We start from the raw sequence: 144179 nt of genomic DNA, 5'->3' as shown, positions 1-144179 counted from the left end.
ATCCCATATCATTGTTTGCAGGGACCCCATGTGACCTTTGGCCAGGACTTCATAAAGACATTAGTTAAGGATTTAGAGCCTGATCCTGCAAGGTGCTGAATGCCTTCAACTCCCATTGACTTCAGTAGGAGTTGATATGCTCAGCAACTACCAAGAGTCACTCAGAGCCTTGCAGGATTGGTCCCAGAGTGTCAGCATTATGGTAGCTTTGGCTACCCTGGTTCTTTTGTTTGCTGGTCTGTGTCACAACCTTAACATCTTTAAATGCAATTCTTGGCATCCACATTTACCATAAAAGCTAACCATTTCATTCCCTTTTTATTGCTCTCACTGTTAGAACTGTTACAGCTGGCTCTGGATCCCAGGTGTATTAAATCATATTAAAAGCCACTCTTCCCTCTTCACTTTAACATTTGCTCTTTTCCATTGTAAAAGATACTGCACAGCAGTAGCACTTTGAACTAAGAGGTCAAAAAGCTTCCTAAATTAGCAATGGCCACTGTATGACTAAATACCAGCTTATTTGTTCCCCTATTTGAATTTACCTGAGGTCTGCAGTACGGAACAGCAAAAGGTGTTTTAGGAATTGTACTGAGAGGATTATTGGAAAAGGTTCATATCATTCAATCACTTGTTAAAAGACCAAAATCTGGAGTTAAACCCGATCTCTGCTTTCTCACTTGTCTGACTTTAATTGTAAAGACAAACCCTTTGTAAAGGATTGCAGAGGGGCGCTCAAACATTTAAAGTTTGGTTCCACTGTATCTGAGGACTTACATCTGATTCAAGATGAGAAGGGAGAAGAGGATTACAAGCTTAAAGCAAAGATAAAAATAAGTTTGAAACAAGCTTTCTGGAAGAGAGAGAAACAAGTTTGTCGTGACCTTGCCACAGGGAAGAGAGCAGGTTTACCAGAGATTTCCAAGAAGCCTAAAACAAAGGACATTTTGATATTGTGATCCATTTGCTCCTTTAACCTGCCCCAATTTTAAGTGAGTCAATCTTGATTATATTGTTTACAAAGGATGAAGTTTCCTATCATCTTAAAAGTGTTACCAGTCCTTCAGAATACTAGATTGATTTAAGAAATTTTTATTTCTGCAAAATAGCATATTTAGCTTTATAGCAGCCACTGTTGCACAGCTCTGTGATGTACAACCACAATAAAAAGCAGGAAGTATCACTATTCCACATCTCTGCAATACCAGGACTTTAAAAACAGGGCAGAGAGAGACACACAAGGAAGAAAACTTCTCATTTACCCATATGCTACTGGCTGAGTTTTCTGTTGACTTGGATTAATCGGCTACTGTTGTTGCATAGAAGCCAAAGGAAAAAAAAATCTCTCTAACTAGACTTTCCTCCTCATTTCTGATAACCAAAGTAGGCTGCCTTGCCAACAGCAGTAACACATAAAGTTCAGTTTCTTTCTCTAGTGAGATAAGAGGATCTTAACCGGTGACTGTGAGCACAGCATTTCCTATTTCACGCTCAGTGCATAAAACTTTGGTTAACTCTCTTCATATGTCATGGACTCTTTAACGTGAAAGCTGCCAACCCTCCCCCTCTGGAAATCTAATTCTTTTAGGACTTTTTTTTAATAGGACACTAAAATGGTTCTGCAGTAATGTGTAACATTTTTCTTCAACATTTATAACCAGAGATGTGTTTGCGACACCTGCAGATTCCAGCCCTCTTATCTATCAGCTCGCCAGACCTTTTGCCTGCTCTTCAGAACTACTGCATCCATGGAGATGACACTTCTGAAAAAGCAGTCAGTTGAAGGAGACTTAGCCCTGTCTTCATGTGTAGTTAGCTGGGGTGGTAGCTGCCTACCTTCTTGGGGTTCTCCCTGTCCTTCATACCTACAGTTATATATGGCTAGAAATGTAGCAAGTATAGAAATTTATTTTGCCATGGAAGTGATTAATGCCAGTTCCTGGTCTGATTAATGCCAACCTTGTAAGGATTCTCATCATTTTAGTTCCTATACTTCCCTCCCTCTAGACAAGATTTGAGATATGATTAAAGCATTCCACCATGGCTATGGGCCTGGACTGGATTTGAAACTGCCAGCATGATAACTAATTGGTCCAACTACAGCTATGCTTTAAGGCTCAGCTTCCTGACATTGAGCCTGTGGAGTGAAATCCTGGCCTTGGAGACAGCAATGGCAAAACTCCCATTGACATCAGTGGGGCCAAGATTCCCCCTATGGTCACGCGTGATCCCAGCTCCTGACTGCCAGGCAAGCAAATTTTTTCATTTTTATAGTTTTGAAGGTTTGCCCTCTCGTTCACCTTGCTCCCTCTTAACCATTCTCTTAATCTCCTTTGCCCACTCTCCTCTTCACAGCCACCTTCATCCGTGCTGACCCCATGAATACAACAGTTTCCCATCCTTCCTCCTCAAAAAAAAAAAAAAAAAAAAAAAAAAACACATTTTTACAAGACCATCAAAACTAATCCACCATGTAAAGGTACTTCATCCATTTATACCTATAACTTTTATATCTGCATGTATATTCTCTGTACATATCATTTATATATAAAGATAGATAAAGCTATCTATGTATAGATTAGTCATATTCCACTTGGTTATGTCTTTGGTCAAGGTAATATTGGCCTCAATATTGGCCTAGCATTGTCTCTTCACTGACAACAGATTATGCTGTAATAAATTAGTTATGTTTTTGTGCTGTGCCTCTAGCTATAATGAGGATACATGCATTATGGGTGTCACCCTGCCTCTGAGGACAATTTCAATATACGGTATACCTTACACAATAGTCTAGCTAAATAAACAATGAACCAGTCATGAGGTATTAAAAAACAGTGCGAGCTCCCAAGGGTGAAGCTAAGTGATAGGAAAGGAAAAAACAAACAAAACATTATCCAGATTTGCAAGCAACAATAAGGAAGCCATTTTGACATCCCTCATAACCCTGCGTCATGCCAGTCCCCACAGTCCCTGTGGCTCCGATTCTGCAAAGCACTTAAGGACACACTTAACTTGCTTTGGTGAATAAGCATGGGATTATTTGGGTGCTTAAAATTAAGCCTGGTCTTAATTAAATTATTTGCTGAATCAGGGCTTCAGAAGGTGGCAATTTTAAGTACCTGTACAGTTCAAATACTGTATCTTCACTATACTTCAGGACCAGTGCTTGGAGACTGGCACACCAAATGTGTGGTAAATATGATGGTAAGACTAAAACCAGCACAGAAGTGCAGCGGAGTTATCTGAGAAACAGAGCCATCTTGATAGCAGGAATCTGCTGGTCAACTTATTACATGTAAGGTGTACAATTGGAGGTGCCCCACTCACTCAGGCTATCTTGGCTCTTCAACTCTCCATGGGAATCAGATCAGCAATTCATTCAGTGCACAGGATGGACAGGATGGACTTAATGTGTGGCCCTGGGGCCCTATTTACTGCATACCACTTAAAACCTGCCTTGAATACAGAATTAACAATTTCCTCATGGGTTTTTCTATGACACTCATCACCAGGGTATCTGAGTGCATCACAAACATTAATGAATTTATCTTTACAAACACCAGTGAGAATAACTTGTATTATTATACCCATTTTACAGATAGAGAACAGAATCACAGACATTAAGGCCAAAATGTCAAATGTCAAGTGTCCACTAATTTTGGGTGCCCAACATAAGATGCCTAGGGTCTGTTTTTTTAAAGTACTTAACCTTTGTATAGCACTTTATATATTCAAAGCACAGCTCCCACAACTTCAGTTGCAGTTCTGAAAGCTCAACATTTCTACAAATCAGGCGTAAGTGTCCCAAGTTGGGGACACAGAAAATGAGGAACAAACTGTTAGTGGCCAACTGTAAAAAGCTTTGCTTAAATGACTTGCCCTGCATCACACAGGAACTCTGGCAGAGACATGGGATAGAAGCCAATTCTCCAAGAGGGCATTCTTAGCCATATGACCATACTTTTCTCTTCTGGAACTCCCCTGCCTCATTCACCTCACATCTTGCAACAAGTGAGGCAGAAGTTCCCTGTGGGGCCTACCCTAAAGGGGGAAGAGAGAAACATTTTGCCAGTGGGTTTCACAGCTGTTCACTAACAGCAGAGGAACGTGGAGACTCTGGAATCTTCTGCCCCAAGCCCTGTCTTCCTCGGTTTATATCTTTGCCCTGACCACCCAGCTCTTCCTGTCCCTGAACCCCTCTGCTCCTCCCTCCAACACTGGCTCCTGACCTTGTGACCATTAGCACCTATCTCCCCCCACCAGCTCCTGTCCCTGTCCTCCTCTAGGGTGACCAATTTTATAGGGACAGTCCCGATTTTGGGGGCTTTTTCTTATATAGGCACCTATTACCCCCCACCCCCTGTCTTGATTTTTACACTTGCTATCTGGTCACCCTATCCTCCTCTGCTCTTACCTATTCCCCAACCCCCAGTTCCTACTGCCCCTATGCTCCTCTGTTCCTATCTCCCCTCTAACCCTGTCTCCTGTCTCTGCCTCCCCAACTCCTGTCCTTGTCCTACTCAGCTCCCATTGCCACTGTCTCTTGACTCCTGTCCCTGTATCCATTTGCTCCTAATCTCCCCCCACCCCAAGCTATTGTCCTTATGCCTCTGCTACTATCTTCGCCATCAACTCCTGTCCCTCTCTGTTCCTATCCACACCCCAGATCCTGATTTCTCCCCTTTTCTGCTTCTTTCCCTTTGCATTCAAACAAGTCAAGATGCTTTCTTCTTCTCCATGCTGCCTAGGCTGCAGTAGGGAGAGTATAGATAGCCCAGGAGATGGAGTTGCCTTGCTCTTAGTGCTACTGTCTGGCAACACACCAGCCCACAGCAGTAGAAGGAGCACTTGCAGGGAATGTTCTACTCGGCTATGGAGCCTAGGATATAGTGTGCTCATTTGCTCTGTGAGTGGTGGCACACATACTGTCAGTGGGTAGGAACTGTGCTGGGATGAAGCATGCTCAGAGCAGACAGAATCTTTGGATAATTGTAGCCATCAGCCTTTATCAAACTTCTACTGAGCATGTGCCAATTGTGATTTTTAAAAGCTTATAACTTTTGGTCCATTTGGGATGGATTTTCACAGAGAAAGCAAAAAACATATCCTGACACCTGGGCATGTACCATGTCAAATGTCAAGTTCCTGATATAAAACATGGAGGCATTAGAGATTCTCAGTGGAAAGATATTAATAATTTCTAACATGGACAAAACAACACATTTTCCCCTGAAAATGGCCAAATCCTTTTTGTAGCTGAAACTTTATAAAAATATTGGACCTGAGGCAGATATCTGGCATGGGAAATTTCACTCCAAACAGTTTAAGTCTAACAAAGTAATACGGGGTCTTATAATGGAAACATATTAGGCAACCTTAACTACAGGCATCATTACCAGCATTGCCTATAATAAAAGATCGTAATTGTATCATATATTAAAGACTGCATAAGAAAAAGGTTGCAAATGTTAAAACACATCACTTTTTCCAAGAATTGTGAAGCAGTCTCTGATGTCTAACTTGAGTCTGAAATAGCTTGTAAGTGACAAGCAGAATACAGACTAGAGCCCTTCAGGAGACTTTCGGTAATGATTAGTATTAACCTGACTTGTGACATAAATAAGTGAATGTGGTTATAATGATATAATTCATCAGGGAAGCACTATCAGTGGTGATATATCCCCACAAATTCCCCAGCCATTTACCTTTTAGAAAGCCAGCCTTGCTCTCTGAGCAGAAGTGGCATGTGCATCTTCATGCATGTTTTAATATATTACATTAGCACAGTATACAAAATACTTGTAAGATGTCTGTTCTTACAGTCAGTGAGGTGAATTAATACATTATTTAAAGGTAGCTCATGACCCTTGCATGTCTTTCATATCTAATGTAAAAATGACCAAATTATTCCTTCCCAGCTCTCCGCCTTCTTCTGCCTAGTTATATTTATGGCTTTGTCTGGCCTGAGAAATAGGAATAAAAAATGCACAAGGAACAGTAGAGACAAGGACATGATGATAATTATTGTAATTATATGAATTAATTCATAAACAGAAAGTGTGCTATATATGCGAGAAATGTTGCTAAGAATGTGAATGTTAAAGACATGGCCCTATGCATGGCTGGCTGTGGAGTCAATTGCATCTTTTAGCTGCCTTAAAAATCCTCCTCCCAGGTACAATAACTGTTTTCCTTGGAATATTGATTTCCAACTTTTCATTTAGCACCTAGGTGGAGCATATACATTTGAAAGAGTTACAGATCCCTGTTTCTCCTTGCCTGGCTCTTCCTTGCCCATGAATGTTTTCTGTGCACAACATCAACCCCACTGGACTTTGTTTTCACCCTGAAATCATATTGTTTAAAACTGATTGTGCCCAGCTGAGTCAGATGGCATGATGCCGACTATGACTGACTGGTTAACATGAATAGCCGACATGAACCTAAACAAGACATGTTCTTGTTTACACTGCCCAAAGGCTCATAGTCAGCATCATGCCAGCTGACTGACCTCTTCACATTCATATCTGAACACCACACACACAACCACTCCTGCACATACTTTCAGGCTGGGGGACACAACAATGTCCCTAACCCATATTTGAGCCTGTGGCAAAGGGGTTGGTAGAGATGCCAAATCCAGACCTATAAAGCTCAATAGTACCACTACTCCTGCCAGTGGGACCATCTAACAGCTAATGAGTGGAGACTCCTCACCACCTGAAAGACAGAGGCAGTACCATATTCAGCCAGAAGAGAGAGCCAGAAAGAACACTTCAACTTCCCCCTCCCTCCCTCCGATGATTGCAGCCATGTGTCCTCTCCATTGTCCTCCTGAAAGATGTGGGAAGAGTTATAGCAACCTGCAACCATCCCTTTCCAATGGGGAGAGAACATTACAACTGGGAAGGGGTCAGACACCTCCTGTTAAAAAGAATGGACACATAGAGTGGGAAGGAAGTGAGAGCATGTGGGGATACATAGGGGTACAGAGGACACTGGACAGAATATAAAGCACAAGGTGGAACTGGTTTGACAGGATACTATATATACACATGGGCTCACAGGCTCAGTCATCCACATCCACACACATATACACGGACACACAAACTTCTATGGTTTAAATTTAAGACATAGTACCCTTGGCAGGCTTTCAGCTTCCTCAAGCTTTTGTGTCAAAATGACTTCACCTCCCCATTCCTCTCCAACCTTGTGTTGTAGCAGCACCTACATTAAACACAAGAAGATTTCCTAGTGAAGGCAAACTCAGTGTGGAGGAACTATCCAGGAACCCTTCTCTGACCAGAATGTGGTTCAGCAGTTCTCACCCTCCTCCCTCAAGTAAAAAAACTGGAATTTTCTGCCTGCAGCCTTTCTGAACTCCCATTCCCAAGTGTCCATTCCCCTTGCTTATCATCCTCTGCGCTCTCCCCACACAAGCATCCCCTCTTCAAACCCACTTCCCCCATGTCCTTCTACCAACACCAGGACTGCCAACCTCAAATGATAAATATATCATAGTCATGCCCCCAAAATCATGAGATTTAAATAAAAATATTTGGGATTCTTTTCTTTGCCTTCTGGCTTGCTTCATGTTTTCAAGGTTTTCTCTGTAATCAAGAGAGTGAGAAAATTTACTCTAATGAAAGCTAAGATTCTTATGGAATATCTTGATTCCAGCAGCTGGAGCTTTAAGAAATCATGAGCTGAAGAAGGGGGTTAGCATTCCCTCTCCAGCTTTAAGACACAGGGCTGAGTTGGGAATAGTGTGAAGATGCAACAGTCCATGGAAATTCTCTGGAGAGACTGTACCTCCAAGTCCAAGAGTGTGTGCTCCCCCTCTGGGAATGACCAGCTCTGCCGGCATGAAGACAATGGCCTCACCTCTTCTGAATCCCTTTTGGAGTCACTAATATGCTGGGGTTGCTAGCTAGTTGTTTTGGTGCTCAGGATTCTGCAGGGACTGAGATGGTGCCCGACCCTGCTAAAGGCAACACAAGGAGGAGAGAGTATCTTGCACGCTCCCCTAGTTTTGCACTTATTCATGGATCAGACACAATTTGGCCTGAAATGAAGATCAGTTTCTGAATATTCCGAAGATCATTTTCTGAATAGGTTCCTATATATAACACACTCTGTGCAATTTCCAGCTTGGGGCTGAATTTAGCACTGGTGTACCTGAACAATGAGTCAGCCTAGCCACAGAATTAAGGTTCAATGTACCACAGAATACCCAGGATTATAAAATGGTGGACTGGAAGCTTGACTCGTTTTCTATTGCTTTTTCTGACACAACATTTTTAAGTTAAATATAATAAATCACTATGGATCTTCCTAGAGAATTATTTGCTCAAGCCAATGCCCATGACCCCAGAATGCACTACACACCAGAATAAAAAGCACAGATTTTCTTTGACCAAAAAACTGAATAGAAGCAAAAAAGAATGGAGATACAAGTATGACAGCCTGGAAATAGGAGTATTACCTAAGCAAGGACTGCAGGATAAAGTCTTATATAAATATGATTATGGTATGAATTGATTAATATTATATTTTGATAATATTATACTAATAATTAATGTTACCTTAAAAAAGATACATGCTAAGAAAATATGTAAAAGGGAATTAATAGAAAAACAATAATCTAGGCTTGCAACAAACTACTCATGGGGACCGTAGGTTTCCTCTGTAAAGGGCATTTTGGGGGTTAAGTTGGTCAGGAAGATAGATTTGTCATTTGTATTGTGCACTTCTGCCAAACGCAAATGCAAAAATACAATGGGATGCAATTTTCACGAGTGATATAGACTGTATGACAAAATTCCTTTTCAGTGACTAAATAGCTGCTCAATAAATAATCTTGCTAAAGGAAGGAATGTATTGTTTTTAAAAGCGAGGTGTGTGAAAGCTTCTATTGTACTAGATTTCTCCCACCCCCTTTCTTCCCCCCCCCCCTTTTTTTTTACAACACAGTTATAAAGTGGAAAAAATAATTAATAGTTTGGGATTTCTGAAGCCTTGACATCAAGAAAATCTTGCAGAAACTGGCTTGTCTCCATCAACAAAAATTAAATTTTAGAGGAACCTAACGGAAGATTTAAACCTTTCATTATGGGTAACAATAAGCACTATTGAAATGTCTGTCTTGCCACAAATAAATGATCTAATATATCACTTGGTAAGGAATGGATGATTACACTCCTTCAAAAGCTGATAAACTCTTCCCAAATTTAGCTGCTTTCACAGGCTTACAAATTACCTTTTATCAAGCAACTAATAAAAAGGAAAAAGGAAACACTTTTTATACAGCTTGCATAATGAACCTGGGGAACTCATTGTGACAGGATGATATTGAGGCCAAGAAATTAGTAGAATTCAAAACAAGGATGAGTTATTTATATAGATAATGAGAATATTCAATGTTAACTTAAATAGGATAAAAAATTAATAGGGCTATGTACTCTCATGCTTCAGGACATAAGCCAATAATTAACTGATGTTTATAAGGAAGAAACTAACTGATGGTTATTAGGAAGAAACTCCCTTTATGGGCAGATTATTTCATAATTGTCTATTATGGTATCTCTTGCATCTTCCTCTGAAGCACCTGATGCTGACCAGTGTCAGAGGCAGTGTACTGTACTAGATGGACCCCAACTGGGATCTGGTATGTCATTTCCTCTGTTACTGAAAAGCTCCTTATACCTTTGAGATTAGTTATATGTAGGAGCAAATGCAATATACTGTACATTAGAAACAGGAGCCTGGAGTGACCAAAGGGATAAGGGGTGGAGGTATTTTTCCTTTTTTACTATTACTCAGGCTCTGATCCTGCTCCCATTTGAAGTCATTGTGATATTGGTCATTGACATCAATTGGAACAGGATGGAACCTCGGACCTTACATGAGCAAAATTCCAGAGTATGACATGGGCCAGAACTAAAGCCTATTCAAGTAAATGGAAGGACTTCCACTGACTGCAATAGACTTTGAATCAAGCCTTCTGTGACTATCTGGAAATTGCTGTTTGTTTTTTCTCTGCTTTTGAATTTAAACAAATAGCTGTTTATAGCTATTTAAAAATAAAAAAATATCTTGATGGACAGAAAACTGGCATCATATGAATATTGAATCAGGTAATCGTCACATATGTGATGACTTTCTAGAAAAGAAACAAACATTTGGGGCTGATATTTCATTTTAAAAGTAGATGTTGGTAATTAGCACTATAAAGATTTCTTACAATTCAAAATTAAATAATGAAAAAAAAATTCTCACTCTCCTTTAATGAATACACCCAATGGGTCACAAAAGACACAGTAATAAACCTAGATCACTGCCTTCTTTTCCTGTAATCACGGGCTACTTAGGACAGTGACTGACATCAGTTAGCATGATAATATTTTATTCTTTTTAAAAAGTCAGATAAGAAGTGCCGAATCTTAAATAAAACTCTCTCAATATTGTCTCACAGGCATGTCAGCTTACCTTCTCCCTGCTTGCATATGCTTTTAGAAAATATGCAAGCAGAACATGAGTGCAAGAACCACATGCTCTAATGCTATCTCACTGAGAAGAAACTCCTGTCTATCATGTCATTTGTTTCCTTAAACTATTCCTGGGGGATTAGTTTGACTAGCCTATTGCTTCATGTTTGGATAATGTGGCTAATCCTTTCCAGTTTCATTATTCTAATCATTTGCAAGCTGGCTCCCTTTTGCCTAACTACATGGCAACCAGACAGTACTGCTTTCCTTTGTAAAGTGCCATGCACTAAAAATGCAGAACACCTTTTTTTGTAGCCTCCATCTGAAAGCCAGGTTTGGCAGCTGGTTTAGTGTATGTTTCAAAACTAGGTAGACAGAAGGCCCTTTGGGAGATGATGCTTTGCATCAGCCTGTCTTCTCAGATCAGTGCAGACTTTTTAGATTTTCACTTCCAATTGCATTCTAGCCATAATTTCTATGTTTAATTGCTAGCTATAAATGTGTATGCCACTGAAATATCTGAAAACTTTGAAAGGTTTCATTTTCAAGTGTCCCTCTGGTAATATAATATACTTTGTAAGAAAAAGATATGTTGGCATTACATGCACTATGCATACTCCCTCTATGATTTCCATGTCATGTTTGCACGGTTTACTAGTAAAAACATGTTTTTGCTATCCTCACTGTTTCTGGTTCAATGTATCTTACAAAAAAACAAACTATATTTTTTCTGCGTCTTATGTAAACATTTTAGTGTCACTAAAACCAGCCAGAGAATAGAAACAAGTATAGATAGTACAATGATGAGTATGGGACATACCTCAAGTAAAGATGCACGAACAGATGAAATACAAGTGGATTTGTATTTTGCTTTAAGGCAGGTAAGATATTTGAAGTACTGATGGCAGCTGTAAAGATGCTCAGATACTACAGAGATGGGTGCTGTCAGACACACACAGAGACCTAGTAGATCTTCATCTTTGGCTGCACACTCCCCACGCTGTTGTGTTTGGGGCCCATCTTTCTGAGCCTCATGTGCTTTAACTCTTCCAAGTCTAAACAGAATCCAGGCACTGACCCCTGGCTTGAGGTCTCTATGTGAACACTCTCAGGGTGAAGTTCCTCTATTTATCACCTTCTCCTGAGAGCTGAGACCCCCCCCCCACCTCCCCAACCTGGTCCAATTGCCTAGCCCCTGGGACTAGTCTTGACTCCCCCAGCTTTCTCTGCCACTTAAACACACTGTCTCCCAGAACTCCATCCATGTGGGAAAGTCATAGCCTTTCCAAGAACTAAGAGCTAGAGAGATTATTTTTAGAACAACAGGCGTAACAAAAGGGAATGTACGTGTATTGAATTGTGACCTCCATATTGTTTTGTGAACTCCATGTTGTTTTGTGTCTTCCATTTTGTGTGATAATTGCCCGTTTATGTTATGTGTTGTAAAACCAGCCTGGCCCTAACAAGGCCAGTTTCTTTCAGACATGGCCCTGCTCAGAAAGGGCGTGGGACACCTCAAATAAGACTTTTAATGAGAGTGCTATCGAGGGTCATCAACCCTGATTGTCTCTCAACTAGACTAATGAACAACACAGAAACCTGGCTGGGGCAAGGGCTTGAGTTCCTCAGCGTGGGCATATGGACAAAGGATTCAAAGACTATATTCAAAGGGGGATGCTCTCTGTGAAGGGGTGGGCTATCCACTCCCACATGCCAGAAGACCAGGATAGAGAGAGAGAAGGCAGGGGATGTCCGCTTTGCCTGAAATACTGACCACACCTCAAGACTCACAGAAGAGGCGAGATTAGATTTAGGGGGGTGCATCACAGGACTGTTTGTAATTTTTCAAAAATATATAATGCTAGTGCTTTCAAGAGTAAAAGTGACTGTGGTTTAGAAATTGTTTTGCTCTGCCTGTATTCCTTGTTTGCCAGCCATGCTGTGTATGAAAGAGGAAATGTGGAACTCTGAGGGAATGTGTTTAAGCAGCTGGGGTCTTGGGAGGGCTCACACACTGGTTTCTGTGTTTAAGGGAGCTGGATTATGGGTCCCATGTCCCAAGGAAGCCTGACAGACATGAAGTCTGCCCCTGATGTCATTCCAGAGGAGGATTGGGCCAGGTTGTGACAATCACAGAATCATAGAAATGTAGAGTTGGAAGGGACCTTGAGAGGACATCTAGTCCAGTCCCCGGCACTGAGGACCAATTATACCTAGATCATCCCTCACAGCTGTTTGTCCAGTCTTTTCTTAAAAACCTATAATGATGGGGATTCCACAGCCTACCTTGGAATCCTATTCCAGAGTTTAACTACCCTTAGAGTTAGAAAGCTTTTCCTAATAGCTAATCTAAATCTCCCTTCAGATTAACCCAACTACTTCTTGCCCTCGTCAGTGGACATGGTCCCCAGTCTTCTTTTCTCAGGACTAAACATGCCCAGTTTTTTTAATCTTTCCTCATAAATCTGGTTTTCTCAACCTTATTCATTTTTATTGCTCTTCTCTGGATTCTCTCCAATTTGTCCACATCTTTCCTAAAGCAAGGGGCCCAGAACTGGACACAGTACTCAAGCTGTGGTCTCACCAATGCCAAGTAGAGCAGGACAATTACCTCCCATGTCTTAAATACGACATGCCTGCAAATACAAGCCTTTTTCATAACTGCATCACGTTGTTGGTCCTTTTTGTTCCCTTTTTTAAAGATAGGTACTATGTTTGCCCTTCTCCAGTCCTCTGGGACCTCACCCATCCTCCATGAGTTCTCAAAGATAATTACTAATGGTTCTGAGATTGCTGCAGCTAGTTCCTTAAATACCATAGGGTGAATTTCATCAGGCCCTGATGACTTGAATACATCCAACTTATCTAAATATTCTTTAATCTTCTCTTTCCCTATTTTGACTTTGTGTTCCTTCCCCCTTGTTGCTAATATTGTTTGTGTTAGGTATCAGGTCACAATCAAACTTTTTAGTGAAGGCTGAAGCAAAATAGGCATTAAACACCTCAGCTTTCTTGATGTCATCTGTTATTAGTTCTTCTTCCCGCTAAGCAGAAGACCTACACTCTTGTCTTTCTCTTGCTCCTGATGTATTTATAGAACCTCTTCTTATTGCCTTTTATGTCCCTTAGTCTTTCTGATTTTGTCCCTACATGCTTGAGCTATTCTTTTATACACATCCTTAGCAATTTGTCCATGTCTCCACTTTTTTCCTTTTTGATTTTCAGAACTCTTGATGGAGCTTTATAGGCCTCTTACTAGTCTTCCCATCCTTCCTTTGCATTGGGATAGTTTGCTGTTGTGCCTTTAATACTGTCTCTTTGAGAAACTGCCAGGTCTCCCAAAATCCATTTTCCTTTAGATTCTCTTCCCTACCAAAAGCAACAGAGGGTCCTGTGGCACCTTTAAGACTAACAGAAGTATTGGAGCATAAGCTTTCGTGGGTGAATGCCCACTTCATCAGACCAGTTATCTGAGTTTGTTTTGAATTCCCTTGTGCTCACTCAGTTGCTCTCACTCTTTCCTTTCCTTAGAATCATGAAATCTATCATTTCATGATCACTTTCGCCCAAATTGCCTCCACCTTCAGATTATCAACCAATTCCTCCCTAGTCTAAAATGGCTGCCCCCCTGGTTACCTCCTCCACTTTCTGAAACAAGAAGTTGTTTCCAATGAATTCTAAGAACTTATTGAACATTTTGTGTTTTGCCATATTTCTTTTCCAACTGATATCTTGGTAAAGTCTCCCAGTACAACCAAGATTTATGTTTTGGATATTTCTGTTATTTGTTTTAGAAATGCCTCATCCACCTCCTCCTCCTGATTTGGTAGTCCATAGTAGACTCCCTACCATGACGTCACTCCTGTTTTTTTCCCTTGTATATTCACCCAGAGACTTTCAATAGGTCTGCCTCTGGACCTCAGAACAAATGTATACACTCTTGATGTACAATGCAATACCTCCTCCCTTTTTTCCCTGCCTGTCCTTCTGGAACAAGGTATATCCTCTAAACCAATATTCCAGTCATGAGGTTTATCCCAAGTCTCTGTGATGCTATTAACGTGATAATTTAGCTTATGTACCAATACAGGGGTGGGCAAACTTTTTGGCCCGAGGGCCACATTGGTGTTGCAAAACTGTATGGAGGGCCGAGTAGGGAAGGCTGTGCCTCCCCAAACAGCCTGGCCCCCACTCCATATCCGCCCCCCTCACTTCCCATCCCCTGAATTCCCCCCTCAGAACCGCCGACCCATCCAACCCCCCCCCCCAGCTCCTTGTCCCCTGACCGCCCCCTCCCAGGACCCCCCGCCCCTAACCGCCTCTCCGGGACCCCACTCCCTATCCAACCCCCCTGGACCCTGTCCCCTGACTGCCCCGACCCCTATCCACACCCCCGCCTACTGACAGGCCCCCTGGAACCTCCACGCCTACCCCCCCGTTCCCCATCTCCAGATTCCTATCCACACCTCTGACCCCTGACAGCCCCCCGGGACTCCCATGCTTATCCAACCCCCCTTGTTCCCCATCCCCTGACTGCCCCCCCAGAACCTCCGCCCCATCCAACCGCCCCCTGCTCCCTGTCCCCTGACTGCCCCCCGGGACCCTCCGCCCTTATCCAACCCCCCGGCCCCGCGCCCCTTACCATGCCGCTCAGAGCAGCATGTCTGGCAGCCTCACCGCCTGGCCAGAGCTAGACACGCTGCCTCTCTGTTCGGCAGGAGGGCAGCATGGTTTCAGGGGAGGGGGGACACCGGGGGAGGGGCCGGAGGTTAGCCTCCAGGGCCGGGAGCTCAAGGGCTGAGCGGGCCGTAGTTTGCCCACCTCTGTACTAATAGGTCCAGTTCATTCCCCGTACTCCTTGCATTTGTGTACAGATATCTAAGACGTTGAGCAGATTCCTCTACTGTTATCCCTCTTGTTGCTCATATAACCCTGTTGTAATTTTCTATTTAACCTTCTCTCCTATATCTAGCTCTCTGTTCAGATCACCTTTTTATACGTACCTGTGGGCTTACAGGTCCGTATAATATGTTCATGCTATTTTGAGGTATGGATTTAATACCCATAAGAGCCAGGAATTTCAGTTATATTTCACATGGCACCCTAGCTATAGCCCACAGAGTGTATTCATCATTATCTGCTAAATTATACTGGATGTAACTTTACCAGTTGTTATGAAATCATGTAATGAAAGCCCTTATATTTCACAAGGAAATGATCAGAGCTAAAGTTACCTCAAAACCTTAGTTTTTAATTTCATAGCTTTTGTGGGTTCAACATTTCATTCTTAATGTTACACTAATAGAGAATGTGCATTATATAGTTATATAAACATGTATATAATGTATTTATTTCATAAGTATGTAAAATATGATAAAACACCTGTCCTTAAATATAGATGAGACTTGAAATAATATAATATATTGTCAAGATGAGGGACAGGAACTGTGGCAGGTGAAGCGGGTTTATGCATTAGCTCTCATCTCTAGAATGCAAATCCTGATTATAAAGATGAAAATTGGTGATTTTATCCCCACCTCCATTCATGTCCATTACAAAATCACCACCCATCTGATAGAGTATAGTGTTGCTTATTGATGACTATTATACGCTTTAATTTGTAAAATGTGCCTTGTCTGAGGTTCTAGGCTCATATACATCAACCAAAAATCACACAAATTAAAAACGCTGTCACTCTCTGTTGACAAGAAACCCAGGTCTGGAATAACAGAAATGATCTAGGTCAAGGCTGACATGAATTGGCAGAGCTGTGCAAGAAACGTGCACAGTGCTCATCTTGCTCAAATCAACACTATTAGTTTTTCACTTTCATGATCATTAAATTCATGATCATGTTTTAAAATAAAAAATTGGGGGGAAACAGTTGACCACTTTGAACCAGCTTTCAACAGATACTTGGGTTGTCTATGCTATAAACATACCACAGGTTCAATTTTTCTGTGGCAAATCTTGCTTAGTTTCTATGGCCTGGTCTACACTAGGCTTTTATGTCGAATTTAGCGCCGTTACATCGAATTAACCCTGCACCCGTCCACACCACGAAGCTATTTAGTTCGACATAGAGCTCTCTTAAATTCGACTTCTGTACTCCTCCAAAACGAGAGGAGTAGCGCTAAATTTGAAATGGCCATATCGAATTAGGCTAGGTGTGGATGGAAATCGACGGTAATAGCTCCGGGAGCTATCCCACAGTGCACCACTCTGTTGACGCTCTGGACAGCAGTCCGAGCTCGGATGCTCTGATCAGCCACACAGGAAAAGCCCCGGGAAAATTTGAATTCCTTTTCCTGTCTGGCCAGTTTGAATCTCATTCCCTGTTTGGACAGCGTGGCGAGCTCAGCAGCACTGGCAACGATGCAGAGCTCTCCAGCAGAGATGGCCATGCAATCTAATAGAAGGAGGGCCCCAGCATGGACTGATCGGGAAGTCTTGGATCTCATCGCTGTGTGGGGCGATGAGTCCGTGCTTTCAGAGCTGCGCTCCAAAAGACGGAATGCAAAGATCTACGAGAAGATCTCTAAAGCCATGGCAGAGAGAGGATACAGCCGGGATGCAACGCAGTGCCGCGTGAAAATCAAGGAGCTGAGACAAGGCTACCAAAAAACCAAAGAGGCAAACGGACGCTCCGGATCCCATCCCCACACATCCCGTTTCTACGAGGCACTGCATTCCATCCTAGGTGCGGCCGCCACCACTACCCCACCACTGACCGTGGACTCTGAGGATGGGATATTGTCCGCGGCAGGTTCCTCGTCGGACATGTTAGCGGAAGGGGAAGATGAAGAAGGAGATGAGGAGGACGAGGCAGTCGACAGCGCTGGCACCGCTGATTTCCCCGACAGCCAGGAGCTCTTCATCACCCTTACCGAGATCCCCTACCAACCGTCCCCATCCCTTACCCCGGAGACAGAATCAGGGGAAGGATCAAGCAGTGAGTGCTTTAAATATCTAAACATTTATTTTTACAAGAACTAGAATATTTATAATATTAACAATGGCTGTTTATTAAAGTGCTTAAACATGTAAACAATTAACTGCAAAAAAACTGGAATATTTACAATCGTAACAAAGGGTTTTTCATGATTTGTCTGCCTTAGGCTCTTCACAATTTAGTCCCAAGTATTTAAAATTTTTTTTACAATGTCCGGTAAGTCATGATTATGCTGCCCAAGACGCTCCACTCTTTAGTCCCAGTGCACCTACGCGAAAATCCGGTCAATATGGCCGGGGATGGAGGCGAAATCCTCATAGGAGAACTCCTCGTAGGTCTCAAGAAGGTACATTTCCAGCCTGTTCATCAGGTTCCTGGGTAGGGCGATCTTAGTGGGCCCTCCGTGGTAGGACACGTTACCGCGCCACGACACCATCAGATAGTCTGGTATCATCGCCCTGCAGAGCATAGCGGCAAACGGCCCTGGTTTCTGAAGGCTTTCTCGAAACATCCTTTCCCTCTGGGACTCCGAGATCCTCAGCAGGGTGATGTCGCTCATTACGCCCTGCTTTGAATTAGGGAGGGGAATGTTAGTATTGGGACTGCTTTACAGCCACGCGGTGGAGGGAGAGGGGCAGCATACAGGGATCTTTCCCTGGAACAGCCGCGAGGGGGTGGGACAGGGGCATAGTTCATGCTGTCCTGATTGCTGGCAGCAGAGACTGGCATTGCTTTCAATGTGAAAGGAGGCCAGTGCTACTAGTACAGTTTTAAGCAGCCAGAAGTCTACGGCTTACCATGATTGCACGCTACAGAAGTTCAGGTGTCCTGCCACGCTTCTCAGATAACTGCAAGACCACTGCAGGACCCCAGGCACTGAAGGCGATGGCCGAAAATTCGACCTTGTCCTGAGTGCGCATGTGAGAGGTGCAGTGCATGGTCTTGTTCACAGAGAAAGACTAGGTTCTTTGTACACAACTTCATTTATCTGTCTCAGGAATTCACTCCATTTTTCCCATTCACACAGACACATCTGCGACTGTCTCCCAACCCAGCCTGTCAGCACACTCCCAGAGGCTAGCGCAGATTAGGAGGAGGAAGAAGAAGACGCGGGAGGACATGTTCTCAGAACTAATGAGCTGTTCCCGAGCCCAGGCAGCCCAGCAGACACAGTGGAGGGAGAACTTGTCCCAAATGCACCGAGCAGTCATGGAACGGGAGGAGAGGTGGCGTCAGGAGGACCAGCAGGCTACTGAAAAGCTGCTTGGACTTCTGAGGGAGCAAACGGACACGCTCCGGCGCCTTGTGGATGTTCTGCAAGACCGGAGGCAGGAGGACAGAGCCCCGCTGCGGTCTATCTCTAACCGCCCTCCCCCGCCACCAAGTCCCACACCCCCCTCACCCAAAGTACAAAGAAGGAGGGGCGGCAAGGGCCGTTAAAACTTTCAGTCAACCCCTGCAGACTGCTCTAGCACTAGAAGGCTCTCATTCCCCAAAATTTTAAAAGTCCTTTCCTACACACCTCACAGAAGCCCCCGTGCAAGTTTCAACCCCCACGTTTCATGTCTGGTTCATAATAAAATATTCGTTTCTGTTAATTACTGTTTCCATGATTTTATTTTGGAGGAGAGTCTGTCTGAACGAGGGGAAGGGGCATGGTAATTGGACAGGACAGTCACCTTTACCAGGGTACAGAGGCGGGGTCAGGTCCAGGATCAGGACACATACCCAGTGCAGTGACTAGTGACCCTGTTCAATCTGGGAGGTGGTTTTCGTGTTCGGGGGGGGGGGGGGGGGTTGCTCTGTGACTTTGTGGCGGGGGAGGGCAGTTACAGATCTAATGCATCACAGAGCCCCGCAGCAGGGGAGCTGTAACCCTCCTCCCCCTGCCAGACAGTCACATAGCCGACACATACACGCTGTCCCGCCCAGGAGGGCTGGCAGGCTCTGTTGAAACAACCAGTCCACCACTGCGGAACCCGTCATTCCTGGAGTTTAGAAGCATCATTTGCATCACAACAGTAAACCCGCACCCCGCCACAGTCTGCGTCCCAGGTTTAAAACATTCCCGCGAAAACAGTAATAAAGACAACGGTGTTCATTAACAAAACAGAACAGATTTTATTTTTTGGGAAGGGGGTGAAGGGGGTATGTAACTGGAGAGGATAGTCAACGGTAACTGGGTAAAGAAACGGTGGCAAGTTCAGGTTCTGAGTCCACAAACTTAAAATTCACTGGTGACCCTGCTCAGTCTGGAAACTGTCTTTCAAAGCCTCCCGGATGCACAGTGCGTCCCGCTGGGCTCTTCTAATCTCCCGGCTGTCTGGCTGGGAGTAATCAGCAGCCAGGCGATTTGCCTCAACCTCCCACCCCACCATAAAGGTCTCCCCCTTGCTCTCACAGAGATTGTGGAGCACACAGCAAGCTGCAATAACAATGGGGATATTGGTTTCGCTGAGATCACAGCGAGTCAGTAAGCTTCTCCATCTCCCCTTGAGACGGCCAAAAGCACACTCCACCACCATTCTGCACTTGCTGAGCCGGTAGTTGAACAGTTCTTTTTCTGTGTCCAGGGCGCCAGTATAGGGCTTCATGAGCCAGGGCATTAGCGGGTATGCTGGGTCCCCGAGGATCACTGTAGGCATCTCCACATCCCCAAGAGTTATTTTGTGGTCCGGGAAGTAAATACCTTCCTGCAGCCTTCTAAACAGACCAGAGTTCCTGAACACGCGAGCGTCATGAACCTTGCCCGGCCATCCAACGTTGATGTTAGTAAAACGTCCCTTATGGTCCACCAGTGCTTGCAGCACCATTGAAAAGTAGCCCTTTCGGTTGATGTACTGGCTGGCCTGGTGGTCCGGTCCCAGGATAGGGATGTGAGTCCCATCTATAGCCCCACCGCAGTTTGGGAATCCCATCGCGGCGAAGCCATCTATGATGGCCTGCGCGTTTCCCAGGGTCACTACCTTTGACAGCAGTACCTTCACGATTGCCTTGGCTACTTGCATGACAACAACCCCCACGGTAGACTTGCCCACGCCAAACTGGTTCGCGACTGACCGGTAGCTGTCCGGCGTTGCAAGCTTCCAGAGGGCTATGGCCACTCGCTTCTGGACAGTCAGGGCTGCTCGCATCCGGGTGTCCTTGCGCTTCAGGGCAGGGGACAGCAACTCACAAAGTTCGAGGAAAGTCCCCTTCCGCATGCGAAAGTTTCGCAGCCACTGGGATTCATCCCAGACCTGAAGCACTATGCGGTCCCACCAGTCCGTGCTTGTTTCACGGGCCCAGAATCGCCGTTCCACAGTATCCACAAGACCCATTGCCACCGTGATGTCCTCGGCACTGGGTGTCGTGGTTTCAGACAGGCGTGTGCTACTCTCGGAGTTCAGGTCCTGACCCCGGTGCCGTAGCCTCCTCGCCTGATTTCTCTCTATCTGCCTCAGTGAAAGGTCGATGATGAGCTGCGATGCGTTGACAACGGCCACAACTGCAGCGATGGTCACAGCGGGATCCATGCTCGCAGTGCTGTGGCGTCCGCGCTGTCACTGACCAGAAAAGTGCGCGAACTGATTTCCCGCCGGCGCTTTCAGGGAGGGAGGGCGGGAGTGACGGTTGGATGACGAAAGTTACCCAAAAGCACCCTCGACACATTTTTTTACCCAGAAGGCAATGGCGGCTCGACCCAGAATTCCAATGGGCAGCGGGGACTGCGGGAACTGTGGGATAGCTGCCCACAGTGCACCGCTTCCAATGTCGACGTTTGCCCCGTTAGTGTGGACTGACAAAGTCGAATTACTGTCCTTAGTGTGGACACACACGTTCGACTTTGTAATATCGATTCCACATATTCGATTTAACTAAAATCGAACTACTCTCGTAGTGTAGACATACCCTATGTCTTGCTTGCTAAATCTAGGTCAGAAATAAAAGGTCTAAGTGACTGAGGGGGAAAAAAACAGCTGGTGATTTTTCAAGCAGTTTATCAAAATCCGGTTAATTGTCTGTTATTGTGCTCTGAGGGAAGGAGGTGGATAAAATGAGAAACAAACTACTTAATAGCATCAGGGTTTATAAAACCTTTTCTTCAGCTATTTGCACTGATACTAAAAGAAAGTATTCAATTTTTGGGAGGTTACAGTGAGTTTAATTTTCAGGCTTTATAAAGAGAAGGGACCTGATTCTGCTCTCAGTCACACTGTTCAGTCAATTGACTTTCATGCAGTTAGTTTACACTTGTGTAACTGAGATCAGAACATGGTCACTGCATTTTAGACTATCATCTTGTAAGAATACACTGTAGAATTCATCAGAATGAAAAAGTACCCTTCGTATCATTAAATCCCACTTAAATGGACTTTGTATTCTGAAATGTGACAGTAAAATGGTACCTTCTTGCTCAGATTTTTTGTGTATTCAGTCTGTAGGTATGTCTACACTGCAAAAATAGACCCATGGCAGTAAGTCTTAGAGTCTGGGTCACCTGACTTTGGGCTTGCGCTACAGGGCTAAAAATAGCAGTATAGACATTCAGGCTGGGGCTGGAGTCACGGCTTTGAAACACAGTGAAGGGGTGGGGTCTCAGAGTACAGGCTCCAGACCAAGCCCAAATGTTTACATGCTATTTTTAGCCCAGTAGCCCAGACAAGTCAATTGACTCAGGGTCTGAGACCCACTGCTATGGGTCTTTTTTTGCACTGTAGACATACCATTTGAATGCTTGCTTTAGTAACAAAAATAAGTTTATACTGTTTTTGTTTGTTAGCTCTGTGGAGTTAATACCACTGAGAGAGAGAGAGAGAGAGAGAGAGACTCACAGAGCTGTTTCTAATCTTCCTTGTGCATCACTAGAATTTTCTATGAAGTTCCAATGAGTTACACCAACCCCATTGAAGACAACAAATGTGCAATGAATGCAAAATTTGGCTTGCACAATCTCTATTACTGGTGATAAAACATGAGAAGGAAAGAACCCAGCTTGACTCCCAGAACCTATGGTAAGTTTCCAGGCATGCATTAAGAAAAATAATCTGTTTGTAAACTAAACACATTTGGTGACTGGTTCTCTACTGGAGTATCACTGGAGTAAAGCTGATGTAAACTCCACTGAAGCCAATAGAGTAACAGTTTAAAACTTGAGTGATGGAGGGAAGAATCAGGTACTTGAGATATAGATCACTGAGAGATGATAACGCTCAATTTAGAAATGTAACAGAGTAGAACCACACTTTACACCTCTACTATGGGGCTTAAGTGGTTCTAAGACTTTGTATAGGCATTCTGTACAGGGGTAAATGTCATCCCAAGGCCCATAGTCTGGGAACCAGTGCACGGCCTTACACAGCTAACCCAAAAGCCTTCTCCCACCCTCCCAGTGGAACCTTACTGGTGGCGTATACCTGAGAGACAGGAGCAATTATAATGACTATAAAGTATAAAGTATACCATTGATGTCCTTGAACACAGATGGAAACATGCATTCTCTTAGACTGGCTAAACACAGTCTATATTGCCAAATGTTACCACACAAGGCCTCCTAGAAATCTTGGATTTAGCCATCATAAAAGGGAAAGTTCTCTTTTCCTTTTTGTGGTCCCATTTCAGCAAAGTACTTTACCTTGCTGAATTGGTGCCTACACTAGTCCTTCTGTAAAACAAAACAGAATGCAGAATTTGTCCATATTACAGTAGCATAAAGGAAAAATTAAATTCAACTTGGAAGCTAGAAGCATTTTCTATTTTCCCTTCAAAAATATTTTTCCTATTCCTTTTATTATTGAATGGATTGTCTGTTTAGTTAAGTGCTGGTAATAGGTTAATTAACATATAAAGTGATTTCAGATCCACGTGGTATTAAATCATGTTTTAGCTTTATTAACTTGTATAACAAGCATTTGAATTTTGAAAATGCTAAGCCACATTAGGGTTTATATTTTTTCCTTAACCAGCTGCTCTACCTATGATCTCATAACACCTGGTCATGCAGTAAATTACGAAAAACAGTGAAGCACATTGAAATATTGGAGATACCAATGCATGACTGCGTTATCATTTGATCTCTCCTAATAATAACATCAACTACAGTTTGGGGCTGCGTAATACTGAAAAAAAAAACAAGCCTTTTGTTATGAAAACTGTAGGAGTAATTAAAAGGAATTGTGACCTTTGAAGGAATAATCCAGTTCACATCATAATCATGGAAAGAATCAAATGAAGGTAATTCACAACTTGAATTATATTATTCACAAGGTAAACCACAACTGCATCTCATCAGCTAAACTACACGACTGCAATTTTTCCACCAAAAAGACAATGGAAAACACATTAAAAATAAACTTAAATCATGAGTGACTTAGGGAAATGGAAACATGAGAGCAATCTATACTTCCCTCCCTTCTCACTGTCAGCTGACTTATTTAGCATTAAATTCTGTTGTTATTGAAGTCACTGATTTTGCCACTGATTTTGATAGGACCAGGATTTGGCTGTTATAAATACAAACAGTTCTTTGGGACCCATCACGAGTATATCTGTGTTCATGTTCATGGTTTATACCGAAGCAACAAACATTCCCATGCAAAGAGAACCAATTCCATTACAGCTGTTGGTATCAGCCACAGAAGAGGCCTTTGTCTGGCTAGAGGGGAAGTCCTGGAAGGACCCAGTCCTGGAAGGAGCTGATCACTCTGTCCTGGTTCAGCAAAATACTTAGCTTTCAGCACGGGAGTAGTCCCACTTGTAGCCAATTAGTTCATTTAATTATTTCATAGAATCATAGAATATCAGGGTTGGAAGGGACCTCAGGAGACCATCCAGTCCAACCCCCTGCTCAAAGCAGGACCAATCCCCAACTAAATCATCCCAGCCAGGGCTTTGTCAAGCCTGACCTTAAAAACCTCTAAGGAAGGAGATTCCACCACCTCCCTAGGTAACCCATTCCAGTGCTTCACCACCCTCCTAATATCCAACCTAAACCTCCCCCACTGCAACTTGAGACCATTACTCCTTGTTCTGTCATCTAGTACCACTGAGAACAGTCTAGATCCATCCTCTTTGGAACCCCCTTTCAGATAGTTGAAAGCAGCTATCAAATCCCCCCTCATTCTTCTCTTCTGCAGACTAAACAATCCCAGTTTCCTCAGCCTCTCCTCATAAGTCATGTGCTCTAGCCACCTAATCATTTTTGTTGCCCTCCGCTGGACTAATAATAATAATATATGGAGATATCCTATCTCCTAGAACTGGAAGGGACCTTGAAAGGTCATCGAGTCCAGCCCTCTGCCTTCACTAGCAGGACCAAGTACTGATTTTGCCCCAGATCCCTAGGTGGCCCCCTCAAGGATTGAATTTACAACCCTGGGTTTAGGAGGCCAATGCTCAAACCACTGAGCTATCCCTCCCCCCCTTTTGGACTCTTTCCAAATTTTCCACATCCTTCTTGTTGTGTGGGGCCCAAAACTGGACACAGTACTCCAGATGAGGCCTCACCAATGTCGAATAGAGGGGAATGATCACGTCCCTCAATCTGCTGGCAATGCCCCTACTTATAATAAAGGATTTATTGTTGTAGTTAAGTATAATTAATTATTGTGTGATGAATAGGTTTGAGAAGCATAGGTCCATAGGAGTGTAAGACTGACAAGCATTCATGAGTGATGGGTGTGTATTAGGTATACAATAAAAGTAAGGCTGTAATGCAAAGCCTACAGGCTGAGGCCTGTAAGATTTCAGCTTAGTCATACTAGGCCTAAGGCTGACATAAGTTGATAACCCAGGAATAATTCTGTAGCAGTAAAGTTACAAGATTATGGTAAAGAATGTGCCAGTGGCTGATGTTCGGGAAAATATGGCACAATGTACTTGTCTAGACTGCAAGACACTTGATTGTAACATTGTGGAAAATTCTGCTGTCACTGCAGGTTACCAGGGGTGTGTGTTTACATAGATGATAATGAGACTGCTAATGAGAATAAATGGAACTAAGAGGACAACCTATGAAAAGCAGAGCACCCCAAAGTTTATGGCATATAGATGTATAGATAAGAAATAAAGGGTTGGAAACCTCATGAATATGCATAAGGTAGTAGACATATTTATGAGGGTTATCCTGTGGTATAATCACACATAAGGTGGTAGGCGTGGTCATAACACAGGATAAAATGGGTTCCCTGATATGGATAGGGAGGAAAGACCTATTCAGGAGACCCCCATCAGTGGCAACTTATGGAGAGATACACCTGACTCTATGACAGCTTTGGTGGGGTGAGTATGAATACAGTGCTGGGTATTTGTGTACGTGTTTGTGATTGTAGCACTGATTATGTGCTTAGTGAAACATATAATATAGACATAATTCCTTACTTGTAGTTGTGTTTGTGGTCACTGTATTTGTTTGTTGTGTTCTCCTAGAGACTCCAGACCTAAGGAAATTCCTCAGGGTAACTCTCACACTACTAATTCTAAGCCTGTAGCAGCACGGGAGACAGACTCGCTCACTAGGGACACTGTGGTTTAACACAGAATTACTGATTACCAAAAAATAAAATAAAGGCTACACACTGAAGTCAACTCCCATGATTTAAGCCCTACCCAGCACTACGTATGAACCAAAACAGCACAAAAGTATTAAATCCTGTAATCCTGATGATCTATGCTGTAACCATAAGAGCAGCTAGATACTGTTTCCAATTTGTGTTCTTAAGTCTGTAAAAACGGTTTTCCTATGATTGAATAAATCAAAACCAGCCACATGGACTTTTACCAAATTTTCTAAAAAAGACCATTTGGATTGAAAAAAAGCATGGAAATTTCAGCTCAAAGGATAATTTCTTTAGAAAATGTATAAGCATCTGAAAAAAGGCATGTAATACAATGAATATTAAGGTAGGTATTGTAAACTTTATTGAAGACAGGAAATGATTCAAAGAGACCCAGAGAAGTTAGAAATTTGGGCATGAAAGTGTGACCTTGAACAAGTCACTTTACCTCTTTGCCTCTGGTCCTCCTTGTCTGTCCTGTCTATTTACATTGTAAACTCTTCAGAGCAGACTGGCACTCACTCTGCTTGTGCACAGCACCTAGCACAATGAGGTCCAGATCTCAGATGGGTTCTTTAAGGGTATGTCTACATGGCAATCAGGAGGCATGATTGCAGCACATGTAGGCATACCTGAGCTACCTTTGATAGAGAAGGCTCACTAAAAATAGCAGTATAGCTGCCATGGCATGGTTGGTAGCATGTACTTGCCACCTGAATACAATCCTGTCTGGGACCTTAGCTATATACTCAGGCAGTTAGCCTGTGCCACCATATCTACACTGCTATTTTTACCAAGCTTGATCAAAACTAGCTTGGGTATGCCTTCACATACTGTCCTGACTGCAGGGTCGACACACCCTATGTGCTAACATAATAAAAATAATAAATAAAAAAATTCAACAATGCCAAATGCTAGCTAATACATTTGAGAAAAGTAATCCAAAACAGCTATTTTGTGGGTGGTGAATTCTTGAAAAGCAGTGATATAGACAGAGACAGAGGGGTCATGAACGGCATAGTAGGTAAGAGTTTGCCAAGTGAAATGGCAGCTAAAAAGGTCTATATAATTTTAGGCTGCATACGTGACATCATCACATCAAAAAAAAGGTTGGTTATAGTCTCATCTCTGTATGACTCTCGAACAATTATTCTGAACTGGAAATTCTAGCCCAGATCCCGAAGTAGCCAGTGCTCTGATCAGGGAAGTAGGTGGGGAGAGGCAAAGATGGATTTAAAGTACAGTAGCTTCAGGTGTGGTGAAGACTGTTGGAGTACAGGATGTTCTGGCCATGTCTTTCCTGCCATTGTGCTGGGGGGAGGGGGAGGGGATTAGTAGAGGGTGGTGTAGAGTTGGTTTAGGATCCCCCATCAGCGGTAGAGCTGATCACCAGGCTGGAACAAGCAATGAGCCCGTCCAGTTCCATCTGTAGTTCTTTCCCTAGGGCTCTGTTTATTGTCAAACACCAAAACAAACAGAATTGTAAAACAATAACAACAGCAACAGTTCTGTTCTTGATTGGGATTGTGGGGCTCTCTGGCCTCCAGTATCTAAAGGCTCAGACTATGCTAACCTTCTGCTGCAGCCACAGGTGAGTGCGCTTGTTGAGCTGGGGTCCTCGTTTATATCCTCCAGCTAGGGATCAGACCCAATCATTAGCTGCTGTCCAGCTGCATCAGCTGATTCCCAGAACCTCTCTGCTTGGCTTTCATCCAGAACAGAGCTGGCTGTTGCCTGGCACCCCTGGCCCTTAATGGGGCAGACAATCCTGTTACAGCCCCTTGTTCAATGTCAATCCACAAGAGCTTTTTATTGGAAGCAACACATAGGGGCTGGAGCAGGTTTGAGAATCTGGCCTACTGTTTTCAATTCTCCATTTCAACATTAGAAATATGTTAATAAACTGGATGGAATTTAAGGACCAACAAAAATAAATGGATTAGGAGGACTTTTGAAGAAATAATATCATGGACCAAAATTCTGTTCTCAGTTACACATGTGTGACTCAACTGGCATCAACAGGATTGTGTTTAGAAAATTAAGAGCAAAATTTGGCCCTACGCCAACAACTATGCACTAGGCAAGTCCACTGTCTGCAAGCATGAAAATGGATAGGAGTTAGAATAATATACGGTAACAGAAGCAGAATACCAGATTGAAACATAGGAAAGGGAATTTAGCAGGACAATAAAGACAATCTTTGTAATGATGCAGTCCCATGGAATAGTCTTCCAAAGGAAGCCCTATTTTGGGGATATTTAACACTAAAGTAGACAAAACACTGGAAAATAAGGGAACAATCCTGCACTGTCAAGAGGATGCTCCTAACACAGTAGGTGTTTTTTTCATCTTCATAATTCCATGAAAATGCCCAGTCCAACGGGACTTTGATTGCTAGCACAACATTACAGTAGTAATAGCAAGAATAAATGTATATGTTTATACATTATGAAGTTGCTTTCATTCAGGAGACAACCTGTTTACTTCATAAAGTCCAACACTATGTAACTATGAAACTATAGAAAATGGAACCCCTCAGTGAGTACCCCCAACCCCAATTTATATGGTATACCACTGCTTACACAAATTCACATAAACGTATGTGTTTGAATTCATGTCAGCATGAGAGGTGGTTGCAGCAGAGAATAAAATTTAGGCCATTATAGCTAGATCCAATTTACTCTGTACTCTGTGTATACATATACAGATAGAACTAGTTTGGGTGTGATGGGGAGGCGAGAGAGTACAGTAATATTATCATAGAATCATAGAATATCAGGGTTGGAAGGGACCTCAGGAGGTCATCTAGTCCAACCCCCTGCTCAAAGCAGGACCAAGTCCCAACTAAATCATCCTAGCAGGGCTTTGTCAAGCCTGACCTTAAAAACTTCTAAGGAAGGAGATTCCACCACCTCCCTAGGTAATCCATTCCAGTGCTTCATCACCCTCCTTGTGAAAAAGCTTTTCCTAATATCCAACCTAAACCTCCCCCACTGCAACTTGAGACCATTACTCCTTGTTCTGTCATCTGCTACCACTGAGAACATTCTAAAGGCATCCTCTTTGGAACCCCCTTTCAGGTAGTTGAAAACAGCTATCAAATCCCCCCTCATTTTTCTCTTCTGTAGACTAAACAATCCCAGTTCCCTCAGCCTCTCTTCATAAGTCATGTGCTCCAGCCACCTAATCATTTTTGTTGCCCTCCACTGGACTCTTTCCAATTTTTCCACATCCTTCTTGTTGTGTGGGGCCCAAAACTGGACATAGTACTCCAGATGAGACCTCACCAATGTCGAATAGAGGGGAATGATCACATCCCTCGATCTGCTGGCAATGCCCGTACTTATACGGCCCAAAATGCCATTAGCCTTCTTGGCAACAAGGGCACACTGTCGACTCATATCCAGTTTCTCGTCCACTGTAACCTCTAGGTCCTTTTCTGCAGAACTGTTGCCTAGCCATTTGGTCCCTAGTCTGTAGCAGTGCATGGGATTCTTCCATCCTAAGTGCAGGACTCGGCACTTGTCCTTGTTGAACCTCATCAGATTTCTTTTGGCCCAATCCTCCAATTTGTCTAGGTCCCTCTGTATGCTATCCCTACCCTCAGCATATCTACCACTCCTCCCAGTTTAGTGTCATCTGCAAACTTGCTGAGGGTGCAGTCCATGCCATCCTCCAGGTCATTAATGAAGATATTGAACAAAACCGGCCCCAGGACCGACCCTTGGGGCACTCCGCTTGATACCTGCTGCCAACTAGACATGGAGCCATTGATTACTACCTGTTGAGCCCGACTATCTAGCCAGCTTTCTATCCACCTTATAGTCCATTCATCCAGCCCATACTTCTTTAACTTGCTGGCAAGAATACTGGGGGAGACCGTATCAAAAGCTTTGCTAAAGCCAAGGACTAACACATCCACTGCTTTCCCCTGATCCACAGAGCCAGTTATATTTTACTGAGAGGCGGTAAACTCTATAGTTAAGGTTGCAACCAGCTTCCAATATAAGGAAAGATGAGTGAATAATTCATATTTTGGTTTGGTGGCTGAACCAAAATTGTAAAAAACATTCTGTTCATTTCCAACCAAAACTGATTTTTTTCCCCTCCTTTTTTGTGCTAAAATGAAAAACTGGAAAAAAAAGTATTTGGGTCAAACAAAACTTTTTGAATATCTATTCAAATTAACATTTTCATTTTAAATGTTTGAAATATCATAAAAAACTATTTTGACATTTTCAAAGCAAACTGTTTTGACATTTCCAAAATTTTTGTTTTCAGTCCTTTTATATTTGTTGGAAACCATCTACTGAATTTGACCAATATTCATGAACAGTTTTTGGCAAATTTACTATTCAACAACAACAACAACAACAATCACCCAGCTCCATTTATAAGGCCCTATTTTCACCCCTTTAACTTTTACTTGGTAAATTGACTTAGCCTGCAGGTTACTGTACCTATGGTAGCATATTGAGCATATAGCATATTGAGACAATTGCTTAGAAAAGTCAATATACAGTGAAGGCCAAAGAAGGGGGAACTTGAGTAATAAGCATAGGTGCTGGAACTAGGGATGCTGCCACACCCCCTGGCTTAAAGTAGTTTCCATTATATACAGGGTTTACAGTTCAGTTTAATGGCTCTCAGCACCCACACTATAAAAATTATTCCAGCACCCCTGGTAATAAACCTATGTCACAGTAAAGTGGTAGGTTCAGAAACAGTTCATGAATTCTAATGATCATATACATTAATAATAATAATAATAATAAAGCCTCAAAGATGCCTTTAAAAAGCCATTAGGCCCAATCCTAAAAATCTTGCACATTGACAATTTTAAGTATGTAAGTAGCATCATAGAGTCTAATGGGACTAGTCTCATGAGTAAAGATACTCACATGTGTAACTCTTTGCAGTATTTGGTCCTTAATTTCACATTCTCTGACTTGTCACTTTTTTATATTACATGTAGTTTGCTGTAAATGCCCTTCAAATCCTTCTGTAAAACTTGCTTCTTCCATTTAAATTTCCACTACTGGCCTCCAGTGTACCATCTATTTCCATCTGATTTTATTTTCTTATATTTCATAAAAAGAAAGAGAAAAAAAGAAAGAAGAAGAAAATACATAAAATTGGATCTGATGACATGCAAACAAAAAAAACCTCACACAAATATTGGCCTCCCCGCTGCACATATTTAAGTAGTTGAATAATTCTATTTATAAGAGGAGTCCCAGTAAGGTCTTTCGCCTCCCGCCCTTCTACCCCACTCCCTGTTGTCATCCCTGTCTGTACTATATCTCATTTAGGCTCCAATCTTGCAACTGGATCCCGCACTCCACAAGCCCAAGCAAAAACCCATTAACTTAATGTGGCTCTGTACACACTTTGAGATTTGCCTATGTGTATCCAATCAGAGGATCAAGACCTAAACTTGCAAGTTCTATGGGATAGGGACTTTAATTCTTATATTTTTGAAAAATAGCACACATAAATATGCTTCCAAATAAACCCACAGACAAATAAATAAAATAATAATTCATACATTATTTCTGAGTTTTTTCAATTTGGTTTTATAATAATATTCTGTATATATGTACACTTACATCTTAAAAGAATACAGGCAGTGAATTTTGAGAAATTTGGACTGGTGTAATCCCCAAAATTTCAAATCCTGAAATTGAATGAGATTATTTCCCTTGTCATAGAGTAAGTCATTGTGCTGGGTCACCATTTTTAATGAGAACTGTAAGGACAGAAATAATATCAAATCACAATGAACAAGTCCCACCCATCAATTTCTGACCACCACAAAGCTTTTAACTTCAAAAAAATGCCACTCAGAAAAAGAGAACAATGTTATTAAGAAAAAAAGAAAAGAAAAATAGCTTTGAAAAAAAGCACCGAAAAAAACTCACCTTGTTCAGCTTTCTAACATATAAGCATGTTGCTTTGCAATGTGTTAGAATGTCATGTAACAAACAATGCCAGTGTCATTCAGTATAAACCAGCAAAACAATCTGAAAATCCTTAAATGTGCTCTTTATACCACATTCTTTCCCATAAATAAATATATATATATATACACATACATATATATATACATATATACTCCAATTAGGAAGCTTACTCTACAACTCTTTTTTTCAACCTCAAGTTATGTAAAAATGGAAGATTTTTCATGAAGCATGAAAATGCTTGCACATTTGGAAAACATATAGGGATAGTATTTCCATTAAATCCATATAAACCCCATTATTTTACACATGCAAAAATAGTCTCCAAGTTCCCCGCCAGTCGGTTTGCTATATTTAACAATTAGTTTAATACACAGGCTCCTTGAGGACGAAAGGCAGAAAGGCTGCCAATTTTCTGTATGGTTGGTAGATCATTCATAGCCTCAGGCTAATGAGTTGTAGTTTATTTCTTTGACCTCTTGCTGAAATGCCTGTAACGTTGTTTGAAGTGAGGTTCTAGGGTTGCCATCATCCATCCTGATTTCACATTTCTAATTAGGCCAAATGTATTCTAATCAAAATGTAGAAAATGTGGAAAAGTTCTGGTCTGAGCAGAATGATAACAGTGCTGTTCACTGACAACATGATCAAAAATAATTCAAGAAACAGTAGTAGTAATAATAAAAAATTGCCTATGGGACAGATTTTTCAAAAGAGTTCAACACCCAACAATTCTGATTTATGAACCTAACTGAAGTGGCCAAATGTTGATGTGCTCAGCACCCAGCTGCTCCCATTGACAATCTGGCTACTTCATTTTGGTACCCAAATAGTAACTGAATGCTCCCAAATGTCTGACCCCAACTGAGGGAAATGAGCACTTTTGAAAATCTGGTCCATCAGTGGCTATTAGCCAAGATGATCAGGCATGCAACCCCATGCTCTGGGTGTTCCTAAGCCTCTGACTACCAGAAGCTGAGAGTGGACAACAGGGGATGGACCACTCAATAACTGTGCTGCTCTGTTCACTCCCTCTGGAGCATGTGGCACCAGCCTGTGTGGGAAGACAGGATATCAGGCTAAATGGATCATTGATTTGGTCATTCTTATGTTCTTATGGGAGTTGTCCCATTGACACAAGTCACACACATATTCAAGTAACTAGCTAAATGGGGGTATCTGACAGTTGCATATGCTCAACTCATAGTGAAGTCAATTGGAGATGAATATATACAATTGGTGGGCTGATCATGCCCTGGATAATTTGAGTCTCTCATGCTGTCAGTGTGGTGCTTTTCATTTGCAGGAAATGCACTTCAGTATGCTTTTAAAAATTGTTAACTATCCAAACCATTATCATTTCATGCATATGCTGTGATCTGATTTGATAATAATGTAGGGGAAAGCTGTTCCAGGAGTTGTGTATTTGTGTATGACGGTACCAGAGAGGGAGGGAAGTAGAGCAGGGAAACTAGGAGGATTGAAGAGTCAGTGATATATTCAAGGATCTTTGAAAAAGGGAAGGAGATACTACTATAGAAGATAGAAATGAGAGGATAGGAAATCATGGGGAGGGATAGAACTGGGAGATTGGGGTAGGGAGGATGTGCCCATCAAGAAGAGAAGGGTTGGCACTGAAGGAATAGTATCAAAATTGTTCAGATAAGATTTTGATAATTATATGAGGTTCTGAATAGTTATCCATAATGAAATGTACTGAACCTTTACATCTTTGGATATTTGTTGATTACTATTTGAAATATCAGAGTAATTCCCAGCATAATTAGGACACAGCGCATCAAACTACAGTACAGATAGGTACTGGTATTTTTTTTCTGTAGGACATAGAAAACAATAGCATTAGCTATACATGAATACTAACTAATATGTGCTATTTCTAAACTTGCCTGTAACTTACTTCTAGCATGATAAGCAGAGTATTATATATATATATACACCATGCTTGCCACATGATGCCATGGTCACTAACAATATTTAGATAAATGGCACTCATGGGGCTTGGATCTTCCCAGTCCCAGACATGTCTCTCCTCTTCCTCATCATTCCTCCTTTTCCTTCCTCCTTTTCTCTTCTGGACTTCTTCATTCTCCTCCTCCATCTCTCCCCTCTCTCTTTCCCCATTCTCTCTCCAATTTTCTCTCTTTTGTCTATGCTGCCTATTCCTTCACTCAAACAAACATCACAGAAGAAATTCTAAGGTAGTCACACTGCTTCCAAGTCTGTTTGAAATGAATTTAATTTAACCCTGAAACAGATTTTGGCAAGAGGCCTGGTATTCATGTGCCATGAGTGGTTGTCTGAACCTGATAAATTGAAATTCAGTTTCTGATTTGTTAAAATGTTTGTGATTGACGTGCAGGGCTATTCACCTAGCTCTTGTCCTGAGTGTAGATAAATGCAGTTCAGCTCATTTTGTTCATGAAATGCCTTTCTACAATGGCACTTACACCCTGGGACATTTGTTCCCTGGGGGATAGCCTCACTCTACTGAACTGCTACTAGACTGCGCGACACTGGTTCAGCTGTGTCAATTCTGCCTACATCTGCAATGTTTTCAAAGGGCATAGAACCCAAACTACTTTTGGAGACTTGAAGGAAGCGACCCCTGTGCTTGGCTATCTTAATGCACTAGTGACACATGACTCTTTTAGTGCACCTGCAGAGTTCAATGTTGTGAAAACTGACACTCTTATTCTTGAAATGGGACTTTTTACTGCTTTAATCCTTCAAGTTGTTAATGGATGTGTTTCTTCCCCAACAGAACTGACTAAACCTCCTTGTTTAACCTCTGTCTCCATTGTGGCAGGCTGCACAGAGCCCGACACTGGGTGGTGCAACTCCACTTGTGCATCAAGCAAAACCCAGAAAGGACGTGGTTCTCATACACAGAAACTCTCAGGTTTGACTTTGTCTGTGAAAGAAGCTGTGTCCTAGGAGCTACAAAAGATAGAAAAGAATGGCATCATAGAATGAACTGGCTCCTCAGAATAGGTGTTTCAGATTCTTGTTACCAAGAAAAAGACAGGTGGTTTTCGTGTGTCTGAACTATTCAAGACTAATAAGCCATGCATTCCCACACACAGAAGAAGCATTCTTGCAGTTTAAGGGCATAAAATATTTGCTACTTTAGAATTGTAGGGTCCATATCATTGGGGACTGATACACAGGAAAACAGAAATTCCCACTTCTAATCAGACCAATGGTCGATCCAGTCCAATGTTATATCTCTGAAAGTAGAGAATACTAGATGCATCAGATGAAGGAGCAAGAAATAAGGCAGTTGTGAAATAACCTGCTCATAGAGAATGTTTCATCCTAATCCCCATCAGTTAGAGGTTGGTTTATGCCTTGAAGCATGGGGATTTATTCATTTTTAAAAACTCTTTACTATGTAACTCTGAATGTTCTCATAATCCTTATAAATGTCCATTCCTTTTATGAAACCTGTTAAGCTCTTGCATTCAGTGATATTTTAGGGCAATGTGTTTTATAGAACTCTCCTGCAGGAAGTCAGAGGGACTTTGATAGTGTTCCTATATGCCTGTGGATTTGTATCTTCATGTAGTGCTGTCCAAAGGAGGAAGTCTCTGATTTTGCAAGGCTATTCTAGGGTCCATTGTTACTGGAGAATTTTATAGAAATGAAGAAAGCATGAAGAAAATCTGAGATCCTCGCTTGAATTAGGGTTGCCAACTTTCTAATCGCACAAAACCAAACACCCTTGCCCCACACCCCTCTCCGAGGTCCCAGTCCTACCACACTCCTTCTCCAAGGCCCCACCTCCCCGCTCACTCCATCCCCCCTTTTTCCGTCGCTTGCTGTCCCCCACCCTCACTCACTTTCACCGGGCTGGGGCAGAAGGTAAGGGTGCAGGAAGGGGTGAGGGCTCTGGCTGGGAGTGTGGGCTCCAGGATGAGGCTGGAGATGAGAGGTTTGGGGTGCAGGAAGGGGCTCTAGGCTAGGGCCATGGGGTTTGGAGTGCGGAAGTGTGCTCAGGACTGGGGGAGGGAGTTAGGTTGCAGGATGGGATGTGGGCTCCGGCTGGGGGTTTGGGCTCTGGGGTGGGGACAGGGATGAGGGGTTTGGAGAGCAGGAGGGGACTCAGGGCTGGGGCAGGGGGTTGGGGTGCAGGAGGGATTGCAGGGTGAGGGCTCTGGGAGGGAGTTTGGATGTGGGAGGGGGTTCAGGGCTGGGGCAGGGGGTTGGGGTGTGGGTTCTGGGGGGGAAGTTAGGGTGTGGGAAGGGGTTCTGATCTGGGGCAGGGGGTTGGGGTGCAGGAGGGGGTTCAGGGTGTGGGCTCCGGCAGGGCGGCACTTACCTCAGATGACTCCTGGTCCACAGCACAGCGGGAGTAAGGCAGGCTCCCTGCCTGCCCTGGCTCTACGCAGCTCCCGGAAGTGGCGCATGTCCCCACTCTAGCTCCTAGGCAGAGGACCCAAGGTGCTATGTGCGCTGCCCGCTTCCACAGGCACTGCCCCCATAGCTCCCAACTGACCGCGGTTCCTGGCCAATGAGAGCTGTCGAGTCGGCACTCAGGGTGAGGCAGCGCACGGAGCCCTCACGTCTGTCCCTGCCCTTAGGAGCTGGACATGCCAGCCGCTTCTGGGAGCCACGTGGAGCCTGGGCAGGCAGGGAGCCTCCCTTACACCTGCTCTGCCACCGAGCAGAATTTTTCCTTTTCGATTGGGCGTTCTGGCAACGATGGCAACCCTACTTTGGGTTGAAACAGAATTTTTCCATGTGGCAATTTAAACAGATTAAACTTTCTTTTGAGGAGACGTGATCTCAGACAGAGACAGAAACTCTGATCCCTTTCTAGCAGCCATATGGTCACCCTCACAACAAGTTGTGACTACTATGTTCTTCTCTGGCACTTTCCCCATGCGGTCAAGTTAATTGAAAATTACATAACACTTATGAAATCCCTGTTGACATTATAACATACAATCTCCAGTTGCTCCCGGTCGAAAGCTACTAAGTCTAGTTCTGAAGCAACTAAATATCAAATTTCTAAAAAAACTATGTATTTTATTTGTTAATAAGTGCCAGCATTGTGCTCAGAACTATATGAGACACAATTAAGAACATTTCCTTCCTTGAACAGCTTTTAGTCTATAGTACTTTGTCTAATTTAACACATGCTTCAGTCTATAGAATGTGTGCAGTATTCACTAAGATTCCAATAGATCAGTGGTTCTCAACTAGAGGTATGGGGCCCCCGGGGATCCATGAGCAGGTTTCGGGGGGCTGCCAAGCAGAGCCGGCATTAGATTTGCTGGGGCTCAGGGCAGAAAGCCAAAGCCTCACCGCATGGGGCTGAAGCCCAGGGCCCTGAGCCCTGCCACCTGAGGCTGAAGCCGAAACCTGATCAATTTAGCTTCATGGGGCCCCCGTGGCATGGGGACCGGGCAATTGCACTGCTTGATATCCCCTAACACTGGCCCTGGCTTTTATAGGTAGAAAAACAGTTGTTGTGGCACAGGTGTGGCATGGAGTTTTTATAAGATTGAGAACCCCTGTGATTCTCTCAAAACTGGATGACTGGGCAACAAAATGACCGATGAAATTCAGTGTTGATAAATGCAAAGTAATGCACATTGGAAAACATAATCCCAACTATACATATAAAATGATGGTGTCTAAATTAGCTGTTACCACTCAAGAACGAGATCTTGGAGTCATTGTGGATAGTTCAAAAAAGCGAACAGAATGTTGGGAATCATTAAGAAAGGGATAGATAATAAGACAGAAAATATCATATTGCCTCTATATAAATCCATGGTACGTCTACATCTTGAATATTGCATGCAGATGTGGTCCCCCATCTCAAAAAAGATATATTGTACTTGGAAAAGGTTCAGAAAAGGGCAACAAAAATTATTAGGGGTATGGAACAGCTGCTGTATGAGGAGAGATTAATAAGACTGGGATTTTTCAGCTTGGAAAAGAGACAACTAAAGGGGGATATGATAGAGGTCTATAAAATCATGACTGGTGTGGAGAAAGTAAATAAGGATGTGTTATTTACTCCTTTTCATAACACAAGAACTAGGGTACACCAAATGAAATTAACAGGCAGCAGGTTTAAAACAAACAAAAGGAAGTATTTTTCACACAATGCACAGTCAACCTGTGGAACTCCTTGCTAAAGGATGTTGTGAAGGCCAAGACTATAACAGGGTTCAAAAAAGAACTAGATAAATTCATGGAGGATTGGTCAATCAACGGCTATTAGCCAGGACGAGCAGGGATGGTGTCCCTAACCTCTGTTTGCCAGAAACTGGGAATGGGCAAAGGGATGGATCACTTGATGATTACCTGTTCTGTTCATTCCCTATGGGGCACCTAGGATTGGCCACTGTCAGAAGACAGGATACTGGGCTAGGTGGACCTTTGGTCTGACCCAGTAGGGCCGTTCTTATGATAGATGAGACTTTTTGCATCAAGCACACTTACAAAGAGTAAACAAAAATATTCTATTGTTTGATCTATTTTACCAGCTGAAGAATGGTATCTGGTGTTTACTTTTGGTGATTTGAATATACCTTACAGTCTGATGACTAGGGCCCTACCAAATTCACGGCCATGAAAAATGTGTTATGGATTGTGTAATCTGGTCTCCCCATGTGAAATCTGGTCTTTTGAGTGCTTTTACCTCGATTTCATGGGAGAGACCAGGGTTTCTCAAATTGGGAGTCCTTACTCAAAAGGGAGTTGCAGGGGCGGGGGGTCACAAGGTTATTTTAAGAGGATCGCAGTATTGCCACCCTTACTTCTGCACTGCCTTCAAAGCTGGGTGACTGGAGAGCGGCAGCTGTTGGCCCAGCGCCCAGCTCTTGAAGGCAGTGCTCCGCTAGCAGCAGTGCAGAAGTAAGGATGGCAATACCATACCATGCCACCCTTACTTCTGTGCTGCTGCTGGCAGTGTCTGTGCCTTCAGAGCTGGGGTCCTGGCCAGCAGCTGCCGCACTTCAGCTGCCTAGCTCTGAAGGCACCGCCACCAGCAGCAGCAGCACAGAAGTAAGATTAGCAGTACCGCAACCCCCCCACCCAACTCCTTTTTGGGTCAGAATCCCCTACAATTACAACACCATGAAATTTCAGATTAAAATATCTGAAATCATGAAATTTACTATTTTTAAAATCCTATGACCAAATAGACAAAAATGGGCCGTGAATTTGGTAGAATTTGGTGAATTTGTGGTAGAGCTCAGTGGGAAAATTTCAGAGTTTGGGGATTTTTTTTTCCTGAATCAGGGCAGTCTGCCTGAAAAGCTGCCCCAGGGCTTTATATCTTGGAAGCCCTGGCGTCCCTGGGTCAGAAGCAGTCCTATTGGCAAACTGCCTTGGAATCACAGATCCTTGAAACCATGGGGCCCAGGCTGACCTGGAGCCACAGGCCCAAGAAGTCATAGGCTCTTCAGCACTGGGGCAGTCCACCTGGCTGGCTGTCCCATAACAACAAACCCTAGAAGCTTAAACCAAAGCTGTTGAGGAGCCATGACTCTGGGAGACTGCAAGTTGTCATAACCAAATGAGGCTTTGTGATTTCTACTGACCAGAGACGTATTCACAATGTGAAAGTTCTGTAAAGTTCTGTGGTACTTAGCAGATGCATGACAAAACATGTGCGACAATTGTGGCACAATTGTATCAAACTCCTTGGCATAGTTGAGCCTGGTGAAACAGCACTGGCAGGCAGCTATGTTTTTACAGCAGCTAATTAGTTCAGCAAATGGCTGGAAGTAGCCTTTATTTACCAAGTTACTTTGACACCGGTAACCTAGTTCTTGTTAACAGTTTTCAGTTACGAAGGAAATCTGAAAACTAGACTCTGACAATAGACCTCATTTCACATCTGTGGAATCTGTAGGATTTCTGGAAGAAAGAGGTATTAAGCATAGATTCTCTACCTTTCATTTCCCTCAAGCCAATTGGAAAATAGAATGTTTTAATCAAGTTTTGAAGTACCATTTGCAAATGGCTAACCTTAAAGGAAAGGCCTGGAAATCATTTGCCATAGATATTTTACAGAACTACAAGTACTTGACATGCATAAAACCAGATGTTTATTGGAGAAGTATTGAATAGGAGGACCATACAGATAACATTAAATGTGGGGCTGGTGTGAAACTGGAGAAATCTAGTGTTTATATAACTGGAACAACAGATGAGTCATCTGACCTTGCACTTATTACTGAATCCAGGCTGAATGATTCTGCTGGCCTTATTCAGATTCAGCTTTGTCTTGCCTGGGCACTCAGTCCAGCCTGAGCCAAGGGTGAGGGTGGGAGGGTCGCTGTACCTTTTGCATCTGATTTCAGGTGGAGAGAAACCTGATCCCAAGGAAGAATTCATTTGTGTGATATACCTACTATGTGATTCTCAGGACAAGGAGAATTTGGGAAGGTTTTTTCTATTTGCTGACATTCCTTCTTATTAGGCCTGGTATTGGAGTTGCGAAAATGCCTGGAACTGAGCAATGCTTCTTTGCCATTTGTATGGGATCTGTTGGTCTCCATGGCAATTATGGGAATAACCAGGTAGTTTATGACTCAACTCTGGACATATTCTATATCTGAGACTGCAGAAAGTGATTGTTCAAATATTCCTCAGTCTGGCTCAGATCATCAACCGCTCCAGAGCTTCTCCTCATTCCCGTCAGATGAATGGACCTACCATGTTGGCCTATTCTCAGAGACTGAACAGAACCTAAGAGATTCCAGAATAATCTGGAGAAATTTATTGTTTAGCCAATCTGACAAAATGGCACCTGGACTTGTGCTCCCTCCCTCCCAATCAGTCTGACAGATCAACATGGTACATAGGTGACCTACAAGAGATAAATTGGCAGGAGAGATGGCTGGAGTGTTAGTGATAGAAGATTCTTCTCCTCAGTTATAGAATCTGCAAAATTTAAACTACTGGCACTATTCCAAGCTGTGAGCAGTTGATTAACTTGGATTGTCCAGCATGGTTACAGAGTGTAGTGTTTTCACTGCAAGAAAATGCCTTTCGATTTATATCTCAGATAAGACTAATCAGACTTGGGGCTACCTTGATCACTTATGTGGGAGGAATTGCAGACTTGTCTGCATGATCTTGTGGGAGAGGATGAAGTGGCTCTTGACTGAGTTTTCTCTTCTCCGTTGTGAAATGTCCCAGAAGGAAGTTCTGGGCAGTAGCTGAACACCTATGACATCCAGGGTGCCACAGTCACCAACCACCATTCATAGAATCATAGAAAATTAGGGTTGGAAGAGACTGTTATACCAATAGAATAAAAACCAGCAGGATCTTATTAAGAGGGATAAGGCAAAGATGCCACATTTATTGTAAATATACTGATAAAGCAAAAGATAAAAGTAAACAACGTTGTTTGATTACTTATTTCTTATACACACACACAAACATATATATATATAGAGAGAGAGAGAGAGATTCATTCACACAATCATTCATTCAAGTTCTGTATAGGTGTTATAGTTACCAGCCTAGAAGTTGCTCATGCCAAGTTACTGGCCAGGTATCTTGGTCATGAGGATGGAGCCGAGTCTGTGTCAGGTGCACCTGATGCTCCTGGAGGCTGGCAGCAGAACCAGAGACTCAAAGTCCTCAGTCTTGAGAGTCCATTCTTATAGGATTTAATTCCTATGTTAGTCTATGGGAACTGTTTCATCCTGCTGTTGCTGACTCAATCAGCAGATGGCACATTCCTGTTCAAAGAGGCACATTCCTGGTGGCTCCACACTGTCCAAAGTTTGTGTTTCTCATCCTTTTAGGTGATGGGTTGGATCCCAGTTTACCCTCCGGGGGTTTTCTGGTGGTCCTACTTGACACATTCTTCGGCCGATGGATACTCCCTTTCTAGGCTGGCACCTCCCTAACCATCCATGTATATCAAGCATTCATCAGCATACATTCCATATCTTAACCATATTTTAATTTACTGTCTCCACCACTTTCGGGGTGTGTGCTAATTCATTTGAGACTCCCGACCCTTTAATTACAGAGGGTGGGGGTCTGTCCTAGGAGCCGTTGAATGAAGTGAAAGTCACTTAACAGCTTATAGTGTTTGTTTACATTGTATCAATTACTTCAAGAACAAAGTCAATTAACTTGTTTGTAAGTTTTACATAGTAGTAAAATATCTTTCACAGGATAGATATAATCAATGGTTTCTACAGACAGTAGCTTACAAGTTTTAACAGAAGACCCAAGAGATTTTTGTACTTGGTGAAACTGTTGGATTTTAAAGTGTGGGGGACAAATTATGAGGGGGTCACTGTCACTTGGGGGAATCACTGTTAGTACCTTCTTTAATATCCCTACAAGACCTCAGGAGGTCATCTAGTCCAACCCCCTGCTCAAAGCAGAACTGACACCAACTAAATCATCCCAGCCAGGGCTTTGTCAAGCTGGGCCTTAAAAACCTCTAAGGATGGAGATTCCACCACCTCCATAGGTAACCCATTCCAGTGCTTCACCACCCTCCTAGTGAAATAGTGTTTCCTAATATCCAACCTAAACCTCACCCACTGCAACTTGTGACCGTTGCTCCTTGTTCTGTCATCTGCCACCACTGAGAACAGCCCTAGCTCCATCCTCTTTGGAAGCCCCCTTCAGGTAGTGGAAGACTGCTATCAAATTCGCCATCACGCTTCTCTTCTGCAGACTAAACAAGCCCAGTTCCCTCAGTCTCTCCTCATAAGTCATATGCCCCAGCCCCCTGATCATTTTTGTTGCCCTCCGCTGGACTCTCTCCAATTTGTCCACATCCTTTCTGTAGTGGGGGGCCCAAAACTGGACGCAACACTCCAGATGTGGCCTCACCAGTGCAGAATAGAGGGGAATAATCACTTCCCTCAATCTGCTGGCAATGCTCCTACTAATGCAGCCCAATATGCCGTTAGTCTTCTTGGCAACAAGGGCACACTGCTGACTCATATCCAGCTTCTCATCCATTGTAATCCCCAGGTCCTTTTCTGCAGAACTGCTGCTTAGCCAGTCAGTCCCCAGCCTGTAGCGGTGCATGGGATTTTTCCGTCCTAAGTACAGGACTCTTGTTGAACCTCATCAGATTTCTTTTGGCCCAAACCTCCAATTTGTCTAGGTCACTCTGTACCCTATCCCTATTCTCCAGTGTATCTACCTCTCCCCCAGCTTAGTGTCATATGTGAACTTGCTGAGGGTGCAATCTATCCCATCATCCAGATCATTAATAAAGATGTTGAAGAAAACCAGCCCCAGGTTTTCATTGTTTATCTGAAGCCACCACATAAGTTTATGAGATGTTTTAGACTGCAGTATCATTAATGTGTTGACAAAAATCCACTCTACATCACCTTTTCACTGAATTCAGGCTCTACAGTCTAATGTTTACCTTGCACTACTCCATGCAACATTCTTCTCCTCTGCTGTACAACCTCAAGATTTCTAGGTTATTCTTGTCCTTGCTCTGTGCAGATTTAGAGACTGAAAAACTCCATACTTGTTTCAGAAGTTCAGACTTTGTTGAATAACTCTTTTTTGTTGTGACGGTCATTGGTGAATCACTACTTGCACCAAATTCTGCATACTTTGAATATCCTCGCCGACGTAGTGCTGTTTCCTGTTTCAGGTGAAATTGCTTGTGCATCCTTCTGACTTGTTTGATGTGTTCAATTTCAGGGCACATTTGACTATTCCAGGGTACAGATTAATGTCTCCAGTATGTGTTTTTCCACTACAAGCTTCTACAGTAGGTTGGTGACTGGCTTCCTTCCAAACCTCTGCTGGCTTCACTATGACAGTAGCTTCTGTGTTCAAGAAATTGCCTGTGGAGTTGATAAGAAATCTGCTGATGAGCTATGTTTTCTTCCTGGAAGTAATTTTCCTTTGAATGGCTGTTGATTGTGAGGAATTTCCTCCCCTTTGTATCTTTGAGATAAAGATCCTGTGCAAATATCTCCTCAGATCTATGTTCCAAGCACAATGTATTGAGTAAAAAGGTCCATTTGCCTTATGCACACACTTGTTTTACATGCAAAACACATTTTGCTGCCTTCTCCAGCCACATTCCTCTTTGTGTAAATACCTTACTTATGCAGCAAGTTTTCTCTGTGAATAAGTAAAATCCATAGATCCTAAATATTGTTTTTATCATTTTCCTAAAAATAGGTCTCAAAATGGTCATGCAATCAGTTTCATAAGCATATAGATAACATAATTGCAGCCAAGCACCTATTACTTCTTAAATCATAGATTTCTTTATAAATCATATGATCTTTAATATCTCTACTAAAAAGGATTTTGGCACTTGGGTTTTTTCATATAGGGATATTTTGGCATGAGAGCACAATGGTCTGTGGAATTTTTGGTGTGGAATATTTCAGCATTAGGTCATATGGATGTGTGGGCTTTCCTCTGTGAAGCTAATATGGCATTAGAAGATTCTGGGGTGTGTAAGCTTTTTAGTGTAGGGATATTTCAGTTATTAGTAAAATTCCTGTTTTGTTTGAAAAGAAGAAACCCGAGAGGGGTGAACTGAATATTACATTTCTTGGCGATCACAAATATGGGTGCTAGAGCTGGGCTATCTTGTGAGAATTTTTGTGTTTTCAAAAAAAAAATGATTTCAAGTTGAAATCTGGAAAAAATCAGGACCCAAAAAGCCCTCCCCCCCAAAAAATTTAAATAAATAAATAAAAGCTTAGACTGCGTCAACTGAAACATTTTGTTTTGATAATTTTAAAATCTTTTGTTTTGATTTTGACTTTTTTGTTTTTATTTTACTATACATTAACTTACATTTTGAAACAAAAAGTCATTTTAACCTAAAAAACTGAACATTTTATTTAGACAATATCAAAATGGGGTGTTTTGATAATTTCAAACCTTATTTTTTTCAAAAACTTTTGAAATGGGAAATTTGTCCAGTCTATCCCTTTCCCATGAACAATTTTGATTTTGACAGATAGGCATCTTAAAAAAAAAAGTCAAAAACTTCCTGACTGGCTTTTCAACTATCTGAATGCTGCAGAATATTTTTGGCTAATATTCATGTATTCAAATAGATGCGTCAAATTTTGTCTATTGATATGAGCTAGGAACTAGAATGAGCAATCAAGTACTTCCCCCTGCACTAAGCATGAAGGAGTACAGGCTAAGGAGTACAGGGTTTCCAGCAGCTCCCTCTCCCTTGCCCCACACATCCAAGCCCTTTCTGAATTCTGCCATGTTTTCCTCCTCAGCATCTCGATGACACATCCATTTCAACAACTAAATATCTCATCGAGGCCTTTAAAGCCCACCTCAGTAACTGTAACCTCCTCCCCTCCGGCCTTCTAAATAACCACATACCTCCCATTCAGTTCATTCAAAATATCACCTTCCTTGCCTGTGATTCTGATCTTGTCTTTTCAGACTTTGAATCCTTCCACTGGCTCCCCATCTGCTACTGCATCAAATTTTAAAGTTTTGTCACCTCCTTGAAAGATCTATATAGCTTTGCCTCTACCTACTTCATCTCACTTTGCAGCACCCCCATCCCCTCTGCGCAGCCATTGCTCCTAGTCTTGTGGTCAGGGCCAGATTAACCTTTTGTGGGCCCCAGTACCAAACATATTTGTGGGCTCCCATGTAGTCATTGTGCGCTCTGAGTGTGGGCCTGGTGTGGCAGTGCCATTGGTGCCATAGTATATCCGGTACTGAATCTCAGCGACATTTTTCATTTTGATCACACACCTCTGCGTGACTATATGCATTGCCATACACAGTTCCCGCATCCCCCAGTTTTTCTCATTGAGCTGTACACCCATGTGGGTTTACCAGTGTCCACAGTGAGCAGAACTTTCATAGTGATCAGGGAAAACTCCCCACAGATTTATCTCCTTCCTCATTCAGACTTTCTATAGCCATGTCTCCAGTACCACCCTATGTCACCAGTCACTGTATGTGGTTCTGGTCTCAGCTCAATAAAGTTCCACAGCCAGCAAATACCTGATCGATTCTGACAAATGCCTCTCTCAACACCCATCCTGCTATTTGAGCAAGCCACTTGCAAACACCATTTCCCCAAAGTGAGGACTTAGCCCCTGGGAACCTGAAGTCACCAGCTTTTCCCCCTCTGCTCCCATCTACATGCTAGTCTACTACCTGGTCACCACCACCTCTCCCCATGCCTGTTTCCCTTCTACCTTGGACGCTATTCTCCCCTGCAAGCCTGACCTCTTCCTCTTTCCCTGCTTCCCTGGACATTCCTTTCCTACGGGTGACCTCTGTTCCTTGAGGTTAACTCCAGTTTCTTTATCTGCTCCTAGCTTTATGGCCCCCTGTAGTCACAGAGCCACCTGCAGCTTCTCTGGCTACAGCTATGGGGCCAATTGCCAGAGGGCAGCCTCAGGGTATGTCTACACTACGAAATTAGGTCGAATTTATAGAAGCCGGTTTTATAGAAATCGGTTGTATACAGCCGATTGTGTGTGTCCCCACATAAAATGCTCTAAGTGCTCTAGTCGGCGGACCGCGTCCACAGTACCGAGGCTAGCGTCGACTTCCGGAGCATTGCACTATGGGTAGCTATCCCACAGTTCCCGCAGTCTCCGCCGCCCATTGGAATTCTGGGTTGAGATCCCAATGCCTGAATGATGCAAAACAGTGTCGCAGGGGGTTCTGGGTACATGTCATCAGGCCCCTCCCCCTCCGTCAGAGCAACGGCAGACAATAGATTCGCGCCTTTTTACCTGGGTTACCTGTGCAGACAACATACCACGGCAAGCATGGAGCCCGCTCAGCTCAGCTCACCGTCACCATATGTCATCTGGGTGCCGGCAGACGTGGGACTGCATTGCTGCTACACAGCAGCAGCAGCTAACTGCCTTTTAGCAGTAGACGGTGCAGCATGACTGGTAGCCTTCATCGGCGATCTGGGTGCTGGCAGCCGTAGGGCTGCATTGCACCAGCCCCTTGCCTTTTGGTAGAAGATGTTATATTATGACTGGTATCCGTTGTCATCGTACTGCAGTGGCTGTCAATCATGGGCACCTGGGCAGACATGCTCAGTCCTATCGAACTGTCTTGATGATGATGGCTATCAGTCGTAGTATGCTATTTTCTGCCAATCGCCCAGTATTTTCTGCTAAGCACCCAGAAGAGGCCGAGGGCGATCTGGGTGCTGGCAGACGTGGGGCTGCATTGCTACACAGCAGCAGCCCCTTGCCTTTTGGCAGTAGATGGTGTATTAAGATTGATATCCATCGTCGTCATATTGCGGTTCGATCAGAGGCACCTGGGCAGACATGCTCAGTCCTATTGAACTGTCTTGACGATGATGGCTATCAATCTTAGTACACTAACTGCCAAGCGCCCAGTATTTTCTGCCAAGCACCCAGAAGATGCCGAGGGCTATCAGTCATGCTGCACCGTCGTCTTAAGATGTAAAAAATAGATTTGTTCTGTATTCATTTGCTTCCCCCTCCTGCCGTGAAATCAACGGCCTGCTAAACCCAGGGTTTTGAGTTCAATCTTTGGGGGGGGCCATTCTGTGTGACAGTTGTTTGTGTTTCTCCCTGATGCACAGCCACCTTTGTTGATTTTAATTCCCTGTACCTGTACGCCATGTCGTCACTCGCCCCTCCCTCCCTCCCTCCTTCCCCTGGTCCGTCAGATACTAGTTTCGCGCCTTTTTTCAGACCAGACGCCATAGCTAGCACTGGGATCATGGAGCCCGCTCAGATCACCGTGGCAATTATGAGCACTATGAACACCACGCGCATTGTCCTGGAGTATATGCAGAGCCAGGACATGCCAAAGCAAAACCAGGACCAGCCGAGGAGGCGATTGCAGCGCGGCGACAAGAGTGATGAGGAAATTGACATGGACATAGACCTCTCACAAGGCACAGGCCCCAGCAATGTGGAAATCATGGTGTTACTGGGGCAGGTTCATGCCGTGGAATGCCGATTCTGGGCCCAGGAAACAAGCACAGACTTGTGGGACCGCATCGTGCTGCAGGTGTGGGACGATTCCCAGTGGCTGCGAAACTTTCGCATGCGTAAGGGCACTTTCATGGAACTTTGTGACTTGCTTTCCCCTGCCCTGAAGCGCCAGAATACCAGGATGAGAGCAGCCCTCACAGTTGAGAAGCGAGTGGCGATAGCCCTGTGGAAGCTTGCAACGCCAGACAGCTACCGGTCAGTCGGGAATCAATTTGGAGTGGGAAAATCTACTGTGGGGGCTGCTGTGATCCAAGTTGCCAGGGCAATGAAAGACCTGGTGATATCAAGGGTAGTGACTCTGGGAAACGTGCAGGCCATAGTGGATGGCTTTGCTGCAATGGGATTCCAAACTGTTGTGGGGCCATAGACGGAACCCATATCCCTATCTTGGCACCGGAGCACCAAGCCACCGAGTACATAAACCGCAAGGGGTACTTTTCAATGCTGCTGCAAGCCCTGGTGGATCACAAGGGACGTTTCACCAACATCAACGTGGGATGGCCGGGAAAGGTACATGATGCTCACGTCTTCAGGCACTCTGCTCTGTTTCGAAAGCTGGAGGAAGGGACTTTCTTCCCGGACCAGAAAGTAACCGTTGGGGATGTTGAAATGCCTATCGTGATCCTTGGGGACCCAGCCTACCCCTTAATGCCATGGCTCATGAAGCCGTACACAGGCAGCCTGGACAGGAGTCAGGACCTGTTCAACTACAGGCTGACCAAGTGCCGAATGGTGGTGGAATGTGCATTTGGATGTTTAAAAGTGCGCTGGCGCAGCTTACTGACTCGCTCAGACCTCAGCAAAAAGAATATCCCCATTGTTATTGCTGCTTGCTGTGCGCTCCACAATATCTGTGAGAGTAAGGGGGAGACATTTATCGTGGGGTGGGAGGTTGAGGCAAATTGCCTGGCCGCTGATTACGCGCAGCCAGACACCAGGGCGGTTAGAGGAGCACAGCAGGGCGCGGTGCGCATCAGAGAAGCTTTGAAAATGAGTTTTGTGACTGGCCAGGCTACGGTGTGAAACTTCTGTTTGTTTCTCCTTGATGAAGGCTCCGCCCCCCCCCCCCCCGGTTCACTCTACTTCCCTGTAAAACAACCACCCCACCCTACCCTCCCCCCTTCGAGCATCGCTTGCAGAGGCAATAAAGTCATTGTTACTTCACATTCATGCATTCTTTATTAATTCATCACACAACTGGGGGGATAATTGCCAAGGTAGCCCGGGATGGGTGGGGGAGGAGGGAAGGAAAAGGACACACTGCAGTTTAAAACTTTAACTCTTATTGAAGGCCAGCCTTCTGATGCTCGGGCAATCATCTGGGGTGGAGTGACTGGGTGGCCGGAGGCCCCCCCACCGTGTTCTTGGGCATCTCAGGGTAGGAGGCTATGGAACTTGGGGAGGAGGGCTGTTGGTTACACAGGGGCTGTAGTGGCGGTCTCTGCTCCTGCTGCCTTTCCTGCAGCTCAACCATACGCTGGAGCATATCAGTTTGATGCTCCAGCAGCCGGAGCATCGACTTTTGCCTTCTGTCTGCAAGCTGATGCCACCTATCATCTTCAGCCCGCAACTTGCTCTGTTCATCCCGCGATTCAGCCTGCCACCTCTCCTCTCGTTCATATTGTGCTTTTCTGTAGTCTGACATTGACTGCCTCCACGCATTCTGCTGTGCTCTTTCAGCGTGGGAGGACATCTGGAGCTCCGTGAACATATCGTCCCGCGTCCTCCGTTTTCTCTTTCTAATCTTCACTAGCCTCTGTGAAGGAGAAACATTTGCAGCTGGTGAAAGAGAAGGGAGAGGTGGTTAAAAAAGACACATTTTAGAGAACAATGGGTACACTCTTTCACGTTAAATTTTGCTGTTCACATTACACAGCACATGTGCTTTCGTTACAAGGTCACATTTTTCCTCTTATATTGCGGGCCTGCCGGTTTGGTGTGAGAGATCACTCACGCAGTGCCAGGCAACAGATCGGCTTGCAGGCAGCCATGGTAAGCCACAGTTTTTGGCTTTTTTAACCTTCTTAACATGTGGGAATGGTTTCAAACAGCAGCGCCCTCATTTCCCATATCAAGCACCCATTGGGTTGGCCATTTAAAATGGGTTTGCAATGTAAAAGGAGGGGCTGCGGTTTCCGGGTTAACATGCAGCACAAACCCAACTAACCCCCCTGCCTCCCCACACCCAATTCTCTGGGATGATCACTTCACCCCTCCCCCCACCGCGTGGCTAACAGCGGGGAATATTTCTGTTCAGCAGAGCAGGAACGGGCACCTCTGAATGTCCCCTTAATAAAATCGCCCCATTTCAACCAGGTGAACGTGAATGATATCACTCTCCTGAGGATAACAAAGAGCGATAAGGAATGGATGTTGTCTGCATGCCAGCAAACACCGGGACCATACGCTGCCATGCTTTGTTATGCAATGATTCCAGACTACGTGCTACTGGCCTGGCGTGGTAAAGTGTCCTACCATGGCGGACGGGATAAGGCAGCCCTCCCCAGAAACCTTTTGCAAAGGCTTTGGGAGTACATGAAGGAGAGCTTTCTGGAGATGTCCCTGGAGGATTTCCGCTCCATCCCCATACACGTTAACAGACTTTTCCAGTAGCTGTACTGGCCGCGATTGCCAGGGCAAATTAATCATTAATCATTAAACACGCTTGCTTTTAAACCATGTGTAATATTTACAAAGGTACACTCACCAGAGGTCCCCTGTGTGCCCTCAGGGTCTGGGAGCACGCCTTGGGTGAGTTCGGGGGTTACTGGTTCCAGGTCCAGGGTGATAAACATATCCTGGCTGTTGGGGAAACCGGTTTCTCCGCTTCCTTGCTGCTGTGAGCTATCTACATTATCTCCATCCTCATCTTCCTCGTACCCCGAACCCGCTTCCCTGTGTGTTTCTCCAGTGAGGGAGTCATAGCACACGGTTGGGGTAGTGGTGGCTGCACCCCCTAGAATGGCATGCAGCTCCGCGTAGAAGCGGCATGTTTGCAGCTCTGCCCCGGACCTTCCGCTTGCTTCTATGGCTTTGTGGTAGGCTTGCCTTAGCTCCTTAATTTTCACGCGGCACTGCTGTGCGTCCCTGTTATGGCCTCTGTCCTTCATGGCCTTGGAGACCTTTTCTAATATTTTGCCATTTCGTTTACTGCTACGGAGTTCAGCTAGCACTGATTCATCTCCCCATATGGCGAGCAGATCCCGTTCGGTCCATGGGGCTTCCAGGCGAGGTCACACCAGCATCCCTAATCCAGTCTGGGGAAGTCTTCTGAGGTGATATCTGGGCCAAAGCATTCTACTCCTTGGTCATACTTGTTCCCCATTCACAGTGCCACCCCTTCTAGCAGCCAGCTCTCCATTCACAGCAAGCTGCGGTGCATGGGGTCTCACAGCTTCCCCACTCCCTCTCCTGTTGATAACTGACAAGGGAATGCTGGGAAATGTAGTTCCTTCCCTGCTCCAGGGCTGTCTCTATAGGCAGGAAGCTGGCCAAGGAACTACAATTCCCAGGGCCCCGTGGGTTCTCAGCTCCCATGCTGGATCCCTGCTGCTCCGAGGCTTGCTCTCAGAGCCTCCGCTTCTGCAGCGCTGCGAGAGGGGAGGAAGTGAGTGTTATGGGCCCTTTCTGAGCTTGGGCCCAGCGCTATGGAGCCATTGGTGCCATGGTAAATCTGGTATTGTTTGTGGTCAAAACATTGGCCTGTATTTTAGGTTCAACTTCCAGCACTGCCACAGACTTCCTTCTAGTGTGACCTTGGACAAGTCAATCACCCTCTTTAGGCCTCCCTTTCCCATTGACAAAATGGAGATGGTAATTCTTCTTTAACACACGGGGTGCTGTGAAAACACACATATTAATGTTTTTGTGGCTCTTGGACCATATAGTCATGGGGGCCATAAGCACTTAACTAGATCTACCCTTTTGGCAGCTTTTCAGACAAACATTTCTGTGCCTTCTTCCATACTCCCCCTATGCATGGTGCAACCTCTTTGAGCTCATTTGCAAACTCAATACTTTGTTCATATTTAAGACTATCTGCTGACTACAACAAATCAGGTTGACATGTACATTCAAAAAGCCTATGAGATGACATGTACATCAAAAACCCTCTTCCCCTAACATCTACCTGCTTGTCCTTAGATTCTGAGCTTCTCTAAGGGAAGGGACTTACCCTTCTAGAATGTCTGGAAAGCAGCTAGTAGATTGTGGGCACTACCATAAGTGAACAAAGTATATGCAGGTCCAGTTACAATAAAGCGGACAAAACAATCCATCCAGTTGTGGATTAAGGCTTTATGTAATTATTATAAAATTACCTGACTAATCTATTGGAACGTGCTACTGTTGAGATTCGCAACACTGAATTTCCCCTCCTCCCATAGGAGCAGCATTGTGAAAGGATAGTTCTTTGGGGCCAGTGCACTAGTTGTCCTATGTAGTCCCCATAGGAGTCAGTGCGTTATGGAAGACCATGGTTCAGCACACTGTACCCTTTATACCCGGGAGAGACAAGCAACACATACCATCAGAGGGTAGGAGAGGGCTTGTACAGAACAACTTTCAAATGGACTTTTGTCTAAAACCACTAAGAAGTGCCCAATTTAGTGTCTGTATTTTTATACATGAAGGGATTGGGCGATTTTAGTTAAGAAAGCTTTTTATACCAGATTGGTGACGCTGGAAGAATATGACCTTCTAATCAGCTACAAATGGGTTACAGCTTACAAATGTGAAGCAGTGTTATCCTGTTAATGTATTATGTTAGAGTAACATATGAGACTTTATGGTAAATTGTAATACAGCCCCGGCCTTTGAACTGCAGATGTGGGCTCTGTCTTTTATAGGTTGTGGGAAATCTTGGGATTCTGACTAGAATAACCACAGAAAAACATGAGTCTCGTTCATTTACAAATGAAATGCAAATCCGAACGTTCATGGATGTCTTACTGTAAAAATAGCACAGAACAGCATAGCACATTGGATATTCCCTCTGATTCAGGAAGATAGATTCTTTTTTCCAGCTATCTGAACTAAAATGCAAGGCATGGGTTAAAATAAAAAGCATCAGTTATTGTTTAAAAATAATATATCCTTCAATATTAAAAGGTAAAATCTGGAATTGAACAAATTTTTAATATTCAGAAAACTATTGAGATGGGGAGAGAAATAGGTGACTCTTTTCTTCATTTATATATATATATATATAAAGCACACAGAGAGAAAAAGAATCAAAATATTTGATAATTAGTATGAAAGATATTTGGCTTCTGGCATTTTCTTTGTAATGTTTTATGTATGAAAATAGTTTTAGAAATAAAATGCTACAGGCTTTTGTTCAAATTGATATTATGTAGATTGCAATGGTACTGAACGTCCAGCAGCAGTATACAAAATAATGCTAACCATAATCATCTTGGCATGAATTGCACGCATACCCCTATTTTACAGCAAGCACTTGCTGAAGCTACCATGCAAAAAGCCAAATACCACACACTGGTATCATGACTAGTTTAAAAAAAATGTAAGTGCGGCTTTATTATTTTCTGCTATACATTCTGTGTTTTTTATAGGCTAGTTCATTTAGGCTGTGCTGTGAAATACCTTAAAAGGTAACACAGTGTTCTGACTACAGCTGTAATTTATTACACCAGTTAATCTTGTAAAATTGCCCTCTGGATGTAATAATTTGTTATTCTTTTATTAGACCTTCTTCTGCATACCATGTTTATCATAAAGATGTCACCATCGTGATGCCTAGCAACGAGTACAATGTTCCAGAGGTGTTTGCATACATTTTCCTGAGGGAGAGATCTGCTTCGTCCCTGCTTGGGAGAGCTGTCAGTGTATTCTGATGTATGAGGGATAAAAGGAGTCCCTGCTGCAGACTCCAATAAGCTGAAGACACGGCCTGAAAGCACCGACTTGGGCATCACTATACTGTGTTAGAAAATGTGTCAATTATCAGATGGACTGCCTAAGGGTATCGCCTGGGTCTAGGTCATAAAACCATCAGGACTGGAGGGTGGAGGGGGTAGGAAGAGAATTGATGAGGAAGTAAGTTGAATTAATTGATAAGTAGGAGGACTATATGTGGAATATATTCAGTATAACCAGGACGCAGACATTATCTCTGAAGCTTTCTTTCAGTATAGTCAACGGAAGTAAAAGCTATACAATATCCCCCCTCCCAGCCCCCACCCCACCACCAACCTCGTATAATGTTTAACTGTCATTTTAGTTATTTCCTAAAAATCAGTAGTCAAGCTAGTCAAGAAGCCATAAAAGAAAAATAAAATCATGCTAATATTTTATAGCTATTTTGCTATTATTGCAGTTCTTAATATACTGTGCAACTGTTTATATGTGAATACAGTGGGGACCACTTAAATGTGTAGCCTTAGGCCTGATTCATGAAAGCTTTATGCACCATTTATGTAGGTATCTGAGGAGTTTACTCAGAAAAAGTAAGGAATAAATATTTTTATAGTTAAGTGTGTTCCTATGCGCCTCTGTCTTCCCTACTATTGCAGTAACTCTCAATTACAGATATGGGATGCAGATTAAAAGCCCCAGAATTGTTCAGTACTTTATATGTAATTATAACTAGTAATAAATACCCTATATTTTATAAAGTGAAATCCTGTGCATATAAGCGCTATTGTCTAATTTCTGCCATGAGAGGAATGTGTGCAACTGCACTTCACTTAACTGGGAGCTGCAGCCTCAATATAAGGACAGAATTTGGCTGCCGGCAAATAAGCAGGTGGCAATAGATGTGATGTCATTCCCTGTATAGATACTACCCCAGAAGGCTGGAATTTGGGGAATGGCTTCCCTCCATTGGACAACTTAGATTAAATCTTTATCAAAGGCAAGTCAAAAACTGTATAACAGATTTACAAAGTTTTTAATACAGCTATTTATAAGGTTCCTCCAACATCATAGTATCTGAGCACCTTGCAAACATTAACAAATATATCCTCACAACAGCCTTCTGCAGTAGGGAAGGGTGGAGAAATGAGGCTTTAGATAATGAGGTGATTTGCCAAGGTCACACAAAAAGTGTGTGGCAGAACTGGAAACTGAAGCCAAATTACCTAAAACAGTTCAGTGCTCTAACTACATGCTCATCCTTACTCTCCGGAATCTCTGAGGAAAAAAGTTTTCTAATATAGCTACATTTTTTCATGAGTTTTATTCTTCTCAGCAGGATACAAATAACTCGCATTTAAAGCTTCAGTTGTTTGACTAGTGAAATCATCTTTTTGCTGTTCTGAGAATGCACCGCTACGTGGCTAAGACATGTTCTAGCTCTCATTACATGGTCAGTCCTGCAGGCAAAAATGGCAATTTTCCCCATCCTAATTTTTGAATAACACACATTCACCTGTAGGCCCAGAAGGGAATGTGACGGGAAAGAAATATCTGCATCTACTTCACCCCTTCTTTCTGAATTCTGTCCACTCTTCAGAGAAGGCCTTCCCTTGTGCAGCAATGCATGTTGTGGTGTATTCATGGGTTGAGGAAGCACATGCATGCATTTTTCATAACATTAAAGACATTTCAAGACATTTTTCATAACATTAAAGAAAAACTACAATATAACTCTACCTTATTTAAATTGGTATTGGAATTGGAGACAAGAACTCTTGAGCTCTAAATCCTGATCTACCACTTGCTAACTGTGTGGTCTTAGATAAATCATTTAGGACCATATTAAGTTTGTCTGTATCATAGTAAGGAAGGTACAAGAGCCTTACACAACAACTGGATGCAATTGCAGTCTGTATGTAACCCTTCTGCCCATCTAAGTTGGCAGCAACAAGGGCCGGGTTCTGTATCTAGGGGTTCCGTTTCAATAACGCAATGCAAAACCGGCTCGAGCCCCCACCCAGTGACCTGGGACAATTACATACCACCCCCTGGGTACCTCTAAGAGGCAATACTTCCCCTCTCGCAAGCACGGAGTCTGAGTGTAGCAAAAAATGTTTAATAACATGAGGTAAACAACATCAGCATAAAATTGGAAAAACACCACAAACAGGATTCATAACACAAACCATGAGCAAAACCCACCCCAGCAAATTGGGCTGTGTCCTTTCCCTTTGGTTCTTGAATCCAGCAACCCAAAAATCACCCAGAGTCCCCAAAGTCCAACACCCCCAAAGTCTCTTGGGTCCAGCAACCACCCAAAGTCCCAAAAGTCCAACAACCCCCAAAGTCTCTGTCCCTGGTCAGTGCAGCCCCAGAGTAAAAGGGGGGGGCACACAGGGTGTTAAGGGGCACCTTACGTGATCCGAGGCTGGCCAGCCGTCTGTTTCCCCGTGGGGGTTCCGCCGTAGCCTTCACCACGAGCCAATCCACTTTCCTGCCATCCCACGAACTGCTCCGCTCTACAAGCCGCTCCACTCCGCTCCGCTCCGCGACCTGTGAGCCGTTCCAGCCGTCCCCACAAACAGATCCGCTCGCCGTTCCTTGGGCCACTCCAACCAGCCCCGCAAGGCTCCGCGCCGCTCACTGCTCCTCCAGTCATCCCTACAAATTGCTCCACCAGCTGCTGAGCAATATAGCTTCAGGCTCCCCCACTAGTTAACACAGCACTCAGTGATCTCAGCTCTTAATAACTTTGGCTCTTTTGTGATTTCAGCTCATAGTATAGTAGGGGAGCCCCAGTGCTGGTGCACCATCGGCCCAAAGTGAATTCAGCTCAGCAGGCTGTAACTAGACTCCTAATGGAATCAAAGTTAGCTCTGACATTCAACAGTGGAGAGAGGAGGTGGTACAATTGGTGTTTCAAACCCTCAGAGGGGGGCCCATACCATCAGGTACAAATACCTATCCCCATCCTCTCTCAATTCACTGGGTTTTGGTAACCCATGCCCCTTGTCAAGCAAGTGCTACTTAGGTAATGGTGAAGGACTCACTCAGTCCTTCAGTCATACAACAGTTCCACTGGCCTTGATTCACAGAATCAGGGTAACAAAACTTTATTCTTCCTGCCCCAATAACAGAGAAACTGGGGATCCCACACCAGCCAAAGTAACCACTTTCAGTTGCTGTTGTTTCATGCCAGGCGAGTGGGTGTGCCTATGCAAACAAGATTAGCCCCTGGAGTTCTTTTCCACACTCGCCATAATTCACCACCAGATGTCAGGGTAGAGCTCATCCTGACTCTGCTTACATCTACACTCCAAGGAACCCAGGGACCATTCACTCTATGCAGTCCTGAGGCATAAGGCACCCCAAAGATTCAGAGAAAGGTTGGCCAGGGAGCTGTTCAGGCATGCTGTCAGGGAGAATTCAGCCCAACCTGAAGACGTGTAGAAGTGGATGTATTCCCCTTACATGCCAGTGAGTCCAAGAATTCTTCACACACTGGGTCTGTGACAGTCTACACCTCCCTAATATCGTGCTGTGCCTAAGTGAAAGAACTGAGCGGTTAACGCTTGTGACTCAAATTATCCATAGTCTTACTCTGCTGGCATTGCACACAGAATTTGATCAGCAAAGTGCTATTTATCTGTTCAGTTTCTAGTCTATTAATGGAGTATCTAATACCTCCTGAGAGTAAAAGAATGACAGCAATTCGCTCGCTCTCTCTCTTCCTCCCCTGCCAGCAGGGGGCAGACGATGTGTGTGTGTGCATGTGTGTGTGTAAAAGAGAGAGAGAGTAGGAGAGAAAATAAAAGTATACGAATGGAGTGTTGTGTTAAGCATTGGTGAATACGTGGGGTTTACCTTTAGTTCTGAATGTGGTCAAAAATAGCAGTCATTCTTATGTAACCTGACTGTGATTTCTATAGCCTTAGGCCAGCCCCCATGAAAGGTCTCTTTCTTGCAGTATATTTGTTTCATGGTTCTAGTGGAAGGTAGTCATTGTGAGCGGTTGGGAAGCAGAGGGAGCAACAACCTCTCAGGCAGCTAAGCAGGGCTTAGCTTCTATTCAGGGATTTGAAAATCAAAACAGTAGAGCTGGCTGGAAATTGGCATTCCCATTCCATGGGAAGTTCTGCAATTAAAAAAATAGTTCCAAAATTGAATGAAAAACTGAAGTTTATTACTAAATGGGATTTATTTTCAAAACAGTCAAAATGACATTTCATCTTGATCTTTTAAAAATGTTTATGATGCTCCCTGAGCTGCCCAGAGCCCTCGAAGCCTGCCTGGTGGGGGAACCAGGCGACTCATAGAGCCTTGGACCTGGGCAACACAATGAGCTTGGGAGTTTAGGAGCCAGCACTTCCAGGGCTTCTCAGCTGCCAAGGGGCTGGGATCCCAGAAGCCCTGGCACCAGACCAGTCTGCCAGGTGGGCTGATGAGGAACGGGGTTGCTGTGGAGCTGGGAATGATTTTCTGACAGAAAACTGTAATTTTCTGGCAAAATTTAAATTTCACTACAGAAAATTTTGATTTTGCAGAAAGTGAATTTTCCATTGAAAAACCATTCCGATGGAAAATTCCTGACTAGCTCAACAAAACAACAGCCTTGAGCTGGACTTTGTGTTCAATGGGGTACCAATGCAGAGGGACGTGTATGAGGGTGATATGTTTTTGGGGACCTGTGTTGTCAGCTGGCAGGCTGCCGCATTCTCAGGTACAGAGAATTGCAGTAATCAACCTTAGAGGTTACAAAAGCATGGATCACTGTGGCCAGTTTAGAGTCTGAAAGAAATCAGGTGCACTCTCCTGGCCAAACATAGATTGGAAGTGGGTGTTTCTTGCCCCTCAGACTACTTAGATATTCAAATATAATATTGAGTTGAAGAGGATTCTAAGGTTACAAATTTGATGGCAGTCACCTTCTATCGACAGGGCTGTGTCAGAGGAATCCTTGGCTGCCCCTCAGGGCTAAGGATATGGCCCTCAGTCTATAGCAAAAGTACCAAGAAAAGCTAAGGAATAAAATCATACAAACATTCCCAACCCTCCTAGCTCACAAGGGAAAGAACTATAAAGAGCCAGAAGTCTGAAAATATCTGAGAAGCTGGAAAGCAATAGATATGGAGCATACTTCTCTCAAATGATGGGGTCAGAGAAATGGACACCAGTTTCTGATAAGTAAGATGTTACTAGTAAAAGGTGAATTTCAGTCAGTTTGGAGTTCGGCTTGAATGAGTTCTCAGAAGTTCAGCTGCTTTTTCAAAGTTTGTAGTTTTCCCAAATTATGCAAACCTCTTGAGACTGCAAAAATAAAATAGAAATCCTATTGAAATAGGTCATCTGGGGAGAATTCTGCTACTTCTTGCTCCCAGTAAGGCCAGGAAAACTTCAATAACAGCAGAGCAGACTTTTTAAAAAAACATTTCTGCTTCTGCTCCCTATGGAACTCAGAAGTGCACAGGTGTGCAAAAATAAATTAAGCACACTTTTCAAATCTCAAAAAGGGTTCTGTTTGGAGTCAGTTATAATTTGGGGTGAAGATCTGGCAAAGTTCTTATTTTATCTGAACTAGTTCACTCATATCTAGGTACAATATTGTAGACATTAAAATCACAGGTCTTGATCCTGCACCCATTGAAGTCAATGCCAAAACTCCCACTGATTTCAATGGTGCAGGATACAGTCTCCAACTGTCCAAAGACTTCTGACATTTTCCACTAAAGCAAAGAAGGCCAAATGTTATGCTAAAGCAGCAGACATTCTCTGTGTTCTTCATAAACTGAAATAATCAACTGTTACGCTGCAGTAGCAGAAATATGGCTAGTTCAGCTTTCAGTAATGCTGGTACTATGACAGACCTTTGTCAAAGTAATGTGGGGCAATGGATTTTTAAATATACAGTAGCTGAGAGAGTCAAATCCTTCTCCCCTTACTCACACAAGTAGTCTAATTGGCTTGTTGTTTCTGCTTTGCAGTGGTTCTGGGTTCAGCGTTCGGAATCACACAGCCTTATTGAGGAAGCCGACACAGGGTTCAAAAGCACCAACTTGAACTAGAACAAGCTGGCAATGACTGGATGAAGGTTGTACATGAGATGCATCTGTGCTTGTACAAAGGCATTATTTTTGTGTTTTCTAACCCCTCTTTGATTTTAAAGAATTTGGTTTGAATAAAGCTAAGCTGCAGTCTTAGTGTAACTAGTAGTAAATATGGTAGCTATTTTATAAAGTATTGCTGTCATTTTCTTTGACTAAAGTTACAGAAATTCTTTGAATTTTATATTGGGGACTAAATTTGTAATGGAAAATGATGTTTGATGGTGTTTAAATGCAGAGTATGTCGCTTTATAAAGCATAGGGCTCTTTCAAGTTTTTTTTTTTTTAACTTCTTGACATGTGTCACAATTTGGAATTCTGCTCTCATGGGATAAATGCCAGATTACATGGTGTAGTATTTTTATCCTCTGTACTTTCACTGTAGAAGCATACAACATCAAAGAAGAGGCAGATCACTCACATCAGCAGAAAATGGAATAGGACTATAATATGCTTGCTTTGATCTCTCCTTCTAGTAATTATCTTGGCTACATGCATACATTGAAAGTAAGATTTGAATTAATAAGGCCAAGAGACCCTGGAAAATGTAAGAAGGATCACGGAATACTAACTTTGACTATCTTTAACAAGATAAACTGCAATTGAGCCTACAAGGTTGTGGATTGTTAATTTAAGGCATTAATCCTGAAATGTTATTCTTTCTTAAACTTGTCATCACTCTATTCAGTAGATGCAATCTGTGAAATTAAGACACTATCTCTTTAAAATCCACGTTCACCTATAGTGGGGGGTATTTAGCAGGCATTCATTTGATTTCATATAGGTTTTCAAATAGCAAGGCCTACGGTAAAAATCATTAAATTTATATATAAAAAAGTCATCACTGCACAGTCTGTTATCATTAAAAACTATTCTAATATTGCCTTAGGAAAGATATTGCTTTTGATATGGAAAGTAAATCAAATCATCCACATCCACATAGGATTTACACACAGGCAAGGAGCATATTGCATGCCAGGTCAGTCTTCTTTTTTTTTTTTTTGGCTTACCAGTGATTATTGCTATATTGTGTTTTGGGAATCATATTTTTCCCCTATGTGAGTAGAAATTATAATGTAAACAAGGTGGACGTGTGTGAAAGCATCATATAGTTAATATTGGTTTGAGAAGGACAAAGTCTACTGCAGTATATTGGTCCTAAGAATGAAAATATTTTATTATCTTGCTTTATAACTGAATATCTGCTTTCTGTGTGAGTTATATTAGTAGTTGGTTAGACAGCATGATGTTCCCATATCCAGAATGTTACAAATGCAAATTATTTTGGGGGAAATCTTGGACATACCATGTACTATCTAAAATAGGGCATATCATTGTCGTGGTCAAAGACCCCCTCGTAGTCATTTTAGTTCAAAGACTCATGCCTGAGGCCAGTTTATTGACATACAAACCAGTGCACTGGGGTGTAGTCCGGAGACCAACAGCCCGAGCAGCAGCTCACAGGCTGCTTTTATTCCATTAAACGACAAGCAAGGTACAAACAATACGTCATGAGTTAAGAAATTGGGGACAAATCACAAGCTGGGCATGGGTTCAACATGAGCTGATCACGAGCTAGGAAGCAGGGGTTGGGGTCAATCTTCTCACCCCCCTTCCTACCCTCTGACTTAATTTCCGAGGAGTGGGTGTTTGTTTGGGTAGAAGGGTGCTTGCTGGTTTCCGCAGGGGTGGTGCTCGGCCCTAGCTTGGGTACATTTCTTAAGACTTGAACTATGTCATTTTCCGGGGGATTTCAGCAAAGGCTTAAGGGGGGGCTAGTTTGCAGATAGCTGGACTATGGAAAATTGCAAATAGTTATAGCAGCAAGGATGATTAACTCTCTGCAAAACAATTTACAAATCACAAGCATCTTACGTTATTTCCGTAGCTTCTTACGTTATTTCCGTAGCTTGCGGTTATCATATTTCATCAGTTATGAACATATTTCATTAGTACTACTGCAAGGGGGAGGGGGGTTATTCTCCCATTCCCTCCTCTGTTGCTGCTTTTGACTGGGCATAGCCTCACAAACTGATTTGAGCAGTTTGGTTCAGGCTTTTAGGCCTACCCCATTACCCACGAAAGTCCTCAGTATGGCAGATTTCTAGGGGAGATGTTTCAGGGTCTTCAGGCCCAGGATCTTGGTTATCGGAAAGAAGGCCACCCTGCTCTATTTCCCCACATCATTGTACAAATGGACGCAGAATATGCTAGCCAGGTTGACTTAAATACAATGTGAATTAAACAAATAAGACCAAACGGAATGCACGTTCCAAAAAGTCACTTGAACAAGGCCAGTCTATCAAAACAGCAGAGGCGATTGTTGTCCTCAAAATCCCTGTCAAAGGTTGAGAAATGCTCTTTTAAAACAGGGTTAGCAGGGCATATGTGTAACAGATCCACATGCAGAAAGAGTTGCTTTGAAGACACGCTCTGACTGCTGAAAACAGGCACCTGCCTTTTAATCTTCTGAACTTACCTGTCAGTGGATGGGAGTTCCAAAAGAAAAGGTTGGATTCAGCCAGGATGTTAGCAATGGCTTTGTTAAGCTCTGAGATCATGCACTTCTAATTGAGGCATAAGCAACACTAAACACTCTCATCATATCACAGAATGTTATCAGGCAGAGAAACAAAGGGAAGTGTTTGTGATCAGGTGTAGTTATCAGGAGAAATTTTCTGACAAAGTACACATGTCGTATAAAGTCTGATATTTACCGAGCAGTTTAAATGTGCCTCTGCAATCACAGCTGGCCTCCTGCCCCAGGATTCATGTACTCTCAGTAGCTCACACCTTGCCAACCAAAATTCAGAAAACTGATGGCTCTGACTAGCCAAGTTCCTTCCTAGTCTTAAGTGTGGGACAGTAAGGTCACTGGAGTCAAAGCAGTGGCCAGGAGTACTTCCTGTATAAGTAAAACCTATAAATTATTATAGGTTATTATATGTTAGCTTTTTCCAACTGAACAAAGTCCAGCTGTGGCATGCCAGGATTTAGGCTCCCACCAACCTAGTTACTTAAGCAGACAATAGATGGGACTAGGGGTGCACCTTCTTAACATTGCTATGCAGTGTTGAAGCACAAGATTTCTTTCCAATTGCACTGATGGATTGTGGCACAATATTCTAACGGGGAGTAATATGAAACATCCAGAATGGTTTTGAAACATAAGAGGCTTCCTCCTCTCGGTCAAACTTCAGGGTCAGATACATTTAAACATGTCCTGAGCTATTCTGTTACAGTGTAAACATACAGAGGCAGTTTCTTTTTATACATCTGCCTTAGAAATATTCCAAATAGGTGCTAGGGTAATAGAATATTGTGGTAAACAGCAATGAAAGTATAATCCGTTGGTAGTATTTTTATTATTTCTGTTTTAAAATATGACTTTTGAAACATAGTGTTGTTTATAGCACTTGTCTATTGTTACAAAATTCTCAGGACACAGAAGGTTTCCTGTAAACATCAGAGTCTTTCCTAAGTAAACAACAAACATTTGTATCCGAGGTTGCTTGACCTGATGACAGCTGGTACTACAAACATCCTCCTCTTAAAAGGAAGGGATTCAGGAATAAACTTAGATTTCTTGTGTTTTGGGCCAGTGGGATTGGGAACACTTGCGGCCTAGTGTGCCGTTATGTATCAGAGATTGCTGTGGAGAACTCTTGTGTATTTTCATTTTCATTTGCAGAAGGTTAGTTTGCGCCACCACCTGGAGTGCTGCACAAAATGGCTGTAAAGCAGTTCTAAGATCTCCCTGGAGAGAAAACCCTGGCTCAAGTAGCCTTTCTGGAAGATGCAAAGCTGATACAACCAACTCTGCACCACCCTGCACAGGACAACTCTGGGCATGTCAAAGTTGGAGGAGAGGGGTGTGGCCAGGCCATTTCTATGCAATGGCTATCCCCAACTACCAGCATAGTCTATAGGATCATAGGGGCTGGGGCGTGCATTAGGGCAGCCTTCAGTGCTGCTCTTTCCTGTGCTGGAGACTGAACTGGTTAAAAACAGACCCAGAACCAGCGTGGCTTATTTCCTCTCTCCTAGGTCCTGTGCCTAGATCAGCACCAGTGCAGGGAGGAATCAGGCCCCCAGACCTTGCCTTTACAAGACAACTGGGTTGGGGTGCCAACTTTCTACTTGCACAAAACCGAACACTTGCCCCACCCCCTGTCCCGCCCCTCCTCCTAGGCTCTATCCATTCTCCGAGGCCCTGCCCCCCCGCTCACTCCATCCCCCTCCCTCCCTCACTCGCTCATTTTCACTGGGCTGTCTTAGGGGAGTGGGGTGCGGTAGGGGGTGAGGTCTCTGGCTGCAGGTACAGGCTCTGGGATGGGGCCAGAAATAAGGGATTCAGGGTGCGGGAGGGGGCTCTGGGCTGAGGCAGTGGGTTGGGATGCAGGAGAGGGTGACAGCTCCAGCTGGGGGTGCGGACTCTGGGGTGGGGCAGGGCTGCGGGGTTTGGGGTGTAGGAGGGGGCTCTGGGCTGTGGCTGAGGGTTTCGGAGTGTGGGAGGGGGATCAGGGCTGGGGCAGGAGGTTGGAGCATGGGAGGGGTGCAGGCTCCAGGCAGCGTGTACCTCAGGCAGCTCCCAGAAGCAGCGGCATGTCCCCCCCGACTCCTACATGGAGGCATGGCCAGGCGGCTCTGTGTGCTGCCCCGTCCACAGGCACTGCTCCTGCAGCTCCCATTGGCCGGGGTTCCTGGCCAAGGGGACCTGCAGAGCTGGCGCTTGAGGTGGGGGCAGCACACGGAGCCCCCTGACTGCTCCTACACCTCGAGCTGGAGGGGAAATATGTCCCTGCTTCCAGGAGCTGCGGGGAGCCATGGCAGGCAGGGAGCTGACCAAGCCACCAGGATCCCTTTTCAACCGGATGTTCCAGTTGAAAACCGGACACCTGGCAACCCTACCACTGGGTGGAGGAAAAGGGAGAGATGTGCTGGTAGATTTCACTATGATATTTACTATAAATGGACTTAAAATGAGAAAATGGTGGCTAAAATGAAAGGTGGGCTTCTGACTAGATCTATGCAAAAAAATTTACATTCAGCCCAAATATTAGTGAATTTATACTTCCCATCATTTCTGCTTGTTGAAGGAAATTTCTAGCATTTTGCCTGATATTTTTGTAACAGAAATAAGTAGTCTTCACATTTAACATTTGTTTTTCTAAAAACAGACACCCTTGCCCAGTAGATAAATAATCAGAGATAGAAGCTGGGGAATTAATAAAATAATATTTCCATTAATATTTTTGCTAAATCCAAGACTAGATTGTGCTTATGCTCTTTCTTCACTTTTCTGTGAATATCCATGATTTTTGTTTGTTTGTTTTCATGGGTTTGGGGACTTTTTATCCATGCAAACATAGGCATTCATGTGTGAGCCTATGACAGGCCAAAGCTGATAAAAATGTGCTCAACATTAGTATGACTACATCTAATCTGAGATCTTTTAAATCTGAAGAAAACTATAAAACAAATGTATCTAGTCCTGTATCTTTTTATTCCTCCTGTACCAACTGCTTTCTATGATGCAAGAATCACACCCATGTACTCAAGCTGACCTTCTGGCACCTACAGAATTTGTGGCATTCCTTAAAACTTGCAGTTTATTAGGAACTGTAGAAAAGCCAAGCTCACTGTCTGATGAGCCTCTCTTTAGAGGACAAAGACCTAGAATTTCTGACCAGCCATCTCCAAGAGTAATGGTGGCACTTGGCACCTATTATAGAACACTTATTCCACCATCCTCAACAACACTCCTATAGCTTCCTATCAATTAATGTTCCTTTTTATCTCCTTGATCACTTTCATTGACTCAGACCTCAAGTTTTCAATCAAGGCTTGAAATTTTGGATTCATCTTTTAAATTTTCAGTCAAAGAAAATGTTGATGGGAGTGCCTAACTACTAACTATTCAAGAATATTGCCAGAATTTCCTTTATATCTCAGCTCTATTGAAAATACCTTGCACATGCCTTTATCACTTCCCTTCTTGGCTACTGAAATTATTTCATTCCAGAGTGCTCCTAAATGTATATTTTCTGAACTTTAGAGAACACAGAATGCTGCAGCTACTTTAATGTCTCATTTCATTCATCCTAACCACCCCCAAATCTTCCATCACCTTCATTGGCTTCCCATCCACTTTTAATCCAGTTCATAACTGCCCTATAGTTTTCAGAACACTTCAGGGACCTACTTGCCTTCCTTCCTTTTTTATTTCATATTACTCTATTCTGCTTCCCCCTCTCCTTTCTGCACTCTCCTCACTATAGATCATAGAATATCAGGGTTGGAAGGGACCTCAGGAGGTCATCTAGTCCAACCCCCTGCTCAAAGCAGGACCAATCCCCAGATAGATTTTTGCCCCAGATCCCTAAATGGCCCCCTCAAGGATTGAACTCACCACCCTGGGTTTAGCAGGCCAATGCTCAAACCACTGAGCTATCCCTCCCCCCGATGTTTCAATCAGATGCCACTTTCACATCTGCTACTCCACTGATCTAGAAGTAGGGTTGCCAGGTGTCTGGTTTTCAATGGTCAGGCCAGCTGTTAAAAGTCCGGTCGGTGGCGCACTGGGGGGCTGGGGCTATGTCAGGCTCCCTACCTACCCTAGCTCCGTGTGGCTCCTGGAAACTGCCGCCAGGTCTCTGAGGCCCCTACGTGCTGGGGAGGTCTGGGGCTGGGAGGCTCCATGTGCTGCCTCTGCCCCAAGTGCTGTTTCTGCAGCTCCCATTGGCCGCGAACTGAGACCAATGGGAGATGCGGGGGGCAGTTCCTGCAGGCACGAAGGCAGTGTGCACTGCGCAGTCACCTAGCCACCCATGCACCTAGAGGCTGCAGGGACCTAGCGGTCACTTCCTCGGAGCCACAGTAAGCGCTGACGGGACCCCACACCCCAAATGCCTTCCTGCATCCCACCCCCCTGCCCCAGCCTAGAGTCCCCTCCCGCACTCCAAACCCCTCATCCCCGGCCCCAGCCAGAGCCCTCACCCCCCCATGCCCCAACTCCCTGCACCAGCCTGGAGCCCCGTCCTGCACCCCAAACCCCTCATCCCCAACCCCAGTCAGAGCCCTCACCCCCACACACCCTAACGCCCTGGCCCAGCCCGGAGTCCCCTCCCACATCCCAAACCCCTCATCCCCAGCCCTAGTTAGAGCCCTCACCCCCACACACCCCAACCCCCGGCCCAGCCCGGAGTCTCCTCCCACACCCTAAACCCCTCATCCCCAACCCCACTCCAGAGCCCCACACACACACTCTGAACCCCTGGGCCCCAGCCCAGAGCCCCCTCCTGCATCCAAAACCCCTCATCCCTGGCCCCCCACTGGTGAAAGTGAGTGAGAGCAGGGAAGAGCAAGCGACGGGGGGCGGGAAGGAGCGAGTGGGGGCGGGGCCTCAGAGAAGGGGTGTGGCATTGACGGGGACTCAGAAAAGGGGAGGGCTAGGGGGCGGGCAGGGGTGTTCAGTTTTGTGTGATTAAAAAGTTGGCAATCCTATCTAGAAGTCTGTTCCTTCCTCCAAACTCCCTCTTTTGAAATCCCACCTCAAATAAATATTATAGGCTGTGACAAATAAGGTAACAGTAAACCCTATCCACTTTTGACTTACTCCAGTAATCATTCTTGTGATATGCCACTCCCCACCGCTATAAATAGGGCGCAAGAATAATTATCCACATTATAAATACATTAAATTACAGCTCTCTTTTCTTTACTCTAGACCATCTCTTTACATCATTTGTCTTCCTAGCTGCATATCAAATTCCGTAAAGCAATTTTTTAATTACTTTAACTCTTCTTGTAAACATTTATTTTAGAAATATGTTATGAAACATGCCATGTAAAAATAGTACTGAACTCAAATTTTGATCTAGCGGTTTAAAGTGCTCAGTCTTTCATATGCACAGATTCTGGTTTAGACAAAGTTACAGGCAAAATAAATATGGTGATCTCAGTACAGTCCCAGTGGACAGTCATAAAACCACCATATGATTTGATACACTTGACAATTCTCCATTCAGATGAGGCCCAGCACTAGAGGAGCTCTGATGATGGGGGATAGAATTAAGATGTATTTATCCAATGGCCATTGAAGTCAATGAGCCTGATTCTCGTTTATAGTAAATCCCTTTACACCACTCTGGCAGGATAAAGAGCCTTAAAGTGTGTGTAAATTACATACATTTATAACCACTTTAAGGCCCTTAGTATCAATGAGAATCAGGCCCAGTCTGAGTTCTCTCTATTCACTTCAGTGGTCATTGGATCAGGCAAAATATGCATGTTATTAACCAGTACTATTAGTGCCTCCTTTTCAAAAGCATTAAAATTCCACTACATTAACCATCACCTTCTCCCTAAAAAATAAGAAAAAGGAAAAATAGCATGTGCTGTGTCATTTACACATTGTTCACATCTGATTTTATAGTGGCAATTTCTTAAGACTTCAATGAATGGACAGGACAGCACAGATCTTCTGCTCTCTTACATGGATGACTAGCAGAGTGTAACTCTGATTATTGCTTATTCACTCACTTTTTACAAGAAAAAAAATCCTTATTCCCTTCATTTTTTGCAATCCCAGTGAAAAACAAAATGTGTAATAACATGATGTATTTGGCCTGCTCCTGTTAACATTAAATATTGCCTTTTTAATTTTCATTTCCGACAGAAGATATGTGACAAATGACATAGTAATTTTCCTATTCCTTCATGTTCATGAAACATTGATAATATGATTTTTACCTTCCCTTTGTTCTCAATTAAATGAAATGTTCCAATACAATTAATGTGTTCTTGCAATTTAGTTTTTCTTTAGAGGTTTCTCTTGTCTCTGATTAACAGCATTTTCTATCCATCCAGAGAACCCCCAACTGCTATTCAGAATGTTTCATTATGCCTGCCAGCTATAAATACAATTGTGAACCAATATCATTTTAATTGTTTCACTAATAACTTGTTTTAAATGATTCAACAGTCATCAGGAAAGATAAGTGCTCTTGTACCCTGCAGGCTTATAGGGATGATGGTATTAGGCAATGTAACAGAGTGCTGTATCAGAATAATGAAACCGTATGTGCAAGATAATGACAAAGCACTTACATTGCTGTAAAGATAAATGAAAACAGTAGATCTTCTTTTCACTGTAATATAACATCCATTTCTATCTCCCATTTCAATCATTAGACCTTCCAAACAGATTATTGCACAAACACACATATGCAACATGTCCCACCAATAACCACATGCTTCCATCTATCCAGGCAGACGGTGAATGATGGAGTTAACGAGCTTTACAAATGCTCTTGTTAATTAACAAAAATTGTTACTTTCTCATTTGAGGGGGACTTATAAATTAGACTTAATTATACTAGATAATTGCAACTGCCAGCTACTGTGCAACTCCTTCAAGTTCTGTTCTTTCAATGGCAAATCAACAATTGCAACCCTTGCCTATTTGTGTAGATGAATTTAATAAGCAAACAGCCCTTTTATGTTAATGGTTTACTGGCATTCATGGGTTTGGCAGGAGCAATGTGCTGGGGGAGGGTTTGCTAATGGCAGCACATAATCACATTAATTAAAATATAACTGCCATTTAAAGATTTGTAGTATGGAATTAGAGCATGTTGGGAACTGAGAAAATCAAGCTAGAGTGCATATTAGCACCATTACTCTGTGCTCCCTGCCCAGCAGTCCACAACCTCATGTGTCATAAATGTAATTTATGAGTGCTGTTTTCTTTGAAATATATGTTTTTAGTTCACTCATTAGAATGTAAAAATTTGCAATGTCTGCTTCAGAAGGTTCAAAATAAATTCACTAAAAGCTGAGTCCCATGATCTGGCTTTAACAAATCCCTCAACAATGATTTTTTTTATTATTATTACCTGTATTTCTTTTGAAGATAGATTCTTTCCTTTATTGTAAATGTAAGTCTCACTATCACTATAAATTCTACACTATTAGCTGTTCTTATAATTCAGTACATTTTTATTGGGTCCCTAATACATAGTCCTTAATTTGATCACTTTGGTTCTGGGAATATTGGTGGAAAATATTAACTGCTTTAGAGTTGGTCACAGGCAGAGAGACAGTACAGAAAAACTCTTTCAAGGCTCTTTATTAGCCAGTTTCCTGGATCCCTCATCAATTTAAAGATATGTTTTGATCCAAATTAATTCAACTTATACAGATTCTATAAAATAGCTGAGATGTCTTTTGCTATACAGTGTAGTTACCTCTTGCTTAGATCCCTGGATTAGGTACTTGGGCAGAGAGTCTCCGCTGGAGACAATGACAATCAGTTCTCCCTAGGATTACAAGGACGTGAATGCCAAGGGTCAACAATTGCAAGCAAATGAATTCTACCCCTTTTTAACACTGCACAGATATATTATATTTTATATACATTATATTTTGCATTTACAGTGGTCTTCAGTAATAAGTCACAGTTTACTAATAGCTACCATACTATGGCATATGTGATATTGCATTACTTCCCAGTAAGCAAAATGAAAATTAACTGCAAAATCTTAGCTATCCCATTGTAGTAATTTTGTAACTGTTGACTTTTAATGCTTTCTCCCTTTCTTCATAATATACAGATGAGAAGAAATATACCAGGTGTGAAACTATGACAAAACTCACATTGACTCCAGAGGGTGAGGATTTTACCCCAGGAGATAAATTCTCAACAAGTGAGGGAGCCTAGAGTAACCTCCAAACACCTGAACTTACAGGCTGACAACATGAAATTGGTGGTGATCCTCCCTTTATCTATTGTTATCCCCCCAAAATACTGCCATCTAGCAATTCACGCCTTCTGATCCTGCAGCTGTTACAAGAAAGATGACTGTACTTTCAAAGCTGACATTGAGTGGACCGGTTTAGTTACCAGCAACCACTGAGTTTGGTAAAACTATAGGCACCAAAATACCCATCCTAATTGCAGATGCCCATTGTGGCTTATACCGGCCTCTTCAGCACATTCCCCAGATAAGAGTTTTATGGATGGACATTAAATGTAGCTTTCGATTCTATGCTGAGCCACAGGCCAGATGTACTATGCCATGCTTGCATGTTTATCTCTACCACAGTGAGCAACAGTTTATTTCCTTTTTCTGCATACTTTAACTTAGGGTATGTCTACACTACGAAATTAGGTCGAATTAATAGAAGCCGGTTTTATAGAAATCGGTTGTATACAGCCGATTGTGTATGTCCCCACATAAAATGCTCTAAGTGCTCTAGTCGGCGGACCGCGTCCACAGTACCGAGGCTAGCGTCGACTTCCGGAGCATTGCACTATGGGTAGCTGTCCCACAGTTCCCGCAGTCTCCGCCGCCCATTGGAATACTGGGTTGAGATCCCAAAGCCTGAATGATGCAAAACAGTGTCGCGGGGGGTTCTGGGTACATGTCATCAGGCCCCTCCCCCTCCGTCACAGCAACGGCAGACAATAGATTCGCGCCTTTTTACCTGGGTTACCTGTGCAGACAACATACCATGGCAAGCATGGAGCCCGCTCAGCTCAGCTCACCGTCACCATATGTCATCTGGGTGCCGGCAGACGTGGGACTGCATTGCTACACAGCAGCAGCAGCTAACTGCCTTTTGACGGTAGACGGTGCAGCATGACTGGTAGCCTTCATCGGCGATCTGGGTGCTGGCAGCCATGGGGCTGGCAGCCGTAGGGCTGCATTGCACCAGCCCTTCCCTTTTGCCTTTTGGCAGTAGATGGTTTATTACGACTGGTAACCGTCCTCGTCGTACAGCAGTGGCTGTCGATTATGGGCACCTGGGCAGACATGTTCAGTCCAGCAGTGGCTGGAACTTCGTATGTCCCCCAGTCCCCCATCCCCCCAGTCATATTCTGCTGCCTTCACAATGAGGATGATGGCTATCAGTCGTAGTATGCCATTTTCTGCCAAGCGCCCTATTGGATCATCGCACATTAGCAGAGTCTTCCCTGAGCAGCAGATCATGCAATAGGCCTGAAGGCTACTGCCAAGCGCCCAGTATTTGCTGCCAAGCACCCAGAAAATGCCGAGGGCTATCAGTCATGCTGCACCGTCGTCTTAAGATGTAAAAAATAGATTTCTTCTGTATTCATTTGCTTCCCCCCTCCCTCCGTCAAATCAACGGCCTGCTAAACCCAGGCTTTTGAGTTCAATCTTTGGGGGGGGGCATTCTGTGTGACAGTTGTTTGTGTTTCTCCCTGATGCACAGCCACCTTTGTTGATTTTAATTCCCTGTACCTGTACGCCATGTCGTCACTCGCCCCTCCCTCCCTCCCTCCCTCCCTCCCCTGGTCCGGCAGATACTAGTTTCGCGCCTTTTTTCAGACCAGACGCCATAGCTAGCACTGGGATCATGGAGCCCGCTCAGATCACCGCGGCAATTATGAGCACTATGAACACCACGCGCATTGTCCTGGAGTATATGCAGAGCCAGGAAATGCCAAAGCAAAACCAGGACCAGCCGAGGAGGCGATTGCAGCACGGCGATGAGAGTGATGAGGAAATTGACATGGACATAGACCTCTCACAAGGCACAGGCCCCAGCAATGTGGAAATCATGGTGTTACTGGGGCAGGTTCATGCCGTGGAACGCCGATTCTGGGCCCGGGAAACAAGCACAGACTGGTGGGACCGCATCGTGCTGCAGGTGTGGGACGATTCCCAGTGGCTGCGAAACTTTTGCATGCGTAAGGGCACTTTCATGGAACTTTGTGACTTGCTTTCCCCTGCCCTGAAGCACCAGAATACCAGGATGAGAGCAGCCCTCACAGTTGAGAAGCGAGTGGCGATAGCCCTGTGGAAGCTTGCAACGCCAGACAGCTACCGGTCAGTCGGGAATCAATTTGGAGTGGGCAAATCTACTGTGGGGGCTGCTGTGATCCAAGTTGCCAGGGCAATGAAAGACCTGGTGATATCAAGGGTAGTGACTCTGGGAAACGTGCAGGCCATAGTGGATGGCTTTGCTGCAATGGGATTCCCAAACTGTGGTGGAACCCATATCCCTATCTTGGCACCGGAGCACCAAGCCACCGAGTACATAAACCGCAAGGGGTACTTTTCAATGCTGCTGCAAGCCCTGGTGGATCACAAGGGACGTTTCACCGACATCAACGTGGGCTGGCCGGGAAGGGTACATGATGCTCGTGTCTTCAGGCACTCTGCTCTGTTTCGAAAGCTGGAGGAAGGGACTTTCTTCCCGGACCAGAAAATAACCGTTGGGGATGTTGAAATGCCTATCGTGATCCTTGGGGACCCAGCCTACCCCTTAATGCCATGGCTCATGAAGCCGTACACAGGCAGCCTGGACAGTAGTCAGGACCTGTTCAACTACAGGCTGAGCAAGTGCCGAATGGTGGTGGAATGTGCATTTGGGCATTTAAAAGCGCGCTGGCGCAGCTTACTGACTTGCTCAGACCTTAGCGAAAAGAATATCCCCATTGTTATTGCTGCTTGCTGTGCGCTCCACAATATCTGTGAGAGTAAGGGGGAGACACTTATGACGGGGTAGGAGGTTGAGGCAAATCATCTGGCCGCTGATTATGCGCAGCCAGACACCAGGGCGGTTAGAGGAGCACAGCATGGCGCGGTGCGCATCAGAGAAGCTTTGAAAACGAGTTTTTTAACTGGCCAGGCTACGGTGTGAAACTTCTGTTTGTTTCTCCTTGATGAACCCTCCGCCCCTCCCCCCCACCCGGTTAACTCTACTTTCCTGTAAACCAACCACCCCACCCTCCCCTACCCTCCCCCCTTCGAGCACCACTTGCAGAGGCAATAAAGTCATTGTTACTTCACATTCATGCATTCTTTATTAATTCATCACACAACTAGGGGGATAATTGCAAAGGTAGCCCGGGATGGGTGGGGGAGGAGGGAAGGAAAAGGACACACTGCAGTTTAAAACTTTAACTCTTATTGAAGGCCAGCCTTCTGATGCTAGGGCAATCATCTGGGGTGGAGTGACTGGGTGGCCGGAGGCCCCCCCACCGTGTTCTTGGGCGTCTGGGTGAGGAGGCTATGGAACTTGGGGAGGAGGGCTGTTGGTTACACAGGGGCTGTAGCGGCGGTCTCTGCTCCTGCTGCCTTTCCTGCAGCTCAACCATACGCTGGAGCATATCAGTTTGATATTCCAGCAGCCGGAGCATCGACTCTTGCCTTCTGTCTGCAAGCTGACGCCACCTATCATCTTCAGCCCGCAACTTGCTCTGTTCATCCCGCGATTCAGCCCACCACCTCTCCTCTCGTTCATATTGGGCTTTTCTATAATCAGTCATTGACTGCCTCCACGCATTCTGCTGTGCTCTGTCAGCGTGGGAGGACATCTGTTGTTCTGTAAACATGTCATCACGTGTCCTTCGCTTTCTCTTTCTAATCTTCACTAGCCTCTGTGAAGGAGAAACATTTGCAGCTGGTGGAGAAGAAGGGAGAGGTGGTTAAAAAAGACACATTTTAGAGAACAATGGGTACACTCTTTCACGTTAAATTTTGCTGTTCACATTACACAGCACATGTGCTTTCGTTACAAGGTCACATTTTTCCTCTTATATTGAGGGCCTGCCGGTTTGGTGTGAGAGATCACTCACGCAGTGCCAGGCCACAGATTTCAGCTTGCAGGCAGCCATGGTAAGACACAGTCTTTTGGCTTTTTTAACCTTCTTAACATGTGGGAATGGTTTAAAACAGTAGTGCTCTCATTTCCCATACCAAGCACCCGTTGGGTTGGCCATTTAAAATGGGTTTGCAATGTAAAAGGAGGGGCTGCGGTTTCAGGGTTAACATACAGCACAAACCCAACTAATTCCCCTCCCCCACACCCAATTATCTGGGATGATCACTTCACCCCTCCCCCCACCACGTGGCTAACAGCGGGGAATATTTCTGTTCAGCAGAGCAGGAACGGGCACCTCTGAATGTCCCCTTAATAAAATTGCCCCATTTCAACCAGGTGAACGTGAATGATATCACTCTCCTGAGGATAACAAAGAGCGATCAGGAATGGATGTTGTCTGCATGCCAGCAAACACCAGGACCATACGCTGCCATGCTTTGTTATGCAATGATTCCAGACTACGTGCTACTGGCCTGGCGTGGTAAAGTGTCCTACCATGGCGGACGGGATAAGGCAGCCCTCCCCAGAAACCTTTTGCAAAGGCTTTGGGAGTACATGAAGGAGAGCTTTCTGGAGATGTCCCTGGAGGATTTCCGCTCCATCCCCATACACGTTAACAGACTTTTCCAGTAGCTGTACTGGCCGTGATTGCCAGGGCAAATTAATCATTAATCATTAAACACGCTTGCTTTTAAACCATGTGTAATATTTACAAAGGTACACTCACCAGAGGTCCCCTGTGCGCCCTCAGGGTCTTCGGTGAGTTCGGGGGTTACTGGTTCCAGGTCCAGGGTGACAAACATATCCTGGCTGTTGGGGAAACCGGTTTCTCTGCTTCCTTGCGGCTGTGAGCTATCTACATTTCCTCCATCCTCCTCTTCCGAACCCTCTTCCCTTTGTGTTTCTCCAGTGAGGGAGTCATAGCACACGGTTGGGGTAGTGGTGGCTGCACCCCCTAGAATGGCATGCAGCTCCGCGTAGAAGCGGCATGTTTGCGGCTCAGCCCCGGACCTTCCGTTTGCTTCTCTGGCTTTGTGGTAGGCTTGCCTTAGCTCCTTAATTTTCACGCGGCACTGCTGTGCGTCCCTGTTATGGCCTCTTTCCTTCATGGCCTTGGAGACCTTTTCTAATATTTTGCCATTTCGTTTACTGCTTCGGAGTTCGGCCAGCACTGATTAATCTCCCCATATGGCGAGCAGATCCCGTACCTCCCGTTCTGTCCATGCTGGAGCTCTTTTGCGATCCTGGGACTCCATCACGGTTACCTGTGCTGATGAGCTCTGCGTGGTCACCTGTGCTCTCCACGCTGAGCAAACAGGAAATGAAATTCAAACGTTCGCGGGGCTTTTCCTGTCTACCTGGCCAGTGCATCTGAGTTGAGAGTGCTGTCCAGAGCGGTCACAAAGAAGCACTGTGGGATAGCTCCCGGAGGCCAATAACATCGAATTCCGTCCACACTACCCCAATTCCGACCCCCTAAGGCCGATTTTATCACTAATCCCCTCGTCGGAGGTGGAGTAAAGAAACCGGTTTAAAGGGCCCTGTAAGTCGAAAGAAAGGGCTTCGTCGTGTGAACGTGTCCAGGCTTAATTCGATTTAACGCGGCTAAAGTCGACCTAAACTCGTAGTGTAGACTAGGCCTTACATAATATTATCAGACTTCCAGGCAGCTGGTAATACAAGTTGCAAATGGAGCCTCACTGAAAACACCAGTGAATTAGTTAGTATGTGGGGCAATCAAGAAAATATCTGGGTTCAGGAAAATATGAATAGTCCAGGAGTTCCCCAGCTCATCTTCTTTCCCAGTCCCTTAACCTTTTGTTCTCTTTCCATTCAACATCTGTTTTCTACTCTTATTTTTTTAGGCTTTCTTCCTCTCCATCACGTCTCTCCCTATGTCCCTCTTGCCCTCTCATCTTCTTTCAGCCTTCATCTATCCTTTGGTCTCTTTCCTCCTCTCATTTTCCCCCTCTTCAACATCTAATGCATTGTCACATTACCTTAGCCCGTCAGAACAAACTTCTCATCATGGGTCTTTAGGCCTTTCCTGTGCTTTATTCCAATCACAGCAAGAGTACTGATGTTTATGGGATGGCACCATATAGCACCTTAGACTGAGAATTTTAGCTGGGCTTAAGCTTAGGCCCCCCTCAATGTCTACCTACAGGCTCAGGAGATGTCTCAGGAGGAGTAACACTAGAATCAATTATACTAACATAAACTCTAATTTATTTAACATGAAAAATAGAGAATAAATGAAAATCAAATTAAATTGAAATACTGCACACCACAAATTAAGGGTACTGCTAAGTTCTTTTTCGGACAAGGTGACATTTGAGAAGAAACCTTACATCCAATATTCAGCTTTGTTCTTTGCTCTCCTCTTACATTCCCCCCCACCCCCCAATTTGCATGCCTCCTCTCTCAGACTTCCTTTTGCTAGCTACCTGACCCACCTCTGGTATCCACATTAAAGACTTTCTCCTACAGGTGACTCATACCTTCATTTCACCTGACCACTGTCGGGATTGATTAAACATCATTATTTCTTGAAAATTGCTAAGTCTTGCCTTCTTGCTTTATCCTCCCTTGTTGAAACACTTATTTGTAGCAGTTGTCAATGCACTTTCTGGCTAGGCTGTTATTTATTAATATTATCTCAATATACACAACACTAATGGCCCTTTATCTAAATATGTTAGCGCTCTCCATCAGCACTGCTCTCAATAACAAGTAGTTTATAAAGACACCATATACATAACTTTGAAACATCATACTTTACTTATACAAAATGGTGTATCACTGATCTCTATCAAGTGAGCTTCTTTGAGGCGATTAACTCACTGTCATATGTCACCACTTTGGAGTAATTGGGATTTCTGGAATGGTTGCTTATGATATAGCCTCTGAATAACTCCCAGTCATTAATATTTGTGGATCATTGACAATATATGATAATATTTGCAGATTATTTCAACATTCAGTATAGTGTCATGTTGTACAATCATAGACTGATGGATATTTAAGTGACAAATTCACAGTGTCAATGTACATTAATTATAGTTCTGAGTGTATCATATACTGGAGATATTACAATGATACTATTCAGAGTAAAACTGCAGTAAAAACGATTAAGGCTGATGTACTAAAATGGTATGGACAGGAGGAAAATGGGAAGTTTGATTCACTGATGTTGTGGTGTTTATACATGATCAGGTCCATGAAAAAGGTGTAAAGTTTGGCCTGTTCTACTACCATTTCTCCATGAACTAAGGCATTCAATATGTGTGTTATTCAACATCAGGGAAGATATGAGGACCTGAGCTGAAGAGCAACCAAACCAAACAGTTCTCTGCTCATTAAAATGAGTCACAGGGCTGCTCTCTAATGAATGCATGTAAAACTCTGCATCAATTCACCAGCCTCAGTGCTTAGCTGCTAAACAGATTTAAGTGGAGGTCTGGGGGCACAAAAATCAGTAAACACTTCCCAAGCCCACAGAGACATTACATAGAAGGGGCAAGATCCGGCCAAGCCTAAAACCAGGACCTCCTTCTTCCCTCCTGTTATGGCAACATCCTCCCCAGCAATTGTAGATTGAAGTTTTGAAGATGTTGATTTAGGACAGAGGTTCTCAACCTATTTACCACTGTGGGCCGCATACGCAGCTTGTTATATGGGACGCATCCATACTATATATATATGATGTCGCATGGCCTACAACTGTGTGCTGATTTGGCCACAAGTGGCCCGCGGGTTGAGAACCACTGATTTAAGACCTACTCTATATGACTCCTTAGGTCTGATTCTGTGAGATAATGGTTGCCCTCAATCTCCACAGAATACAATGGGTGTTGAGGGTGTTCAGCAACTGAGAGGAAGCATTTCATGCTTAACAGGATCAACCTCTAAAGCCCTTATACAAGTTATTCTTTTCAAATGTTTAAAATATATTTTCATCTTTAAAAAAAATAATCATACATCTGGGCAGTTCATTCACTGGAAAAATACCAAATTCTTGGAGGCTGCTCACTGTTTGCTAGACATTCTTTCTATGGGGTGTGCAGACTAAAGATCAGAAAGATGGTTTTATCTGCTTTCACTGTGTTTGATGTTATTCTTTGTCTTGCAAATGCACAAAAACCCTACACCACTTTGGTTCAGCTCCAGAGTGGAAAGTAGGTGGAACTGGCTGAAACAAAGGCCCTTGCACATATTAAGATATATGCTGTTTCAGCCAACAGGGGGAGCCAGGTTCAAAAGGGCCAGAGTCCCGCACAGGGGACTCCTACCAGTAGCAGAGCGGTTCCAGTTGTTCAGGGAAATCGGTATTATTTTGCTAGCAGGGTAAGCGCGAAACTAGTATCTGACGGACCAGGGGAGGGAGGGAGCCTCTCATTGACAGTGAGACCCCACCTTTGTTTGCACTACTGCGTTATGGTTAGATGACACCATAAGCCAGCTGTTGGCTTGGCTGATCCCTCCAAATTAGTCCATACTCCCAACATGCACAAAATTGAAGTAAAAGCAGCCATTGTGCTCCCATCCAGCATCAAATGCAGAAAAGGCTTCCCTGTAAAAACAGAAACCTTCAAGTATATCTACTTCATCTGTGACTCAACAGAAAAAAAACCATAGAAATCAGTTTAATCAACAGATCTCCAGATAGTGAAGCTTTCCCACAAGAGCTCATAAAGATGCTGATTGTTATAGTGATGAAGTTCCTAATGATCATAGTCTTAGAATACAGAAATATCTGCAAGGACATTACCTGACATAATATCCCCAAACCTCTCCTCTACCACATGCCTCGTACAGGTGATTTCCAGATCAACACACATCATGATTCACACTCTAGATTAGATCTGTGGTCTAGAGTTGGACACAGGAAACAAAAAGCATAGCCCATACTGGCTAAATTACTACCTTTTCCAACCAGATAAGAGAAGCCAACCTTGCAAATACCCTCTTACCAGCTTTAGCGGGGGAGGATCTTTGATTGGACAGCAGAGGGATGACAGAAGTCCAAATTCACGTGTGGCAGGGAACTTGTAGACGTTGTGATCTGACGTTCCCCCTCCCAGACTTGTGGTCGCAGTCATTCCAGCCCCTTTATGCGGGGTGGGGTAGGATAGGGCAGAAGTTTCACAACTGAACGGAGTCCATGTGGTAGACCAGAAAGTGTCTTCCCCGAGTTATTGGTTGGTTTATGGTACAAGCACTGTATACCAAACTGTAACCAATTAAATGCCTGGCACATGACACCTGGGGCAGGCAACGTATAACTAATAAAGTTGTGGCCTTCCATTTAAACCCATCCCATGTGCCCGTCAGCCATTCATTTTCTTGTGCTGGTCAATAGGAAAATGGTTCAAATACAATGATCTGCAACTCAGCTAAATTCCAGTGCATTCTCAATGAAAATACATGGGCACAGCAGTGGAATACCATGTAATAGTTACTGCCATAGACCTAAATGCACCCTTCTCCCACTATGCCTGCAGACCACAATAGTTTTCCTAGATTGATGAAGCGGGAGGAAGGAAACTGCAGCAAGGTTATCTGGACCCATGGTAACTTTCCAAGATGGTGCATGAACATTTCTGATGTAACTACTGCTGTTAATATACTTTCGCTTTCTATGAAAATATTTCACTTATATGAGAGTTCCCTAAAAGTGAATAAAAGGGATCATAGATGCTGTTAAAGGTAATTTGCGGATTTAATTTGAACAAAAGTTTTTTAATACTTTTTTTGCATTATTTGCCCAATTCTATTCATGTCGAGTCTCCAAACTGAATGTCTTTTTCAATCTCTCTCACTTTCTCCCCATCTTGTTTCAAGTATTATGCATTATACACTGTTAAAAATGGCCCTTTTTAAAGCATGACGTGCAGCCACTCACTATTAATTGTTTAGAAATGAAGAAAAAGGGAAAGCATTTGCAAAGGAAGCAGTCATGTTATTGATATCTGCTAGCAAGTAATTCATGTTAGTGCCCTGCAAAACTTAAGAAAGAAGGAAGCAAAGCTATAACAAGATCAGAGATGTTAGGCCAGTGACACTACAGAAATAAACCAGGTGAAGAGTGAGCTGTTAACTCAATGAGATAGAGTTTGAATTTTAATATTTTACTGAATAAGGACACTGATTAAACAATATTCTTCCAATTTATGGTGACTTTTGTTTTGCACATAAATCCTCTCTCAGAGCTCCCATTAACATAACTAATCAAAACATTAACAAGTGATCAGAATGTAAAGGACTAACAATGTAAAAGCACTGATTTTAAAGGCTTTAAAATACTAATAACAATCAAGAAATATACAAATTAACCTTATTCATTGAACTGCCTCTGTGTACTATGTAATGAATAAATTAATGCCATGAGTGCACTGTACAATTTATTCAGTATGGTTTGTATTCATCTGTCTCAATCTTTTCTTTTTCTCATTTTAAAAATATTGTGGTTAAAACTGGTGTTTATTAAAGCAGGGGGGCTAATAAAACTGAGAAGAGCCAGGAAGAATGCTAGTAGATACTGCATGAGATTCTCCCCAGATCTTTGCCAATGCACCTTCCCTTTGACTTGAAACATTCCCTGCTTGGTGGAGTAAGACAGGCCAATGTGCCAGGTTGTGAGCAGGGTGGGGGGCCTTCCCCCTCTCCAAATATGTGCATCTTATTCCAGGACCTTATTGATTATGATTAAGGCTAAGATTATGTTATGGAGGTCATGGAAGTAATGGATTCCATGACTTCCAGAAACCTCCATGACATTTTCCGCTTGAGCCCAGTGTGTGGCAGGGGGACCTGGAGCTCACGCCACCACGGATGGTGGGGGCCCCCGCAGCTCTGAGCTGTTGCAGGCGGTGGGGGACCCTGGAGCTCCCAGCCACTATGGGCAAAGGGGGCACCAGAGCTATCAGCCACAGTGGTGGCAGGTGCTGGACCCCCCCATTCCCTTCTGCAGCAGAGCTTGGCTTCTCATCCCCTGGTCAGCCCCATTTTGTCACAGTTATTTTTAGTAAACATCAGGGACAGGTCACGGGCTTCCATGAATTTTTGTTTATTGCCCATGACCTGTCCCTGACGTTTACTTAAAATAACCATGACAAAATCTTAACCTTAATTATTATACTGATTTTCATATGTGATGTGGGTCTGTCTATCCTGTACTATGAACTTTATAGCGAGGTAAAGGAACAAAGTAGAGAACATCATAAGCATTATTGTTTCATTACTATTTTGGAGTCTACCAACATGGGTTTCCTTATCCCCTGCCACCTAGCAAAGCATCTGAGATATATAGCAGTTATATTTCCTGTATGAGCCACCACCTGTGACAATACGTCTAGCTGGGCCATCTGCAGAGATTGAACCTAGGACCTCTAGAACCAAAATCTTGTGCATCCATTGCTCAAGCTAAATGACTAGGGCTGTTAACTTAGAGACAGTAGCAGACTCAAATCTCTTTCTGTGGTCCAGCCATGAGACAAAGACCTACAAAGGTTTAATATGATTGACACTTAGTGCTGTGTGCAGTGCAGGACCGGCTCTACCATTTTTGCTGCCCCAAGCAACAAAAAAAAAACGATCTGACAAAGCAAAAAAAAGCCGCCTGGACTGTGCTGCCCCAAGAATGGACGGAATGCCACCCCTTAGCATGTGCCGCTCCTCCGCTGGTGCCTGGAGCTGGCCCTGGTGCAGTGTCATTGACTTCACTGGAAACCGGTCACAAGAGTAAGCACTATGTCCTGTAAACATTTCTGCAAAACTGGGTATTAATTATTTTTATTAATATTATTATATTTACTACAAGCTGATGATTACATTAACCTCCTGAATGTCCTCAATTTATCTTTTAGAACCTGCACTGTCCAGGATTGTGCATAGCTTCACTTTTTACATATTGTTTGTAATGTTGTTGTAGTGTTTTTAAATATGTCAATTAGATTAGACAATAGGAGAGAAAAAAAGTGGAAGGAGAACTTCGTTTGTTAAATGTTAGCCATTTAACACTTTGCAGCACATAATTCCTGTTTACACTTACTAACAGAATGCTAACTGCTGCCGCGACCGTTAAAGAAGCTACAACAGTAAAACTAAACAACCTTGCAATCCATTTACCAAAGTGCTTGCTGTTCTCAAGTGAAATATAATAAATAATGAGAAAAGTAGGTTAATCTATTTCCAGAGCACTATATATAAAACGGTCAAAATAATATTAGTGTAGACCTACTGTGTCTTTCTAACCCTGGTTTTCAATGGGCAATGTAATCCAAAATAACTGGATTTTATTTCATCTATTAGGCTGGGCCTTTAAAAGATTTTTGTTGGTTGTGTTTGGGAACCAGACAGAACTAATAGTAATAAACAAAGGCTGGCACCAGTCAAAATATGTATGTTTGGTGAAGGTAACCATTGCTTCCTGCAGAATCCCAAAGGGCAAAGTCAGGTGGAACCATGGCCTCAGGTTATCCAGTTCATTAATAATCAAAGAAGAGTGCAGCCCCCAAAATCAATGACTAGACAACAGATGAATATCCTTTTTAAGCAGGAAAAGTACAGACTCACAGACAAATTAAAAAACTGGCAAAACAATGAGGTGTCTTGGCAGCCTTAATTTGAACTAATGAATTTACAATTAGGATTATACAACCACATTGTATGCTTTTACGGAAATATACTAGTTAACATAACAGGTGCCATATCACATGGGATTTCTGTTGTTGAGAGCCCCTTCCAACAATGGTTCTAATTAACAGTGTGCCCATAACATATGGCACATAAACTGACCTCTTCTCCCAGGTTTTAAAATTTATTTTGTAACAGTAACACCCAGCTTTTCTTTGTCTTAAAATCAACTGTTCATTAAAAGATGAAGAGATTCTAGGCTTTATTCTAGAATGGGGCTGCAGGAGATAGGTTGGTTAAAAAATGATGGGAAACAGAACAACTGCCCCAGAAACAATATGAAATCAGATATGGCCTAAGGAGGCCAGTCAGAAGACAGTCACTTGGGCTGTAGCTGACACTAAGGAACATTCATCATGTCTCAACATTGTTGACAAATTTAAAGAAGTAATTTGGTGACTTAGTTGTAATTATTTTTTCTTTTGTCTTCCATGGAATTGTGCCAGGGTTGAATGTTGCCAGACATCATGCAGTAAGCGAAATTAGAGAAGAATAGCGGAAATCATGAATGGTAGAATAAAACCTAACCCTATGACTAATAAGAATTGTAATAACATTTTTCCCGGGCAGCCATCTGTCAAACCACACCCTGGATTCCACTGGCCTTGGCTTGGACAGAAGATTTAAGGTGGAATGATAGAGGTAATATCGGTAGATTTATACTTTGTTTTGTAATTGAGTATTGAGCCTGTAGGCTCTACTGCAACCCCTAGAAACTTTGTGAGTTCAGAGGAGGGACAGGTGCGGTAGCAAGACAGGCTGGCAGAATGGCACTCTAAGAGGAACAAGGCCAACTCAATCAGATTGTTTGGGTTAGAGACTTAATCTTGAAAGATTTCAAAGCACTTTATTTACATGTCTCAGTTCCCTACAGTACCTCATCTTTATTTTTTTAATTCAAAAGGTATTTCTCATTCCTAGCAGTTATGCCTTTGCGCCACATCTTATTGTGTAGGATTGTAGCTATTTTATTTGAAATGTGATGGAAGTTTTGGCATTTCAACAAAGGGGGCCTCACTGATTACAGTTTTCAGTATTAACAGCTCTTGTATTTATATCTTCTCAGACTTGCAATGTCTTTCTGGTCTGACTTAAGTATGTTTTACCACATGAGCATGGAATTTCACTTACTCCTGAGAATCCTGATGACTCATTAACTGAGATATATCCTTAACTCTCATTAATGTACTCCTTACTGTAATTTGCAGACCATTAGATAAGTGTATTTTTTTCTTCTTCTTCAGCACATGCAGTCTCACAATATGCTTGGAATGATTTTAAGAGTTATAAGTTTTAAATATTTTTTTCCTTTCCCTTGCCCCCAATCTTTTTTATGTGCATCTATTCTCTCATTCTTTCGATAATTTTTTTTTAATTGTACAGGGTTACTTTTTAAGTGGGTAATCATTTCTCACTATGGTGCCTCTGCCTACTTTAGAGGACTGTCTCTAATTCCTTTTAATACTCACAGAATCACCAACGCCACAGGATCCACTAAACTTTTTACAGTACAGTGAACCCACTTATAGGAATAGCTCAGAAACAATGCATTTTCTGTGCACCAAATCAAAATATGCATACCTCTCCACTATCCCTGATTTCCAGAGCTGTTTCTGATTAACGATCGAAAATTCCCTCTGTTCTTCATTAAAGACTGGGATTCTTTTAAAAATGCTTATTTACGGTGGCAGTCCTAAGGGGCAGGCTATGTATTTAACTACCTACAGCTCCAAATCTCTTTTAACATCAGGCCAACTCTGTGTTAGGTAACTTGTTCGGTGAGTGGTGCCACATTCCTCCTCTGCCTATGGGATAAAGTAGCTGCAGTGCAACATGGCTCATTTGTTCCTAGACTATCATTACCATTAATGAGCTTTACATGTATACATCAAGGAGAGGAGACTAGACAATACAGCTATTCAGACTTAATGTTTTGTTTTCAGGGGCTGTGTCTCTGGCTTAGGATTGTTCTTTTTGAGCCAAATCCTAGATGCCTGTGCAAAGCTTAAGTAAACAGGCCATGTGCATGGGATTTGTGTTGAAGTCAGGAGTACAGAGTCCTTCCCCACAAAGCCTGGAACTTCACCACAGCACTCTGAAGCTGCTACTGCAGCTTATGTGGGTTTGGAGAAGCTGTGGCCTCAGAGGGTGGGAGAGAAGGAAGGTGTGATATAGTCTGTTGATCTTTGTAGTCTGCTGGCCATGCCCATCTACCTCTCCGAGCCCACCCCTCTATGCTGCTGTGAAGAGAGATGACACAGTGCATTGTCCATAGTGAGAAGGGCACATGGCGTCCTCTGCATGACCTCACCCCTGCCTGACCCCCCCCAAATTGTGGAGTCATGGTTATTCCACTGCATTTAAGGCCTTTTGTGCCCAGGGGGCGGGGCAGATTTGTGCTCTTTAAGAAAAATGAAAACATACGGATATAACTCTGAGGGGGGGCTCTCACTCAAAAGAACAGCTGATACACAAATAGCTTGTTAAAAAAATAAACTAGCAGGGCACAGTAAGTTAAAGGAATGGACTTCAGTAACAGGACGTGTAAAGAACACATCATTAGAAGAATGATCAGCCCTGCCAAGGATGTGACTTCTGCTCCTGGCTCAGCTGCTGGCTCACTGGGTCGCCTAAGGCAAATCACTTCACCTCTCTGTGTCTCATTTGCCCTGCCTGCAAACAGGGATATAAATACTGAATGACTGATTGTTAATAATTTCACAGCACCGAGAAGTGTTCTATAACAGACAAATAATAAATGCAAGGCTCAGTTGGGCCATTGAGGCACAGCCCCACCCAGGAGGAGTTCCTCCCAGAGCTCTCGACATGCAACTGGACCATGCCCACTGCTACATCCCTTAGAGCGTGTAGCATGCCCTCCCCAGCTGCACACCATGGGCCTACCTCCCCTTTACCCCCGGTGGTGTGAGTTGAGCCACATGGGGCACATGGAGGGAATAATCCTGCAGGGTCTGCAGTTGAGCTTGGCTGCATCACACGGACACAAGCTGGGAGTGCCTTTGGTGCTGTGCACCCTCCCCCCACTTGTGCACCAGCAGAGCAGATGGCATATTTTGGCACATAACAAACAAATAACCAAAAATTGGCTCTGTGGTTGGATTGCAATTTATATTGTAGTTACAACATACAGTGCATGACTCATAGAGCCTTAATGTGGATCCAAGGAGTTTAAGAGCATCTTTCATTGAAGTTGCAAGTGAGCTGGGTCCACTAGGAGACATGTGGCTGGAGTGAGCCCTTTGGGTGCAGAGTATGTGTGAAACTTGCACCTTTGTGCCTGCAGACAGAGATTTGATAGAGTTGGGATTCACCACCAGGACAGAGCAAATTCAAAGCCTGGGGTGGATGTTGTCCTTGAAGATGCATTGAATCATCTTGTCTTCTTGGTGCCCTAGCTCCTCCCACTCCCTCACTTGCCTCACCCATGTTGTGGGCTCTGCCAGAGAGCTCTATGCCATCCCAGCTCAAGAAACTTGTGGGTGGTTTGGGTTGCTGCATTCCCCCACCTCCACACACACCACTCCCAGCAGATTTTTTTTTTTTTTTTTTTTTTTTGGCCATTGGGACCTGTGGCCTGAGCTGTGAATCTATCTCTTGGTATGCAATTGTAATGGATAGCACTCAACACGAACCATAAACCAAAATTGAAAACACCCTGAGTCTTCGCAAGTTCTGCTTCTTGAATTAAATTATTAGAGCCTGCTGTAAAACGATCATGATTTCTGCTGTCAGAAACAATGTTTCAAACAGATGCGAATCACACAAAGCATATGTGAAAAATGTGTGATCCGCACACTAAGGTCAGAGGAACCACTCAGACTCCACATGTAAAATACGTAAACCACATGTGGAAGCATGATGTGAATTCACACTGTGCTTGTCCTTTGGCAAGACAAAGAGTAGAGTCTAACAGAAGTAGAACAGACTTTATGAAAGATTAACTTTTTTAAAAGTCCTACAGTGCAGGCTTCCTAACCCCTTCAATTATTCATTGCTAATGCTGCTTGAATTGGCTTTTAGTGATGGAAAAATTTTGTTGCCCTCCTTTTAATGCCTGTTGCACCGGGAGGTTAACATGCCTCTTCTGTTACACAGCTGCTCCCTAGGTGATGATTCTGTTCTTACCCCAATGGGCTTGATTCAACCCTGGCTTAACTGAGCATGTGACTGCATAACCCAGGGCACTGGATGGTGACAAATCCAGCTGAAGTGAGGTTGCAGGGTTGCAAGGCGCCCACAAATCCTGCTCTGATATTGGTGGTGGTAGTGGTGGGGAGCTGGCTTAGTGCATGCTGGACGCACTCACCACTAGCAAGGCTTCTATCCATAACTTAAAGCTGTCTCTCCTCAAAAGAGTCCCCTGGAGAGCAACGCAAACATCCTCCCCCAGATGCAATGGCACCTACAGTGCAGGAGGGGTGCAATTTTGCCTGCTTTCACAAGCTGGGATAAATGAAGCCCAAATGTTTTGGGCCAAATTCTACTGTCAGGAAACTTGTTGTAAATACACAATAACTCCTTCAAAGACAAAAGAGTTATATCAGATTTGGACCACTCCAGCCCCTTAGAGCTGTGCCATTACACTTGGGGCCATGGCTGCCCTAGATTGCACAGTAGCAAGGTGGATTAGAGCCCCCCTCCCTGGGCCCTCAGCTGTGCCATATGTGAGCTCAGTGAACTCTGAACCTAGTTCTTCTACTATGGTAGCTAAGCACGGCAGACGCAGTCTTGCAAACCCTTCCCCATGCAGTGATTTCAATTGAATGATTCCTGTGAGGATTTGCAGATGGGCCCCAGAATCTGGCCCATTATCCTCTTTCCCTTCGTCACCATTCTGAATTTAACGGAACTTTTAATTGAATCTAAAAGCTAACTAGAATGGAAAAGCTAACTAAAAAATATGGGGCCCTGCTCCCGCTGAAGTAAATGGCAAATCTCCCACTAAATTGAATGAAAACAGGATAGAGACCTTAATAAACAATACAATTAAATAACTAAAAACTTATTTTAACACGTTAATGATTACTGCAGTATTTTTCAGTTGCACAGCTTGCAATGTCATATTGCAGGAATAAATGCATTTATGAAATATTAATGGAACAACAAATAAAGTTCATGAACAGTTATTAGGTTGTGACTCAATTTTTTGTATTTTTTTAAAACTCACATATCTGTGATGCAGAGAGAAAAAAATATCTAAATCCTTAGCAGGCCATTATAACCTTGATAAGGATTTACAATACAAGATACAGCACCCATAATGCTTGAAGGATGATGTCATGGCTTAATTATGTTAGCATTTAGTGGATATACATCAGCTCCACATCATCAGATATTCAGAATTTACAGTGCCCCTTCTTTGACCCTGATTTTTTTTTCAAACAACAGAAGTGGAGAAAACATATTTGAAGCAGATTTTCTCTCTGACGCTCATGAAGAGAATTCACACAACAGGGGTTCAGTGGAGCTCTGGTTCTTGCCTTTCGTCTGCCTTTGCTGCCTGCTAAGAGCTCTGTCCCTCTAGGAGCTGAGGATCATCAACTTCCATTGACGAACTGATAGTTTAAGGCCTTATGAAGTTCATGGGAGTTTTGTCATTGATTTCAGTGGGCCCCAAGGGTGCTCAGCACCTCAGAGGTGTATCCAGCACCTTGTTGCATCGAGGCCATATTATAGACCTGGAAGCTGCAGATTTGCTTTTGCCATCAGCACATAGTCAGTCTGCTATAACTCTCCAGACCTGTCCCACACCCCCACACTAGTTACAGGTTAGAGAATAAGGTCTCATATTTATATACTCTGCACATGCATGTTTGTTCTTCTCAGTAAAGTGCTCCTGCATACATATAGGTTGCTGTGTAAATGCACACAAACCTACCCCAGTATGCAGCTGCAGGAGAGCTAGTTTTAATTTGTGAAAGAGGAATTCAGATTGCCAGTCTTTTTGGCAGGCATGAAAAGGTGTTTTCTTTCAGATGGCCTTGCATAAACCATTTTTGCTGAGAAGAGGCTCATAAAAGAGCACGGACAGGAAGGCTCCTATGCAACCATCAATATTTTTTCTTTAATTTTATTTTTCATGAGCTTGGCTAAGAGCCCATGGAATTAGTCAACTCTTACAGTCTAGATTAATGAAGCTTGGATATCAGACAAATGTGTAAGAATCTTTCAGCAGTGATATTTTTGCTTTTCATTTAAAGGAGACAGCTCTTTCTTTCCAGATATGTTAAAAGTGACATATATGAAATGAGAGTACAGTAACCCATTGTTCTATAGCTACTTGTGCCATAAAACTATTATGCCTCGTCTATTAAATAAGTTCAGTGCCTTCAGATGTCTCCTCTGAAACACAAACACACAAAGTGCAGCCAGAGAAAGAGTGTACCATAAAACCAGTGACTGTGATCATCCCCTCCCATGGATTCCCCCAAAGAAGGGGGCTCTGTCAGAGCAACACTCCATGAAAATTCCCCCAACTTCATTCCATTGCTGGGGTTTGCACTCTTTCCCACAGAAAAGATTGAGGGGGGGTCTGCCTTCAAACATAGTGGATCTCTTCAGATCATGGCAGGTCAGGGACCTGTACCTCAGCACTGTTCTGGCTCCCAGTAGCCCCCAAATCTCAGGGTCAGTGAAGCTCCATAGGAGCCATGTTACCAGTTGCTTAGGATACCACTACTGCTTCTAGGGAGTGGAGTGGGAATAATCCATGGAAAAGGTAATAGTGCCTGGGATGGAGGGGGAGGGAAAGAGTATGTGCCTCACCCTGCCTCCCAGGGACCCCTCTGAACTTGGATCTGTGCAGAGATGGTAAGGGTCAATATGCTTTCTTTCTTTCTCTTTTTAAAATCACCCTCCATTCCAAATACAGTTTTAACAAGGATATTCTCCATGCGTTTCCACATAGGTTTGTTTTGTATCCATAGAGAAAAAGAACCTGTAAAAAACTGGAACAAAAAGCATGAATCTAAAGCAATTAACTCTTTGATAATGAAGGCCAGTTCACTACAAAGTACACTTTACACAGCGAATTGCTGTTTGCTTTGATTTGTGCTTGAAATGAGAGATGTACTGCTTCCCAGATGGCTGTTTCATTGTACAGTGAAGTAGAGAAACACATACATTTAAGTTACTTGCATATCTTTTCATTTACTCGTGTAATTGTGATATATATTCCATATTCCACAATGAGCCAGATGGTGTAGGCGAGGCTTACAGTGCTGCTGCATTCCCATTAAATAACCCTGGCTGTCTGGGGGGGACACTTCACTGTGCCAGCTGTTAACATTTGGCCACTAAGAATTTGCTGCCTTTGGCACACTGTGGGGTGAAAGAATTCACAATGTGGTATATTCTCCTCTTGACATGCATGTCTAATTCTCTGTCATGCTTGTAAGAGTTGCAGGTACAAGAACTACCCTCCGACCCAGTGTCAGCTACATCTGATGATACGATGATAGGATTTCACCATCGCATGCTAGAGAGCATTTCTAAGGGCATGTCTACATGGCATGGCAATACACACTATGGGGGTGTTATTTCTAAAGCACAGCAATATGTTGTGCACTAGCTGGCCTGTGTATCCTGCTCCCAAACACTAAATTTCCCAGTACTATTTTAAAACATACTAGAGAACTTTAGTGAGTGCTAACAGGGTCTACATGAGCCAGTTAGTGCGCAACATGTTGCTGCGCTTTCGAAATCACACCCCGTAGTGAGCATTGCCACACCATGCAGACAAGCCCTAATAAATAAAGCATTGTGTAGAAGAGATTCCAACTTACATTTTCAGCAAAGTTCATGAGAATTAGTCCTGCTCTCCAGTCTAACAATAAAGGGAGTGGTGTGTGTAATTCCACCCACACAGCCACATTAACTAAAAGGATTTATTTTCAAGCAGTGAAACTGCTGAGTTCTGGTACCCACAGCAGTACCGTCTGCCAGTATCCTGTAAGGCTTTATTTCCCTAAGGCCCACACCATATGACGTGTTTGGACGATGTTTAAATCTTCCCCCATGTATGTTCATCCTGTGAATTTTTATTGTTCTTTTAATTATCTGCACATATATATTAATTCCAGAAAGTACAAACAGGCTCCACTGTCATTTCTCCACCACACTTTGTTTTATAACATCACTCATGAATGCAAGTTACAAGTTTCCAGGCTGACATGCAGTTGATCTAAATTTGTGGGACAACAACATTCAGATATCTGCTTTCAATTTGTGTGCATGTTTTTCCCTGTTATTTTCTTTTTATGGTAGTATTAATTGTTACCAGAAGTCTCTATGAAATGACTGAGGAACCAAACTATGGAATGCAGCAGATCAGAAATTGTTGTTTTGCTTGTTGATAAGTGAAATGTGTTCACTCAACTTATTAGCAGTTCTTGAGTACTCCCATGAAAATTCGGACATTCTGGTTCTGGGCACAGGAGAGAGGCTGAAGGTACTTTACCCATTGGCACACTGAAAAGTCAGATACTGATTCCTTCACTTACATATTGGGCATAACACATATATCCATAACATCCAGAAGTACTGCTCTGGAGAACTGTCCCAAATTTACTATGCAATGCCCACTATGATGCCATCAACTGTGGTCATGCTGATTGATGCAATGGTCCTTAGAAGACTATGCATGTATGATGATGGTAAGATATTAACCCTTCTTGAGCTAAAGCTCTGTTTTAAAGGAACGGACTCGTAGTTTTATTCAATGTCCATCCTGCCTGAATATCTAAATATACTTGACTCAAGGGATCTGAAACAACACTCCTTGAAAATAATATGAGTATTTCCATTGGCTTCAGTGAGCATTGGATCAGGTCCAAAGTGTCTTGAAGATGCCGGGGATGGGCCCTGGACAGGATAGCACCCCCACTGGATTATTAACTGAGAGTCTGTCACTGGGGTTCTCCAGATGGCGACTATCTGTGGAGAGCCCAAAACTGGGACTGCCGTCACTGAATCCTCTTCAAGAAGCCCAGCACTGGGAGTCTTTCTACAAGTTCAGCTTGTATTATTAAATAAGAAAGGCTAAAAGGAATTCACATTTTGACACCCCTTGTATTTTGTTAGTTTAAATCACTGCCTATTTGGATTATATTTCTCTCTAATCTAATCTAATCTAATCTAATCTAATTTTATCTAATATCTCTATATAGGATACCAACAGGATCTCAGCACCAGTGCCTATCTTTGCACCATGCCCAAGGTCTTTTGCTAGACCTAGAATGGATGCTTTGCAGAGCTGCCTTCATTTTGCTTTTTTTCCTCCAAATTTTTAGTCAAGAAACACACACACAATGTATTTTCCCTTGACATTATCTGAATAACATTACAGCACCAGAGATACTGGCAGGCACCAACCATTTGGAATCCTGGCCTAGGAGTTGGGGAGTCTTGTCAATTGGGCCTATGGCTATGGCTACCCAAACCACTAGACTCTCATATAGGGAGTGGTAATTCTAGCTAGCATCATCTCTGAGTACAATATATATTTGTGTTCTGCCACTTTAAAAATTGCCACAACCCCCTCATTAGCTTGTACAGGAGAGGATATGTGGACATTGCCAGCCAGCCTTGGAATCAATGCAACATACTCCATGATTTCAGCTAAGGAGACCTCACAGGACTCTTATGTAAAGGGGATGCCAGAAATGATCATTTTGATAACTGGGATGAAGCATGAATCCACCAAAGAGGGCAGTTGGAAAGTCAGCATACTAGGTAAATTATAACAGTGGGTTTACTGGGCACTTCCTCATGGACAAATTCAAAAGCATGTCTTCATTTTATTTAACATAGTACTCATTTAATATAGCTTTGGCTGCAGTACACTGCAAATTCACATTGCTCCCTGCCATATAATACCTTTCAGTGCCTATGCACAGAGTCTATCTGCTGCACGCATATAAATCCAGGACGGAGCTCAGTCACCATATACCCTAACTGACTGACAGCCTAATTGCATATGGGCAGAAGTGAGGTAGAGATCCAGACACTTGGCTCCTTTAAACGGGCAATATCTTGCTAGGATACAAGGCGTAATGACATGCGAATATGTATTGGAGGTGGTGGAGGGAGGACCCAGGTGGGGAGTAGAGGTAGCCCATCCTCTCTTCCGTGGAACATAGCAATACCATAGCAATGGCCTCCTTTCTGTCAATCACTGATTTTCCAGAAGCTACATCTTCTCCGTTAGTCTTATTTGTTTAGGGTAGACAATCTGCTAGGCCCATTCCAAACATTCAAGAAGGGCCAGTTCTGGTTCCAAGAAGCTCACAGTCTAAGGACAGGCAGGCAAGTAGACACAGGCAAGGGGGAAAAAACAGTCTTTCTTTTTTATACACATCATCTAGATTCAATGCAAGCAATAATGGAAGAAGTGGATCCTAAGATGAACTTAACTGTAAACAAGCCAGGAGCCTTGCAAATGAATTCAACGTGATAGTACTAGGCATGGAAGGGAAGTAGGGGTCACGTGGCATTCTGTAGATGCCATCTTGGTGCTGTCGTTGACAAATGGACGACCTAACTGTGATGCCACAGAAACAACTGTAAGGGGTGCAACAGATATTCTGTAGTGAGTCTAAAGACATTTGTGATTGGGTGAAGAGAGTATTTGTGGAATGCAGATGTACAGCAGTTATTTAATTATTATTATTATTATTATTATTTGTTAAAATGCCAACAAAGTCATATGAGCGGCACAAGCCAGAAATGAAGACAGCCGCTGCTAAACAGATTACAGTCTGAAAGATAAAAATGAAGGAGGTGGAATTTTCTGAGGAAGGAATAAGTTTTATACATATATACCATGCCTGTAATTTTTCGTGGAGAGAAGGGGAAATTCAGTTCTTGCAGTCAAGTCTTAAGAAGGGACTTGATTTAGTTACAGATAGTAATTTACAGTTGGGAACCTTTTTTTTTTATTTTTAAATATGAACTTTTACAATTCAAGGAGTTAAAATTTACCATAGTACTTGTGGGATTTCCTGTTCTAAATATAGGAAATACAGCAAAACCATAGTAAAAGTAAATACTGAATTGCAGTAAATGTAAACGTCTTAATGGTGCTCACCGTAAGTGCATTTTAACCTGGGGAGTCTGCATTCTGGATGCACTGTTTCTTTAAAGATACAGACGGCAGAAGTTAGGTCAGCAAAAAAACGGCATCTGTCCAGATAATAAGACCAGCATAATATTACATATCATATGGCTGATAACTGCCTACTTTCCAGCCAAAAGTCTTCTGAAACTATAAGGACTTTTTATTTCTTTTAAAATATATTTGATAGAACGATAGTAAAGCAAACATCAACAGAGGAACTGCAACTTGAAAAGAAGGATCATGAATATTAATTCAGGAAATCAACACAATAGATGCACAGTGCAGACTGTTTATAAAAAAAGAGGTAATAAATCACTGAAGTGCCAGAAAAAGCAAGAGCAAAAGCAATAATGGCATGATTCTGGTATGTAAATGAAAACAGTGTGGTAAGGAAAAGTAAAGAGAAGCTGTTAAAAGTGTCCGGTTTTAGTACTTTTTATAATTCCTGTGTCTCTTGCAATGTGCCATTTTAGAAAACCTGAGATCATAGCCAGTCTCTGAATGTAGATCAGGTTTTATCAAAGCCTCTTGCTTTGTCTGTATGTTGAACAGGGAGCCATATTTTAACAAATGCAGAAATAATGAGGGTTTCACCCAATGTAAGCACAAAAAGATACACTCCACTCTAATATTTCAAAGCATTAGAGTTCACAACTGAAACTGCATTGATGCGACACAGAATTCCTATATACTGTTGCCAGGATTTGTGAAAACACAAAGCTCAGTCACATACATGTCTTCTATTCTTTCATTCCAAAATGAAGAGAAAAAATTCTAATTTACAGTTGGCCGCTGGGTAACTTTGCATAGTCCTGTATGTATCTCAACTGCATGTAAGAATTAGCACTAATTTGTATGCTACAAAAGACTCTGTTTATTTTAAACAAAGCTAAATTCTCATTCACTTTGATGCATAACCAGATTTATGTAACTTTATTAGAGGCCAAGGCTCAGACATTTTAAACCTTACACTTTAGATGTACTGATGTTACATTTCAGTATAAAACATGACAGTGGTGTAGCTCAACTAAAATCTCATCCTACTTTTCTAACATCAACTCGTGGATGTCCAGCAGACAATTTAAACTCAAAATGTCCAAAACTAAACTCTTGAATGTCTCCTGATGTGTTGCCTTCTTCCCACTTTTGGTATCATTGGGAGCAACACCACCTTCTCCATGTCAGCTTGACCCATAACCCAAGTGTCATTTTTGACACATCCTTCTACCTAAACCTACACATGCAGACCATGTCTAAATCTTGCCATGTCTTCTCCAAGTTCTGGCCTTTTCTCTCTATCCAGATCACCAAAACTTTTGCCTAGGCCCATGTCTCACTTCACAACTTGACCACTGTAACTTCCTGGTTTCAATACTACTAATCTTGTTTCTCTCAAGTCTATTCAAAATGCTGAGGCTTAAGTAATTTCCCTAGTTCACTGCTTTGACTATATCACCCTCCTTTTTGCATCCATGCATCGGCTGTCCTTCTGTACCCGCTGGGTGACCTTGGGCAAGTCATTTCACTTGTCTGTGCCTCGTTTTCCCCATCTGTAAAATTCGGATAATGATTCTGACCTCGTTTGTAAAGTGCTTTGAGACCTTCTGATAAAAGGTGCTATATAAGAACTAGGTATTAGTAAGATCAAGTATACACTTCTTCCTTTTGCCTTCATGGCCCTTTATGATTTAATCCCCTAATATCTGGCTGGTCTACTAACTCAACATGGTATCAGTCACTGGCTTTCCTCTGCCAATGTTCCAAGCCTTCACCACCCATCATTCACCTTTTCCTTTTAGCATGTCCATAACATCCTGTCTAGGGAAAAACCACCTTGCCATCACCTATCCTTCAAATTCCTCCTTAAAACTCACCTCTTCCACGATGCCTACTGCCAGCTACCAATGGCTAAGCAGGTGGTGACCTGGGACTAATGTTCATTTTGCTAATATATGTTTATTTTATTGTTATCACCTTCTTCATCTATCTCCTCTCCCTGACTCTTCTTGTTTGTTCCATCCATCCACTTGGTGCATTTTTGTTCTAACCTAGATTGTAATGTCTTTGTGAAGAGATTATCTTTTAATTTGTTTTCCACATTGCCTAGCACAATGGGGTAACAAGTGCCTGAGTGGGCCCCTTATGTCTTACCATAATACAAATAAACAGTCATTCTCAAGTTCTCAAACTGTGGTGTCTGGACCACTAGTGGTCTAAGGAGAGCTGGCTGGTCACATAGTGCTAAATGTCCTCCTTGTTTTCCAGTGATAACCCACATTAAATAGCTTCCTAGCACTACTTTTCCACATCAGAAAATGCTGCAGTTGCCACAGGGATGGTCTGTGGCAGGAAGGAAAGTGATCCATGTGGTCATGAATGTAGAGGGAGTTGGTCCATGAGAGAATCTGTCTATGAAAATGTCCACACTTTAGAAAGCAACAGAGGGTCCTGTGGCACCTTTAAGACTAACAGAAGTATTGGAGCATAAGCTTTCGTGGGTGAATGCATTCACCCACGAAAGCTTATGCTCCAATACTTCTGTTAGTCTTAAAGGTGCCACAGGACCCTCTGTTGCTTTTTACAGATTCAGACTAACACGGCTACCCCTCTGATACTTGACACACTTTAGAAATGATTGAGGATCACTGGTATAGGTTACATCACATCAGGAGATACCACGTCTAAAAAAATGATACACGATTGGTGTGGGCTGCACATTGGCCTGATTGACCAGTCAGATTTTGGCACAGTTGGTAGATAACGCATGTCAATGCACACTTTTAAAGTCTCTTCCAGTTACCAGGAGCCTTTTTTCCCTCTAACGCCCCCTTACTGCTTCTTCTCCCAATAATCCATCTCCATTTCCAAGATGCCGCTCCTTTCACCATGTCCTGGCAGTTTGCACTGGTATTATCTGTGAAGTCACAACTGGGTTTTGTTGAAGGTTTTTTTCAACACATTCCAGTAAGATAAGCTTAAGAACAGGCTAAAAATCCCACAATGTAACAAACTTACAGTTCAAAATGAACTATCACTGGCAGGGCTGTCCCTAGACATTTTGGTGCCCTACACATCCCCCCCGCCCCCGTGGGGGGGACTGGCCCCAGGCCTCCGGGGGGGGGGGGACTGGGCCCAGGCCTCTGCAGGAGCAGGCTTGGGGGGCAGAGGGGAAACCGCCCCCAGCACTCACCAGCGGAGCGGAGTGGGCTGGGGCCAGGTCGCTCCACTTCCCACTGCCCGGTGAGTGCAGGGCATGCCTGACCCCTGCTGCAGTCTCCCCGGATGTAGCTCAGGGGAAGGGGTGGAGTGGGGGTGGAGCAGGGGTGGGGGCTTTGGGGAAGGGGTGGAGTGGGGGCGGGGCGGGGCTGGAGCGGAGCAGGGGTGGGAAGAGGCATGGCAGGGGCGGAGGCTTTAGGGAAGAGGCGGAGCAGGGGTGGGGGCAGCTTTCCAGCTCAGCCAGCCAGGGGATTAGGCCACTGGTGCACCACACAGCTGCATAGGGCACCAGGAAATTTGGGGCAATTTGGTGCCTGAAATTTCCTGGTGCCCTACACAGCTGCGTAGTTTGCGTATGGGTAAGCACAGCCCTGATCACTGGGCCTGGGGAACTTGCGTCATCAGATTAATTAGTTTTCTAAGCTATTGTTACATTATTGTTAATTTTTATTTTTTATATGAGCTACTGAATGGAAATACATTATAAACCATAAATGAAATACATTTGGTGAATGCAAATGGGATATGCTTTTCAAGAAGGCTTTTACTATATGAAAAGTAGCCGATTAACGTAGCTGTTCAGTAAATTGAACTGGAAAGATAAAAAGCCATTCTGCCCCGAGTGACACTTCATCACTATTATATGCGGTGGACCATATTCACTTCATGCCTTCTGCCCTCACTGGGTTCTGATAGCTGAACGTGATGCCCAAAGCTGGACAGGGCAACCCACAAAGTGATGGAGGTAAGGCTGGCCAAGACTGAAGCTCCTGGGGAACCGCCAGCAGTGAACTGCCCATGAAGCCCTGGATATAACATTTTAGTTTCCCCTGACAATACCGTGGGGAAAGGCATGCAGAACTCAACCACCTGCTCTCCCTCTGACAGCCAATACTACCACCAGGATGGCTGTGCCATGGGCTTAAGTGGGTGCAGTTTGCACCCCTCTGTGACTGCCAAAGTGAATCTGGCCCACTTTAAACATTTGTTTGACTTGTGCTAAATCTTTATGCCCAGCAATTAGAGTCTCTTGAAGAACGTTTAAGAGAGTTACACTGTAATATTGTGTTTGCTTTGACGTCTAGCCTAGGCATAAAACTGGGAGTCAGAATCTAATCCTGGCTTTGACACTGCCTCCTTATGTGGGCTTGGGTAAATCACTTCACCTCTATAGGTGCTGGAACTAGGGGTGCTGGAGATGTTGCCACACCCCCTGGCTTGAGTAATAACCCAAATACATGGTTTCCGCCTTCAGCACCTCCACTATAAAAAATGTTCCAGCACCGTTGTTCACCTCTCTACCTCACTTTCCTCATTTATAAAACAGAAATGACAATACTTACTCTTAGAGGTCTCGGGAAGCTTCTTTGATGTTGAAGGGAGGAGTATAAATGCAGCATATTGTTATATAATCTATATTCAATCTACATTAAGCAACATCAAATAATATTTTAAATATCATCCCATGCACATCCTTGTTCTTTAGCAGGTGAGTGGGACTACATTTGAGAGACTAACAGGCTAACTCAAACATGGTGGTTAGAAATTTCCCAAAAGAAATGAACATTTGGGACATGAATTCAGTTTAATTCTGTTCCTCTGAGGCTGAGGGTGGGAAGGGCATGTGAGAGAGTGATTGCTCCAGAGTCAAATCTCAATTTAACTTCCCATCCTTGGGCAACTGCAGACAGTGAGTGAGCAGATCTGGTAGGAAAGTGTAGGAGGAGGAATGTCAGAAGCAAGAAGCAGCATTGTTAGTAACGTTGGCCAGGAGTGATGCTACTGAACAGCTGAGTGATGTTTGGCAGTAGTCCATGGGAAGAATGGTGAGCAGTGATGGCTGCTGGAGTGAAGAGATGGCAGGTTAAGGGAGAGAAAGGTTAAGTATGAAAAGAGAATGAAAGACATACACACAAGCCTGGAAGCCGCAAAAAAAATTGTAGAGTCAGAGAATGAGAAGCAGCACTGCTGAGTTCAAGTCTCTCCTGGGGAGATTACCACTTAGAAAGATGCTGCAGGATGTTCTCATGCCCCTACAAGGGAGCTACAAAATAGTCAAAGGCAGACATGGGGGTAAAAGGACTTTGGAGAAGTGCAGTTTTTTTATGGATTTTTTTTTCAGACTTGGGACACTGGGGACTACATAGCAGAAGTCTTATGATGTTTCTATACCGGCCCAGTAAGAAGAGGCAGAGATGTAAAATGTTGCTATTTTTGCTTGTGCTCAAAAATATCTTATTTTGTATATTTTCAAAAAAGATTTAAAAAACAGAGGTTTTTAAGGACTTCATTTGTCCACCCAACATGTCATTCTCTTGTCATTTGCTTATTCCTTCTAATGTTATCCAGTGAAAAGGGTGGGCTGTGGTTATGGAGTATAATCAATGCCTTAAAACAGACAAAAGAACTTTATTAGTCTAGTTATTGTTTTCCTTGTGTTGAGTCTTCCACAGACACCCACTTCTCACTCATCATAAATCTACAAACTGCACATCTACCACACTCGATGTGCACACTTACTGTTACACAGCTACAAATTACATTTTTATTGGCACAACTATTTTCCAACGGAGCAAAACAATTACAAAGCAAATTGAGAACTGTCTGTATACTACTTTCGCATTAACTTGGTAGCTGCCTCCCACTGTGCTGGTGCTGTTTTTACTCTTCTCCCTGCTCTCTAGTCTTCCAGCAACAAAGTCAACAGCTGTGGCCAAAGGCAGTCACGTTTGGCAGTTGTAGTACTCAGATGACAAACTCTGGCATATCTCTTTCCAATAGTAGCAGCGACATCTGGATCTCTTGATGGCTCTATGGTTTCTTTTTTGGCTAGGTTCCTTACAAGCAGCTGTGGAACTGTCTCTCTTGCTGTCTTAGGCTGGGCTGTGGTGGGGGTGGCAGGTTCCCTTGGCCTGCTCTGATTATGGGAATCTGCACAATGTACACGTAGTCAGTCTCCCAATCCAGTCACATTATAGGTAATCAAAATAATGGTTCTATTCGGTTACCTGTCTTTCTAGAATAATCTGTTCTTTGCCCTTTAGATACATGGGCCACTTATGCACCACATTCTCTTTGATTACCAGAAGAATGTTGACTGCCCCAGTACACTATTTAATCCTACTTTAGTTGTTCAGCCTTTGGCCGTTAAAGCAGCTTCTCTTTAAACCAGAACCTTATATTATTGTATCAAATTGAAAATCCATCCACTAATGACCTGACAATTGGCCATTCTGATGGTGCTACCATGCAGAAAATGGGAGTTTGGAAGAGTCCTTAGGGCTACTCCTTCTTGGGTCTACTGGGAGCTGGAGGTATATATGAGGGGATGTGAGATATGATGGTGCCACTTTAGGAGCAATTCCTAGTAAATGTACATAGAATCATAGACATGTAGGGCTGGCAGTTATCTAGTCCATGCCCCCATGCTGAGGCAGGACCAATTGTGATAGTTATTTTTCTAACCAACCTATACAAACCGATGTTTGTATAAGTACTAGTAGATAGGGAGGGGTATGTGGAACAACTAACACACCATGCAGTGAGTCAGACTGAAGGAAGGGGAGCTCATTCAGACTAGCATGCTATTCACAGTGAAATCCAGGGTAGGCCACAGATGCTTGAAGTGGGGAGAGTGGGTGTAGTAAAAGGGATAGGTGGGGTATAAGAGGAAAGAGTATGTTAGAATTCCTTCATAAAGACAGAGGGTTTGTGGTGAAGAGCCCAGAAGAGGCAAAGAGGAGGGCATGGGAGAAGAGAAAATAAAAGTGGCCTTGGAGCAGACAGAGGGGCCTTATTTTTCTCTGTACTAAGCAATTTCACATGGAAAAAGTCGTGTTTTTCTTGACAGAACTTTTTTACAAACATTAGTCCCTACATTTTCAAAGGGTTGTCTGACAATTTAGCTACAACTATTATAAAGCCAGAGAGAGACCTCTGACTAAAACCCCATACCATGCTTTGGAAATTTAAAGATAAAATGCTTTATCTTTAAGTACTGGGAACTTTATAATGTTCTTCAGGTTCTACAAATTACACTCCTCTGTAATAATTCGGTGAATCCAGCAATATAGTCATGACCTCAAAAGATATTTTATACAAAGGAAAATATCTGATCACTAGATGAAACTTAGAGGCAGGAAAGCCTGAGAAAACTATAAGGCTTACTAATGTTAGAATCTAGACTTAGAAGTCTACACAAATATAAATTATTAGCACCATAGTGCATCACATATCATAACATACATTAATAATATATTACTCAGTGAAATGCTAAGTGTGATTTTTAATACTACATGACAGATTCTCTAATTTATGAACTGTCTATTACATTTAAAAGTGTTTCAGTTTCTTTTTTCTCTATCATATATTAAAGTCTCCTTTTGTGTGAATCACCTAATCCTTCATTTATTAACAATATTAGTCTCTTTTCCTTTTTCTATTATTGCTTCTAATAGTCTTTCCTTTCTTCCTTCCATTTATTTTCTTTTTATTTTCATTTCTCTTGTGATTTAACTTTTCCCAATAAAAATATGTAGGAATTAAAACCAAATGTTCTCTATCTCTCTACATTTATACAGTATATAGTATATTACATGTATATATTATACAAACCTATCACATTTATAGTGTCCCATAAATAATGTAAAATAATCATAATATAAATAGTATCTATCACCTGTAGTAGAAAAAATATGGTAGATTTTCTCTTTGGATTTCTTTTTCCTTTACTGGCTTTAATACTTAGAAATTAGTATCATGTGTAATTCAGATCCAAATAATCCTCTGTAGAAGTGCTGTTGCCTGCCAGATACTTAAGACAAACATTTATAAACATATCTACACTGATCAAAACTTCCTGGATCTCTGCTTAATTGAAACCCAGGTCAAAAAGTACAAGGCAAGCATTAAAAAATGTAACTTTCCTAGTAATTATATTTCCTTTCTGGAAATGTAAATGCCCATAATCAAAACTACACATAATTGCCAGTTAGTGCCTTAAGCGCATAGATTTGTGTTTATTATATAGACCCACCAGTCTCTTTATAGTGTGGTTGCCCTTGGAGGGTCCATAAATAACATGATTTTTTAACTCTCATTTTTCTAAATTGATGAACAGCATACATAAAAATGTAGTTTTGTACATGACTTTGTATGATTTTTTCTTATTCAAATGTCGCGTTTGTCCAAAGGATTCTGCTCATGAATTTAAATTGGAGGTGATTTTGGCATAGGGTGTGGCAATCCAAATAAGCTGTTGTTTAGCAATCCTTTGCAGCAGCAAGAGCTCTACAGGAACTCCTGCAGGTCCCTCAATATTGTGCAATCTCCGAGCTGGCAAAACCATGTCTAAGCACCGAAAGGCCACTGAGCTACACGTTCATATTGAGCTAGCATACTCAAATGATATGGCAGAGGACAGGGCAATGTAATACATGATATGAACAACAGTCGGCTCAAGGGGAATATCTGACTAGCAGACCTAGCTGATTTAGACAGACTTTCCCTCCAATGCTATTGCAAATGGCAAGTACAGAGGGAAAACTGATATCACTGGTCTACAATTTTTGAGAAGTCGTCTGCTTCAGAGATAAAATGTGCTATTTATTATGTATTTTGATGTGCTGAATTCAAATATGACAATTAAAACAACTGATTGGCTACTGTTTCTAAGATATTTAAGTTTTTACATTTTATGTCTATGTATATTGTGTAGATAGTAGAGTTTTAATCATAAATTGTAAACCTCGGTCTTTGCATATGTTTATGGTTGCTTTACATGATAATATTTCACCTGTCCTGTTTATGTAACACTTTAAAAATCAGCAAAAGGGTTATATAAATAAAATTTATTAGGAAACAAAAGGCAAAATACTATTATGTACATAGTTTAGTCCTATTCAGTGTCTACTCAGCGCTTCTTGGCTTGTCTCTTGTATTCATTAAATGGAGCATCTCTTGTCACTGTCCAGCAATAGTCTGCAAGCATTGATGGGCTCCATTTGCCCTGATAGCGTTTCTCCATTGTTGCAATGTCCTGGTGAAATCGCTCGCCGTGCTCGTCGCTCACTGCTCCGCAGTTCGGTGGAAAAAAATCTAGATGAGAGTGCAAAAAATGTATCTTTAGTGACATGTTGCAACCAAGGCTTTTGTATGCCTTGAGGAGGTTTTCCACCAACAACCTGTAGTTGTCTGCCTTGTTGTTTCCGAGAAAATTTATTGCCACTAACTGGAAGGCTTTCCATGCCGTCTTTTCCTTGCCACGCAGTGCATGGTCAAATGCATCGTCTCGAAGAAGTTCACGAATCTGAGGACCAACAAAGACACCTTCCTTTATCTTAGCTTCACTTAACCTTGGAAATTTTCCACGAAGGTACTTGAAAGCTGCTTGTGTTTTGTCAATGGCCTTGACAAAGTTCTTCATCAGACCCAGCTTGATGTGTAAGGGTGGTAACAAAATCTTCCTTGATTCAACAAGTGGTGGATGCTGAACACTTTTCCTCCCAGGCTCCAATGACTGTCGGAGTGGCCAATGTTTCTTGATGTAGTGGGAATCTCTTGCACGACTATCCCATTCACAGAGAAAACAGCAGTACTTTGTGTATCCAGTCTGCAGACCAAGCAAGAGAGCAACAACCTTCAAATCGCCACAAAGCTGCCACTGATGTTGATCATAGTTTATGCACCTCAAAAGTTGTTTCATGTTGTCATAAGTTTCCTTCATATGGACTGCATGACCAACTGGAATTGATGGCAAAACATTGCCATTATGCAGTAAAACAGCTTTAAGACTCGTCTTCGATGAATCAATGAACAGTCTCCACTCATCTGGATCGTGAATGATGTTGAGGGCTGCCATCACACCATCGATGTTGTTGCAGGCTACAAGATCACCTTCCATGAAGAAGAATGGGCCAAGATCCTTTTGACAGTCACGGAACATGGAAACCCTAACATCACCTGCCAGGAGATTCCACTGCTGTAGTCTGGAGCCCAACAGCTCTGCCTTACTCTTGGGTAGTTCCAAATCCCTGACAAGGTCATTCAGTTCACCTTGTGTTATGAGGTGTGGTTCAGAGGAGATGTATTTTAGTCATTTCTGGTTTAAATTGAGATCCCTTCCCTTTATAACTCACTTATCCTCCGCCATTCCCAAATCAAGGGTCGTATATACTGACCCAATAGCATATCTTGAAAACTAGAGCCAATCAACAATTTTAAGCATCATTTTCGTTCTCAGTGACCCAGAATTAGTAAAGTTTGACTACATTTATTTCAGAAGCATTTTGGCTGTAGAGCAGTGTATTCCCCATCAGTGAATTGTGAATCTCTCCTTTTGTATATTAGAAGCTGCATCATCATCATAGCATAGTTTGCAGGAAAGATTTGCAAGCTGTTATGAGAATTAGTCTCTTTTAATGTATTTAAGTGCAACTAATAAATACATACTTATCACCAATAAAATGAGACGCATAAGCAGGTATTCCTTACATACTGTCTTGTGAATTCCTGTACTTCTTCTTCATATGATTGCTAAGACAGGTATCTCATCTTTGTTGTTTAGAAAATAAGAAAGAATGCATGCTCATGAAAGATTCCTGTTTATCCTGAAGAATAAAATATTTTTTATCCCCAGTACAAGTACAAGACAGGTAATGGCAATGGAGATTTTCCTACAGTGTCCTGCCAAAGTGCCTCAGTCCTGCCCTGGTACAGGAAAGCAGGTCAATCTCCAGGCCTGGTCAGACCTTGGTCTTGCTACTGAGACTGTCACCAGCTCAGTTGTGATGGGCACCAGCTATGATATGGGCACCTGTCTGTAAGGAACTACACTGAGAACAAAAACTCGTTTCATACACATCACCAAAAAGCCATTCGATGACAATAATCGCAGTTACTACCAACCTGGATTAGATTTGAGCCAACAACCTAGGCCGTTACCAGTCCCCTGAGCTATTCGCTACCCTTAAATTTCTTCTTTCCCTGATGTCGTATTATGTACCCTTGAAGTGAATATATCAGATTCCAAATTTTTGTTCACATAGGAATGAGAATACATAGGAATAATTCCTCAACATATATGAAAATCTGTTAAATAAAGAGCCTTTATGTTGTAATAACATTAAAAACATTGACAACTTCCTAGAAAATAATAATTAATCACATTCTTTTTAACCTGTGCTCTTTGGAGGTTCCCTCCCATCCCCTGGCAAGGACAAGTTTTGTTTTGGATTGTGTACATATACTGTCCGTATAGTGCAGACCCAAATATTTGCTCAGATTACCGATTAATTTGTCAGAATCTAGTGTGAGATTTCACACAATGGGCTAAATTATCTGCTAGAGTAAATTGTCTCAGCTCCGTTAAAATAAATGAAGCTGCTCCAATTTACATCCTCAGGGAATATGAGCCATGAATTCTTGAGATATACCAACTGGTACTGGGGAGAATGACCTACTTCGTTTTCAGAAACAATGACATTAACAAAACACAAAACAAGCTTTGCATAAAGACATGAAGGGAATGAAATGGCCATCAAAAAAGGAACATTTACTCTTTGATCTGTAAGATCTGTACATATGTTTTTAAAGTGCATATTTGACCTCTATTGTGACTGTGACAAACAAAACAGGTTTGCTCCTGTAATTTACTACATAAACCACAACTTGGTCTGCACTGTATGTATATACACAAAAATCAAGAATATGAAATATTCACTTCACCGGTACATCCCATCATCACAAATGATTTTGTCTGAATTATTATTTACAAATCCCGAGCCCTAGAAAATACTTTGTATGCAGTGTTGTGTTTCACTGAGAGTACATGTTTACAGCTCAGTTACAAAGCCCTAAGAAAATAGAGTTTTCTTACCTAGACTTTGATGAAACCCTAAATAGTGTTGCAAACAAGACTCTGTAATGAGTACATATTAAAATGTCATCTTTGGTATCATCTGAGAATTCAGAATGTTTCTCTGACCGTAAATGTGTAACCATTGTGGTTTTGTGAAATAAGTTAATACCTCCTGCAGTCTAAAATATAGAACAATGCAGATGACTAATTTGAATCAACGAGTTTGCACGTGGCATGTCACAGTGGGATTCCTAATGATCTTCTACAAGGATTCTGTTTGTCTAAGGCTCCCATTTTCTGTCCTGTGATGTGTGGATGTGAACTATGCTGAAAATAATACGCAGCTAATTACCAGCCTTGTCAATGGCAATTCTTCTACAATGGTAAACCATATTTCTAAAAAAAAAAAAATCCTCCCAATGATAATGACACTGAAACTAAAGAGGGTTTCAGGCTCTGTTCTTAGTTTCTTTGTTCCCAACAGCAATTTTTTCCTGGGTGTGTGCCAGTGTGGATGAAATTAGAATAAAAAAAAAATCAGATCCTAATCATAAAAAAGGGATTTTCAGGCTTCCGCATTTATTTGCGCCAGAAATATAAAGTAGGGAATGGAACTGTTATTTGCAGGGCAAATATCATACATGTCCTTCTTTAAAGCCCCCATTTTTCCTCACTGCTTCTGATCTGTCAAATTGGCAGAGAGCATCACAAAGCTCATGTCCAGCAGACACAGAGTTTTTGGCTTAAACAAATATTTATCATTATGTTTCCATATGGTTCATCAAAATTCATTTTCAGCAGGCTTTGGCCATTAAATAGCAGTTTGAATTTAACACTGCAAGCTTAAATCCCTCTACTCATTTCAGAGAGATGTCTGATAACCAAGACTATCAAATGGAACCAGGGACGGCTTGATTGATAAACTGACAGAGGATGTAATATGTTGTTTTAATTTTCCAAATAATGTTCCCTGTACTTGGGAACCGTTTAATCCTTCCATTTTAGATTCATTCAAAACCTCCAATCCCACTTCCAGTGGTTCAGGATACAGCAGGTAGGAATTTTCAAAGTTTCCTTGGTGATCAACTTACTTTATTTTATGCCTTTTCTTATTCTCATTTCATTCATGTCTTTGGAAAAGGGAAGAACTTTATCTTTTCTCCAGTAATTTTGTACACACACACACATGGACACATGATTTCATATCTATATCTAGAGTTATAAGTATATGACCACACATATACATACATCTCTTTTTTATATAACTATATAACATGTATTCATCTGTATGTTTTATAGTTAATATAGCACTAATTCAGAAAACTGTGTATCTCCTGTGAAGTATGACAGAATATTATCTCAATGGTCAAACCACTTTTGGTGCAAAGGAAGGCATTACACATAAATAGCTGTATTACTAGCATCAGAGAATCTGGCTCCTTGATATGCTATTGAATTAAAGTTGCTTCTTTTATACTCAATGCCTCTGTAGTATAAGTGAGTTTAGTGACAAAACAAAACAAGAGATAGAGCAATTGAAGAGGATGTTCCCTGAAACTCTTACTATACAGAACACAAGGGCCTGGCGTATAGCTCATCAGTAAAACATGAGAATGTACTTGAGTAGAAAAATCACAATCTGGTACCCACAGGCAATTGCCTGCATCTCATGTAAACTGATAAATTAAAGATGCTGCACCATTTTTCCTTGTCTTTCCTTTGTCAAATGCAATAATTTAAACATGCATTTTGGTACTGCAAAACTTAGAAATAAGAAAAAAACATGCTAACGTACACCTAGTTTGCTAAAGCACAGCTTTCTTCTCACATTACAATTTTCTTATCACCTCTGTGTATATTTTTTTTAATATGGAATAATATTGTTTATTTTGCCCTGAGGACTTGCACTTGTAAAAGCAAATTTCAAAGTCAACACACACCTTCTATCTCTATTGGTGTTAGTGAGAGATATTTTTATCAGGGATTCGGCAGAGTTAAAGATCCATTTATGGTCATTTTGTAAGAAGATACTTTAAAATTATGCAGATATTAAATCTGCCCACACAAACTCAATGTAGAAAGAACATATATCGTTATGGTATGTAAACTAAACAGTGTGCTGAAAGCCAAAATAATCAAATAAAGAAGGCAAATTGTCCCCAGACATTTTGATACACTGGAAAACAATGTATTGAAAGTACAAGAATGTTCAATAGTGATGTATAAACACAATTTATGGTTTCTAAGAATTTGATTATATTTACACTCACAAAATCTCACTAGAACTAGGACAGTTTTAGTGTTCTGTGCTGACAGGGGTCAACCTTAACAACCATTGAGGAAAAGAAAAACAGCCTTAATTTGGTAAATGCTGAATGTAGCAATATAATAAAAATAATAATAAATATAAAAAAATGAATGGGGTTTGATTTTTTTAATTTAATCATTTTTATCATTTTTCTTGTGTGTTCTTTAGTCCTTGGAATTTTAGCTTTTGTGAAAGTGGTTTATGAAAATACAAGCTTTCCTTACAGATCTCTGGCAATCTGATGCTAAGTGGGACAAAATGCAAACGGGCATTGCCCGTTAAAATTTTAATGCCACCTCACAATTTTCTAATGGAGCTATCAGAATTGCAAAGCAGTGTAACTCCACTCAAACTAACAATAAATCAGGTGTTATGACCAGCACCTCCTGCAAATAGTGGACTCTAGCCAAGTAATGGGAGACTTACAAGAACAATTGGTTTCTTTCACTTAAAAGCATAGACTTCTTCTCTCAAAACAGCCAGAAAATTAATGAGATACAATATCTTCTTTATGTTCTGTGCAGAATTTTATTTTGTGTATGTTAAAAAGCAATTAAAAATAAGCAACATTTGAAAGTTGAAATAATATTGTCGCCTTAGACGTAGTACAAGGCAGAACAAAAATAAAGTTATTGGTATATATTTATTACAATTTTAAAATGCTCTATTGCTAATCTATTCCTTCTCATCTTCTAGCCATATTGTGGGCTTTGCTAGAGATGAGCCTGAAGCAACCCCTGTCCCCGAAAGCTCCTCCTCTGAGATGTGGAAAGGAAGGAGAGGACTATGAACCCTGAACTCTCCCCTCAGCTGGAAAGGTTTCAGAAATAGGCTAGATAGGTGACTTCCTAGAGTGCCACTTTTCAGGGAGGCACCATAGCTATGGGAGGTGTTCCATTGGAGCAAGAAGCTTGTCAGCAAGAGTATCCCTGCACTTTGGGAGCTCATTATCAGACTGCAGAATTGCAAATGGTAAGGAAAAAATGATGAGAATGCTGCAAACATTTTTAATTGCAGTTACATCTGGAAGAAGAGTGAAAGAAACTCTTCCCAACTCTTCCCCCATTCTCATTCTTGAGAAACTGTACTCAATACCCTACATGTCAGGAGGCCTTTGAGTGTTTATTTCAATGGACCTTCAGCACTAAGACTTTTTGTAGCCTTTGGCATTCAGTGTAAAGGGAATAATATTTCCACTCTGCTTGCCTAAGTGAATTAAACTCTATATCAAGATATGTAATGCATTAGCCAGTGTGTCAGTACCTCAGTGTCTTAGAGATCACTCTTCCAGGATTAAGGCAGCAACAATAACCTTGCAGGCATGGTTCCCACATAGAAAACCTGCAGGATTACTACTTGGAGGTCAGCACACACATCTGCCATTTTGGGCCAGTTTGAGTCACACGGCCCTACCTTTGTTCCAAATATGCAGTGCTGTGAGAGACTGCTTGTGTGGCTCAAAACACCAGTTGCCAGAAGATTCCTTAAGCACAGTGGCTTCAGGAGGCACATCTCATAAGTATTAATAGGCAGAAGCAACACTCTCAAATAACAATAGTTAGCATTTTTTAGGTGCTAGCACTGTTGGGTATGTGGCACACAACTGAACAGTTCTGGTTCCAACCGAAAGAGGACAGGGGCACACATGCTGCTAGTCAGTTCATTATACTCTGTTAGTACCAGAGGACCTGAGATTAAATCATTGTTGGATCACAAGTGAAAATGAGTTTGATGGTCTCATGTGAGACTCCCATTATCTATTTCACAAAACTACCACAATGTGCCATGGTGAGCAGTGTCTGCCCAAGGCCCATAACTAGAATAGCAGAGTAGCTGCAGGTCAGAACTGAGATGTATTGAAAGAGATGTGTGGAGAAGCTTAGCCCCTCACTTTCATGAGCACTAAATTCACTCAAGATTTTAATAATGAAAAATGCAGGGTTGTCTGACAACATTCATATTTTTTTCATGAACCTGTCTTCTCAAATTCTCTGCCTAATGCTGCTCATAGTGACACAGTCGGTGTCACTCATGGCAGTGTTTACCTGAATTGCAACAACATGACTCATCTATCAGCCCTAAATGTTTGACAAACTGCTCTTTTTAAAATAAATACACAAGTAAATGCAAGGTCTGGGAAATTGTTTTTTAAAACACTGGCACCAAGGTTGGCTGGCTTTGTGGTTTTGGCCCCAATGCAGGTGGCACCATGGTGGACAGCAACATGTCAGTGATTGTAAAATGACCCCCCAAAGATTTGTTGCTAGCTGAGTCCTTCCCACCACTGCCCTGCCGCATTCTGAACTAAAATGTCTACAATCCACAATGTAAAACTTTCTCTCCAGCACACTGTGCAGTTCTTTATGGGTTTTTTTTTCCCAGGATGCCAATTTTGCAGCATTTAGGCACATGCTGTATTTATACTGTGTACAAAACAATGCAAAAACGGATAAAACATTATACACCAAAGAATAAATAGCACTATGATTTATATGAACGCTTTTACAGGTGACTGCTGGAAGCAGAATAACACAAACTGAACACTGTCCGTGGAGAGTTGTTTCCCACTGCATAGAAGCCTAATGCTGCAGCAGACATGGCAAGCATGGCATAGCCAATTTTCTAAAAAATGCCACTGTTCTGCATGTAGTATCTTCTCGAAAGAAAACAAGAAAATATAATGGATTTTTTTGTCCCTCCTCCTCCTTAGCTGATATGGTGAGAGCTCTCCCTCCTGTTTCAATCTACTGTAACTGCTGAGGGAATGCATGCTGGACAAAAGGAGGATACCTTGAGACAGTGACTCTCAACCTTTCCAGACTACTGTACCCCTTTCAGGAGTCTGATTTGTTTTGCGTACCCCCAAGTTTCACCTCACTTAAAAACTACTTGCTTACAAAATCAGACATAAAAATACAAAAGTGTCACAGCGCACTATTACCGAAACATTGCTGACTTTTCTTATTTTTACCATATAATTATAAAATAAATCAATTGGAATATAAGCATTATACTTACATTTCAATGTATAGTATATAGAGAGGTATAAACAAGTCACTGTTTGTATGAAATTTCAGTCTGTACTGACTTAGCTAGTGCTTTTTATGTAGCCTGTTGTAGAACTAGGCAAATATCTAGATGAGTTGATGTACCGCATGGAAGACCTCTGTGTACCCCCAGGGGTATGCATACCCCTGGTTAAGAACCACTGCCTTGAGATATAGTCTCATCTCTTCCATCTGTGTTAAAAACTCTGTGCACTATACGGCCTGTATTATTAAGCAAGATTTTATATTCCTCCCTTGGGAGGTAGGTATTTCACTTTTGAGTGAAATTGCAATCTCAACATTATATAAATTATTACATAAAAAAATAAATTAAAGCAAACAGTTACCCCTGGTTAATAATTACAGAAATAGGGCCAGATCCCCACATGGTGTAAAGTGGTGTAGTGCCAAATCAATGGAGCTACAGTAACTTGCATCAACTGAGCATCTGTCCCAGAATGAGGAAGTTTGTTTGGTTTGGGTCCACAATGGCAAGGGCATAGGCGCATAAAACAAAACACCCTACTACAGCAAAGATACACATAAAATAATATACATGCAATAAAAGTACATATTTATAGGGCCGGTCAAATAGTGAAAGACTATTCATCCTAAATAATTTTTCTCAATATCCATTGAATAAATGATATGCTCAGCCATCTATTTCATTTGGTCAAATATATTTAAGATTTATTCAAAGTAATAAGCCAAAAATTATTCAGTAAATTATCCACAGTAAATAACATGGCCAACTCTACCTACGCATAGTCATAGATGCAGCATGTATACACAGTAAATCACCTTCAACATAGCAGAAATGCACATATGAGTATGCAGGAGAAAAAATCCAGCTATGTGCATTTTCCCCATGTTAGTCCTAGTATATTGTGTGCATGTGTATTGTTTCCTGTGTTCATGATGGTTTGATATATGCTTTTTTATGTATTTTTTTTCTGTGCTACTACCAGATTACTACATTGTCTTATATGCATTTTTGCAGAGGAGGCCCACAGTAAAAAGACCCCAACATAGTTAAAAACGTGTATAAGAACCCACAGGACCGAAAATGTATAAAGGCATTAAAATTTAGTTCAGGTAACAATCTTAAAATTCAGATGCTTATACTGTGAGTCCCACCAAGTTCAATGACCCTTTGTCCCAACACAATCCAGTTTGCCTTTCCCAATGTACCGAAGCTACACTTCCTTCTTCTCACCCTTGTAAGTCCCACATCATCCTTATCTGGGTTAGCATTTTCAAAATAGGCATTTTCAAAACAGTTGCCTGCTTCTCCCTCCATCATCATCTTGGAGTGGATAGCAGGCCTACACTATCTCCTGTCTGTGCCCAGGGCTTATACCCTCTCTCTTTCCCATCTACAGAACAGCTCCTTGCTGCTGCCAGCTCCACAGGGCTGTAGGCTAGAGATGCTTGGCATAGGGACTTGAGAGTAGTTGCTATGGAAACTCCAGGGTTTCCCTAGCTACTGCTCAGGTCTCAGAACCTAGAAACATGGTAGAGCTGTTGGGTTGGCAAGGAAGAAATACAGTTTCCCCCCATAAACCCAGAACCTGAAATTAGGCCCCTTCTGTCATTCTGGTTTGTCCAAGATTTGGTTGTGCTTATACAGAATGCACTCTGGGTCAAGGATTGACAGCATAAGTGAGAGTGTACTAGACGGGGGAAGAATTCCTCTTGCTTTGCACTATCGGAGCTGAGATCATTAAAAAAAAGCTGGAATGTCTGAATAATCCCATCACAGGGTCTCACATGTGGTTTCCTAGTGACAGACACCAATAGCAATATATTCTAAACAAAAGCATACAGATTTTCTGAGGTTACTTCCATCCATTGCTTGCCTATTGTTTTAATCTGATCAGGTTGAGTTTACCTGGCAGTGAACATCAAGAGATGACCACATTATCTGAAGTACACAGTATGCACATGCACTTTAATCACTTGATGATAGTTTGAGAGAGACTTGCCAAAATATAAAATGCAAAGACCTACTTCAACAGCTCATTCAAGACATACAAACCAGATGGGGTCCCATCCACTTACATAACTACAAGTGTGTAAGACAGTATTCTTCCTCAGCTAATAACAGTCATTCAGGGCATAAGGGCAGCTTCCGAAGGGATGTTTAAGGTGACCTAAGTTAGACTTAACAGTCATTTACACCTCATAGATATACTTAAATCTGCTCAAGTAATATATAAGGGAGTCTAAAGGAGTAACTTTCACACTGAGGAGGAAGCTCCCATCTAAAACTGAACATACGCTATTTTCTGTGGAGACCTGAAGAACAATACAGTGCCAACAGAGCTTGGGTAGGGATTGTCCTTCAGGGGAGCATTGTCCCTTCTCAAGCTCCCCAATGTGTAGGGGGAGTCTTCAGGTTGCATCATCCTATAGGCTGGAAAAAATAGAGCCTGGAAAAATGAAGTCCAGCAGGCAGTGCCGCTTGCTTCTTTGAGTGTGCAGCCATGCAAGTGTGGAGGAAGGGGTAGAGCTATGGCTTCCATCTCCCTCCCTGCCTCCTTTGGGGTGATGAATCCCAGGGCTGCATGGATGGAGCAACCCCTAGTTCAGAGACTGTGATGGTGACTGACCCCTGTGTTGGATGTTAAGTGAAGGAGGCTTCTTGCCTCCTCCCCTGTGAAATCCTAAATGGACCTTTAGTGATTTTTTTAACTGAATATCTGTGTCATAGACTATTTTCCATATGTGTATTAACCTTCATTTTCCAAGGCAATCACTCATGTTGTTACTTCCTGTCCATATTTCCAATTGATTTAGTCATTTTCTATTATTCCTTTATCCTCGGCAGTGTTTGAAACACTTCCCAAGTTAGTATCATCTGCAAATTCATTGATATGCTGCAAAAGTATCAAACCAAGCTGGGTTTAACACTGATCCCTATAGCATCTCCTTGGACACTTATTCCAATTTGATACATTGCTTTTTACTTTATCTTTGCCCATCTTTCAACCAGTTTCAGTCCATACGGCATATGATCATAGCCAATCCAATCCAATTCAAGTAACATTTCAAGAGGTACAAGCAGTTGTCTAGATCTTAGATCTATTATATCTTCTGTAAATTAATTAGAAAAAACTCATCAACTTTATGGGCATAATCTGTTATATATAGACCCATCTTGCTGATTCCAGTATCCTCTAGTTGCTTACATTTTTTTTTGTTTTGCTTAATGTTTGTTTCATTCCTTTATGAGGGACAGAAGTTAGATTTACTGAATTGCCAAGATTGCTTTGGTTTTTTCCCTTTTCCAAAGTGTGTACCAAGCCTTCCTGTTTCCAGTTCTCTGCTATATCCCCATTTTTCCATAGTTTTTCACAAACAGCATTTTGCAGGGCAAAATAAAGAAAAGGTATAAATGTTTAACATTGTGACAAGTCTCAGCAGCACTTTTGTCAGTAGATAGCATGCATTTCTTCAGTGAAGACTTTGAAGAATGACACACTAATGCAACAAATGGAAGGAGATGTCTCTGCAAATGACAGGCATTTCTGATAAGTTGCATGCCTTCTTTTGTATCCTGTTCTCAGACCAGAGGTGCAGACGTTCTCTCTGACAAAAGTCACAATGTGGCCTCTAAGTCTCCTTATACACTGTTCAACTTCAGTGTGACTTTTAAAGTTAAATAGCCTCAAACAGCAGAAAGCACAGCAATCTCCAACTTAAAGGAATAGCACAATTCTTTACTTTAGAAGTTCAGCACACTAAGGATGTGTCTACACCACAGCTGCTATAGCTGCACGGCTGCAGCCCTGAAGTTATGCTCCTGTAGCACTGTAGTGTAGATGCCTCCTATGATGACGGAAGGGGTTTTCTGTCAATTAAGTTAATCCACCTCTCTGAGAGTTGGTACCTAGATAGCTGGAAGAATCCTTCCAGAAGAATCTAAGCCATGTCTATACCAGAGGTTACAGTGATGTAACTACTGTACTTAGGGCATGAATTTTTTCACAGCTCGAGTAACGTAGCTAGGTAGACCTACGTTTTAGGTGTAGACCAGACTTAGCTCTGGCTTCCCCATAGATAGAGCTCTGAATATAATCTCCCACCCTTCTACCATTCAGCTTCAAAGGGCTGGGCCCAGAGCTCTTTCATGTTAGGGCAAATGAAGTCTCTAGCATCTTTCTAAACTTACGGTCGTGATTGCTGGTTTAAAGTTCTGTAAAAAATAAAAAAAAAAGATTTTCCTAAATGGGGAAGAGAAAACAAAACAAAAACCTACAACAAAACCCAAGCTGCTTTGTTCTTCTCCTAGCAAAGACAATTTATGTAGCACTTCTGTGTAGTGCCCATTCCTGTACCAGAACTTTTTGCAAAAGGAGATCTGTAAGAATCCCCCATAAGGAACGTCCAGGAAAAAAAAGAATGAGTCAACATGGAGTCCTGGTGTTCTGATGTACTGGCTCCACTAACTCTACATCCCTCCCCGCAACTCCCCTCTAACTCCTCCTCCAACAAAAAACCAGACCCAAAACCATCCAGGCAACTGTGATTGTTTGCTGTGACTAATCAGAAAATATCACCTTTAGTAATTATCTTCAAAGTGAATCACTGGAGAAGCTGGCTGTGTTTAACTGAAACAGATACTAAAACTGTAAATCCCTCAAAGTACATGATGGAAAGGATGGCTGGGCAGCAATTAGATCTAAATGTATACAAAATGCACATGCCACCATTTGTCACATAAATTCACAACCTGGAAGCCTAGTGATATCCCAGCTCCTATTTAATGATCACACAGTGGCAGTGATCCGGATTTGTTCCTTTTTCACCTGGTCAAGAAAGTCACCAGGTCAGACTGGCAGCCCGGTATCCTGTTTCTAATATTGACCAGTACCAGATGCTCCAGAGGAAATTCCAAGAAACCCCATAATGGATAATTATGTAACCAACCCATGGGGACAATTTCCTCCTCCAATATATTTTTATTGAACCAATTCATTTTCACTTAATATCGCCTTTCTATTTAGAGAGACAAGGTGGGTGAAGTAATATTTCTTATTGGACCAATTTCTGTTGGTGAAAGAGAAAAACTTTCAAGCTACACAGAATTCTTCTTCAGAACTTCTTTTTTTGCTTTCTTTTCTTTTCTTTCTTTATTTTACACGAGAAAGGTAAATAGGAATGCCTAATTTACCTTCTCAATATCTTACTGTACCACCCATTATTTTGTAAACATCTATCATGTCCTCTCTTACTCATTTCCTCTCTATGCTAAACTCATCATTTCAGTCTCTCTTCACATGGGAGTATTTCCAAGCCTCTGGTCATTTTTTGTCACCAGTCTCTGGACCACTTCTATTTCCACCATGTCTATTTTCAAAGAGGGTGACTAAAAATGAAAAAATGTACTCAAACACAGAGTCGACCATCAGTTCATATAAAGACATCACATTATTTTCTATCATATTCTTTATACATCATGAAAATGAAACAACATAAAGAGACCTAGAGAAGATTGGAGTACTGTAAGGAGATAAAATGAAAACACAAGGCAAAACATATGGGGTAAGCCTACAAAGCAGGTGGGAGTTTGCTTCCCAGCCTGGGTAGAGAGACTTGCACTTGATGATGCTAAAAATAGCAGTATAGGCTGCAGTTCACAGAATCATAGAATATCAGGGTTGGAAGAGACCTCAGGAGGTCATCTAGTCCAACCCCCTGCTCAAAGTAGGACCAATCCCCAGACAGATTTTTACCCCAGTTCCCTAAATGGCCCCCTCACGGATTGAACTCACAACCCTAGGTTTAGCAGGCCAATGCTCAAACCACTGAGCTATCCCTCCTCCTTCAAACAAAGGGATTTTCCCTGAGAGGGGAAAAACAGACGGGGGGCTTGTCTGCACGGTGTGTTAATCAGTTCAGGCTAAGCACTGGAGTTCAGACCCTGGTAGTCAGGTGGCCTTGGATTTGGGTGTCTAGCCTGAGATGTCACCTGTGTTGCAACTGATATTTTTACCACAATCTGTCTACCCAGACCGGGACATACCCCAGAGTAGACATACCCTTACAGAAAAAACAAACATCAGAGCAGCCCAGATTTGAACAGAACAACTGATCAAGACCAGCAGAAAATCATCAGAAGTGCTGGACCCTGTAATGGGAATACTACTAAAGAAAGAAGTGGGATGCCAATACTTATGTAATCCAGTACCTAACAGAATGAAAAGAAGCTTTGAGATACAGTGAGTAATATGAATACTCTTCACTCGTACAGAAAGTTTCTCCTGTACCTTGACATACAAAGAGGTATTGTAAGTGAGGCAAGAGAAAAACACAATTTCATGAGTGTCACTCTGATGGATGTAGGGGGGCTTGCTAATGAACATTGATCTATGCTCCAAAATGTGCTTTATGCATTGGATTTCTGAAGCGGTATGTTGCAACATCAGAAGAAGCAGACAGTTTCAGCACCCTCTTATTGCCAAACAATGGAGCAACCATCACTGGGGCATCCTCTTGCATGGCCATGCTAACTAATAGAAAAAAGAGTCTCAGGCAAAAGGAAAAAATCATACATAGGCCCTGTAGCAAAAGCCACTGAGATAGACAGTAACTGAGCTCAGGTTCACACAGCAAGGGTGGGGTTTTGCAAAAAAAGGGATTTTCCCTGAGAGGGGAAAAACAGACTGGGGGCTTGTCTGCACGGTGTGTTAATCTGTGTTAATCTGTTTCAGCAGGGTGTAAAAATTCTAGTCTGCACTAGTGAGTTGCATGCTAACTGGCCTGTGCGGACACTGTTAGTGCACTATGGAACTTTTAGTGTGCTCCAGCAGGGTCCATGTAAATGCATGACAGGCTGGTGCAGATTACACTCCACTGGTGTACTCTAATGCTGGAAGGCAAATTTGAGACCAGGCTGGGTCCCGACAGCCCCTGGGCTTGCTAGTAGTCCAGCAGTTCTGAAGACTTTCTGCTGGTCTTTATCAGTTGTTCTGTTCAAATCTGGGCTGCTCTGATGTTTGTTTTTTCTCTAAGGGTACGTCTACTATGGGGTTTCTTCTGTTCCTGGAACTCAAGAGGGAAGCTCATCTAATGCAGTTCGTAGTTAACCGTAAGATTAGATTAATGTAACCATGTAAGTAGGCTGTTTGTTGCTTTAAAATCATTTTCTCTTATGTTTTGTTCCAGTTCCTAAATAAACCTACTTGTTTTAAGAAGACTGTTTGTCAGTGTATAGCACCTGACAAGAAGAAATGCAGGTGTCCAGTTGGACCTGTCGGTAATAAAATCTTGAGATAGATGGGGTGTTGCACCCTGATCCCAGCCTAAGAGTTGAACCACTGCAAACAACACAAGGCCTAACCCCTGAGGGGTTGCCCTGAGAGAGACCAGAGAGGGGACAGAGGTATAAGCAGCCCCATAACCATGACAGTCACACAGCATTCTGATTATCACCCTAAAGAGCAACTAGAAGTGATATTCAAAAATAGCTTTAATTCTGGGTTTAGTAAAGATCACACATTTTCAAAAACCTATTGTTTCAAAGTTTTACCTTAGCTCAGGAGCTACACCATCTTCTAAACTAGAACAGCACCATCTACATCCAGGCACCCAATTCTGATTAGGAACTTTGGGCGCTACTATAATACAAATAATAAATAAATGAGCATTAATAATAGAATAATATGTGGCTTTCCTCACAACTTGAGAGACCCACATTCCTTATCTTCATAGCATCTTCTCTCACCTGTCAGTCCCCTCTTCAACCCAGTGACATCAGCAACAACAACAAAAATCAACACCTCTCAACCCTGCTCCAAGTTCTGCCACTCTCAGGGAAACTCATGCACCCCCAACCCTCCCCATGGTGGCACACTCATGGCTGGTGAGGAGGAAGGAGGAGGCTGGAGCACAATATCCCAGTGGCTCCCAACCTGTTCCGACCCCTGAGCCGGGAGTAGGGGGCCCCTCTTAAAAGGACTCACTCCAATGATGGGGCAGTCCCCTGTGGGGTATGTGTGTGTCAGAGGAGAAGAAGGGGGAAGGGCTCCCAGACTTGTGGCTGTGAGTTGGTTGTTGGATTTATCTTTATTTGATTTATCTTTTAAGCAAGTTGAAAAGGTGCCGCAATTTTAAATATTTTCCCATACATTGAAATAAAACAGTAGATACAATCGATAAATGACTTTGGACAAATGACAGGATTTTGTCACCGTGAGCTGAGGCCAGTACAAACCAGGCTACTTGCAGTCAGATAATCCCTTTCATCAGTTTTCTAGGAAACAGAATGAAAACTTTAAAGATAAGACTTTGAAAAATATAGTGTGAAGCCAGTTAATGTTCCATAAAAGTCTTCCTATTACCTCTTAGCTACATTGCCTTGGATGGAAAAGACAAGTGCCAATAACATACCCTACCTCACTCAAAAGTGACCCAAAGTAAAGCATAAATGGTGCAGTGATTTCTTTCTATAGAACTGGGTTGTCACTCATGGTGTTAGTCTCAGGTCCTCAGCTGCAGATCACACAACTTTGAAGCAGTTCTATTTAAACATACCTGTTGAGTATATCACTCATTCACCATTCCCAAGCACGTTAAACTGTCTGAGCCTCTGTTTCTCTATTAACATCTCTCCCTGTACTATTGTGACTGTCACCTTATTAATGTTACCGCATGTGCAGATATACAGAACATATAATTGCATCCTGCATATCTGTCCATACAGTGACATATTCTTACTGTTTCTGTCCCTTTACCAGTTAGACCCTAATAATGTGAACAGCCTGATAGGATTACAGATAACCTTCTTCTTATCAGATGCAGAGAGCTTGCCAAGCCAATTTGTGGCAGCCTAGTCCGCGAAGTGCAGAGCTCTCAGATCACCATCACATCTGGTCAAAGGGCAGTCATCAGTGATGTGAGACATTGTCTTTGGCCACAGCTGCATGTGGGAGCCTTTCATTGGCCCCAGGTGTGAAGGCTGGCTGCACACTAACCGCGGCCAATTCCAAATCGGTTCAGAAAAGCCCATGAGCAGCATGGCAAATCAAAGCTGGGCTCATGCATGGTCTGGTCAGTTATAGGAGACTGGTTTCTGGTATCAGTTGCAGCCCATTCCTCATGCCACAGTGGAGAAACCTCGGCAGGGCAAGTGAGCCTATAACAGGTGCCTCAACAACAAGCACTTTCTTGGATGGTTGAAGAAGTCTGAATATAGTGGTAGGCTCAGATTTGCCCTGATCTTCTCAATCATTCTGGCTGTAGCAACTTCAAGACAGATGTGTGTGGGAGTGATGTGGCTTTACATGGAAAGCCACGGTAGTGGTGTGGGTTGAATCATCCCAGTTATGATGGGCATGGTTGAATACAGTTGTGTGTCAACCAATTTGAGGTGAGACAAATGGAACCAGACTGGAGCACAATATTCTGCTGTAGAGTGACAGAGGGATAAACTGTATGATTGGAGAGTTTGAGCATTTGCTCCACATGAAGTGCTGGCCAGTTTGCTTAAAAGCTGGTTATGTGACCTTGTGACGGGGTTACGTTACCCCGCCCTAGTTCTGCAGGGGTTAACCATGCACTGCAGGCTGAGGAAGACATGTCCCTTCACCTCTGCGGGGCATACTCAGCCTGGAGGCAAGGTATAAAAGGAAGCAGCCAAGCTCAGTCTAGGCAGGCTGCTGCAGGGAGAGGATGCAGATTGCAGGCTCTCTCCAGGGAGCTGCTACAGGCCCCAACCCCAAAGTCAAGGCACGCAGGGCCCAGATTCCAGACTGCCGGGCAAACCCAGAGAGGAGGCCGCGCCATCCGGAGCTATGCCACCTGAGGACCCCAGAGACCCGTGGGAGCTGTGGACCCTCGCTAGCAACGACAGGGTAGGAAGCAGCCCAGGGGACTTAGACTTTGCTCCTGTGGGTGAACCGGGAACCCTGTCAGCGTGTTTTGGGAGGATCCTCGCTGACTCAGTGGCGAGTAACCCCGCCACTGGCAGGGCCCTGGGCTGGGGCTTGGAGGAGCAGGGAGGGCCTGAGTCCCCCTACCCGGGGTGCCCCCCCCCCCGAGTGATGCCCCATTTCCCCAACGGGCCAATAGGACACACAACCCCATAAAGGAATGAGACTTTATTGACTCTGGCCCTTGGGCCACACTGTCCTGACAGTGAGGGTTGCTTTAATGACTCTGGCCATTAGGCCACATTATCCCAACTGTAAGGGACTCCTGTATTGACTCTGGCCATTAGGACACACTGCCCTGACCCGAAGGGCCGCTTTATTGACTCTGGCCATTGGGCCACGCTGCCCTGAGTGGAAAGGCAGCTTTATTGACTCTGGCCATTGGGCTATGCTGCCCTGTGTGGAGGGGCGACTTTATTGACTCGAGTCATTAGGCCATATTACCCTGTTTCATTGTAAGGGACGTTCGCACCGGGCCTAACCGGCAGTGGTGCAGCCTCTTCCCTCTCTTGTAACCAGACATCCCATGACGGGGTGCACCTACCCCGTGACAGACCTCACCTTAGCCACAGCTTTCCTCAGGTGGTTAAGATATGAGAGATCTATCAAGGGTTATTCTGAGGTGGGATTCATGTTTCTAGTGATGCCCATTGTTATGCGGGTCTCTCCCTGATTTCAGAAGAGCAATGATTTTGACATTCACCATGTCTTTGGCAGTTGCTCTTTGTTGACCACTCATGTAAAAAACAGACACTCATGAGTACAAGTCCCAAGGTATTTCAGGAACCATGGTGATAGGTCGTCATAGCCAGCAACAGTGTTACTTCTAATGTCACTTAGAATTCTGTCTAACTCTGTGGCTGTGAATAGCTGTATGAGTTGCTGAGTGGTGTTTCTTCAACAGAACTGACGCCATTCATGATGGACTTGTTGTCAAAGGCCCCAGATAATAAGCATGTCAGACACATTCAGCAGACTGCAGGTTGCTTGGTTGGTGTGACAGGTGGTAGACATAGGGCTGGTGGTTGCTGAGCTGTGCCGAGATGATGAATTAAATTCTAGCATTTCTGGCTTGAATGACTGAGATCTAGATGCCAAGTCATCTCTTCTCATCATGCCCATCTAGCAGCATTCAGTGACTCAATTAGGTGATCATCAATATCTGAATTACTAGAAGATTCATGTTGACAGGGCAGTTTAGCATATTCAACATCAAGACCAGAGCCAGCCTTAGGGAAAATGGCATCCTGGGAGAACTTGTATTTTGGCTCCCTGGCCCCCATGCGCACAGCGTGCTTGCCCCCCCCCCCCCAGAATGCTGCTCCTTCACGCACACCTATGGGTCTGTGAGGGTGGGAGAGAAGAGCAACATTAGGTGCTCCCTGCATTCAGGTCACTTTTTCTACCTGGGCCACTTAAGGGGACGACAGGGGAGCAGCAGCACCTCATACTTGCCTCACAGCACAGCCCAGTTGGGGAAAGTGACCTGGACGCAGGGAGCGCCTGACGTTACTCCTCGCCTCCCCCACTCCTCCAGCCCGCTAGGGGGGCACGGAGGAATGTTGAGGGGGGAGAGCAGTACCTGTGTGTCATCACTCACTTCCCCCCATGTTCCTCTGGTGGGAGAAAGCAGGGAAAACCCATGCATTGCCTCTATGAGTTTGCGGCGCTCCCCTGCCAGCCGAGAGCAGTTTCTGACACAACACCAGCAGTGTACACTTCTACTCTGCCACACGGCACCCTCCCAACAACAGTGCCCTGGGTGGTCGCCCGGGGTGGCCCACCCCTAAGGCCGGCCCTGATCAAGATACAGCATGTAGACTGGACAGTGGCCGTATGGTTCCCAGTTAACAGTGTGAGGTTTGAAAGGTTCTTGTCCCTAGATTAGGCCTAGTATTATTAAAATGACTGTTCAGTGCGGAACCCCGATGTGTATGGTTGCAACAATCACACTGAGGAAAAACCTTCTGTATTTGTAATAGTTGTATTAATACAGCTAGCAAAGTGACAAACATTCTAACCCAGCAAGGTAGATAGAGATCATACAGAGTATACATCTAAACATCCATATACTTTGCAGAACAACTGAAATATTAGTCATTATCTTATCTTCCTCAACACCATCACCAGTGATCGTCATCCTGGCATTGCTTAAGAGCTACATCTTTCCCTCCCAAAGGCAGGAAAACAACTTCTATGGTGTGATATGCTGATGCCACTATGCCTCATACATATTCAGTAGGGGTTTCTCCCCTTTTCCTTAGTTGTATTTCCTCACTCTACTAATGCTGGGGTGCCCTTCTCTCATAGGTTACTGGGCCTATTACCTCAAGTTTATTAGAACAGATTCTATTAGTCAATTAGTTACCATGGCACTCTTGCAGACAGACATCTGTGGATGTTCCTAACTTAAAATATCCCAAGCTGGTATCAACTAGAATCCTGTGGTTATCTGTTAGTAGTTTAGTCATTACAGCATTCTCTTATGATCTGGGATTACTCCTAGTGTAGGCTAAGGCATTTGGGCCTTATGCTTTGTTTAGTTAAGCTGTTGTCTTACAGGCCTGAGGACTGTAGGCTCATTGCTTTACTGCCTTAACTTATGCCTATGACATACCTAGCAAATACCTATACCTACAGTTTACATAGGCAGCTTTGAAGATGGCTCCTTGTAATCAACTGAAAGCTTCATGGACCAGGATGATGTGTGATAGTATGAAGACGATACTTTTTTTTCCCCCTAAAGCATCAGTGTACTTCTTCCAGTCTGCCTTGCTGAAGTTCCATCTTGGTTTGTTAAAGGTTCTAACGATTGGGAGTTGTAAGCCAATTACAGATAATGAACCAATTATTATTCTTTCAATCATGCTCAACTGTTTTCTCTTACTTAAATATGTTTTAAAATAACAAGCATTCATTATGTATTTTATTGATGATCACACTTACACCCACAGTCAGCCATGTACACATCAATATAATCTGAATGCTTGTTGCTCATGTCACTGAATTTTTAAACTAGCAAAGTAACAAGCTAAAATACTGATGGTACAACTGTATGGTCAGAGTCTGTGCTAAACCTTTCTATAGAATTCCTCATTGATTCATATCAGCCAAGAAAGAGACATAGGCAGTGAAACATAGAAGTTGTTGGGTTTTGATCAGTGAGAATACTGCAAAAGTATTTCTATGCATTTTTGTTTCAGTTTTTAAAAGAATGTGCTTTGACTGTGTTCATGCCCCTTTTGTGTATGATTTCCCCAAAATTTCCAGAGCATGAGTTTCCTGGCAGAAAGATTTGTGGAAACAGGAAACTTTAAGCAAATATTGGATATCAGCAAAACACAAATTTTGAATTTATAAATTAAAGTATTTCCATAAGAGACCTGATTACAAGGCCTATCCTCAACCAATCAGGGAATAAATGCATCATGTGACTTAGGCATCCAACCAAAACTAAACAGTGTATCTTGAATATTGAATACTGACAATGCAATGTTGGCACCACTACCTACAGATCAAGAACTTTCCCCCCAAATGATTGGGTATATTATGAATTCTCCAATATGAAAATTATGGATAACAAATATATTTGAGAAAATCATAAGTTTTTTACAGACAAAAGATGACATAAAAAGAAGCTAAATTCATTAGACAAAGTATTTACTGCAATTTTTTAACACTGTTCTATTTCTATTTCATATATGTACAATAAATAAGGAGTACAACCACATTACCTGTGATCCTGTGTGACAAGGCTGCCTGAAGAAAATACCTGACATTTTTTGCAATTCTAAAGAATCGTTTCTTAGCAGATCTGAACTCTGTATAAAATGTTAAAAAAAAAAAAAAAAAAAAAAAAATCTTTGTGCAGATAAGTCAAGGTTGGAGAAGATGTGTCTCAACACTGACAGTATTTCTCTCCAGTAGCCAAGTGACAGCAAACAAACGCTGTCTTGGATGCAAACAGGCAGAATTTCAAAGGAGCTCTGCATCCAACACGCTGAGCTCTTTTGAAAAGCATGGGTGTGGAGCACTTGAAAATCTGACCTTGAGCTCTTTTCTAATCCGTTCTCTAGAATAGAGCTCTTTTCTGCCCTTGGACACACTGGTACAATTTGGAAAATCTGGACTCTTAGAGCCTTCTTCTTTTTACTGCAGTAGTTCTCAAAATGTCCCAGCCAGTGTGGAGACCTGTAAGAAGACACAGTTGTTTCACCAAGCAACCTGCAATCTAAGGCCCTGATCCTGCAAAGACTTACAAACGTGCTTAATTTGATGCATTGTGAATAGTTCCGCTGAAGTCAGTAAGACTCCTCACAGTGCATAAAGTTACACATGTGCATAAGTCTTTTTCAGGATCAGGGCCTAAATAAAGACTGCAAGACAAGAGGAGACAGGACAGAGAAAGAAGGCATAGGAATGGGGAACAAGATGATAACACCTCTTGTTTATTTTATCCAATTCCCAAAAGTTGGCCCCACTCCAGACAGATGATTGGTCAGGCTCTTGACCCCTGTGGGCCCACTGGGGAGGGTTGCTCAGTTGGAAACATCCTGCCCTGAGTGGCTTTCTGCCCGCACTGAGTCCGGGGGCTGGGAGGCGTTGGGGGAGGGGGAGCACAGCAGCTCAGGCAGCCTCCAAGTGCTCTACCTTTAGAATGTTACAGCTGGGTAACAGCATTTAGCCACAACTGGCTAAATTTTAGGTGTTATGTACCCAAGGAATCTCAGGAAGCATTATTCGTAGGTAGCCTCAGTTCCTACAAGAGTGCTTGGAAACACAGATGCTGTGCTACCCTTGAAGAGCATGAAGTTCCTGCTCTGCTCTGTGTGAAGATGCTGTGGTCATGGCCTCTTTTCCTTTCCATGCTTTCCCACCCCACTTTACAGAGGCAGGTTCTATCAGGGGTGTGAGCCCTGTGAAGCCTTCAATTTCCCTGAACATATGGGCTCCCATATGGAGCTCTTGTGTTGGGGTGCAATGAGGAAGGGACTTCTTGTGCCCTTTCCCTCCCTTGTACGGAGTCTGGCCCAGAGTCACGAGTTGGTGCAAAGAGGATGCTTTACCGAGTCATACAAAATGTGTTAAATCTTAATTTGCTACAATACTTGAAGTTGGTTCTTACAAGATAGAAGCTCATTTACAAAATGGCTGCTAATGAAATCACAGAGAAAATATGTTGGCTTGAAAGCAAAAATAAAATAAAGACAAATGCCGGAAGAATTATTGTTTTCAATAAGTTCTTTTCTCATGTGCTAATTACAAGGTAGCAAAGTGATTCAAGTATCTCTTAATCTATTGTCTCTTTTTTTTCTGCTAGGAATTTGTACAGGATGTGAAAATGGAGAACAATGGTAATAATTTAATTTAAGTTTTAAAGCAAATAATCAGAGTAGCCAATATTTAATATCTGGAGCCCGAGGATGCTATTTGCATGGGTTTGAAGGACAAATACATTATTATCAGTGATGTCAATGACAGGAAAGATGGGATCTCAAGCAGATGTATTTATTTATATATAGACACAAAATCATCTCATCAGAGGAAGAACTGACACAGGAAAGAAATCCATTGGGATATGAACAGATATTCATTTTGTTATGATTACTGCAGTTATTCAGATTTCAGAAAAACAGAGCTTCAGTCTTGTTAGCTGGGATATACTTTTTATGCACAGTCAATGGGGGAAAAATGGCAGTTTCTACAAGCATTTTAGTTTCTAAAATAAAAAAGCCTTTTGAAAGAATGTACTTATTACAATGGGGTGAAAGTTGCAAACTGCAATCTCCTGGCATACTTTAAGTGAATATAAACACATTCTTGTACTTGGGAATTAAAAGCAGAGAGGACAAAAAACATTCGCTGTGGTAACTACTACTAAAAAGAATTCTATATTCAAGTACCTTTTTAAAATAGGGGATAAAATTCCTCTCATTTTTAAATGCTGGTGGACCCTGAAGACTGATAACATACTGTCTTTCTAGATTTGCCTAAAGCACCTTGCCGCAATTGAATCTAATTTTGCTTAGGTGTTTTTCAAAGAGATCTCTGTTTCCGTTCCTCTCAATGCACAGTGCTGCAGCCAGAGCTCTCACTTGTATCGGTATTAAGTTTTCTCAGCACATCACTCTTGTAGTTTGGTCTCTGCCATGGATGCCCATTAAATCTAGTATTACATATAAAATTGCATTGCTGACCTTCAAAGCGATGCACCAATTTAGTCCTGCTTACCTCACAGACCTCCTATCTAACTATTTGCTTAGTCATTCCCTGAGGTCCTACCCTGTTGGTCTCCTGTCAAACCTTACATTTAAAGTGAAAGCCTTTGGCTCTCATACTCTCAGTTTTTCGTGCTCCTCGGACTTGGAATTTTGTTGCTGGTGAAGGTTCACAAATCACAAGGCTTTTTCTTCTTTGTTTTACAAATATGGGTTAACTCTTATATGATTTCTTTAGTTTGTGCTCAATGTGCTTTAATACAAATGCTGCAGGCTCTGACTCCTTACCTTGAACTGGTGGTTGTTAGGATTTATTTTTAAATACAGATAGCCAGGAGGAGGCTGGAGGTGCTACACAGGCAGAGCATTTTTCCTGAATAACCCTGAAAGAAACAACCTTCCAGCCTGCCCGTCCTAGCCAAAGAGATTTTCACTCCAGCGTGTAGCCTTTAAGGACTTTAATTACTCCAAAAAACTTCCCAAAATAACCAAGGGCCTGATCATATGCCCAATCCTCTGTGCAGCTGCAACAGATCCCAGAGCATGCTATGCTTTGTACTCTCCTGCAGTCTCTTCAGAGTGCACCCTTCCTAATGATAGGGCCCGGGCTTTCACTTCACTCCCAGGGGAATCCCATGACTCTGCCACTCTCAGATTGGGTCCCTAGGCTTCAGCACTCCTGTTCCACACCATGGCTCCTTCAGTAGAGCCAATATGCCTGGGGTCCCTGCCAACAAATGTATGCAGTGAAACAGTTCAGCCTTTTCAAAACAGTGTCATTTATTAGTCTACAAGAATACATTAGTCAGAGACAAGGATTAAAATAACAAAGAAGGGCTATATGCATTATTATTACCTAACCTTTTAGCTTCTCATTCCATAGTTTAGTAGCCCTGATTAGCCCAGGAAGCCTTCAGCCTTGGGTTGGGAGAGCCCACGCACCTGCAGTTCCCACCCCTGACTCTCTGTCAGGATCTCCCAGAGTCCTTCTTTTCCCTGTGTGACAAGAGCTGACCTTTTATCCAGTTCAACGGTCTTTTTTTTCCAGATCTTCCCTCCATCCTTCCCCCTCCTAGGCTCTTCATCTGTCCTTGATCTGGGGAGAATGGTTCATGCCTCTCAATAGGGGACTTCCTCCCTCCTGATTTTGCTAGCGAGGCTCCTGTGGGGGGTGGAGGAGTGAGGCTTTAAAGGAATTCATATGTGTATTGTCTTTTGAATATGGTGATAGGGTTTATCTGCACCTTCTACATACATTCTAGACCATAGCTCAGGTCTGACTTAAACCTTTCAGTCAAAGTAGGCAGGTAAACTGAGGCACATATAATATTAATAGAAATAATATAGAAATGTTCCATGTTCTCAACAACATCATTCATCCTTTCATATGGATACTGGGTGGACTGAAAGGGAAACGTGCATCATACCCTACCCCAACCCATGCTGTGTTGATTCTACAAGTAAGAAAACACAGCCCCAGGAGCAGCTACTGGCTGAGAATGAAATCCCTTCCCACATAGTTCCATTAGAGATTCATTGGCCAGAAGCTGACAGGAGAGAGATAGCGAGTGCCACAGAGTCTCTACGTGCATGGCTGTTGACTCACACTGATAACCCTGGCCATGATATATAAGGTTGGGGACTGGTTCGTGGCTTATTGACCCCGATAAAACAACTGGAGACACAGTTCCATGAGCAGAATGTCACAAAGATTTCCTCTTTAGTCTTCTCATTTACTCCCACACACATTTTTTTCCATGAGAGGGGACAATTGGGCCCCAAGTTTTTAACATTTTCAAACTGGGTACTAAGCATACGCATTAAGTTTTAAAAATAAAATTCCTATTACTCATTGGGAAGCATGTATATTGTATCGCTATAATAATAAACAGAGATGAGCAAATAATTTTCAGTGAATAATTTGATAAATTTCATCTCTGTTTCTGTTCACAAAATTCATTGCAAGCAGTTCACAATGCTCTTGAGTTTGTTCTCATTCAGCATTATTCCACCAATTATCTCAGTTACTTCATTTCGGGACTGTAGATTGTGCATGAGTAGTTTATTGCAATTTGAAATGTGAGCTACATCAGTTAGTTTGGATTGGATGCATAGGTCACATAGTGTGTATAAATATTTAACATTAATACATTTCTTTATTTACACATATAAATACAAAAGAAAATGACCTTTTATTTAGCCTCCATTTGCCAAATTCAGCCCTGTTGTTAGCCAGTTAGTTGTCATTGAAGTCAATGGAAGTTTCATCATGGTTAAATTTATTTGGCCCAGTGTGAAACTGCAAAATTCTAACTACAATTAATGGTAACAGAATTTATTTACTTAAAGTCACTGCACACTGATGGGTGAATAACAGTTCCTAAGTATATAGCTTACGGTGTCACAAAACAGGCCTAGGTTTGCCTCCATCCTGATCCAAATCCCTGTTCTGATCAGGTCACTGAGCTGTGATGATAGTTGGGTCTGGATCTATTACCAAATAAACCCCATGCTGTTCTGATATGCCAGTATGACCTAAGCACATTGGCACAATTTAAGAGTGGAGCAACAGCATTAGCTCATAATTTTATGGTGTATTAGGTTTAAACCATCATTTAAGCTTTCTTTCTCATTAATAAATACATGTTTAAAAATAAAAAATAAATAAGTGCTTACATGGGTGGGTGTTGTTTTCCAAATATGTGATTCATTATGAAAAAGATCTTTGATTTATGCAGACATATAGTGGGAAGGGTTTTAGAAAGCCCATATTTTCATGTGGAAATTAAATATAGGCATTGGGAAAACCCTTTTTTGTATGTACAAGACTTGGTTGCATGGTTAACATCTGGAATATATTCAATTCTTCTATAAACTACATATGTCTCCTCTTCTACTGCATTCCTAGAGCAGCAAGCAGCAAAGAGGCGTTAGTGTTAACATGCCTTTGAATCACTTCTACCCATTTTAGTCAGCTGCCATATGCCAACAGTATGTCATTGGGCATGATGTCACCAGGCCTACCCCAAGCAATTCAAAAGGACTATTTTACTAGAAAATGGGCCTTAAAAAATTGCAATTAATTGTAAACTGTTTAAGTTAAAAAAAGCACAGGCAGTTCTTTGACTCTCAGCTGCCTTTACCCTGTTGCAGTGGTGCAAAGGGCACAGAGCTGCCTCAAGCAGGCACCTGAGGATTCCTGCAGCACAAGGGAATCCTTAGATGGAATAAAGCTGGCACTGTGACACTGAGAACAGCCCAAGGCAGAGGGCAGATATCTGGTAATGAACTGAAGCTGTCTTAAACAGTTCAAATGTACTCCAATTCTTTAATGTCATGAAATGTATCTGATAAGCGTCGTGCAAGGTATCAATGAAAAGCTCATGACTCACTAGTTATTAATATCATTGCACAATGTAGGACCAAGCAACTGATGTAAAGTTATGGACATAAACTGATATTATAATTCACTTTCTCCACACCATTCATGATTTAATAAACCTCTATCATACCTCTGCCCCCATTTAGTCATCTTTTTTTCTAAGCTGAACAGCCCCAGTTTTGCAAGCTGTTTTATATCCCTTATAATTTCTGTTACCCTTCTCTGTATCTTTTCCAATTCTAAAATATCTTTTTTTGAGATGGGGCAACCAGAACTGCATGCAGTATTCAAAGTATGGGCATACCATGGATTTATATAGTGGCATTATGATATTTATCACTTTCCTAATGGTTCCTAACATTCTTTTAGCTTTTTTGATTGTAGCTTCATGTTGAGTGAATGTTTTCAGAGAACTATCCACAATGGTTCACATCACAAAAGCACCATGAACACAAGTGGCACTAGTTAAGCAGTATCAGTAAAGCAGTTACGGATCAACAAGACAGGGAGACAAAAGTACCTTTTCATCCCCCGATGTAGTCCTTCTAGGATATAGATTAAGCATGTTAATCTATGCTTAATAGATGTTAATCTATGCTTAATAGATGCTTAATAGGGGGAGGGATAGCTCAGTGGTTTGAGCATTGGCCTGCTAAACCCAGGGTTGTGAGTTCAATCCTTGAGGGGGCCACTTAGGGATCTGGGGCAAAATCAGTACTTGGTCCTGCTAGTGAAGGCAGGGGGCTGGACTCGATGACCTTTCAAGGTCCCTTCCAGTTCTAGGAGATGGGATATCTCCATTAATTTTTTTTTTTTTTTTTTATGTTGGTGATGTGGAGGTGTATGTGGCTGGGGAGGCTGCATGCAAGAGGGAAGCATGCACTGGCCCTACTTTTTTTATATCCCTCCTATTATATCTCTTCTGCGGTAAAATAGTGAACTTTAGTCTGCATAGCTGTTAATATGCAGTCTATTCTGAGCACTACATTCACTAAAAATTCTGCAAAACATTGGGGCACTGAAAACTAATGCTACCTCACAGAGCTGTTCCTACTGATAGAGAAGAGATGGCTTTTACTACATCTGGCTTTTAATATAAAATTTAAAGGTAAAATGGCATTTAAGAAAGTAATGCAATATTTTCAGAAAACCTCCATTCTATAGAACCTCAACAAAATATTTGAAGGCTACTCTCCATCACAAGTTTACAGATGATATTGAGAAGAGAAGTTCTTTCCAACTGCTCTCTTTTAAATATTGTTTACCGTGATTTAATGCTCAAGAAATCTGATCAAAAATCTGATGTGAGTTAAAATGCAAATAACTCAAATAAATATAGCACATTTTCTACCATCTTAGAAGCAAATGTGTAGCAGAATCTTGTAAAATTTAATAAATCTTGTATACTTGAACTATCTTCAAAATGGTTCTGTATAGCTTTATTGACTTAACCTTTGTATATGGCAAATTCTCTTATCTCCGAACTGTATAGTTTAATTATGTAGGTAGTACCCATGTACAATACATTTTCTTTTCAGTCAAAAGCACAGATTCCCTTAACTGCTTCGTCACTGAAAAGCATCTAAATGCATAACTAATTTAGCTGCTAATTTTAATATTTAATATGCTGTTACTTAATTTGTAGTATGCAGTGTATGAGTTACCGTGTATTTTTCATAAAGAAGACTTTATGGATGCCATTAGTGTGGTATACACAGAATATCACAGTACTACGTGATGCTACACATGTGTATTTAAATGATGGAAAAAACTGATACTATAGTGTATCAAGTCAGAAATAGTATGAAATTAAAAACTGTGTCATAATACATATGTACAAAGTTCCACATGAAACCTTAACTTTGATATTTATTTCCAAGTGCTTAACCTTAACTCTCTGTTAACATAGGAAATTCCATAGAAAAACTGTAAAAAGCAACAGAGGGTCCTGTGGCAAGGTGCCACAGGACCCTCTGTTGCTTTTTACAGATTCAGACTAACACGGCTACCCCTCTGATACATAGAAAAACTAACTTTTTAAAATTAAAATGATAAAAAAAGGGAGCTTCATTCTCTGGGAGTTCAAAATTCTATAAACACCAGGTGTGAACTCTATTAACTAAAAGTAATATAAGTGGCTAAACACCACATGAATGCCCCATAGAGGCTCTGCAGTGAGGTAAGGTACCCGGCACTGTTGCACTGTTAACAGGTTTGAAGGTTAGAGCCTTTTCTTTGGTTCATATTGGGAGCTTTAGAACTATCACTTTGTGACTCTTCCAGCTACAGAGTTCCTGAGGTATGCTGGAGCTTAGCTCTCTCTTAACCAGGGGTATCACTTTTTCTGTGCATCTTCATATCTCTGAAACACCTTCCCCAGAAACGTATCTCTAAAGGAGGTTCCAAGTTGGGTTCTCTAGTCCAGTCATTATTTAGAGTCTTAGCCCTGGTCTACACTGGGGGGGGAAAGGGGGGAATCGATCTAAGTTACGCAACTTCAGCTTCGTGAATAACGTAGCTGAAGTCGACATACTTAGATCGACTTACCGTGGTGTCTTCACCGCAGTGAGTCGACTGCTGCCACTCTCCCGTCGACTCTGCCTGCGCCTCTTGCAGCACTGGAGTACAGGAGTCGACAGGAGAGGGCTCGGGGGCTGATGTATCACATCTAGATTAGACATGATAAATCGATCCCCGCTGGATCGGTCTCTGCCCGCCGATCCGGTAAGCAGTGTAAACATACCCATATACACACCTCCACCCACTCCCTTTAAAAAAAAAGAGGGGGGCGGGGCAGGTTCACTAGAGGGGGCTCTCTTCCTGCACAACCTAGGAGGGCCTCATCATGGGCACACCTACCTGAAGAATTTATTTCCAATTTTGTGGCATTCTGTTACACTGCATGCCCCTTGCAGAATGAGGTGGTTTATATATATATGGCCTTTCAGAACACTTTCAGCTGAACTGCAGGATAGTGAGAAATTAATTCTGTTGTAACTTAGACATTGGAGCTAATATGTTTGAGTGCTTAACTGGCAGATCTCAGCTAACATGCCGGGGCTTTTCAAACAGTTTTCCTTAAAAGGGTACCTTCTTCTCTAGTTAGACTATGTGACATACAGTGTTATTTTGGTACCAGGTGAGAACTAGTATTTTCATCTGATCTGGAGACAGAGCTGCTTCTGGCAAATTCAGGCCCTGTAAGGCCATTCTAACTGAAGTCTCTCTACTGTGCAATCTTTTGCCATATACCCTACATCCATTCATAATGACAGCTGTTAGAGTGAGGGGCTATAAGGAATATGGTTGTGACTATGGAAGCCCACCCCCCTCCATAGGCTTCAGAGCACAAGCTCCAGCCTGAGCCACAACTTCAAAGTGCTGTCTCTGCAGCTTGTTTTGAGTGCTAGCCCAAGCCTCAAAAGCCAAAATCAGTCAACGTGAGCTGGGAGGTTCTCTTCTGCAGGCTGTCATGGGCTGTGTAGACATGTGCTTGCAGACTTATGCTTTCAGTTCTGGGGCCCCCAGGTTAATCACTAGCCTCAGTGAAGATGGTTGGTGGCACTGGAAGCAGTAAATAATGCACTAGCATTTCCTGGTGGATGAGGCTCCCAAATATGCAGGTACTTTTTGTGGCTCCAGGTTCAGCAGCCTTTTCTGAGCTGACCCTGTTTGGCGATTTCTCTGTCTTTGGTGTTTCATATCACACTGTTTCGCTTTTTCAAGAGGGGTAATACAATGTTTTTTAAAAATAAAGGAGCAAATTCTTTGCTTTGGCTCACCTGCACTTGGCAGATGACTAAGAAGCAAGGGCAAAGGTGGTGTTGAGCCATGTTTGTACTCCCTTGGTCTCTGTATGGCTGGGCCTGTCCCCAGCATTGCCCCACAGTTGATGACCCGCAGGAGCTTTTCTAGTAGGTGAGGAACAGCAGGACACAGCGGCATCCCAGCTACATGCCACATTCCCCAGGCACTGTAATGAGGTGGCATGAGGATCCACTACGGCTGTCCTGTGTTACTGGAGATTGGTCAGCAGGGCCACCCGGGGGGCGGGGCAAGTGGGGCAATTTGCCCCAGGCCCTGGGTCCCGCAGGGGCCCCCACGAGAGTTTTTGGTGGGTCTTCGTGGCAGGTCCTTCAGTGCCGCCGAACACACCCGGAGCGAGTGAAGGACCCACTGCCGAAGACCCGGAGCTTCTACTGCTCCGGGTCTTTGGCGGCAATTTGGCGGCGGGTCCTTCACTTGCTCCGGGACCCGCCGCCGAAGTGCCCCGAAGACCTGGAGCAGAAGGACCCCCGCCGCCGAAGACCCCAGGCCCCCTGAATCCTCTGGGCAGCCCTGTTGGTCAGACAATCCGCGGGGAGAAGATCTGCTTGTTTTCCAGCTGCCTTCTGCCACCAGGGTGGCACAAAGCACCTGGAGCAGAAGCCAGGAATTGGCCTTTGATCTAATAAAACTAGGGAGAGGGGGATTACTTTAAATATGATATAAACTAAAAGCAGTCTTCCTGCCACATGTGTAATTTGTAAGAATGCAGCAATGTCTCCAGGAAGCACAATCTGGACCATCCCCACCACTATCACCACAAAATTAAGGCAGTGTAGCTAACTATGCACAGAACCCACTGAACTCAAAGTAGCCTTCTAAAAACAAACCATTCCATTCTTAAGCAATCACTGTAAATTGCAAAAGCAACAAATGTTTTAGCCACAAATGAGGGAACCACTGACTGTCCGCAAAGCTTCTTAAGAAATTTGCCACATACTAAGGAAACATAAGAAGCCATTTGCTGGTGCTAAAGCAGAGTATGATCTGTGCTTTCTAGGAGGTACCGAAACCCTATTTTTCTGGACACCGTGATAGGTGAAGATAATGAAGGAAAATCCATGCATTCCTGCTGTCAGACACCATTTTTTTTCCATAATGGAATGGTTGAGCAGCAATGTCCTTGAAGAAGTGGAATTAAAAAAAAATGTAATCATTCTGATTATTGATGAGTCCAGTGATACAGAGGATACCATAAGAAAAGCAATACCACAGAAGGATTCCTGAAAGAAAATATACTGAATGTAGACAGATTGTGATGAAAAATACTTACTACAATGTGGGATTTATTTTCAGAAGCATGAGATTGCCTCGGACAAGCCTCATTAGTGTGATGAGGACCTTTCTATGACAGATCATGAAGATTTGTTGCTCTGCTAAGTCAAAAAGTTACCATTCCAACTTTTCTGGATTAACCTTACTTTGGTGTCAGGTTAAAGGATTGAAGCCATAGTGAAAATATTCAGCTTCTTTAGTAGTGATAATTGTGAATTTCCTGCCCTAAAGTGTTGTGTTGTGCATCGTTGTGCATCGTTACCACAATCCACCTAACACGTGGCTGCATTTTCTTTGTGAGTGAAGCCTGACCCTACAAGCCCTCCTAACATGGAACTCCAGTTGATTTAAATGAGGGTTGTGTGTACATTCCCATAAAGACTCTTATTTGTGAAGTATTTTAAATAAAAAAAATTGGGAAAATAAATTGTTCCTTGAATAGTTCAAATGATGCTTGGTCAGCTGCCACAACTGGGAAAACAAGAGGAAAGGGAAGGAGAGAGAGTGAGACAGAGAGAAAGATGAGCAGTGAAAGAGGAGAAATAGGAATGGGGGGGAGAGAGGTAGAGGGGGAACAAAGAGAGGAGATTCAGAAAGGAAAAAAGGAATGAGGCAATGTAGAGAAACAGATATAGAATCAAGACATGAAAGGAATGGAAACAAGAGATACAGAAGTAGAAAGATGATCAAATGAAGCAAAAACAGAATTTTAAATTTTAAAAGGTGGAAAGAAAGAAAGAAAATGGAATCTGGAGAGAAAGACATTAAGATGGAAAGTAAATGACAACCCAATAAGCAGCGAAGGTAAGGAAAATGTCAGTGGGGTTTTTGTTTGTTTCATATATTTAATAACTAAAGATGCATGAATAATTTGCTGTGTGTTATGGGGGCAATAGCCACCAAGATTCTGATTGAAAACACAGCAGAACTATTCAATCATTTGATTTTATTGTGCAGAATTTAGGGCCAGCACCTTCTTTAGGGTTCTCCTACCCTTGATGTCAGGGACCATGGGCTCATTAACATCCTTAGGGTTCACATGTCCTCTTGATTTCCTTGCTTCAAGTCCAAACAGATGTTTAATCTTTACCTCTGTAATCACTAAAATCATCCATGTAGATTAAAAATAAAAATCCCAAACCAGCTAAATTATATAGTTGTGGGGTGTTTTTACACATACTTTTAAAAATGTGCATAATTTAGTATTGTGGTCCATAATAACTGTGGAGAAACACAGCCCCCTTTCAGGAACACCTAATCTTAAGAAGGCAGATATTCAAATGTCTAGTTTTGTTTATGGAAATACATAATTTAAATATAGAAAGTGGTTTGGGGGTTTGATCTTCTGTTTAAAAGGAAAAAAGTGATTCAATAAAATTAGTAACACTTGCAGCACATCAGCCCACGTTCTTAGAGAAATGCAATTTAGCAAAATAGAGTGTGGTTGGAAAGTCAGGTCAGAATAACAACTACTTACTTCAGATCCACCCAAGGCTTGTATGGGGGCCATACCAATTAGCATAATAGTTGGGTTAGCTGGAAAGTGAGGTATTTGTTCTTGGGATGCTTCCCAATTAAAGATTTCTATTTGAAGTGGGATTTAATTTTAACATTGCAATGCCAGAATATTTACTTACGTCTGTTTTTTATTTCAAGTGATGGCAACATTACATTTTCAACTTGGCATTGCTGTCATCAAGTCTCCCCACTGTTTTTATTTACTGAAAAGGGAGTGACAACAGTGCCAGGAATCATGGTTTTCCAAGTTTAACCCAGAACGAGTTGTACAGGACCTCAGTCCTGCAGACCTTACGTGGGCAAAATTCCCATTAACTTGAATGGAATAATTGCTTGTGAAAGGACTGAAAGACTGGGTCCATACTTAGCACACTTTATATTTAGGCTCCGAGAACTGCATATGAGTAAAGAAATTATCCCTTCTAGATCTGAGTAAATAATTCACAAAGCACAACATATTCACTGACTCTAACCTTTGCTGTTCATGGACTATCCATGAGCCAAACACGATTCTCTTGATTTTATTCATTGAAAAGTATCTTTAAAAATGTATTCTATGTACTATTAGTATTCTATATATTATTAGTTGTGACTGGTCAGATGAGTCATGCGATTTCCCCCCTCCCCCCATAAAAATATGCTCTACTTCAAACAGGAGTTAATTCAGGGAAATCCAATGGCCTATGTTATACAGGAGATCTATATGATCACTCTGGTCCCTTCTGGCCTTGCAATCTATGAATTTATGCTGTATATGCACCTTGACTGGATGAGTGTGCACAAAACACTTCTGACACAAAAGCTTGCATGTTAATTAAAAATTAATTTCCAAGAAAACTCACACATGACCATGAAATTCACTTTCCACTAACATATTTACCTGTGAAATATGATTGCTTGAAATTTCACAAAGAGAAGCCTGAACATAGTTGAAGCAAATCCATTGAATCCCAGATCTACTGGGCTCTAATACAACTGAGTAAGGGGTTATTGTTAGTCCATAAACAAATAAGTGAAGCGGAATAGAAGATAACAGTTGACCCCAAAGTCTCTAGCATCTAGGTTATGGACAATATGACAGGTACAAATGGCATTTAAAAATCAATATGACATTTTATGGATTGCTAATATGAGTTTAGGGAAATGTACAGATCAAGTTCAGCTATGCGGAGAAGATGCCTGACATAATTTCACTATTAGAGAATTACACACACACACACGCACGCACACATCCCGTTAAGAGCCAAAACTAACACCTGAGTGTCCTCAACAGATATTACTGATTTAAGCTGTAGTATCTCTCTCAGGGAAAACAAGACAGTTTAATATTTACATGGGTCAGAAGAGACAGAGTAGAGTCAAACATAACACCAAGGTTTTCACCACTGAGACTGATGCTATCTGAGAACTGCCAACTTTTAAAGTGATGGAAGATAGTTGAAGGACCAGGGTTAAGGTCCAATCAAAAGGAATATTTTTTTCTTAACTGGATTGAAATTTTATAAATTTTCTGGCCTTCCAATAAACAAATCAGGCAAACAGGTACATTGGAGAAAGACCATGACTTTTTTCTTGAAGTGCAGAAAACAGTCTACATGACATCTAAATATATAAGGTTGGACAGATCACAGGCTTGATTCTCTCCTCACTTACACTGGTGCAATTCCATTGGCTTCCGTGTACTTATTTCACATATTCACGTGTGCCAGAGAGCAGAACTGAGCCCTTAGTCTACATGTGATATCTGCCTATCTGTGATGTGCTTATATCTAAGCATATAGTAGCTCTAGTCCCTGAAGTACCTGATGACACAGCAAGACATAATTAAATTTGTGGATACTGAAATTAAACATGAAATGAAACCAGTCTAAAGCAATGACAAAAAGAACTTTTGCAGGAGCATAATTTAGTGAAAACAATTTGGTGAAGGAAAGTGTCAGCAACTGATCAGTTCACAAGCAGCCGAAAAAGCATTTGAGTATCATATGAGACACTCATTTTAGTTTCTAACTTTGTGTAGAACAATTTATGCGCTATTATTATTTATTGTTTGTCTCTTGAAGCACCCACAATACGCTAGGCACTGTACAAAGGAAGCCACAGTCCCTGCCCTAATAAACTTACAGTCCAATAAGCCCGACTGTGATTCATTCTCAATCTGATAGTTAGTTAAGACATTTCTGAAACTGAATGGCAAATGGTTTTGCACTGGTCTTAATTAAAAACAGGTTGGTGTAAATTAGTAATATTGCCCTTTGGTGAGTGAAGGAATTAAAATTGCAGATTTTTAAGATGTTGGTAATTTACCAGAAGCCAAAGAATTTAACAATGAAGGGATAATCTGAATCAAGAAATGGAGTATAGCCTCTCTCAAGTGAGGAAGGCCAAAGATTAGCATTGGAAGTGGAAGGGTAAAGCTTTGGGATAAATATAATTTATATACTCAACAGAAAGCAAATTAAACTGAGAAAAATCTTGCTTGCCATATATATATATATATATATCAGACTAAAGGCTATACAAGGAAATTCAAAGCACTAAGAACTCCTGTGTAATAGAATGTGAAATGTCAGCGTGAATAGTGAAATCTCAAAATAATCAATTTCTTTGAGTTTATAGTGACAGATCCAAAACTAACTGAAAGACTTACAAATAAAGGTTTGAAAACTAACACTGCAAAGAATTAAAGCTGAAAAGGACACAGATATACCACACAAATACTCTCTCTACAGGCTCTGTAAGAGTAGAGCACAAAAAAGTAGGGTCTACAAAATAGTAATTTTTTAAAAAAAATTCTCTGCAAAGGGCTATTATTGTCGTTATTGTTATTTATTACTTATATTATGGTACTACCTAGGAACCCAAACAAGGATCTAGACACTGTACAGACAAGTAGCAAAGTAACTGCAATCAGTGTAGACACACCCAAGCTGGCTTTAGTTGAGCAGTGAAGCTGTGAAAGAACAGGCTTCAGTACAGGACCCTGGGAATTTACTGGCCGGGCTAGCCCATGGTACTTGTGCTTGCTAAATTAAAGCTAGCTCAGGTATGTCTATATGTGGTGCAATTACACCTCCAACTGCAGTGTAGACATACCCTAGGGGTCAAACGGGGCATAATAGGTGGATGAAACAGACAAATGGTTTGGGGTTGGCTGGGAGGGTGAAGTAACAATAAAATGAAGAGCTGAACAGAAAAGCAGACTCTCTTCTTGGCCTAACCATTGCCAGCCAGTAATGCTATGTAGGCATAGCAGCAGACACAGGCTTTAAAGGAGAAATTCAAAAGAGGATAAGGTGATGGCTGGTGGATTATTTTTTAAACAATACAATGGATATTCCCTCTTCAAACTAGAAGGGATTTTTTTTTTTTTATGTGAGTTAGTTTTGGGGACTAACCCCTTTGACAGTTTCTCTTAAGTGAAAAATGAAAGCCAACTGCTGAAAAAGAGCCATAAGAGCTAATGGAAATATGACTGACTTTTAGACTGGAACAAAAGAGAACTGTTATACTGTCACCTCTACCAGTACTTCAAGGGATCATGAAAAAATTCTTTGCTCACAAGACAAGTTTCAGCTAAGCTAAACATATCACCTATCTGACTCTCAAGCAAGGCTCAAGCATCCCCTTAAGTTATGGATGGAGATGCTGCAATGCAGCTGTGTTAGAAATCCTTAATTAATAGACCCTTGGAGACCATAAATCTGGAGTTTAATTAGACAATATTAATAGAGAGAAGCACTTAGAACACTTATGGAAAAAATCAAGAGAGAGTGAAAAAAATATTGAAATTTGTCTGACTCATTTTAGTCATTACTTCATCAAAACAGACTCAGGAAGAGGCATTCCTTGAATCCAGATAGCCGCACATCTAGAGGGGGCCAAAATGGATTGGAGGTGGGGTGAGGCACCATGCATAGCTCCTTCATCCCCAGGCAAATAGCAGTAAGCCTACTAAAAGTTAATGCACACACACACTAAAATCAGCATCCCCGCTTGCCCCATATAGGAGCCCAGAGTGGAAGCAGTAAAGCACATATGTAAGTCCTCCTCATACTCTGTCATCCCCCGAAATGTCAACATGAGCAGAGCTAACATGTAGGCAAGGGTTAAAAAACAATCCACATCAAGGAAAGCCACAAACCTAGAGGAAGAGCAATAGCTGTCTTGTATCATTGGGACCCTATTACCTAGCTCTCTCTTATACTCTGGTCAGGGCCAGTGCTACCATTAAGGCAAACTAGGCAGTTGCCTAGAGCGCCAAGATTTGGGGGCACCAAAAAGCAGTGCCCCCAATTTTTTTTTACAGCGTTCCTGGGCTGGGCTGCCGGCGGCGCGCTGACACGTGCGGCTCAGACTCCCTCTCCCAGCGCAACGGCTGCTCCATGCAATTATTGTCATTGCCGGCGGGGGCGGTGTGCTCGGGGAGGGGGCGTAGCAGAAGTGAGCTGGGGTGGGGAGCCCTGCGGCAGCTCCCTCCCCCCGTCCTGAGGCACACACACCCCCCCCCGCGGCAGCTACCCACCCCAGCTCATCTCTGCTACGCCCTCTCCCCGAGCGTGCAGTCGCCGCTCCACTTCTCCCGCCTCCCAGGCTTGCGGCGCCAATCAGCTGTTTGGCGCCGCAAGCCTGGGAGGGGTGGAGAATTAGAGCGGGGGCGGCGTGCTCGGGGAGGAGGCAGAGCAAAGGTGAGCTGGGGCAGGGAGCTGCCACACGGCTCCCCGGGGGGGGAGCTGCCGCGGGGGGGGCACCTCAGGGCAGAGGGGGGGGAGCTGCCACGGGGGGGCGCCTCAGGGTGGAGTGGGGGGGCGGGGAGCTGCCGCAGGGTTGGGGGGGGGGGCGCAAGGTGGAAGTTTTGCCTAGGGCATGAAACTTCCTTGCACCAGCCCTGACTCTGGTCACCAAGGCAAGAGTTCACCCTATTTTAAGAGAAAAATCTATACCTGATAGTATGGGGTGCTTTTGTTGTCACATATTGAACCTAGGCCTGATCCTGCATGGTGCTGAGTGCCATCAGCTCTCACTGATCAATTCACAGTAACTTCTGTGAGAGTCAAGGGCACTCAGTACCAGGAGGCACTCAGCACCTCATATGTTCTTACCAAAGCCACTGTTATTATTTGTAGGGTCAGGTCTTCACCATGCTACAGCTCTGTTGTGTGAGGCACTGTATAAACCCAGAGTAAGAGACAGTCCCGGCCTGGATGACCTCACATTCTAAATAGACAAAGATAGGCAAAGTGTTGGAGGGGAAAGACCAGCACGCAGAAGGGAAGTGACTTGCCCAAGGTCACACAGCAGCTTAATGCCAGAACTGGGATGAGCATAACGAGCTTTACCATTTTCTTTATTTTGTTTTATGGCTACAGCATTATCCTTATGCTTCAAGCCCTCTTGCATACTTTCTATTGATTACAGTGACATCTACAGACGACAGCTTACAGAGTCAAGAGTGGTCTTCTCATTTTGGGGCTAAGCTGCTAAATTTAATTGTGACCCAAGATGTATAATGTTTCTTTTATTTTTCGCATCTAATATAACACATTATACAGCACACAGGGAGACTTGTGAGATTACTATCTGAAGATGCAAGAACAGGTTAATTTTGCACCGTTTCTCCCTGTCATTATAATCTTTGCCACAAGAATGGTTACATTCTGTGAAGTGTTCTGTTCTCAGTGCAGTCATTGTCATGTGAATGAGCTATCATAGAATCCTAATGCTTGAGATGTTTTATTCTTACATTCATGACATTTGTATTTCAGTGACAAAGACTAAAGCAAGAAAGGGGAATGGAAGAAATTTAATCTGGTCTCTTGATCATTTTAAAATTCTAATTTTATGATCTTTTCTTTCCCAGATCTATAGTACAGTTTCCTTCATAAATATATTAAAAAGTCTATATGTAGAGTAAGAATGAACTGATGAAACTAAACCTTTGGGATGTTTGTATTTTAATGTTTTCTGCTTTTAGCTACCATGTCAGTGTAAATTGCTGATAGTTAAGAGATTGAAAGACAGGAAGTACTTGCTACCAATTCCCACCTATAGTCTAGGTGCTCCGGTAAGATTGTGATGGGCTGCAGCAGAACGGGACCATATGCTGCACCAGTATATCGCATAGATTATTTTTCAGCTATTGACAGAAGCAAAGTACCCAAAAATAGGCTAGAATGATTAGTACATACCTTCCAGAGATAATCAGACCAGAATTGTAT

Source organism: Emys orbicularis, chromosome 2 (genome assembly GCF_028017835.1).
Source record: "Emys orbicularis isolate rEmyOrb1 chromosome 2, rEmyOrb1.hap1, whole genome shotgun sequence".
NCBI classification, from domain to species: Eukaryota; Metazoa; Chordata; order Testudines; family Emydidae; genus Emys; species Emys orbicularis.
The sequence above is the reverse complement of the archived record's forward strand: the minus strand, read 5'-3'. Positions refer to the sequence as shown.